The 144,179-nt window shown below is 35.7% G+C and overlaps 7 protein-coding genes across 13 annotated transcripts; 3 read left to right on the top strand and 4 right to left on the bottom strand.

Annotated features, from left to right (window-relative positions):
• Positions 1-24,317: 24,317 nt before the first annotated feature.
• LOC120767819 (leucine-rich repeat and calponin homology domain-containing protein) lies at positions 24,318-86,521 on the bottom strand. Of its 4 annotated transcripts, none has more exons than XM_040094102.1 (11): positions 86,293-86,521; positions 85,994-86,220; positions 48,714-49,091; positions 45,392-45,528; positions 45,033-45,276; positions 44,356-44,857; positions 42,732-43,499; positions 42,557-42,665; positions 40,832-40,969; positions 40,688-40,765; positions 37,730-39,518 (listed from the first exon to the last, which is right to left on the bottom strand). In XM_040094102.1, exons 2-11 carry the CDS (start codon positions 86,217-86,219, stop codon positions 37,905-37,907), a joined length of 4,194 nt encoding a protein of 1,397 aa, XP_039950036.1. In that variant the 5' UTR covers position 86,220; positions 86,293-86,521; the 3' UTR covers positions 37,730-37,904. The 4 variants fall into 4 exon arrangements, with proteins under 4 accessions (XP_039950037.1, XP_039950036.1, XP_039950035.1 ...); XM_040094101.1 differs by having other exon boundaries at positions 86,421-86,521; XM_040094103.1 differs by lacking the exon at positions 37,730-39,518 and adding an exon at positions 24,318-25,471 and having other exon boundaries at positions 85,994-86,521.
• Positions 86,522-86,899: 378 nt separating this feature from the next.
• LOC120768579 (dehydrodolichyl diphosphate synthase complex subunit nus1) lies at positions 86,900-88,737 on the top strand. The gene is made up of 3 exons (XM_040095335.1): positions 86,900-87,062; positions 87,117-87,763; positions 88,025-88,737. Exons 2-3 carry the CDS (start codon positions 87,221-87,223, stop codon positions 88,364-88,366), a joined length of 885 nt encoding a protein of 294 aa, XP_039951269.1. The 5' UTR covers positions 86,900-87,062; positions 87,117-87,220; the 3' UTR covers positions 88,367-88,737.
• On the bottom strand, positions 88,462-91,759 carry LOC120768578. 3 transcript variants are annotated; one of them, XM_040095332.1, is made up of 5 exons: positions 91,664-91,759; positions 91,347-91,474; positions 91,057-91,276; positions 89,864-90,383; positions 88,462-89,769 (listed from the first exon to the last, which is right to left on the bottom strand). In XM_040095332.1, the coding sequence occupies exons 2-5, from the start codon at positions 91,421-91,423 to the stop codon at positions 89,072-89,074; spliced, it is 1,515 nt and encodes a 504-aa protein (XP_039951266.1). In that variant the 5' UTR covers positions 91,424-91,474; positions 91,664-91,759; the 3' UTR covers positions 88,462-89,071. The 3 variants fall into 3 exon arrangements, with proteins under 3 accessions (XP_039951266.1, XP_039951268.1, XP_039951267.1); XM_040095334.1 differs by lacking the exon at positions 91,664-91,759 and adding an exon at positions 91,543-91,652; XM_040095333.1 differs by lacking the exon at positions 91,664-91,759 and adding an exon at positions 91,550-91,652.
• A 4,467-nt stretch (positions 91,760-96,226) lies between these two features.
• On the bottom strand, positions 96,227-121,192 carry LOC120767404. Of its 2 annotated transcripts, none has more exons than XM_040093442.1 (5): positions 121,119-121,192; positions 103,451-103,608; positions 98,028-98,247; positions 97,377-97,959; positions 96,227-97,286 (listed from the first exon to the last, which is right to left on the bottom strand). In XM_040093442.1, the coding sequence occupies exons 2-5, from the start codon at positions 103,525-103,527 to the stop codon at positions 96,496-96,498; spliced, it is 1,671 nt and encodes a 556-aa protein (XP_039949376.1). In that variant the 5' UTR covers positions 103,528-103,608; positions 121,119-121,192; the 3' UTR covers positions 96,227-96,495. The 2 variants fall into 2 exon arrangements, with proteins under 2 accessions (XP_039949376.1, XP_039949375.1); XM_040093441.1 differs by lacking the exon at positions 121,119-121,192 and adding an exon at positions 114,763-114,939.
• LOC120767405 (solute carrier family 17 member 9) lies at positions 120,441-122,586 on the top strand. The gene is made up of 5 exons (XM_040093443.1): positions 120,441-120,810; positions 120,893-121,064; positions 121,136-121,351; positions 121,413-122,022; positions 122,081-122,586. The coding sequence occupies exons 1-5, from the start codon at positions 120,737-120,739 to the stop codon at positions 122,326-122,328; spliced, it is 1,320 nt and encodes a 439-aa protein (XP_039949377.1). The 5' UTR covers positions 120,441-120,736; the 3' UTR covers positions 122,329-122,586.
• A 24-nt stretch (positions 122,587-122,610) lies between these two features.
• LOC120767403 (elongator complex protein 3) lies at positions 122,611-124,821 on the bottom strand. Its single transcript, XM_040093440.1, has 6 exons — positions 124,710-124,821; positions 124,413-124,654; positions 123,704-124,351; positions 123,360-123,577; positions 122,937-123,303; positions 122,611-122,871 (listed from the first exon to the last, which is right to left on the bottom strand). The coding sequence occupies exons 1-6, from the start codon at positions 124,729-124,731 to the stop codon at positions 122,695-122,697; spliced, it is 1,674 nt and encodes a 557-aa protein (XP_039949374.1). The 5' UTR covers positions 124,732-124,821; the 3' UTR covers positions 122,611-122,694.
• Positions 124,822-125,143: 322 nt separating this feature from the next.
• Positions 125,144-127,372, top strand: LOC120769263. The gene is made up of 4 exons (XM_040096167.1): positions 125,144-125,362; positions 125,434-126,419; positions 126,517-126,688; positions 126,746-127,372. Exons 1-4 carry the CDS (start codon positions 125,237-125,239, stop codon positions 126,860-126,862), a joined length of 1,401 nt encoding a protein of 466 aa, XP_039952101.1. The 5' UTR covers positions 125,144-125,236; the 3' UTR covers positions 126,863-127,372.
• The last annotated feature ends 16,807 nt before the right edge of the window (positions 127,373-144,179 follow it).

The following is a 144,179-nucleotide window of genomic DNA, read 5'->3' as shown; positions in this document are numbered from 1 at the left end:
TAGTATTTAAATATGTGCGCCTCGGTCACAGGCAAGCCGTTGCCCACACATTTCAACTTACAGAAATGCTCGTTAGTATGTAATGCTGGCCATAAACCAAGCAAAGTGGCGGCCAAGTAGCGGCTGTATTGCCTAACCGTTTAGGGGCCACAGTGGGTTCGGCGGTGGACCTTTCATGTGTGTGACCGAAATTTTTCGACTGACACTGGAAGAAGTCACATTTTCAGGCTTGTTGTTTTATGTATTATTGCCGCTGCTGATACAACTATTGTTATTTTTGTAATTGTTGTTGTTGTTGGCGCAATGAGACAGTTGTACGCTGTCGCGATCCTGTGCATTGTTGTCCGTGATGTGAGCGCAAGTGCCACTTGACGCCGCATGGTGTCTTTGTTAATTTAATACACAGCGGGGTGTCAACTCATTCGTATTCCTATTCGTATTCGTATGCGCCTGCGCACATTTGCTGCAACACCAACCGAAGCCAACACACCTACAAGCCGACAGGCCGACATACATTCGAACAAATGAAAGTCGCTGGCATTTGGCTGCCGAAGCCGTGGCCAATACGCCGCTCGCCGCTTTCTTGTTGTCGGTCGGCCTTCTGTCGGCGGCGTTCGCGTTGGCAGTTCGAATGCAATTTTATGAAATTGTTGCAATTAAAACGGCAAAAGGATTGTGCACAGCATTTGCAATTGATTAACACGCAATAGTGGCGTGTTCATTATGTTTGGCGGCTGATTGGTGTGGGAAACTTGCCTAGCGAAAAATGTGCGCCGCGCATACTACTCACTTGTGGCGAAAGAGTGAAAAGCTAGCGAGCATCGTGTGGTTAAAAGCGTATCACATGAGCATATTATAGCAGCGGGTGATTGGAAAGGTGCTCTGGTGCAACGGTTGTGAAAAAATGGCATTAATTATGCTGGGGGAAAATTCATGAGATTGTCAACTAATGAAGTGCTCATTTTGAGTACTTAGCTATTTGCTATTTGTTTTTGTAATTACAAGGATGCTGTTATTACACATTTATGTACCATAAGTATAAGTATGCGAGTACATATAATATATAAATGGCAGCTATGAGGTTGACAGCACTACTCAACAAATCAGAAGGCGAAATTTGCAACTGATGTGGTAAGAGGTCTATGGGGTATTTGACATGACCTGATTACGAATTTTATTCCAAGAATTTTTCATCACGTATTTATAGTTATTTTTGTCATTTTAGTAAATGGGGGTGGTTTGACCCCTCTTGGCAATTACACGAAAAAGTCTATGTGTCAGGAAATTTTAATTATAAATTTCGGTTTTAGCAACCTAAAATTAGCAAAATCAACTTCTAACGGAACAGTCACAAAATGACTTCTAGTATCATCTGCTTTGTTGAAATCCTACAAATGGGGTCTTTCAGAAGCCGATTTCGAATGGCTGTTAGATTCAAGATTAAAGCTTTTCCATTACAAAAATCTTCGAATGTTAGCTATTGACTTTCGAGTAGAACTTCTATGAAAGAAAATTGTTTAAGGTTAGTCGAAAAGGGGTATCTTAAACGGATTCGTTAAAGATTATATAATAGCGTTTACATGAAAAATGAAGTTCGAGGACTCTTCAACTCAATACATTTATTTTGAGTTATACAATAACTTATCAAGAATAAGCACAAAGTCATGGAGAAGAATCAAAATGTGTGACTGTATTATACTTGTAAGTCAGCGTAAAACCCTTCTGATAAGAAACCAAATAAGGAAATGTTTCAGAGGCAGCCCAAAACTAACTATCACCAAACCACTCCGGAAACTCGAATAACATCAACACAAAAAGCAACATAAAGAAGAGAAAATCAAAAAACAGCTGGTAATTGCAGTAAGAAATTACCAAGACCGCCCGATAAATACTCCGCCTCTCCTCCTCACGGAGCTACTATTGCAACGATATTTAACTATCGTAGAGTACATTTTCCCTGTGTTCTTCCTACTGAACTGGCTGACTCGAAGTTACGTTTGGATTGAGGGTGGAAAAAGGCATATTCGAGATTTTACAAAAATTAAAAAAAAAAAAACAAAGATATTGGTGATTTCATTCAAACTCTTAAAAGAAAAACGCGTAGTTAATTTAAGGAAAGATGACAGTCAGAAGCTGGTTCAACTTTTGCAAGTCCGCTTTTGATTAGCTACACAGAAGGCGAAGTCTGTTCCACCGGGCAGAAATACTTCTGTTTTTTGAAGTTCAAAAGGTGAGATCTACTTGCGGATAAACAACGCTATTTGGCGAATGAAAGATGCTCTTCCAAAACGACAGCGCACCGGCTTGCACCCTATGCACCGGGTCAGTCTTCCCCTTCTTTTTGTTTCTAAACTCATACAAGTCATTTCCCGAGAAATTTGAATCGAATCAAATAATTATCCAATATAATAGCAGGTTCACCTTGTCGCGGTGCATCCTGGGTAACAGTGAATGACCATTTTAGGCAGCCCATTAGAGCTTGGACTATTAGATAAATTTCGTCGGATCCCACTTCAGTGAAGCAAGAAAATCTCTCGGAAGGGACACCATCTCCTAGGCAGACGAAATCGTTCTCCGAAAAGGTCGATGCATGGCTTACCGTCACTAGGGATGGTAAGTTAGGAGGTGGAGCGGAAGTTCGACGTAGGGAAGCTGCAATCACAACAGAGAGCGGAAGAATTTTCTGCTCGACTTGCACTCCTACTCTGTAAGAGCACTCATCAGCCACTCGGTATAAGGCAGTTCAAGCTCCTTACGTACAGCTGCAAACGATACCATAGCGTTTCGGAAAATACAAAAGAACAGCTGGTACGATGAGGAGTGCCGCGTCGCAGAAAGCAGAACTGCCTACCGCTCAACGTTACAATCGACCACAACACGTGCGGGATGATATAGATACCGAGAGCTGAAGAGGGAAGCGAGACGGTATTTTCAAGACCCAAATATACTCTTATAGAAAACCCAGACGTGATCTAGTGACTTCTCTAGCCTACTGAATGGCAGTGAAAGTATAACGTCAGGAGAAGACGAACCCGGTTTACTAATCGATGACGATGGAGTAAACCATGAAAAAGTTCGAATAGCAATTACCCGTCTGAAGAACAACCAAGCAGCGGGGCCGCTTGGTTAACGGCCGAGCTATTCAAATACGGCGACAAAGAACTGATAAGGAGCATACATCAACTTTTTGAGAATACGGTCGGACGAAAGAATGCCCGACGATTGAAATTAAAGTGTGCTCAATCTACAAAAAGAGAGGCTACACAATCTGCGATAACTACTGTGGGATAAGTGTGATATTATATATGACATATTAAAGGCCAACGTCAACAAACTGATTGGACCTTATGAGCAGATATTCACCAATGCGCCAAATCTTGGAAAAGACTCGTGAAAAGAGGATCGACACACACCACCTCTTCGTCGATTTCAAAGCTGCTTTTGACTGCTGCTTTGGTATCCTCATAAAACTTATACGGCGGTATAAACTGACGTTGAGGAATATCAAAATCTACGTCAGGATCGAGAAGGACCCTTTCGAGGCGTTCGATACCAAACAAGGTTTCAGACAAGGCGACTCTCTATCGTGCGACTTCTTCAATCTACTTGTGGAGCAAATAATTCGAGCTGCAGATCTGAATAGAGAAGGTACAATCTTCTACAAGAGTGTACAAATGCTGGCCTACGCCGATGACATCCACATCATAAAGAAGAAATAAAGAAGAACATTGAGTAAACATAGTACGAGTAAGGCTGTGAATCAAACACCTAGAGGTAAATCAGAAATGGTTCGCTTTGACTTCATCACAATGTCAAAAACCAATTTCTATAAGACGAGCTCGAATAATATTGGCAGAAAAAGCGTAACTAAAACTTATGGCAGACACAAACTAAATATATAAAAATACTCATTGCACTTCGTGGCTTTGAACTGAGATCTATTTTTGTTGTAGTACATACATATATATGTATTACATATACTCGTGTATAAATATAATACTAATTGGGGTACCTGACCTTTTCATTTCCTATATACATGACTACGAAAATCCAATAAAACTTAAAAATTAAAATCATTTCAACTTGAAGTTAGCACCAAACCGATTAATTGTCCAATCAAAGTATTTAATTACACATTGGCATTACTCCACTATTATAAGCGTTTTTTTGCGTCTAATGAGCCAACACAAAGATTGCTAATAAATGATGGAAACGCCTCCAATTTTAAGATTCCACGAATTTTTTCACTGCGTTATGAGGATTTGTACAACAACAAAAATATGAAAAAAATGAAAAAAATCGACAATATGTACGCCAGCACACCTTCAATTTCAAATGAGCAATAAATTATGGCAGATTTCATTTAATTACGCGCACACAAACACATTTATGAGCAGAGCAGTTAAGAGAAGGCGAGCACAACAACAAATGAAAAGGAATGAGATCTGGGCATTTGAGCGCCTTCGCTTCATTTGCATACTTAATTTGTTCTTAATTTAATTTTTCTCTTTTATCTAAGAGGTTTCGGTAATAGTAGACCAACTGCTGTGCAGCGCGCTAACGCTCGGTCGCTGAGCGGCCCCGCTCTGCTCCGCTTCGGTAGCTAGTGCAACAAATGCAGGCAACAGCTGGCGTTGACCAAAAGTGAATTCGCCATGCTGAGTCACTTTGCCTTTTGATTTATTTCAATTTCACTGATTAATTGGATGTGACTGTGCTGCGGCCGCTGCAACTACTACAACAACTGCGCATACGAAGCTTGCGTCTCATCCAATTCGGCTGATAAACAAATATTTGTGAGCAAACATTAAAATCACTTCATAACTAATTAAGTCGATTTCTCGCTGTAAGCTTATTCAGCGGATAATTATTAATTTGGGTATTAATGATTAGTTACCGATATTTTCATATTAATTTTGTAAAAAAGAGTTTAAACGTAATTTGAGCAATAAATTTGATTGGTTTCTTTTTTGGCGTAATAAGTAAGCGTGTGTGTGTGTGTGTTTCAAGAGTGCAGGCAACAATTTATAGGTCATAAGTAGACTGGAAGGAAAATTTTGGTTTTCTTGCTTCTCAGTGGTGTAGCTCGGGGCTAGTTAACTATGCACTAAAATTGAACTTATATTTTTAACTATTTTTGTTAAGTCAAGTTTTTGTGAGTTGCAAAAATCTAAATATTAAATAATATAATTGTTTTTGAAAGCTTGCATGAAAGTAGTCAATGAAAATCATCAATCTTGATTTTTCTCAGTGAAAAAGTTTCAACCGGATGAGCACGTTTTGTTTTTAAATTGATATACCCTGATGAGGGTATATTAAATTCGGCACAAAGTTTGTAAAACACAGAATGAAACGAAAGGAGACCCTATAACCTATATATACGAGTATAAATGAACAGGGCGGCGAGCTAAGGCGACTTATCCCGTCTGGCTGTCCGTCTGTATATACATGAACTAGTTTCTCAGTTTTTGAGATATGGACCAGAAAATTTTCATACCTTCTTTTCTCACCAAGAGGGTATACATTTGTCGAAACGCCGACCACTATACCACTGCTGCCATAAAAACTAAACGAAACCTTTTTATTTAATCGATATCTGAAATAGTTTTTGATTTACAGCCTTTAAAGCATAACCGCTCGATTCAATCGGCTTGATCAGTTTATCTTTAAGCGCGTTTTTCTTGAAGCAAAGTTTCGCGAAAATACTCGAAGACACATGATTCGATTATTATAATTTTTCAGCAGATTCTATATATGGTTCTATATATAATGACCTCCCAGTTTTTTTACTTCATAAAAAGGCAATTTTGGGTAAAATTTTACTTTCGTTTAAAAAATTACGTTACTCTGTCAGCTTTTTATCGATCGTAGATCATTGTATGGACAATATCTTCTAGTGCATATTTGTTTAGGATTAATTTACGAACAGTGGACATTAGTAGAGTTTATGGAAACGTAAATATGATATTATTCCAGAAAAAAGTTCTAATACGCATATGTATGCTCAAAATTTTTTATTTGCCCATATTCAATTGGTTTGCTTATGGAAGAGAAGACAAGACCAATCAGCATTGATTTTTTTCGGATCAGTTTCCTATATTTTCTCTGTATCCGGTCAGGAAAAAACATCAGGTTTAAAGTTAAAATTTTTAAAATTATTTTTTTTTCACAAAAATGCTCAAAAATTAATAAGAAGGGCTTTACTGAATAATAAAATTGAACAAAAGTTTCGCAAGGAATTGTTATAGAAAAACGTCCTAAAAGCCCTGTTTTGTTCAAAAGAAAAATCATATAACTTTGTGGTGCTAAATACGATTTCGAAAACTTTTGCAATCCACAGATCCTTAGTCATATGTTTTTTTCACTTTAACAACAAAAACAGGCAGTGATACTATCGCAAAGGTAATCCTCCTATCAGAAGATGCTATTAATTTTGCAATTGACCTTTAATGTCAGTTCTGTTTTGACATTTGTGTAGTAAATACATGCGAAATACATGTAAATAAACAATGGTACGCTACACTGCTCCAGAATGCGGGTTATTGGGGACTATTTATTCGATCAATAATCGGTCGGTGACTTTGGCACAACGTGAATTTTGTCGCAGGTTTCCTGGCCGTTCGACGCCTACTGGTGAAACACTGCAACGTTTAGCCGCTCACCTCGAAGAGACGGGCACAACACAAGATGCTGCCAGTCGTGGCAGACCCCGGAGTAGCCGTTCTGCAGAGAATATTGCTGCTGTTGCCGAGGATGTCATGGAAGCGTCGTCGACCAGACGACATGCCACGCAAATGGGTATCAGTCGACGGTGTTTACAGCGAACTTTGGTACAAGGTTTGAAGATGTTTCCGTACAAAGTCCAGACGGTGCATCAGCTGTTAGCTGCTGACCGCCAATCGCGCCTAACATACGCTCAAACCATCCTTAATCACCAACAAGAGAGTTAAGCTACAATGCCTGGCATGAGGGAGGAGTTTTTGTTTGTCAATCACTAACATTTGAAGGGGTAAGAGTTGAAAAAAAAAAATAAAAAAAAATTTTTTTGAAGCACCCTAATGTTTATGGATCTAAGAGATTTGGGGTTTTGAGGTGCCGCACAGAAAATCTGAACGCCGTTAGAATGATAAAATTATATAAAAAAAAGTTAACTAAAGTCAGCTGAAATGCTATACGGCTAAAATAACAATAATTGGATACTGCAAGAAGGCTTAGAATGGAGATAAGGAAATCATATGGTTTCAACAAGCAGTCAACAATTCAAAAAAATATCACGAAAACATTTAATGTTAACAAACATTTCACTTGGCAACACCAACTCTGGAGGTTGCTTCCTGTGGAAAATGCGAAAGCTTTAGAGGCTTCAGAATATCGATTTTTTCGAGGATTTTTTTGCGAGGGAAAGAAACAAGTGATAAAAGCAAAATTTCCAGGGTTTAAACATCATTCATGATTTTTTTTTGGAAACGAAATCTTTGATATTCTGCCTTTGGGAAGCAATTGCCCGATGCACCTCGCATGTGCATTTGTCGGACGGCGGGCGGGATGCAGGTCGCAATTTCTGTCGGAAAAAAAAATTCAAAAAGATTCTTATTTTTTAACAATTTATCTTCTACTTAAATTAAAAAAATTCCAAAAAAAGTGTAAAATTTTAGAAACTTTTTAAAAATTGAAAAAAAGTTGTTTTGGACCAAAATTTACTTTATGTTGTTTAAAAATGTGTTCAAAATTGACTTTTCTTAGTTTTTAATAGAAGATAATTTAATGCCAAAGATAATAAACATTGGCCCAATTCGATACGACGTTTAGTTTTTTTCCTATCCTGCCCGCCAATTAAGCGTCAAAGTTTTCGCTTTCTGCCCAATCGCTCATACATAATCTGCTAGAAGTTCGGTCACTATTTTCCTTCTAGTTTCGAAAATATTTAAAATTCCCATTTAAGACTTTGGGGACATATTCTTAGATTATTTTTAAAGAGATTTAAGCAAAAAAAAATTCGATTTTTTGAAGCTTCTAAATCAGACTCCCCCTTAAGTTTAAGGACCACATTTCGTATTGAAATTTCATGTTTTTATTGCCAGGTTCATATTTTGCATTGATTTTTCCTACGCACATAGCTTGATCCAAGCCCAACCCTTACAAAAGAACACCAAAATATTCAAATGAAAAAGTTAAATATTCAAATTAAGCACCAATAACAAATGTTTGTGCTTTTTCCTACAGGGCGTAAAGAGAAATGCCTGCAGAGTACTATATTGAACATGTACCTGCACATACACACATAAGCGCATAATAAAGTTTTTTCGGAGGGAAAAAATTTAATGAATTTAATTACAGTTGATTAACACAAATGGGATTTTCGGTCATATATCTTCCCTACAAGTGGTAAAGCTGCTGGATAAAATCTGGCGGGCGTTACAAATACATACACCTACTTAGGCACGCACACAAACACAGGCAAACCTTTACATAAATATTTTTACTTAAATATATCAACGTCGCTGTGGCGGCGCTCATCCGCAGCTTTTTGTTTCCTTAATTACTAACTGCTTTGCCGTTTCGCTGCCGTTGCATGCTCCGTTCGAAAAATTGGTAGGTGTGTGTTTCACCGTTAATACGCTTGTGTGAAATTCAAATTATGATTTGTGTATGCGAAACAAATTATAAATTATGACTTGGAATTTATTAAAGGTTTAATAACTTAAATTTGAGTATTTTTATTTGTAAACAAGTTTGGCACACACGAATGTGGCTGTAGATATGCCATATAAAGCCATATAAACAGAAACAATAGCAGCGTGAGAGATAACAAAAGACTTAAGCAACGAACTTGCTAATATAACGCTAAAGTGGACTGACTTTACTGTTTATAACTGCCTTTGTCGTAAAAAAAACAACGGTTTATATCGAAAAATGAAAGTCAGAGTTGCATATTATTTTGCAGATTTATGCTAATCTACTACAACTTTCGTATTTCGAATCATTTAGAATCGGTATGAAAATATGGGGAGCGTGCAAATCCGAAGCTATCCTTACAATATACTAAAAATTATATTTGTGTAAACTGATGGCAGGCCATTTAAAACGTACCCAGTTCAATTAAGGGGTGGAATTTTTTTTTTAAGTTTTGAGCTAATTTGAAATATTTACGATGTAGGAAATATTATTTTTTGTCTTAAATGTTTAATCAAGAGTTAATACATTTTTGATTATTTAATTTATTGTTTTATATGATCAACGTCAAGTAACGAATACATTGAAACTTTAAGTAATTATCCCCTATGAAATCACTATATTCTTATAGACTTCAGCCAGGATATGAAATCACTAGACTTCCGCCAGTTGATTACTTGCTATAAAAGTTTATATAAGTAAACTCAGAAGAAAAAGGAAACCATTCCTACTAGATGCCGACCTATCGCCCTTATTAACAATAAAATATGTCAAGAAAACCAGGAAAAGTTTATATTTAGAATACTAAGAACGTAGACCAAAACAGTTTATTTATTATAATTTGAGAGAAAGTAGAAAAAGATTTCATATGATATGAAAGGTAACGAAATGGAATAAAATTTAATAACAGTATTCGCTTAATCATGTTGTGCAGATAGATGAAGGAAAATATTTGCCGATGAATGCTAACTTCGAAAAATGGAGACTTCATCCCTTAATGAGAAATTTTTTTTGTCTTCAATAAATTATTCTATTTACTAGCAGACATATGTAGTGGCGCAGAACTCGCACTTCGTAAGAGGACCATGAAGAATGAAGGTTTTTCATATTAATCTTCTTGAGGCAAGAGCGGCATCCGCAAATTTCTTTTTGCGTCTGGAAAGAAACTGAGCCGACCGATGCTATCTTAATTCAGGAGCCGTGACCGATTATATGACCAAAAATCACATTTTAACCATTAACCACTCCTCGTATTCACCTAATATGGCACCGTGCGACATCTTCCTTTTCCGAAAAATGCATTTGCCCATTAAAGGAAAGCGTTATGCAGACGTAGAGGCCATTCAAAAGGCTTGCAACGGCATACTGGCGGTCATGCCGGCCAACGTGCTAAAACACTCGTTCGACATGCTTTTGGACCGTGCAAAAAGCTGTGTTGAAGCAGAAGGAGACAATTTTGATTAAAATAAATTGATTTTGCCGAAAAAACCATTTCTTCTGTTTTTTCCTATTTCCTAATCCTATTTACTTTGGAACGCATCTTGTATACCACCTTACAGGACTTTTTAAAACACGGATTATAGCAGTTTTAGAAATACGGTGTGCAGGAAGCATCGAACAGCTATTCCGACAGCGCTATGTTGCAACTCAGTGCTTACAGCGATCGCACTTGACGAGTAAGTCGGTGAACCGTATAGGGCAGGACGCAAATAATGAGGGCCAAGACAGTTTTATGGCGATCCTTATACAAAACCGTAGAAGGGTGTCACGAATTCTCAATTCTCGCGAAATTACACTCTTACTCAAACTGAATGAAATGAGGATGGTGATTGGACTTCAGCGGGAGTCGTTAAACTACTCAGAGATGCTCATTAAACTATGAATGCTGTGGAACAATTAAAAATTAATAAAAAAAAACTAAAAATTAGGAGATCTCTTGTCTTTGAACAGTATTTAAAGTAAAAATGGGAAAAACTATTATTCTGCGCTTAAAAATAGACTTCTTTCACTTACAAGAACGGTCGAATCGAAATATTGCAAAAAAATGAAAGCGCAGACCTAGTATTGTCGATGGACGTGTATTTTAAAGATCCAGAGGTATATGGGACAAATTTTAAAGATCGAAAAAATCACTAACTTCTCCTACGGAAATTATTATAATTGCTATCATTTCTACTGAGGAGACAGCTAAGTTTAAAAAATTAAGTGGAGTAGAAGCTAGCCTTGTAATTGTTCATGCAAAACATATTGAGAGTCTAAAAATTATGAAGAATTCACTGCGCAAGGAAAAATGGCTTCCTTTTGGATAAAAAATATCGAACAGAAAATTTGTCTCAAATTTTGTATTTCTAACAAATTTCGTGTGCGGAATCGTTGCGAATGTTGGAAAAGGCTTAAGGTGATGCAGTTTTATAAAAAAAAAACACAAGCTTACGAGTGGTACAAGACCTTCAAAGACGGTCGAGATTTCGTTGAAGACATGTCTAGTTCTGGACGACCTAACGACCTCTTCAAGTGATGAAAATATTTAAAAAGAAAGTGAAAAGTGAAGTCTTAACATCAAGTCTTAAGCTCAACATTTCTCGGCGAGTCCGTTCGAATGATGTCGGTGGATATTTTGGGTATGAAACGCGTTCTTGCTCGACTCGTTCCGATAAAGTTGATGCACCAACGCGTCGAGCCAGGATTATGACCGAGTTTAAAACCAAAAAATCCAAAAAGCCAACCAATATCAATGGGCAACGCTATAAAGCCATGATAAATGACTTTTTAGTGTCTGAATCGGTGCTAGTCTACACTTCACCGAGAAAATTTTTAAAACGTAATGGCAAATCTTTATAATAAAATTAAAATATTGAAATGATTAGGAGTTGCAACTAGCAAAAATCTTATTTCTGAAGAATACTAGATACTAGATCTTTATATATAATATTTTTTAGACACGTTTTTATGAGGTTATTATTTTATCCACAATTATTTATCAATAATTAGGAGCACGCTTCATTCAAATACAAGAACAAAGCAAACAAATTTTAAATAACAGCAAATCTTCTTTAATGACATAAGCATCGAAAATCATTTGTTGCTTCTAAGCAACTTTAATATAAAATTCAAACCATTCACTTTTTTCATTAAACAAATTTCATTACAAAAACAATAACAACGCCAGCTTACACTTCATAAAAATTCAGCAGTAGCCCCATAATTACAATAATCATTATCAACACGCACATTCATAAGAATAAAAGACAGCAGCAACAACAACAACTACAAGTATAATAAAAGCGAATAACTGGCATGCTAACGGTGTAAGAGTGGCAGCAGTTGGCATCAACACCAGCAGCAACTGATGCCCAATATTTATCTCGGCAGCAATCGCCAACCGGTTAACTATCGGCCACAGCATCTGCATAAAAATTAAAATACAAATCATTTAGTGGACTCGAAGGCAAATTCGATTAATTTGCGATAGTTGATTGGTGGGCCAGGATTGAAAAGTGACAGCCAGCAGCCGCGAAGGCGGAGGAGCAAAATTATGGAATTCAAGCATGCGCATACGCAAGAAGCAGCTATTAAATGCTCCGAGTGGCCAGCAACGCCGTTTAAACACACACACACACACACACACACACATAGGAATGTGTTTTGGGTGTTCGGTTGCCTGTGCGCTAATTTTATGGCTAGAAGCAGACTCCGTGTCAACACGCAATGTGTCGGGAGTTTGTGAATGAAAATGGGCGTTTTGAGGCTTTATGAATTTTTATAAGAACGCGCTTGTCGTTGGCAGGCAATTAGACTCAAGCACACACATTTACAATTTTGGTAATAAAACGTGGCTGGTGCCAAAAAAAACATTGATATTATATAAGATGCAGCCTCACGACGCGGTAAATATGTGTGATCTAAGTAATTTTAGTTCCGGCTTTACTCCTATAATGGGACTGTGTAAATTTGAAAAGAAACCTCCGAAATATATCTTTTGGTTCTTATAAGGCAAATGAATCAAAAAACAGTACAAAACCCTTTAAGTCTTATATCGTTACATAGTTCTAAAAGTTCCCCAGGTTGGATTTCAATAGTGACATCCAGGTGAGAATACCCCCTACCCCCTAGACGTGAATTGAGAAGTGATTTAGTAGGGAGAAGAATACTATCTCAAGCTATACGGAGGGTTTCAAATGGAACTGCGTAGTAGGTACGGGGGTATACTCCGATATATATTATATTTCTCGCTCCAAAACTCAGCTAGCATCTTACAAGCGCAAATACTAGAGATAGAGAAGGCCTATAGACCTCTGCTGAAGGATGCAGAAAGCTACCTTTTACACAGACAGTCAAGCGGCATTGTCAGCCATGTCATCGCCAAATAAAACTCCAGTGTGGTCAGCAAAGTCGTTAAGACAAGTCAATTCCACTAGTCCATAGTTTGGGTTCCCGGACATAGCAGCATTTTCTGGCAATGAAAAGGCAGCCGATTTGGCCAAGTCAGGAACCTCTTTAGACACGAATCAGAGGCGGAGACAGTACCGTGCCTGCTAGCAACGATCAAGCCGCAGTTTGAACAAATTGCTCCGAAAATCTATAAACAAATGCGAGACAGTGAAGCAAATATGGCCGAAATGTGCTAAGACAAGAACTAAGGACTTATTAAATAGGTCCACAAAGAGTACATATATCGTTACCTAAAATGCAAAATAACGTTACATCACTTTTCATAAGTTTACAGGCGATATATAATAGAAACCACTCAAATTGAAAAAATTTTAAATTTGGTTATAAAACGGTTATATGTTTTGGGTATCATACACTCATATTGAAACAAAATTTGAGTTTTGGTTATAAAATGATTATATATTGGTTACTATGTGTGATAGCGATTTTCGATTTTTTTGATTATACGCTGTTTTGCATTTTAGGTGACGATATATAAGATTGAAAGAAGCTCCATCACAATCGAAAGAAACTACTATATAGCTTCAAGTGATTGACCTTGAAAAACGATGATAAGTATTTGGCATTAAACACATTAAGAAGACTGAAGAAGTAAAACTTAAAATCGGTTGTTGAAAAGAGTTCTGCTGCTTCTGAAAACCAAAAAGTTCTGAGAGATGAAAATTACTCAAGACTGATACTCTATTATTATCGCACTTATTAAAGCTTTTATCGAACGATAGATGGCGCTGTGTTAAATTTTTTGCTATTTTCGTGGCATTGTTTTAAAGAATTGTTTTTTTTCGTTATATTATTTTAGAGCTTAACCTTTAAGCGCCAATAAATGTACATATTATGCTCGAGTATGTTCAAAAAGTAATTCCATTAACTAAAATTAAAAAATGTAGTAAGATAATTTTTTTTGTTCAATACGGATAAGAATAAAAAATGTAATTTTTATAAGGAAAAAGACTTTCTTGATAACAAAAATTGCATCAAGAATATAAATCAGACAATAAAGAAACATTTTCATATTTTCTTCTTATTTAGACTAAAAATATAACAAAATTTAAAACAATCACATTCTGCCACAGCGGCACCTAACGTAAGTTTTAGGTATTTATTAAGGGTCATTAAGGGTGTCCCGTGTGACGCACGTTTTTTTAGATTTTTTATAGTGAAATGAAAGAACACAGAGCTTTAGCCAAATTTTGAATTGTTAAAGTGTCAATCGAGAAAAACACAAATTAAGGTGTGTCGGCCAAGCGCTACAAAGACCTTATGACTGTAAAGAATGTATTTCGCGCGCTTTGCTCACTAAGCATACTATTCGCAACATCATCATCTATCTTGTGACCTAGCATTCATTATTGGATAATATTCGACCGAATAGATCAAGTACAGCACGCAGTGAAGGAAAATATTGCAGCCGTAACTGAGATTGCACACGAAAACCGTAGAGAGTCTATTCAACGCCGTTCACAGGAGCTCGGATAAACGTATGGAACGAATTGGTGCATTTTACGTCGAGATCATAAATTGAAAACGTACAAAATACAGCTTGTTCAAGAACTGAAACCGTTCGACCTTCTCAAGCGACATCGCTTCGCTCTATGGGCTCTTGAGAAGATCCAAGAATCAGATGATGTGGTTCATTGGCTGGTGCAATTATCGGTCTATATTTCGTCATAAAGGATGCCGATGAGAACGTACTCGTCAATAACAACCGTTATTGCGAAATGATAACCGACTATTGAATGCCTGAAATTGAAGCTTGTGATCTCGGCGACATTTGGTGTCAACAAGACGGCGCCGCTTCTTACACATCGCATCCATCAATAGAATTATTGGGAGAACACTTTGGTGAGCAGATAATTATACGTTTTGGGCCGATCGAAATGCTCGAAGAAGCCATCGAAAATTGGATTCTACGGATGGACCATCTGAGACATAGCCGCGGCCAACATTTGAAAGAGGTAATCTTCAAAAAATAAATGCGGAAAAATGTTCTTTCTAATGATATTAAAAAATTCCACGTTAAATTCGAAATTTCTGTGTTTTTTTCTTTACAAAAGTATGGAACCTCGATTTGGATGAATTTTTAGTACCAATAATAAGGAAAAACTAGGAGGGTGAAAGGTGGAGGAGCTTCCTACAAATATTAGAAATTCATGCTTGGAGATATTTTTTTAAGGTGTATACTAACCAATTTTTTATAGCATAAAGTGGAAATAAAAATTATCGGTTTTTGACCCACCCACTATAAAAATGTATAAACAATATTATAACCAAAAATCCTTTTGAGATTTTTTTAAGAAAGAGGTTCCATTAAATTTAACTTAAATTTGGGTTTCTGCAATTACGTAAAAACGTATTGAACTGTGTTATTGAATTCAAATCGGAATTCCGCATACCAAACTTAAAAGTCATATGCCAATTATAGAAAAGTATCGTGCAAATTAAGCTGAACAGCAACAACTCCAAGCGTGGGAAAGTAGTAAAAATTTGAACGGTTACTCCCTAATCATTAAAAATTTCAATGAAAATAATATTTAGCAAAATTATTAGAAAAAAATAATGTAGTAGCTCGTCTATTCGACTTGCTAATTATAAATATTTTCTACCTTGACCAATAAATAAAAGCATTAATTTGTTATGCTTTGAATCGTTCGCTTGTCACTTTTATTAGTTAAATTGTTTCCTAGGATTTTCAAGCAAAATTTTTCGATAAATAAGTGTGTCACCACAGCCAATTTATTAGCAATTTTTTTTAAATTTTTCATTTAACGGTATTTTTATTAATTGCTGTAGTTATATTAAGATTTAATTTTTGCAATTTTTTTTATTATTAAATTTTGCTATAATTCATTGCTTAATCGCCATAATTTCCGCTTAACTTTTTTTTTAGTTTTTGTTGTTGTTTTTATAATTTTCCACGAATTTGTGGGCAACACAACATCTGTTGAAGTTCATTGCTTGTGTCAGCGCAGCAACAACAACAATGGCAATAACTATGCTGCTCAACAACAATCCTACTCAACAACCATGCAACAACATCAGCAATGACACCGACTGCGCACAACAACAACGCTGATAACCGTAATTATGGTGATGACGACGATTACCATATTTATAATTTTTTTTATTAATTAATTATAATTTATGAGAATATTTTATTGCTATGCGTTGTCCCGCATTGCTTTTGGCTGCCTCGGTGAGTGCGTGCGTGTGTGTGTGTTGCACCGCCTTTTGTGCTGGCACGCCGACGACGCCCCTTGCAGTCGCGCACCAAACGATTTGCGGCACATAATTTTAATATTTTCTATAACTTGTTTGTATATGTGTGTGTGCGTGTGTTTATTTGTGGGTCTAGCGCTGCTGCCCAACGAGCGCTAGCCTTATATCCAGCTCTTGTTCATATGTTGTGTTTGTCTTACCTCTCCCTAGCAGCCGCTGTTGGACAGCAAATAATGTCCGCAGCGAATTATTTAATACCGTTAATTATTACCGTCACACCGCTCGGCGGCTTCTCTGTGATTTAAATTCAAATCTTAACTTTTATTCGATTTTAATCGCTTTGATGCACGACAAACAAGAGATAACGCAACAAAAAAAGAAAAACACTAACAGTACAACAACATAAATTATAGCAGAAGTGTAATGCAAAAGAAGTGGAAAAAAGTGGTGGTCAAGCACTTGAAAATTCAATGATAACAACAATAAAAATCAGTTAATTGTTAAGCTGCGACGACAACGGTTTGTTGACACATTTTTTATTCAGCAACTTTTATTCTGCTGCTTTTATTATGTTGTAGGGTTAGATGGATGCTGGAAACTGAGGGCGAAGAAGAGACATTCGAAATGTTATCACTAATAGAAGACTGAGTTGATAAAGAAACGTTGATTCGATCGATAGCATCAGACTATTTATTTTTGAACTCGAATCAATATTTTTAGAGGGGTTTAGCTGTCATGATGAAGCCTCCATTGTTGGGTGATGGAGTTATTCACTTGAAAATAATCAAACAATTAACATTTCAACTCCGGTAGGCATTTGAAGAAGAAGAAGGCATTGGAAAGCGATTTCCTTCGTATTTGTGGAAGCGTCTTAATCATATTGGACAAATGTAGGGTCGGAAGATAGGAAAAGGAAAGAATTTTAACAAAAACAATATTTTTTGAACATTTTTATAGCATCTGTTGAGTTTAGAGTAAACAGTTATAGAATGACTTTTTTACATATATTTTTAACCAAACAGATCAATTACACACCTATTGTATATGGCGATTAACGTCTCAGGCCGATAAGACCTTGGATTCCTTTTGGTTGCAAAAAACCTACCCTCATGGGAACAGAATTAGCTTTGGTTCTTTATATTGGTAGCAATATCAGTTTGCAGTCACCTAGTTTTAGACATGTGGTTTTCAGAAAGAAATAAAGCGTATATAATTTTATGTTACGTCGATTGCCCTTTATTGGGACGACGATGGAGGACGATGCGTCGATGGTTGAGAATAGGAAACAAAATACTGAACCCGCGATAGCTCTCTTTTTTCAGAAAGAGTGAAAAAAGTGACTAGCAGAATCGCTTGCTAAGCCATTGAGTGAAATCTAGCGGGAGTTTTTAACGAAACTATTGCCAGTTGAGTGAAAGTTATTAACAGTTAACTGGCAATAGTTTGTTATATACTCACTAGGGTTGGTAAAAAGAAATTAGGCACTGGCCTAAACAGCTACTAATGTGATAGGTCATACCATATAGTGTTGGGTGAGATTTTAAGTTCATTTAACCAAAAAAAATTAAATTCGACACTATTGATATTATAATCCAGTCGTGGTTTCCTACTTTTTCTTAAGAAAAAACACAGAAACGTCAAATTTAATGAGGAAATTTTCATTCGAAAGAACATTCTTTGGGATTAATTTTTTGAAGATTATCTCTTTCAAATGTTGACCGCGGCTACGTCTCAGTTGGTCCAATCGTTGAGTCCAAATTCGATGACTCGTTCGATCATTTCGACTGGTAACTGGCGAATGACACGCGTGATATTTTGATCCAAGGCCGCAATCGAAACGAGATTGTCCGCAAAGACCTTAAGCTTTACATGCCCCCAAAGAAAAAAGTCTAACGGTGTGATATTACACGATCTTGGTCAAAACATGAGATTATCTACTCACCGCAGTGTTCTCTCAATAAATCCATTGATGAATATGATGTGTGGGAAGTGGCGCTATCTAGTTGAAACCAAATGCCGCCGAGATCACTAGCTTCAATTTCAGGCATCAAATGTTTTTGTTGTTGTTGTAGCGGCAGAATTCTGCCGAGTTTACAGTCCTTAGCCGGATAAAAATCCGGGTCCGTTCCGGTTACGTATACCCCACTCTCGAGGAAAGGGGGGTATCTAATAGTATGTTATCATGGCGCGATAACGGCCGCCATTGTCTTTTACGATCTCACCGGTATTATTTTTGAAAAAAAAAGGACCGATGATTCCACCGGCTCACAAACCACACCAAACCGTATTTATTCGGGATGAAATGGCAGCTCCTGAATATTTTCAGGTTGCTCTTCGTCACAAATGCGGCCATTTTGACATTGAGCCAGAAATGGACCTCATCGCTGAACGAAATTTCGCTCGAAAACGTCGGATTTTCATGGAACTTTTCAAGAACCCATAGAGCGATGCGATGACGCTTAAGAAGGTCGAGCAACTTCAGTTGTTGCACGAGCTGTATTTTGTACGCTTTCAATTTAGAATCTCGACGTAATTTATGAAAAGTCGTTCCATACGTCAGCCCGAGTTGCTGGGAACGGCGCCGAATCGACACTCCACGGTATTCGAGTACACTCTATAGTACGGCTGCTATATTTTCTTCAATGTGTACTGGACGTGGTCGATTCGGTCAAATATTATCCCATAATGAATGCTGGGTCTCAAGATCGGTGATGGTGTTGCGAATAGTACACTCAGTGGGCCGATTATGTTGATCATAAGTTGAGCGAAGCGCGCGAAACACATTTTTAACAGAACGTGAATTTTCGTAATAAAGTTGAACAATTTGTGGAGGTTGTTCAGGCGTAAGTTTTTCCATGATGAAATGACAAACAACGCGAAAAAAATAACATGACATTTGTCAAGCTGTCACTCACGCATGATCTGTCAAAAATGGACTATTGAAACTTCTGCTTGAATCAGCTGTTAAATACATATTTGACTTTCCATAAGTTGGGTAACATTAAGACTGCTATGCTAATAGGAGCAAAAGCTGTCAGTAACGTTACTTTAGAGTAAGTTTATCAAGACACAACTAAATTAGAGATATTTTTACAAAAGAGAACTGCAAAAGCGAAGGACGGGGAGGTTTTTCCACCTACAAATAATATACGATAATTTATTTGGGTGCGCGTGAAGTCTGGTTACATAAACGACCAGTCAAACTAACATTTACGAAGTCATTGAACGATTTCGAAGTCGATTTTTGTGAAAAATCTAACTGATTTGTTAGAAAAATATGTATAATAATTGATTGGAATAGACACTGTTCATCAAGACTTCCGAAGCGAAATTTTTTACCGACACGCCGCAATGACCGCTGAACTAATCGATCGTTTTTTGTATTACCGAAGCAGCTGAGACCGTTAAAATTTGTCGCATAAAAGGAAGCAATGATTTTGGAAACGATAATATTAAATAACGATACCTTCACACAAATTGTTTTAGTTTAATTAAACACGACGAAGATAGAAAAAAACAACAAATTTACTCTGAATTTCGTTAGATTTTACATTTCGCTTTATTAACATTTGACACTTCTGAATAATTCGTTTGCTTGCAATAATCGATATTTATGCATAGTTCACTTTTATTTTCTACGAATTCGCTTATTTATTGATAATTAAATAAATTTTCTTTTATAATGACGAGATTTTATTGATTAACGTTCACAATACAATTGGTTTGCATGCAAAAAATCGCTACGTTTGCTTAAGACTATGCATAAATATATACTAAAACACTACTCAATGAGACATTCGGCTTTGCTATTTATATTTAATTAATTTATTTTGCATTTTCGAATATATCGAGCTATACTTTCGTAAGTTAAAGTGTGTCATTGCGACTTTGTTGAGCGAAAAGGTGGAAAATAATGAGATTTTTGGGCAGCTAGAGGTTGGCTAATAGATAGTAACTAAAAACCGGTGATGGATATGATAGCAGATGGACGAGAAGTGGCGACATGGAATAAATAAATAAAATGGGCTGGTGAGGCAGTTGTGAGAAGAATGAGAAATGTGAAATAATGAAAGAAATATGGAATAATGAAAGAACGAGAAATATGAAATAATAAGCAAGTGATGTGATTATAAATAGTTGTATGAGGGTATGCTTCATATTTATAGAACAAATAAGGTGCTTTGAGTTATGAATGCTAGGGAAATTTTGGGAAGCACATTTTAAAATTTAGAGAAATATGGAAAAATACCGTTGTTTATGCTCCTTAAATTTTGGTAATAATTCGCTGAATTCCACTTTTATTGAGTTTAAGGTTGGCAAGAGGCAGGACACTACCTGCAATTTTGAGCATGACAGAGTTTTCTGATTTTGAGAGCTGCGATATTATTTCTTATGCAAGAGAATCGGTCTTCAGCTGCACTAAATTGGCATCTGTGGTATGACAAAGATGAGCAAATTGATAGTTTATGCGGGTTTTTAAGAATTATTTAATGCTTTTGTTCGTCGTTTAACTCCGCGACATTAGAATGAGCCCAGTTTTTTGCTGGCAAGTATGAGAAAGCTGACTGACCTCGATGGGGTTCGAAAGGTGAAACTTGTTTTTCAATTTAAAAGGTTTTTTTACTTCTTTTTGAGATAAATTGTGTCATCGAATGGGAAAAACGAAATTGAAGTGGTACACTAAATAAAAATAAAATTGGACAAATTTAACCTGTCATTTGATATTTAAGTTTTCTTTAATTCTTTTTAGAATAACGTCTATTATCAAAAGAGAGAAATGGGAATTTAATTGGGCCAGTAAAAATATAAAGAAAAATGCAGAGATTCAGGATTGCGGAGTTTTCCAAAAAACATTTTTTGAGATTTCGGACCTCTCCAAAATATGTCTTTGAGGATGGAATGAAGTGAGTAACATTTTCCGTTCAAAACTGTAAAGGGTGATTTAATAAGCTCCAATGTAATTATAGGTAAAACCAAACAAATAAAACAAAAACAAAAAAAAACAGAGAACTTTTCAAAAGGATAATATTAGGTTGTCAAAAAAGTCTTGCGGTATTTTTATTGATTTTTTTTTTATTGAAATTGAAATGAATTTTTGATGACTCATGCCCAGCTCTTGACCGATGCTAATCAGTTATAATTGGGGAACACGTATTGGTTGGGAGACAAAAGCTTTACTTAAACTCAAATAAAAGAAAAACACTCAGCAAAAATGTTGCCAAAATAAGCGAGAATAAACAACGGCACCTTTTCATATTTTCAAAAACTGTTTCTCAAAATTTTCCTAACAGTCATACCTCAAAAGACACACTTGTTCTATAACAATGAAACGCGCTGTAAATATAAATATGTATGTATATAAAGGTATAGATGTTTTTGTAAAGGTGGGTTCATTTATAAAAGGAGATTTGGTTAGTGATAGTAAAAGTTAATAATAAATAGTAAATTTTGCGCTGACACTTTTGTGTTCGTGTTTGTGACAAATGCAACACTATTGTTGGGGTATTCACAGAACTTACTTTTTTAACCTAGTTGATTAAAAACTGGCATATAGACATATTTCTTAGGTGAAATAAGCAAGGCCTAATGTAAAGGGGACTTTGTTTTAGAATTAAAAATATTTTTGAAAATTTTGTAAACACAAAAAAAATAAAAAAAAAATTTGTAGAAAATTACACGTGAAAAAATATTAGAATTAAAAAAGAAAAATATTATAAAAAAAAAAAATATTTAAATAAACAAAAAAAATCGGAAAGAAAAATAAAAAAAAATAAAAAATTTAATAATAAAAAAATTTTTTAAGTAAAACAAAAAGTAAAAGTATAAAAATTTAAAAACAAAAATATTAAAAACTGTAATTTAAAAAAATATATTTTTTTTATTTGATTTAATGATCTTTAATTCAAATTTTTAAATTGAATAATTTCTGATAATCTTACAAATTATAGAGTTAAACATAAAACAAATGTTAGGAATGGTATATTTTTGCTGGGAAGTGAGTAAAAATATTACTAAACAAATTATGAATTTAAAAATTTTTAATTCACTTTTATCCACCTTGATAATATTAGTTTTAAAATTTTTATAAAATCATCCGAAAAACATGTATACATACATATGTATATATTAAAAAATAATATCATCCAGATTTAACAACGTAAAACACATTTATTTTTTAATACGTATACGACAAAATATTTTCTTTTATTTTTCACACTTAATATTTTTTTAAATTAAATAAAAAATATATATATTTTTTAATATATATTTTAATAAAAAAATTTGGTTGGTTTGCAAAAAAATATATATTTGTAATAAAATAATAATTAAAAAAATATATAATTTTTGGTTTGCAAGTGTGAAGAATAAAAGAAAATATTTTGTCGAATTAAAAAAATAAATGTTTTTAACATTTTTTTATTCTAGATGATATCATTTTAAAACTTTTGTAAATTTACTCGACAAAAAATGATAAAAACTACTTTCTATGTTTGTTTGCAAATGAGAAAAAATAAAAAATTTAAAATAATCTAAATATTTTGTCGAATTAAACAAGTTTCTATTAACATTTAAGTTACTCGAAAGAAAAGTTTAATATATTTTTGTTGGTTTGAAGGTAAGAAAAAAAATTTAAAAAAATATATTAAAATAAAATATTAACTAATTAACTTTAATTAAATTTTTTGTGGATTTAAACATCTTTAAGTCGCATTAATTAAACTGAATGTTTTAATTTCAAAATTTTCACCATTAAAAATTTTCATAATAAATTAATTTTTTTATAATATTTTTTACTTGCGAACAAAAATATACCATATACCTACATATATATTTTTGTTTATAATTTTTTTAAGATTATCCCAAATTATTCAGATTAAAAAATGTAATTGAAATTATTAAATCAAAGAAGAATTTACATATTTTTTTAATTTTACTTTAAAAAAATATATTTATTTATTTTTGTGGGGGTTTGCGAGTTAAAGAAAAATTTGTAACAAAAAAAAATATTGTTTTCGGATTTATATAATTTTATTATATATTTTTTTGGCATGCAAGTGAGAAAGGCTATTCAAAAAGAATATTTTTTTTAGCATTTAAAGATTTTCAATTAATTTTTTTTTTAACCATGTGATATTAATCTTAAATTATTTTTTTAAGTTACTCTGAATTTAGTTTTCGTATTTAGGCATGTTTTATTCACATTTTTTAACATGACTGACATTAATTTTAAAATTTCGTAAAATTACTGGAAAAAAGTATATAAATATATTTTTTGGGTTCGGAAATTTGGAAAAAAAACTAAAACAAATATCTAAAAAAAATATAAATATTTTTTAAAAATTTCGAATAAATGTATATTTATAAAAAAATAAATATTAAAATATAGAGAAAATATATATTAAAAATATTTGTTTTCTTGTAGATGTAAAAAACTTCAGTTCAGAGTTCTTTAATTTTAATATCATTAATTTTAAAAGGTTTGTAAAATTATCGCGAAAAACTATAATAATTATTTTTTTGGTTTGCAAAAAAAAAATTTAAAACAAAAATGTTTTTTTTTTCGTATTTAGAGATCTTCAATTAATATTTTATAATCAGTGCGCAACAAATTTGAAAATAAAAAACGAATATATTTTTTTCACCAAAACAATAAATCTCTTGTGTCTACTTTTGAATAAATTAGTTGAGAATTTCAAGCAGCATACCGCCAATCAAGCTTTAGCAAGTTTTTGCAACAACAAAATGCATTGCAGCTCATTGGTACGTTAGCATATGCACGTTTTCAAACAACTAGGCAAAGCAAGCAACACTGTGAATACCCCTAACGCTTTTCAAAATGCTTCTTATATTGCTAAATATCATCTATATCATTAATATTAATTCGTTTACTTAAATGCGTGTAATTGACGCGCTAAACTAAGCTTAAAAAAATGTGTGTTTCACTCTTTGTTTCACAAATAAATAATATAAAAAAGTTTCACAATAATTTCTAATAACTAAATTAGTGACTTTTATGTTGCAAACTAGTGAAATCCGTAAACACAGCTTAAATTGTAGGTATGTATGTTTGGTTTGTATATGCATTTGAATACATATGTATGTACATATACGTAAGTAGTGAGGCAAATGTAAATGAATATTACATAACACAATGGCGAAAACAATGTGCAGTGTTTAACTTTATCGATGAAAAGGTGACAACAGTGTTTTTTTGGTATTTGTTTGACATTTGCTTCAGTACAAGGACTATTCATAATGTATTTACTTAAAACTTAGTAATAATAAGTATGTATGTATGTATGTAATGTACTTAACGGTGTATATCATTTTGTATGTTTGTATTAGTTTTGTATGCTTATATATGTGTAGCGGTACTTTGTCCGTTGTATGTACAATAAAATAATTTCTAAAAAAAAATTTCGATAATATTCTTTAACAGTCTGTCACTTACTTAAAATATTCAACAAATTCTACAAAAATTCAAAATACATCATAGTAATATAAATATATATATGTATGTGTGTGTGTACATACCTTAATTAAACACCTGCATGTTAAACTTTTTGGTAACTATAAAAATAACTCTATCCTACTTGCTCGCCACGCAGCGTTTTCAATGAATTTCTTGACATAAAAAATCCACATTCACAACTCTCATTTGTCGAGGAACCTCCTTAGCAACGTCGTCGATTTTGTAATTTTGCAAAAATTTCATTATTTCAAATTTTCACTTTCAATAAAATTTTGGTTTGCGGAAAAGTTCGTGCGCTGTTGGCTTGAGGAGTGAAGCTACCGCATGCATTTGTAACTTCACTTCTTTTCGCACAAGCAAACACTTTTCGCAAATTTTCAAACACTTTTCATTAACATTTCGCGTTATTTTTTCGTTAAAAGCTTTTTTTCTTTCTCATTTTACTACACTTTTGCCTTTGCATTTCGTTTAGACAACCGGCGATGGTGATAATGTGGCGCGTGTGGCTCTCGTCGGTGACTTCGACGACACGCTGCCGGCTCCTGTGCCGTTGCCTGTGGCACCGTTAGCGTGCAGACGGAAGAGTTCACCAACTGTTATGGCTACTTGCACCGCTCCCTTGCCTTCTAGCACATCGGCAGCGCAGCAGATGAGGTTCTGTAATGAGAGGAGACAGAAAAGGAGTTGGTTAGATAAATTTCTATGAAATAATTAAATTATTATGCTGGAAACTGCAATGTAAGCTAGGGCTAAGGAAAACTGTATTTTATTAATTAATTTAATTTTTTAAATTTTGTTAAGTCTCCGGCCAACCATAGTAAAACACTTTTTTTATTAAAAGTGAATACTATTTTTGTAGCACGACTTGTTCTTTGTTTCAATAAAGGCCTCAGATTCGGCGATCACCTTTTCATTAGACCCAAATTTCTTGCCAGCGAGCATTCTCTTGAGATCTCAGAACAGGAAATGGTCGTTGTGGGCCAGATCTAGAAAATTCGGTGCTTGCGAAGACAATTCGAAGCCCAATTCAGGGATCTTGTGACACGGAGCATTGTCTTGGTGAAATAGCACTTTCTTTTTCGTCAAATGCGGTCGTTTTTCGGCGATTCTGCCCCCAAATCAATAAAAATTATTCCATGCGCATCTTTTTTTTGTACGCTTTGGAGCAGGTCCTTCGTGTACAGTCCACTCATATATGACTGTCGATTGGGCTTCGGAGTGAAACGATGGAATGGTGAAATGAGGCGAGGAAAGTTAAACGGATACATAAGCTCATTACAAAGGTGAAAGCATAGTTAGAAACGAAGCATGGTGAAACCGATAACCACTTGAGCCAATTCCTGATTGAGCATGGCTGCTTTAGAAAATATCCACACAAATATGAGCATGACGATGGATGGGATTGTTCTTTCATTGGCAATGGGCAAACAAATGAATACAAATGAAAAAGCAATACTAGAAGAACTCCTCGAAGAATGACTCCATAACATTCTGTTCCTCAGATGAGCCGATCTTGACATATGTGGAACCGAATAAAAGAATAGAAAGGAGTGACAACGCAATACAAAAAGAGAAGAGTTGAACGCGAAGTAGATCAAAGAGATATGGAATACAATCAATCGGCTAAAGTTTATTCTTGCGGCGAAATTCGAAACGGCAGTTCGGCATGGAAAATTGAAGATATATAAGCGACGGAGTTAGTACGTATGTATGTAAGTGTTCTGAGCTACATTATATAACAGTATCTTTTGAAGATTCTCCCTCCGAAAACAAAAAAATCCCTACCCGAAGAACTTCTGAGTTGCACCATGTGTATGTGTTAGTTTTCCTGCTAATTCTGTTAATCTACATACTGGAGTAGGCGTAAAATGCTGGACAGTTATCTAATAAATCTCAAGGCGTACAGGGTATTGTTCGTTCTCATTTCAGAAGCTAACAAACTTTACATGGAGGTTTGTAAAACATTTTTTAAGCAAAACAAATATCAAAAATAAAAATTAAATTCAAATTTACAAAATATTAAAAAAAAAATAAAATAAAAAAATAAACAAAAATTAAAAAAAAAAATAAAAAGAAAAAATTAAAAATTAAAAAGAAAAAAAAAAAATTAAAATAAATAAAAAAAGTAAAAGGAAAAAAAATTAAAGCTAAAAAAAATAAATAAAGTCAAAAGAAAAAAAATTAAAAAAAAGAAAAACATAAAAACAAAATTTAAATTCAAAAAAAAAAATTAAAAGAAAAAGAAGTTTGTGAAATGTTTTTCTTAACAAAAAAATATATATACATATACATATATGTATATAAAAATAAAAAACAAATAAAAAGAATTATTTATAATTAAAATCATTGTATAATAATTCAAGTTAAACTTTACATAGAGGTTTGTGAAATGTATTTTTAAACTAAAATAAAATGAAATGAAAATAAATCAAGTTAAACTTTACATAGAGGTTTGTGAAATGTCTTTTTAAACAAAATAGTTGTGCAACAATTTTCACAAAAATCATAACATAAATTTTAGTAGTAATAAATGTATATACACTTGGTTTTAAAATATATACATTTTAATTAATTAAAAAAAAAACATTTGTTAAAAAAAATGTAACCTTCCCTCATGACCCATTATACAATATACTACTCGCCTTAATGCTCCTCAAGCTAAAATTAAAATCAACAAAAAGTCGTTTCTTATCAAAAGTTAATCATATATTCAATTTTATTCAGTACAATAAATATGTTGTTATTGTTGTTGCTATTTATTTATTTCATATTAGCAAATGATTACAATAAATGCATTTTGGTTGGTGTTACTGTGATTTATATGCACGTACACTGGTTTGCATGTAAATATGCTTAAAAATGCAGCGTTGCATTTGTTTTTATGTGTGTGTGTATGTGTGCTTAAGTAAATTGGTATATATGCACTTGGGTATGGATAAAGTGATTTCCTAGCAATGAGTGCTAACGCTAAACCAGCTTGGAAGCTTTGACAAACATATGTGTGTGTATGTTTTTATATAAATTTCTTTCGACACAATCGTTTCCGTAATTCCGTAATTAAATACTCATTTTTCATTCATTTTTTAAACTAGTTACAGTTTAGTATACGTTCGTTTCGCTCGCTTTAATAATAATACATGTTTTTATAATTATTCTTTAGTATAGGTATAGTTTTTAGCAAAATTTTCGTTTCGAAGCAAATTAGATTTCAGGAATGTTAGTGTATAGTGTTCTCATAGTTATAAAGGGTATATTATGGTATATGTGAAAAAGTATACTAGTGAATAGTTCGTATGAAAATAGATTTATATATTTATTTTGCTGGACGCAGTACAAATCATAACGCTTGTTTGGTTGCTGTTTGGATTTAGTTTAGAGTAAAAAAAACTTCGAAATTATTTTTGGTTTTCTTTCGCTTGAAAATGTAATTCGTTAGACTGTTAAAATTGAAACTCTCTTTCAAATAGGTATTTAAGTTAGTTGCAGTTTTTCTGACTTTGCAGCTGCATTTTCATATTGCTCTTATGTTAGCGCTAACAGACACTCTCTCTCTCTATCATTTCTGCTATGACTCTCCCTGTTTCGGTAGTGTGTTTGCTGTTGCGCTCATCTTACTTCAATCAATCTAAGGCACTGTTTACGAATTATTTTTCAAAATTAATGATTTAGAATTTATTGAAAATAGAAAAAGTGTAAGTTCTCGAAAAGGAAACCAAATAAACTGTAGGAAAATTTCGCATCATGGTACTGGATATATACAGAAATATTTGCTTATGTTCATATGTCTCGGGAATTTAGTGAAAAATTGCACTGTGAAAAAAATTGCGGTTCAAAACTCCTCAAACTCTCAAAACGGAGCATAAAATGTCAAAAGCACCTTTAATCAAAGTGTCGATTTTTCTACGTACGTAAAGTTGGCAACTATATACATATACATTTAAACAGGGTATTCTGGTCTAAAAATTAAAAAAAAAATCGATATTTTTGTTTTCGTATAATAATTTTTAACTTTAACGCATTTTTACTTTGAACGCATTTTCTCGAATCCAATTTTTTTTGTTTTTGAGGTATTTGACATGATATCTCAAGATTTACTTATCCGATTCTTTCGAAATTTCAAATACATCTCCCTGTCTCAGATTTTAAAAAATTTTAATTTTAAATTAAAAAAAAAATCGAAAACGTCAAAAAAAGGAAGTAAATTTTTTTAGGGTCGACTTAATTTTGTGATTTTTTTCTTTGAGTAGGTCAAAAAAGAATGTAAAGTCGACGTCATTCTGTGAATTTTTTTTCTTTGGCGCAGGTCAATCCGATAGCAATATCGTTACTATTGAAGAACTCTTTTAATTTGTTTGTTTTAGAGCACTACAAGGGTTGAAATCACGTCAATCAAGAGGCACCGTTTTTTTGTTTTTTTGCGGCCTTCACTCCACCGAACGGTAAATCGACGATTTTGGATTTTGTTTTGTAAGTTTTTTTATAATCTTTACATGTCAATAAAAATCATATAAAAATTTTATAGCAAAAAATTATAGTAAAAAAATTTTATAGTAAAATTTTACAGTCAAAATTTATAGTAAAAAATTGTATAGTAGTTTTTACATAAAAATTAATTTTATAGTAATTTTTTTTTTAATTTTTTATCTAAGTTTGAAAAATGCTCAAAATTTAGGCGTCTACACCTGAATTCTCTCTTAAGTAATTAGAATTCGTTCAAATAATGGAAAATTTTGATATAATATTTTTTGGTTGAAGGAAATATGTTTTTATTAATTTATGGTCAATCCGATAGCAACATCACTACTATTGAATAACTGTTTCAACTTGTTTGTTTTAGTTCACTACAAGGGTTGGAATCATGAAAACCAGGAGCACACCGTGTTTGTTTTTTTTTTTTGTTTTTGCGGCGCTTACTACACCGGACGGTAAATCGACGATTTTTGGATTTTGTTTTGTAAGTTTTTTCATATTCTTTAAATATCAATAAAAATCATATAAAAAAATTTTATAGCAAAAATTTATATTAAACAAAATTTTATAGCAAAAATGTTTTTTTTATTTCTTTATCTTATGTAGGCGTCTAGACCTGAATATTCCCTTAAGTAATTAGAATTAGTTCAATTTCTGGAATTATGCTGGAAAATTTTAATATATTATTTTTTGGTTGAAGGAAATAATTTTTTAAAAATTGAAGATTAATTAATTTTTTTTATTATTTTTTTGTAGTAATTTTCATTGAATTATAGTATTTTTATTATTTTTAAGTCTGAATATGCCGTTTTTATAACTAAACGTCGCAAAAAAAAATTAATAAAAGGTTTTTCCGAATAATATCTATTTACAAAAAAATATATTAAATACGCTACATAGCATTTTTTATAATTAAAAATTCATTTATTTAGCCATAAAAACAATAGCTAATATTTAAATCGAACTGTCTAACGCAAAACTATCATATTTGACATATCGTCACCTAAAATGCAAAAGAACGTATGTACATCAAAAACAACTCGCTACCAGATATAGTAACCAACATATAACCATTTCAAACCAAAACAACAAAAATTTTGTTTTAATATAAGTGTATGATAACCAACATATAACCATTTTATAACCAAAACTTAAATTTTGTTTCAATACGAGTGGTTTCTATTTTAACGTTTTTCCTTCGCCTGTAAACTTATGAAAAGCGACGTTACGTTATTTTACATTTTAGGTGACGATATGCTTCCTTCCTATATGAACACAAATATGTATGTATATAATTATGCAGTACTTGTTGATATTGAAATAAGCTGAAAATCTTTAAAAACTCACTAATTTTTGCTTACCAAACCAAATTACATTCACATTTACAAAAAAAAAATTTGTAGAAAATTTTGAACTAAAATTTCTTTTCGGTTCGCTTGTCGACTACATAGTCTATATAAATACACATAGTACATATTTCCATTATAAAAGGGTATAAAAAAACAGTAAGAATGTACATATGTATATGTATATAAAATTCACTTTTAATTTTCATTGCATATATCGATGCAAGTTGGTTTAAAATAATACCAAACAACCGTTATGATTTGTGCGCGCTGCAATTTTGTTTTGTGCTACATGGCAACCATGTCATTTAAATTGCATACGTACTACATAACTACGCTTCTTGCACACGCTTCGAAGTCATTTCATCGTTTAATATGTTTTATATGTTTAGTGAATAATTCTTTTTTTTATAAATTCAATTTTTGTTGTTGTCATCTATTACTGCATAATTTCAGTTTACAATAACTTGGCCACCGTTTAGTCCCTGCTTGCATTTCATGTAATAAATTTCCATCGATTAATTCATACTAACAACTACAAAACGCTCTTAATGCTTAACTACGCCGCACTAAACTCACTAACCTAAACGCCAATCGGTACACACGCGTGTGTCTGTATCTAGCTGCAGGTGTGAATGCTTAACAATATTTTGCTTAAATTAAACTTTTCAATGCGTTGATTTAACGTTTTCGCTTTCTAACCCTAAAATAACGCGCAAATTAACCGACCGAGGCTTCGCATGTTTCAACAATGCAGATTTAAATTGTTTTTTTGAATTTTTGGGTTTCGCTTAATTATAGTGTGTTTATAAATTATTGGTTTTAAATTAAGTTAGCAATAATTTATTAAAGCAGTTGCTTGCTAGCTACTAGAATTATTCGCATTTTCGTTTTCATATACATACATATGTATATAGTGGGTATATATGTATGTATATGTGTAAGCGGTATGTATAAATATTTAAACTCAAGCATATCATTAGCAGATTAAATTCAAGTTCCGCATAGTTATTGTATAATAATTGGTTTACGAGTAATTCATTAGGGTAATGGTACAAGTAATTAGTTCGTTGTTAAGGTAATTAAATGCAATGCATCGCATTAAATATGTGCTATAAAGGTTGTTAAGCGCTAATTGGTTGCTTTTCGAAAGATTCTTTGATAAAAAATTCAATACAAATAATTTTTCTTAAAAAAAAAAAAAACTACGATTTTTTATCATTACCTTTTTTTTCAATACATATTATTTTGTCATTTTTTTTTTTTCAAAAAAAAAATTGTTTCAATACAAATTATAATAATAATAATTTTATCAAAAATTAAATGTTTTTTCACCACAAATTACTAATTTTTTTTCATAAAAATCATAATTTTTTTCAAAACAAAATAATTTTATTTTTATCAAATATGTATTATTATTTTTTCAATAACGTTTTTTTATAAAAAATAATATTATTTCCATTACAATTTTTAAAAATCATAAATTATTTTATTTTTTTAATCAAAAATATTATTTTTTTAATTATTAATATTATTTTTTAATTATTTATTTTTAATAAATTTTCTCAAAATTTTCTTTTTCATCAATTATGTATTATTATTTTTTCAATGAAGTTTTTTGTAAAAAAATATTATTTCCATTAAAATTTTCAAAAATCACAAATATTTTTATTTTTGTTATTTTTTGTCAAAAATTATTATTTTTTAATAACTTTTTTTTTGTAAAAAAACATTATTTTCAATAAAATTTTCAGAATTCGTAAATAATTTTATTTACTATTATTTTTTATCAAATATTTCAATACCATTTTCAATAAGGTATTTTATACAAAATATTTTTTCAATAAAAATTTGCAGAAAACATAAATAATTTTAAATTATTTTTTTTATTTTTAGCAAAAATTATTATTTTTTTAGAAACTTTTTTTTATAGAAAATATTATTTCCATTAAAATTTTCAGTCAACGTTTATGCGCATGAAAAAAATATTTTTAATATAAAGTCTTTCGTTAAGCAGCATTATTTGTATAAACAAAGTGGTGGGTAGGTAAGTTGGTTTCTTTCAGTTCTTGTTAAGTCTTAATTTGTTAGGAAAATTAATACAGATGACGGCAAGTTGAGCATTTATTTTGGCAAGTTTTATAAATGAATTGAAATTATGGAATTTAGTGCGCTTTTAAAAGAATTTTTATTTTTATAAATTTTATTTTTAATTGAGAAATTCAATTAAAATTTATTTAGCGATTTTGTAAGAAAGCTTGTTAAATATAATTAAGTTTAGAGTTCCTTTGCAGAACTGGAATAGATATTGTGCAAAATATACACTTAAGTCCTTTGATTATACAATCGGTTTGTAATATATTGAAATACGCGAAAATAATGAAAAAAAAGTGCTAGAAAGCTAAAGAAGGTTGCAAAAATTTACAAAAAAAATGTCAAAAAAAAGGTTTTTTTAAATGTTATAAAATCGAAAAAAACAAAAAATTATGTTAAAAAATGTTATAGAATTCAAAAAACAAACTATGTATGCATATTAAAAAATTATAAAAAAAATTTAAAGGTAAATATGTTAAAAACCTAAAAAAAAAATATAATGAGAATAAAACATATTCAAAAAATTAATTTAAACAAAGTCAACAAATAAAAACAAAATCCCACAAATATATTAAAAACTTTGTTAAAAATACTTTAAAAAACAATTTGTTAAAATAAAAAAAAAATAAAAATAATAATAATAAAAATAGGTTATAAAAACTAAAAAATTAATATAACAAATATGTTAAATTTAAAAAATAAAACAAACAGATATTAAAATTAAAATGTTAAAAATTAAAAACAAAAGTATAATCAAAATAAAATTTCAAAAATTAAAAAATTCAACCAAAGTTAAAACAGAATCCAAAAAATATGTTAAAAACTTAAAAGCAATACGTGATAAGTTAAGAAAAAATACATTATTTGTAAAAAAAATAAAAAAATACATTGTTAAAAATTATAAAAATAATAAAAAATATTTAAATATTTGAAAAAAAAACAAAAAAATTTAAAAATTAATTAATAGAATATGTTAAAAATTAAAAACAAAAATATTATCAGAATGCAAATATTAAAAAATTTCAAAAATTAAAAATTTAAAACAAAAAAAGTAACACAAAATCTAAAAAATATGTTCAAAACTCAAAAGTGACAAGATATAAATTTAGAACAAATACATTATTTGTAAAAAATAATAAAATAAAATTGTTAAATATTAAAAAAATATTAAAAATTAATAAATAAAATATGTTAAAAAATCAAAAAGGAAAATAAAATCAGAATAAAAAATAATTAAAAAAACTTGTATTTCAAAAATTAAAAGAAAATGTTAAATATTAAAACAAAATACAAAAAATATGTTAAAAACTTAAAAAAAAAATACGTTATAAACTAAAAATAATAAATTCATTATTTGTAAAATAAAATAAAAAATGCGTTAAAAACGCTAAAAGGATTGCAAGGTTAGCGCATTTAATTTAAAAAAGGACTAAAAATAATAAAACAAGAATTCAGACCAACAGGTTCCTTGAAAACATGAAAATCTAGTTATACATATAACCTGTTCGGATACTGTGTTCTGCGCTTAAAATTATGCAATATTTGACGCCAATAAATATATCCGCGCTTAAAAGTATGCAATATTTGAAGCCAATAAATATTCATACGAATTTTTGCTCGATCGCTTATACTAGATAACTTTTAAGGCGATTTAAATTTTTGTATAAATTCTTATATACATATACATACATATGTATGTATTCATATATAAAATGATTGAATGTTTTTCTTTCTTTTTGATTACATCAATTCGCCTTTTGGTTTTCATAAGTCGTAAAAAATTACATATCATTTTTTTTTTATCAAAGAAAGCACTAAACATAACGGTTTTTAATTTAAAGTTTTTTAATATAAAGCATAGAAAACGTTAAATTGTAAAAAGTAAATATAAAAAACTTCGATTTTCAAGTCTATGCAAATAATTTGGTTTTCGTTTCATTACGAAATGCACTTTTAAGTACAGTTATGCAAAAATGCAGCCTCTGCTCAGATAAATGTTGTTTATAAAAAGTATGTATAATATATGTATAATATGCTTAAAGAAATATATTATAATAAAATATTATATATGTATATATGTATATTATAATATAAAATTTATAGTTGTAACTTCAATTTATAACACATTTTAATCTAAAAGATATTTGTAGCTGTTAATACTATTTACTTTACAAAGTTATTGGTATGAAATTTAGCCTGCAAAACAATTGTAAGAAGTATAGTAACTAAAAACATATTATAATCCTGATAGTTGTTGTTGCAGCGGCAGAATTTATGCCGCAATTATTTTGAGAAATGCTGCTGAGAGTTCTTTAACGGATAAAAATCTAGGTCTGTTCCGACTATGTGGACCGGACTGTCTTCAAACTAGCATATATGTACATATGTACATACATATGTAACTGTTATTCTACTCTCTAGTATATGCTAGCTGAATGTACTCTCAAAATTATGATTGTATGTGGGTTTGAAATATTTTTAATAAATAGTCATATGAAAATAATAATAACTATTAAAAACATTATATAATAGCCTATAATATTCCTACGAAATGTAAAAATTATAAGGAATTCAAATTAATTTTAAATATACAAAATATTTACAAAAAATATTAAAAATTGTAAGTTTAAATTATTTAAATTTTGTTAACTTCAGGAATTCAAATCTATTTTAAATATCCAAAAAAAAAATATTAAAAATATTAACAGTAAAAATTTGTAAATTTTTTCAACTACCTTAACTTCAGCCACTTTACTTTTTTCAATATTTTGTTGTAATAAAAACAAGACAATCCTGTTTATATAGTACTTAGTTATTTCCAGCTAGGTAAACAGGCAGCATATTTTCAAAGTATAGTGATGTTATAAACGCTATAAACTATTAGCTATTTGGTAGACTAATAATAAAGAATGCTATTTTAATTTATACATTCAACTTTGGTTTTACTAAAATGCATAAACTTTGGAGTCTTTGTTGGAAGAGTGAACATATTTTTGAGGAATATTTTTCAATAATAATATGCCACGACTTAGTTGGTTAAATATTTGGAAGGAAAAAGTCTTGAAAACGGTACAAATGTGCTATCCATCATGCTCACAAAATATTTCGAAGTTCGAAAAATTTCTCAAAATAAATATAGTGCATACTATGAACTCGGTATAAAAAATGTTTTAAGGAGGTATTCTAGTCTAGAAATGTTAAAATGTGTAAAAATATATATTTTTTTAATTTTCAAAGTTCGAAAAATTTTTGGAAACAAATATTTTGAAATATTGAATACTACAAACTCGGTATAAAAAATGTCTTAAGGAGGTATTCTAGTCTAGAAATTTTAAAATATCTGAAAATGATTTTTTTTTTAATTTTCGAAGTTCCAAAATTTTTTCGAAACAAATATTTTGAAATACTGAATACTACAAAATCGGTAAAAAAAACTGTTTTAAGGCGGTATTCAAGCCTAGAAATTTTAAAATATTTAAAACTAATTTTCTTGCCTAATTTGACAGCTTAGATATTCAAAAATATTTCAAAAAAAAAGGTTTTTTAAAAATTCAAATTATTTTCAAAGTTATAACCGCTTTAGTGACGTTCAAGCTGACCGGTATAGTCTTGGCTTAAAAATGTATGCGCGTTTTTTCTCGAAGCTGTCTATTTCAAAGCGATACCAACGATTTCTCAGGCTCTACTGAACCGAATTAAGCTGAAAATTTAAGATCTTCTTCTATATAGACTTGTCTATGCCCGGAACTAGCCATATTACCAAATTTCAATTTTTAATATTAAATCGAAACCTTCAAAAAAGTGCATTCTTCCAGGCAGTAGCCATTTTGTAATTTTTTTCAAACTTGTAAGCAGTTCCAGATATTGCGACTTTATTATAGATTTATGACTTTTTTATTTTTCGGTTGCAGTTTGTCCGGAGGATCGTGGGTTGGTCATGTGCCAATATTTTGAGAGCTGCACTACGTCAATTGCTAGTTTTTGAAATTTCTAAACTTTTATATTGCTTTTTTTACGACACCCTGACTTTCATGCTTCTAGACTAAAATACCATTTTAAAGTAAATATAAATCCAAATTAATTAAATATTTCGACATAAATTTCGGTAACTAAAAATTTTGAACTTCAAGCTGACGGTTATAAATTCTAGTTAAGAGAACATTTTTTGGCTTTATATGCAGAATATTTCAAGTTTTAAAAATTATTTTAAGGTTATGTTACTTTATAAGTATGGATACTAGGTAAATTAAATAAATACTAATATATAATATATGTATATGCTAAACTTAGCAAGCAGAGTAATAAATTCAGTTTTAGAAAATCGTTATGTGAATATTATTTGAAGGTTATGTTACTGTTTAAGTGTGGATACTAAGTAAGTTAAATAAATAGTAAAATATATGAACTAACTTATGTTACAACTTAGCAGCCATAGCAAAATAAATTCAATTTTAGAAAATAAATATGTTAAAAAGTTTACGTATTCAAATTTTAATAAAAAAAAGTTAGGTTATATATATATTTTACAATTATGCTTAATCACTTAAGTAATAATAATATACAATCTTAAACAAATGGTTATAGAAAATGGCATAAGTTATAAAATTATATAGCGGAATTGAAAATACGAATTTTCAATCAAGAACAAGAATTAATTTTTTTTAAACAATAATATTTATAAATTTTAACTTTACTTTTTATAACTTTTCTTTTAATAAATTAAATAAAACCATTTTAAATAATGAATTCTTACTCTTTATGAAAAAATTTGCTTTTTAGAAAATCTTAAATTAATAATAGAACTTTTCATAATTATAAAATGTAATGTAGTATACTTCTTGCAACAAATCTCTTAAGCTGGAGGCGGCTTTAAACCCATAAATACTTATAAAAAACTTCAATTTTTGCAGCCTTAAATATGAAAAACGCGTTACTTAAATTTATAAGCGACATAACCTCAAAATAAAAAAAAAATAGGTATACATTAAGTAGGAGTGCAGCCCTATCGGGCTCAATTAGCACTTGATGTGCCATTTTGATAAAAAACAATTAGATTAAACTTAAAGTTAACCGCAACTCCCACAGCTACGCTTGCAGTAGTAGCATTTTCCACCGCACTAAATCTACACTTAAGCTCTATAAAGCAATGTGGCATACAACAATTCCCGGTGACGCGTCTCCTATCCAGGCAATGGAAAGAAGACCAACAGCAAAAATGTTACAATGAAGACACACGATAGAATGATGGTAAGCACATGCGAATCATGCTTCAACAGGTAAGAAGTGCCTGCCTCCTCGGCTGTTGCAAGACCGCCAGCCACATTACTGTTATGCAAGAGTTTGGCGCTGTTGACCGACTTGCCATCGTTCACATCGACCACGCGATAGATGCTGAAAATGCTGTTATTGCTGGGTTTTGTCGCTGTGGACGATGTTGCTGCTGCAGTTGTTGTAGCTGTTGTTGTGTTTGAGGATTTTGATTTGTTGCTGCTGTTAAGGCTGCCATTTAGACTATTATTTAATGAGGTTGTGCTTGAGTTTGCTTTGCAAGCAGATGAGTGTTCGAAGAATTCAATACGTTTCGAGACAATCGGTAACGCTTCTTCTACCTCCACGGTAGGTGTTTTCTTTTGCAACGTTGCTAAATCATACAGCTTGTATTTGTTGCCCGCTCCGTCTATGGCACGGCTTTCCACCTTCAGTTTGAGCTCCTCGTTGAATGTTGGCTTCTCGTTGATCAGCTGGTAAGCGCCACCCCCTCCACCTCCGCTGTTGTTGTTGCTGCCTTTGCTGTCGCTATCCGTACCCCCGCCACCACCGCCAATGACTTCACTTTCCGTCTCCACAATGGTTTGCAGCATGCACTGACTGTTGTTCACGTGCCCATAGTTGATGCACGAGGTGGCACCCGACGACGAGGAGAGTAGGTTGAATTTAATCTTTTGAAATGTTTTCAACTTGGCATGACGAAAAAAATCGACCACATTATGATTATTGCTGCGCTGCTGCTGCGACTTTTGTTTGCTGTGACTTTGTCCACCGTAATGTTCACCGTTGGCCGAAGCATCAAATTCATCGCGCTCCTCCTCTTCCGCACCGACGCCTTCATCAATATCATCACTGTCGAAATCTTTCGTATTCACTGTTTCATCAACACCAACACCCGCACTACCGCCGCGAACACCACTTCCAACACCGTGTCCATTCGTGAGCACGGTCACATCGAAATGACACTTGGCACTCAAATTAAATGTGGAATTGTCTAGGCTTGCAAGCGTATGCAAGGTTGGCTGCATCATCTGTTCTTTGGTGCAGGTTGCAGTGAGTTGGTGCTCATATTCGTGCTCAAAGGCGCCATCGCCACCGCGCCCATCCTGTGACAAAACGCAACGACGTTGAAAATCGAAAGTTGTTTGCGCCTGCTTATTTTGTTGTTCTTGGCATTTTGCGCTTTTTACTTCTTGGACTTCATCTTCGTCTTCTTGTTGTTGCTGTTGCTTCAATTTCTCCTGCTGCCTTTGCAATTTCAACTTCAACTCGTATTGTTGTTGCAAATTGCGTATATTCTGATGATGTGGATTATAATCCAAGGCGATTAGCGCTGAAACCGTTTTCAAAACAGCCGATGGATTCGGTAGCGTTTGTGAGTTGTCATTTTGTTCATTTATATTTGGCATATTTTGGATTTGTTGGGGTTCATTGTTATTTATGGAATTTTTGTTGTTATTGCTGTTGCTGTTGTTGGATCCGTCGTCGGTGGGGGGCACAATGTCTGCACAGGAGCAAATCAACTCCTGCAACCAACACCAATAACAGATTTTTTGTTTGCATTTAGACCGTTTTAGACAAATTAATAATTTAATGAGGTATGTATGTTTGTTTCTTATCGGGGGGGTCATGGGGAATGTGAGGGATTTTACATGGTGCACTCATAAGTATATACAAATATGTACATATTTTCAATACATGTTAGTTTATAAAATGTTAAAATGAGATATATAGCTTGAGAATAACTTGGTTTATGGCTTTCAAAACGTCCTTTCAAAAAGAAAAAGTGGACACGTGTTAGTTCTTGTAAGGAAAACTTTTTTATTTGACAAGGTAACTTCACGAAATTTGGTATAGATTATTGGCTAAGGCAACGGTACAATCTCTGCACATATTGTTCAGATCGGATCACTATAGCATATAATTGTCATACAAACTGATCGGTCCAAGTCAAGTACTTGTATGGAAAACTGTTTTATTTGATAAATTAACTTCGCGAAATGTGGTACAGATTATTATCCAAGACAGCGCTATAATCTCTGAAGATATTGCTCAGATCGGGTCAACATAGCATATAGCTGCCATACAAACTGGTCGATACAAATCAAGTTCTTGTATAGAAAATTTCTTATTTGACAAGGTAACTTCAGGAAATTTGGTATAGATTATTAGCTAAGGCAACGGTACAATCTCTGCACATATTGTTCAGATCGGATCACTATAGCATATAATTGTCATACAAACTGATCGATGCAAATCAAGTTCTTGTATGGAAACCTTTCTTATTTGATAAGAAATCTTCATGAAATTTGGTATAGATTATTGACCAAGGCAACACTACAATCTCTGAACATATTGTTCAGATCGGACCACTATATTATGCAACTGCCATATAAACTGACCGATCCAAATCAAGTACTTGTATGGAAAACTTTTTTATTTCACAAGATATCTTCACGAAATTTGGTATAAATTAGGTAGGCAGAACAATCTCCGATCATATTGTTCAGATCGGACCAATCAAAATCAATATAAAGATCATTTTATACCCGTTTATGCTATAAAAATGCACTTTTAAAGGTTCCATTCGGTTCCAAGAAAAATTCAGCATGTCATTCCCAAGCTATTAAACTATTTGCCCACACAGAGCTCATAAGGTGTTAGTATTACTATACTATAGCTTCATTAGACTCACCTCATCTACGCCGATTCTGCGACAAGCTTCCAGAAAATTATCGACATTTCTGCGACAACGCGCCATTGTCAGTTTCGACTGCAATAAATATAATATATCGTTAAAAACATTTTAAAATGTGATTGTGGAGCTGTTTCGACTTACGACACCAGGCGATGGCACATGTATGCTGGCAACCGAACGTGGACGCACATAATTAGCTAAATGACATAGGATAACGCCATCGGTTAAGGCGGATGCTATATCTTCGGGTAGTGTCATTTTGAGACGTGTTTCAATGATCTGAAAATGTGGAAAATTGAGTTAATTAATTTTAAGTTCAAAATTTTAAAGTTGTAATGAGAAGTATGAGTAAAATTAAATATAATGATATAGGGATCATAAAAATTAAGACAATAGAGTCTATAAAAAATGGTATGAAACCTAGCAAGGTTTGTTAGGTCAGCTAGCCCCGATAACTCTCCTTTCCCCAGTAGTGAAGACACTTGAGGTCTTGATACTCCCAACTTACACTCACCAATCGAGCCTAGCAAACCACCAGCATGGTTTCCGTAAAGTACACAGCACCAAAACAGCACTTAGGGTCATAAACGCCCCGAGAATTCATAGACTCGACCATAAAACGCCCTACGATCAGACGACGTAGCGTTGGACTTCTCAAAAGCCTTCGACACAGTCAACCACACAACGATACTTGAGGACTTCGAAAAATCTACGTTCCCTCCAGGCTTGAAAAGTGGGACTATGAATGAAGTGTAAGTTCTCACTTCCTATTTGCGCGGAACTGAACACTCTCTCCCACTAAATCTACAGCGGTCATATTCACAAACACGTCGAAGTAGTACAGATTTGACCTTAATATTGCAGTAGATGGCGTCAAGATTTCGACTGTCCTAAAATTTTAATTGTGACTTTTGATAGTCTGTGCTTCTACACTCCTCATGCGACCGTCATTATCGCCAAAGCACAGAGCCGCAACAAAATCTTCAAGTCGCTAGCCGGCATCACATGGGGAAAGCGCAAAGAAACGCTGTTGGCAACATAGAAGGCAATCGGACGGCCGGTGCCAAGCCACGCTACACCAATATAGTCACCTGGAGGCAGTAAAATGCAGACGAGGAAACTTTAGACATGCCAGAACACGAACTACATCGGAATGCCTCTTAATGTTTCCAATCGATCATCTACACAGTGAGGCCCATATGGTCCCTTTTACAGAGCATAATTAACTCCTCTGCAAGCAGTTCCTGCTGAGGTGTTTTCGCAGAAACCATTCCAGTAGTCGCCTGCTGGAAGCGGAACCGCCTCCTAGGAATCTCAAGTGGTCTTTCTTTAACTACGTCGACGACATTAGGTAATAAGCCGACCACAACTTCAGACCGCCTTCACCTGCTCCCTCAGTGAATGGCGTACTTGGAGTCAAACCACCACCCATGGAAGATGACGAGCTCCTACTTACCCAGAAGCGACCCCGACATACCAAATATATGTGCGGCATCTAACGAGTACCCGCATGACTTTAACCATCTCTTTGAATGCCCAGCTAACCCTACTCATCTGCTCATTTGTCCCAACCGTCGATATCTGACGACTACATTTGACATGGATCACTATCCAGAGCTGCTCTACAATCTCCTAACAATTTTTTCATATCGGACCACTATAGCATATAGCTGCCATATAAACGATCAAGTTCTTGTTTGGAAACTTTTTTGTTTGTGAAGGATATTATACTATTTCTAGGTTTTAAAAGAGAGTTCAATAAAATAAAAACAGAAATTGCCTACATTTTCGAAGAATTTCAATATGATACCCAACACTAAATTCTACAAATTCTAGAAATAATTGAATTAACATCCGTGTACTTACACTCCGCAGTTGAGTCATTAGTTCAGTCTCCTCACGCTGTCGATCGAATTCGCGACGCATGGTAAAGCTAAGTTTTTCCGCTGGTATGTCATGATTCCAGGTGACAGTGCTATTGCATAAGTAAGAGCAAATCAACAATATTTTTTAGCAAATAAGGAATGCACAAATCACTTACCGATGCGTTTTCGCCGTACCCAACTTATTTGTGCCACTCACAGGCGATTTGAGACCACCGATTGAAGGAATTTTATTATTATTCGCAAGTATGCCAACACCGACCACGCCACCACCGGTGCCGACACCATTAAGCGTTTTCATTGGACTATTGGGTTTCACATAACCCATGCAATCACCGTTCAGAACTTGTTGCTGCTGTTGTGACAGTTGTTGTTGCTGTTGCTGCTGTTGTAATAACAGCATTTTTTCCAACTCCTCTGCTGTTGCATTAGCTGTGACTGGTTGTATTTGCTTTGACGTCGCCAGCGACGACATTAATTCGGTATTCCGTGACGGCGTCACTTTTTGTACCGGTTTCTTTGGTATTACAACACAGTAATCGCTGCCAGCGTCACCAACAACAACACCACCACCACCATTAACACCATTCATCATGCCATTTAGCATATTTAGTCCACCATTACTGCCAACAACACCTACACCAATTCCAACACCCATACCTCCTCCTCCACCGCCACCGCCATTCTTCATTATCGATTTCGGTTGTGGCATATTATTGGCACCGTTCACAATTCGTATCATTTCGTTGCAGCCATTGTCGCTGCCACCACCATTAAGTTCTTCATGGTGTGACATATTGCCCACTATCGAATTCAAGGCATTCGAGGCCTCGCTCATGTCGTACAGCATTTTTTGGTTATTTTTGATTTTGTAAACACTGGAGACTTCTAAATTTCGTTGCTGCTTGAGTGCCTCTTTGTATTCACTGGAAGAAAGAGAATTTGGTTTACTAAAATTATATTTGATGTGTCGATGGATCAAAAAAATTTAAACAGTTTTGGATTTTAGAAACAGAGCCGTTAGATTAATAATATTTATGCTAAGGAAAAAGTAAAGCCGACCCTTGCGCAGCTTCGTTCTGGATACTGTAGCAGGTAAAGTACTACTTATCCAGAATAGACCCCGACATATCCATATGTCCAGCGTACAATGAGTCTCCGCATGACACTGGCCACCTCTTTGCATGCCCTCCAACCCCACTCATCTAACACCCCTCTCCCTTTGGTCCGACGCCGTTGAAATAGCGTGTTTCTTGGGCCTTCCGTTAGATGACGTCGATGACCACTTATCTTATCCCTACTGTTGTGAGAATAAAAGCGGAAAGTTATCGGGAAAAGCTCAAAGGATCTGGGGATTTAGAAATTAATACTCAAAAATTTTTAAATTTATGTCATATTTCTCCTTGTGGAACTTGTACAGAATTCGAACAATATTTGGGACAAAACGATGTGTGCAAACCATCGATATCTCAAAAACTGAGGGAGATGTTCGGGTAGATATTATATATTATAAACAGACAGACGATTAGACGGGCCTAGCTAACCGTTCACACGACAGGGGGAGAAGTTCGGGTAGATATAATATAATATAGACAGACAGACGATTGGACGGACCTAGCACACCGTTCCCATGACAGTCGGCTCTACGTAGCCGCAACGGACCCGGATTTTTATCCGGCCAAGGACCGTCAACTCGGCAGAATTCTGCCGCTACAACGACAACAACGGACCCAGCTGTTCAAGAAGCAAAAATTGTTTCAGTTTTATAATCGCGCTACTAACCGATAGGTTTGTATGTTGCCCAAATTTTTGTTGGACTTCTCGTCGTTTTTGCCATTTTGTGCGCCAGCAATCTGTTGATAATGCTCCATCATGGCATCTTCTTGGTCGGGCGATGAGCCATTACTCCCGTTATTACTCCCATTACTCGAGTTCGAATGCGCATAGTTTAAATGCTGATGCTGTTGTTGTTGTTGCTGCTGTTGTTGCATTGAATGATTCTGATGCTGCGGTGTGACAGGCGCTGATTGCGCAGACGCCGCCACTTGCATTTCCACTTTGCGTTTCGTTGGCGAATCCGTTGCACTTAGCGGCTTAACAACGGCGGCAGTCACCGCCATTGGAACGACTATGCCGCCACCCGGACTCGTGCCACTCAACGATATTGACTCGTCAACGATTGTGCTTGAGCTAGAAGTCAGCGAGGCATCCATTAATTCCGAACTCAACGAGGGAGGCGGTGTGGTTGGCGTTCTACGTGCCGGTGAATCCAATTTGGTTTTAACTGTAAGTTGAACACAGGAAGTGGATAAGTGAGCTGTGATTAGTGGTTGATTGAATTGCTATGATGTGTGTGTGTTGTTGTTGTATAATACATTAAAACAATTGTATGCAGTGCATGTATAACTGTTTAGTTGTGTATGTGTGTATGGGTGTGTGTGTGAGTGTGCATTAAATACCGTTTGGCATATCGTGTGACCAGCGCTTGTCAATGCCATCGCAGGTGCTGTAGCCGGACTCAGCGCCATGATGATAGCGCGGCACACGATTCGATTCGAGCACACTGCCGTTGGCCGCATGGCGTGGCGCTCGTCGCAATGTGGTGTAGCCATCATAATTGCCACCGGCACGAGAGCCCTTCTCATCTTTGGCCGCTTGAGTTTCGAGAAATTTAAAGACATGTACGAGACCGCGTATGCAGAGCTGTAATGTAGAGAAAGTTCAACCTGAGTTATTAATCGAATTTAATCATATTTGCAGAGAGAGAGTGTAACTAATGAAATGTAATCAAATATTTTTCACACGTGTGTATACTTACACTAGCAGGTGGCGACGTAAGCGGATTATTTTCCAAATTCAATTCGACCAACGCTGTCATTTGGCGTATCTCCAGAGGTAGACTAGCGATGCGATTATTGCTAACATCCAACGATTCCAGCGTTAGACATGTCAATTCTGTAAGAAACAGGTTAAGAGATTATTGTGGCAATTTCGTATTGAGTATTAGTGGTAATGTTTCACTTTAATTAAACACTTCTAAAGCAATTATTTTCTTTAATTATGTGGAGCAAACAGTAATTTCCTACTGTGGGCAAACAATAGTAAGACTTTATTCATAATTTTAAGATTCTTAATTTATTTGTCAAAATTTATATGATCGTCCTCAAAGTAATGCTCCTTGGCCCCAATACACTTGTGTCAGCGTTTTTTTCAATTCTCGAAACAGTTGTTAAAGTTAATTTCCGGAATAGCCTTCAATGCGGGTAGCGATTCACGTTTAATGCCTTCAATTGACTCAAAACGGTTTCGGCAATCACCTCTTCATTTGACAAAAATTTCACAGCGAGCATTCCTCTGAGATCTCAGACCAGCAAATAATCGCTGGGGCTGCATCTGGAGAATACGATGGAAGCAATCGAAGCCAAACTCACGGATTTCTACCATCGACTGTTGCGTTTTTCCACCCTTTGGAGCGGACTCATCAAGTGCAGTCCATTCGGATGATTGTCGATTGGACTTCGAAGTGAAATGACGGAGCCATATTTCATCCCTTGGCACATGCACATATCGACACAAAAACTCGGGTTTTGCTGGAACATATCCAAACATTGCTCCGAAACACCAACTCATCGTTGTTTTTGGTCAAAAGTGAGCACACACGGCACCCACTTTGCTCAGAGCTTTCCCATATCTAAATATTCGTGAATGATATGATGTGTTCAGTTGATATCTTTAGAGTGCCTGCTTAAACAACTTCGCTTTACAGTTATCCAAAATTATTTTGTAGACTTTTATAATGTTTTCGGTAACAACCTCTTTTGGACGTCTACTGCGTTCATCGTCTTTGGTACTCATTACACCACGTCTAAACTTAGCATACCTATCTTTGGTGGTTGATTTTCTTGGGGCGGTGTTCGGAAACTCCTCATCAAGCCAAGTTTTTGCTTCAACTGTATTTGTTCCCTCCAAAAAGCAATATTTAGTCACACACACACGCCGCCTCTTCGTCGATTTTAAAGCCGCCTTCGACAGCACGAAAAGGAGCTGCCTCTAAGCCGCTATGTCTGAAATTGATATCCCAGAAAAGCTAATAGGTTGTGTAAGCTGACGTTGATAAACATCAAAAGCTCCGTCAGAATCGGGAAGGACCTCTCCGAGCCGTTTGAAACCAAACGAAGTTTCAGACAAAGGCCACTCCCTATCGTTCGACTTTTTCTACTGCTGGAGAAAATAATACGAGCTGCACACCTAAATAGATTGCTGGCGTATAGCGATGATATTGGCCCCAACAACCGCGCCGTCAGTTCTGCTTTCTCATAACTGGATAAAAAAGCGAAGCATATGGGTCTGCTTATGAATGAGGACAAGACGAAATATCTGCTGTCATCAAACAAACAGTTGTCGCACTCGCGACTAGGCTCCCACGTCACTGTTAACACCTTGGTTGGGTTCGAGGCCCATCTAAAACCTCTGCGTGCTTTGGGTCCGGCACCCGGTTGCAATGCAACTCCACATTCAAATGACAAAGTCAGTTCTTCCCGCATCTGGGTTTTAACCACAACCTCTCAGGACGAACAAAGACCCAAACTCTACAAGTCACTTATTGTACACGTTCTGCTATATGGTACAGAGGCATGTACGATGACAACATCTGATGAGTCGCCGTTAAGAGTTTTCGAAAGAAAGGTTCTGCGGAAGATTTATGGTGCCTTGCGCATTGGTCACGGCGAATATCGTATTAGATGGGATGATGGGCTGTACGAGATATACGATGATATTGACTTAGTTAATGTTTACTGAACATTAAGATAGGTCAGGTCGTCCGAGTGGATGAAAACACTCCAGATCTGAAGGTATTCGGCGCAATACATACGGAGGGAAACAGAGGGAGTGGAAGACCTCCACTCCGTTGAAAAGATCAGGTGGAGAAGGGTGACTGGCGCCTATTGTAACTCGGCTATAACCGCGTAAGCGATGTCCACGCCAATAAAGAAGAAGAAGACGTAACAACAAATATGACAAAGGGAGAAGGATGGGCGAATTATAAATTACTACTTACACATTATAATATTGAATTTTTTCTAGATTGAGAATAGGGGGGTCTGTGGTGTTAGCTAGCAACGGTTCTGATAAAAGTAACATCTAAATTCATGTAAAATTACCCGTTTCAGTCGAATACCAGAACGATAATGTTTATATGGTTTTAAACATTCCTCTATTTTTTACTACCATTAAAATACGTGATATTTCATTGACTTGTTATCGTGAAAACACTCGTTATGGGAAAAACTCAAGAAATTAGCGAATTGATAAATTTGTCGCATGAATAATGAGAAAGTTATCTAAAATGTTTCTTTGAAATTAGCGATAAGCGGGGAACGCTCGAACTCACAATTATATGAAATTCAGCTTATGGTAAGAAAGAATTGACAAAGTACGGATGCTGCCGAACATTACAAGGTGTGTTCCAAAGTTAACAGGACTTAAAGAAAAAACATAACAAATGGTTTTTTCGGCAAAATCAATTTTGAATAAAAAATAGTCTACTTCTGCCTCTGCCCTATTTAGAGGCGGCGAGGAAGAACGACTGGCGCGCTGTTGTAAACTCGGCTATAACCGCGTATATGGTGCAAAGAAAAAAAAGAACATCTGCTTCTGGAATGGATCGATTTTTTCGGTACATGAACTTTTTTGTATCAACTCGTGTGATCTTTTTTGTATTGAGGCTTATTTAAATGGTTCCAAACTGTTTTTTGTGCAACGGTTAGAAAAATTGTAAATAATGGCACATTTTGGTTTTGGTAGGGTCAATCCTTTACGCGGAGTAATAATGGCAATGGTCAGATTCCGTCGATTTATAACTTCCCTTTGCGCCAAGTTGTATAAGAATATCTCATTTATTGCTGAAGTTATCCAAAAAAGGCACCTCGATTACTTATAGGCGGTATAAATAACCGCTAGACAAACAAAACTATTATACTATAAGCAACGTGCTGCGTGGGTATAAAAATTATGCCTGAAATATATTTATTAAGTACGAAAACCTGGAAATCATCGCACAAATACTACGCCAGTTTGTTTATTATTACTATGGACCACAGAAAAAACCCCAAATGTATGGTATGTTTGTAATTACTCACCACGCGGTAAATACATCAACTGATTGCTGCGCAACGATAGCGAACGCAACGAACGTAGCTCACCAATGCGCGCCGGCAGCGTCGACAATTGATTGTACGAGGCATCCAAATCGGTCAGACGCTCCATGCGGCCCAACTCATCGGGCAACGTTGCCAAACGATTGTTGGACACGAGCAGCACTTGCAACGGCAGAAAGCAGATCTCACGTGGCAGCGCTGCCAGCTGATTGCTGCGCAAATCCAAATACGTCAACGATGTCAGATGCTTCACCGATTCGGGAATGCTGCGTATAGTGTTGTGATAGAGCAGCAGCGTCTCCAGAAATGAGAATGTGGTGATCTCCTCGGGTAGCTCACAAAAGCGATTACGCGATAAATCTGTTGAAAGAAAAAACAGAACAAAAAAACAAGATATTATTATATAAATTAGTGGGAATTATATGGGTTGGATAAGAGTTCGCAGTGAAAAGACGTTGAGCAGAAGTAGAGCGTTAGCAATGAGCTGATAATTCAATTGAAAAGCGTGAAGCACCGAATTAAGCGCAGTGAAATGGATTTGCATGCTATAGGGTGTATCACAATTATTGGAGAGCAGCATGCAATGTGTGGTAAACGCGTGGCTGTCAGGCGATATATGTATGGTACATGCATGTGTGTATGTGTGTACATGTGTATATATTTCACTTCAAATTAATCAACGGCTGGCAGCGAACTGCCGGCAATCTTGTAGGCACGCCGACAAGCTTATTTGTATTTATTTTTATTTTTTATTGTTTTTTTTTCTTGTTTTGTTTTGCTTTTTATTTTCTTTTATACGCTACACTTTCATTATTCTTATTTATGTTGAGTTTTCAGTTTATTTTTTATTATTTCAACAAAGCTGTTTGTTTTCATTGTCTTCCCTTTAATTCTATCTTCCATTTGCCAACACATTGCTGTCACCGATATACTATGCCCCGGCAGGAAATTCAAAATATCTAAACTGGAACCCTGCTAGGAAATCAAGAACATGATGAAACGACTAAAGTATGGAACAAAAAATAGGTTTTCTAGCGTAAGCTAAGTTTGACATAATTTTACGTATACATACATATATGGACTGACTAAAGAGTCCAAATAATAAACACCTTTCTTTTTAAGTTTTTTGTTAGTAAAATATTCGAAAAAATAGCTTTCAAACTTGGGGGACTACTCGTCACGCATTTGGAGATTTTTGCGCTTATTATGTCATAGATATGAATGTATATTTTAGAAAATACCATTAGTCGGAAAATCATCAAAAGATATCTGACTTATGTTAAATAGATTTTAAGCTGATCTTAAGCCGATCAAGATAGGCAAAGAGAGTTTCGATTTCTCTCGCTTCAGAATACTTCTTTATCATATCCAACAGGAATTTGGTCGTTATCTGAAGAGAAGATAAGTCTACTAGGAGCTTTTGGAGCTCTTTCTATTCGTTGTTATGCTATTGAACCGAAAACCTCCAGATTGTGGAGCAAACCAGCTAAAGAACTTCAGAATCAACAGCTTTTTGATATTTTATAAAGTGAAACTCGTTTTATCGTCCGGCTTTTAACCCACGATCGCTCCGTTGACATTAATCCATTGAGCTTACTACTACCATTAACCTATTCGTGGAAAAATTTTTTAGGGTGGTATGACTATTAGTGACATCTGTGCAAAATGTCACATCAAAATAATCACTAGTTTTTAATATACGCTTGTCTTTCAACATCAACTGATGATCAAATCGTCAATAAAATAAAGTAATTGGTGCTTGAGAATCGACGAAAAAAAGTCAGAAATCTTACTAGCATCGTTGGAATACCGGAAGGATCAGTGAAAACCATTATGAAAAATCATTTGGACCTAGAAAAAATTGAAAGCGCGATTGCTTCCAAAATCTGTTTAGCGTCGATTGTGCAAAGCTATTCGAAAAAGAGGCGGAATTATGGACCGACAACTCTTTGTTCTTGCACCACAATATTGATTCTTCGTGAGTTTTTCGCCAAATTTTCAAACAATATCGAGCCGCAACCAACGTATTCGCCTGATTTACCACGGTGTGACTTCTGGCTATTCAGCAAACTCAAGCGACCACTTCGGGGAGACCGTTTTGAGTCCATTGAAGCCATTAAAAGTGAATCGCAACGTGCATTAAAGTCTTTTCCGGAAATTGGCTTTAAGAACAGTTTCGAGTATTGGAAAAAACGTTGGCACAAGTGTATTTAGACCAAGGGGGATTGCTTTGAGTGGAGTGACATAGATTTTGAGGAATAAATTAAAAATTTTAAAATTATGAACAAAGTCTTACTATATTTTGCTCATAGTAGTATAATATACTATATACTACCATCTCGCTATAATCTCCCGCACAATCGTCTTCATCTTAATGCATTTCCAGTCTGCAACTGCCTGCCGAATACACATTGCAACGCAGAAACGCACATGCAATCGCCGACGAACGCAACGCAACGCATTTGACGTGTGTGTAGGGGCGCACACGGCCCGGGTACGTGCTGACAACTGTGTGGCCTATTTTTACTGATATTCACACATTTGTTGTACGTTGTAGACACGCATATACCCGTGAATGTAGTACATGTGCACTCCCTATTAGATTTCGCATGTTGCAAGTCGCTTACCGCTTACCAAAGCCGACTGGTTTTCATGGGGAAAATTACATAGTCGTATTAGCACGTTTGAATGATTTTTCCATTCCATTCAATTGCATTGCCAAGCAAAATAAGCGCGAAATAGCGCAACTCACAGCAGGGCTGGCTGCATCAATGGCTGCACGCTTCTTTTTTCTCATTTCTATTTTAATTTTTATTTTTATTCTTTGTAAATGCGCTGCCAGCCTCCTTATGGCATATCAAAAGTATGAAATTAATTTTTTCATAGGTATTAAATTGGCTTTGAGTTATTGAAGCAGAAAATATGCGTCTTTAAAAAAATTTTAATTTGAACAAGAAAATGACAATAAATTGTGGGTGAATTGTATTTATAGCGTCTAAAATATTGTTATTAGGGGCCTTAATGAAATGTTGGGAAAATAAAAATGTAATATCATATAAATAGCATAATTTAATATCAGGCAGGTAAGGGCGGAAGACAGCGGCACGCGCAGGTCTTAAACTATCGAAAGCTCACTGTACTTCGGTTTGCCATAAATTCTGTTACAAAGTTTACAATATATACAGAGAAGGCTCATTTGCTGAAAAAAGCACCGTCCTTTTTATACTCTCGCAACAGTTGCTAAGGAGAGTATAATAGTTTTGTTCACATAACGGTTGTTTGTAAGTCCTAAAACTAAAAGAGTCAGATATAGGGATATATATACCAAAGTGATCAGGGTGACGAGTAGAGTTGAAATCCGGATGTCTGTCTGTTCGTCCGTCCGTCCGTCCGTGGAAGCTGTAACTTGAGTAAAAATTGAGATATCATGATGAAACTTGGTACACGTATTTCTTGGCTCCATACGAAGGTTAAGTTTGAAGATGAGCAAAATGGGCACACTGCCACGCCCACAAAATGGCGAAAACCGAAAACCTATAAAGTGTCATAACTAAGCCATAAATAAAGATATTAAAGTGAAATTTGGCACAAAGGATCGCATTAGGGAGGGGCATATTTGGACGTATTTTTTTTGGAAAAGTGGGCGTGGCCCCGCTTCTTACTAAGTTTTTTGTACATATCTCGGAAACTACTATAGCTATGTCATTTCAATATACAGTTCAAAAATGGAAGAAATCGGATAATAACCACGCCCACCTCCCATACAAAGGTTATGTTGAAAATCACTAAAAGTGCGTTACCCGACTAACAAAAAACGTCAGAAACACTAAATTTTACGGAAGAAATGGCAGAAGGAAGCTGCACCCAGGCTTTTTTTAAAAATTGAAAATGGGCGTAGCGTCGCCCACTTATGGGCCAAAAACCATATCACAGGAACTACTCTTCCGATTTCAATGAAATTCGGTATATAATATTTTTTTAACACCCTGATGACATGTACGAAATATGGGTGAAATCGGTTTACAACCACGCCTTCTTCCAATATAACGCTATTTTGAATTCCATCTGATGCCTTCACTGTATAATATATACATTAGGAACCAAAGATGATAGCGGAATAAAACTTTCCACAAATACGGTATTTGAAAAATACATATGTAAGTGACGGATAATGAAATCTCGATTATCACTTTATCATGCGAGTGTATAAAATGATCGGTGACACCCGAACTTAGCCCTTCCTTACTTGTTTGAGTTATAATTTGTATGCCGTACCTACTCATAAATAATAATCAGTTCAGTAATTGATTTCACTTCTTAACAAACAATGGAGTGGGGACCTAAAGAAAAAGAAGAATGTTAACTTTAGTTAACTAAATGCCCATCATAAATACAAAAGAGTCCTTAGAAGAACTTGATTTTGATCGTTCATTTTATATGGTAGATATATGTATATATCCTATAGTAACTCGATGTAAACAAATTCAGAGCTTGCAACGTTGCCTTGGACCATAACCCATACATATAAAGCAAAATATTTAATTATTCATCAAAATTTATTTTGTCGCCTTCACAGTAATCCCTACCAGATATAATACACTTATGCCAACGATTTTTTCAGTCCTCGAAACACTTTTCATTAGCACTTTTTGGCATGGCTTTAGCTCCACAGGCGAATTTTGTTTTATCTCCTCGATCGACTGAAAACCATTCCGAGGTTTGTTGACTTGTTTGCATGTCAAACTCATTAACGGATGTCTCATCGACAGTTATAATGCTTTGAGATCGGAATTCGCACGATCAAGCGTGTCCAAAGAAACCTATTTACCGGACTTATTTTTGAAAAAAATTCAGTTTTATCAGACCGAGTCGAGCAAGAACGCGGTTGATACCCAGAATATCCACCAAAATCATTCGAACAGACTCGGGTAAGATGTTGAGCTTTCGTGACATCTCTAAGTAATTAATTCATAATTAATTAAGCAATTATATAGTAATTAAGAACAGCCCTACCAAGTTATGAAAATACATTTCGAACGCATTCGTAGAAATCCCCTTAAGCTCAGAAAATTATGTCAAAGAAATAGCTAAGTCGACCTGAAAAATGTCAAGACTTATTTGAGTTGATCTCCACATGAAAGTCTTCAATCGTGCTTGAATCAAATCGGATGTGAACAGCTACTTCGATGGCACGCGTTCAGCGGTCATAAAAGTACGTTTTTTACAGACGAAAAAATATTCACTGCTGAAGAAGTCTTTAAAAAACTAAAAAAAAAATTACACACAAAAAACTTCAAAGAAAGCAAAAAATTTTAATCAAAGGGCTCAACGTGTTCACCTTCCAGCAGGTTTTGTAGAGAGTCTCCTGTAAAGGCGTTACACCTCTTTACTTCGGAGGAGTTAAAACTGGCGCAAAAGTGTATCACTAGTATATTTTAGATGACGTGGTAAAGTAATTAAGCAATACCCTTTTCGATGGAGAACTTTGGAGCTTTCAGTAAGATTCTGCACCAACACCAAAGACAAAAACCAACGAGCTGCAGATGATTGGCCATCTAGAGGTCCTGATTTGAATGTATTGTACTACAGCTTGTGGTCAGAGTTGGAGTACTTGACCTGTCGTATAGCCCACAGAATACTGGAGAGTCTCAACAGCATCATCAGTAATAATAGAATATGTGCTACACTATTAACAAATGAATTCTGAAATTTTTCGAAAAAAAATATTTTAAACTCAGCCAGTGCGACGCCATTTTCAGTGACCCGTCGGAAAAAAGTTGCAACCGTATTGGGAAAACAACTCCTTACAAGATCATCTAAAGTGAAAAACACGTGTTTCAGTTAACTCAAAACAAAGACGAAGTAAAAAAACTAGAAAATTTGATTTTTGGCAGACATTTAAAAAAAATAATATTTCAGTGAACATTTTGCGACATTTCTTTTAATGAAATAGTTGTAATCGAAAAAATCCTTCATTCAAGTCTTTAAGAATCGAATCTCTAACACCTGTGTAAAACTTAATAAAGATTGTTTGAGTAGTGCTTGAGAAATCTTGCCAACTGACTTCAAAAACACAGTTTCGAGAAAAATGCCTTTAAAAACGGCGCATTTAGGCCAGATAGCCTGGAGCGCACAAGTTCTCAAGGCTGTATCTCCAAAACTATTACTTGGATCAGCTTGAAAATTTAGATCAATATTCTAAAGGTATTATAGAATTTAATAAGACAATAAAAAAGAATTCAATTTTTTCTCGAAAATATATGCATTATGAAATTAAATTAACTTTATTAAAAAGTGTATTTTAGTTTCATTTTTATAACAGCCCGAACAGAACTTATGGCAAAACTAAGTATATGTGGTATGTCAGCATTTTATTTGCAGTGTTCCCAATAAGGTCTTCTGTTACTATTTGAGATAAATTTTAACTTCATACTGATCTAAAGGTAGTGGCGTGAAAAAGTATCGGACTCATTTCGGTTAAATAACTCGATTTAAATCAAGTCAATACAGTCCGTGCAAAAGAGTCTTCATTTATGCAAAAAGGTAGACAAGCAATCAACTTAGAAGGCAACTGCATATTCACAAATTATTATAAAATTGCATTAAAGTTTCATTATAAAACACTGTGACCGTTACACTGTAATGAGCAGAAATGAATACTTATCTGTTCAAATATGCTTAATTGCAAGAAAAGTAGAGTAAAGAATTTCAAATATTCCATCAGTAATGTCGTATGCGCTGCCATAATGTGTACGCTGTGGTCGCGTTACAAAGTCGTTGACAGCTTTGCTCATAGCAAAAGTTGATACTGAAGTGTATTGTCAAACCTATATTATATACAAAACGTACAATTTAAGCATCGAATTAGACCGAAAGTAACTAGTTACAGAACTAAACTTCGCTAATTGAAATGGAACTAGGCAAGAAAGTACTAGAAGAATATTTCCTCTAAAAACGAACTAGTCGTCAAATGTCCGGATTGAATAATTTATGAAATATGTATTTCATTAGAACGATTTACTATAATTAGGTGCCGAGTATATATTTATATAACATTAAGTAGGGTAATTTTATAATATCAAAATTATTATAGCGTGTTTTTATACATTTATAGAACTTTTTACCACCATTCTGGTTTACAACTCAACTCTATTTACAACTCAATTACGGTTTACAACTCAACTTTATTTCAGTTGAAATTCTGCCAAAAAATTTCAATTGACTAACTCGTTTCAAAATAAAATATATTTATTTCCTCCTTCTCAAGCTTTTTTTCAAAATCTATTTAAATATTTATCAAATCGTGCTTTTTTAGGTTATTAACTTCACCTAAAATTGGAAGAAACGAGTTTAGTTGTTTTGAAGTTAAGTTGTTTGAATTTCAATTCAACTTAGTCGAGTTCTAAGCCGTCAGAAAAAAAAGGTTGTAAGCTTTTAGTGCTGAAAAAGAATTTGGAACATTGGAACAGTCCGTATTGGTCTTAAAAAAACCATCCCATCGGCCCAACGTTCATCAAATTTTTCAGCATTTCAGGCCTTATCTCGTTATTTACACGACGGGTGTTGGTTCTCAACTGGTCTGCCGTACCAAGTATATCAATATCCTATTGGCTTGACGTACACCCACAAAAAGTAGTTTCTTCAACTTAAATTTGTCGCAATAAAGAAACGATCTCGCGCCCATTTGGTTTATTGTACAGTCCGCTGGAACTATTTAGTTGTGAATAATTTGACTGAATAATATTTTGCTGTTTTTGCAGTTTTAAATAGTATTAACCAATAACAGAGACTGGATAGTATCTTCAGGAGATACCACACAGGTTTTGAAACACACGCTTTGACTTCATACCGGATCACTTGAATCATGGAATCGCCAAACCGAACTCTGGCGACTCCTTCTCTGCCCACATACCGACGAGGGAGCTGTGGGTGGAAAGAAGCCATTGGAGCAGAAGGGCAGTGAACTTTTTTACGGTTGGGTCAAAGCTTGGGGCAAGGCTGGTGGAGGGGTTCAGGAGCTCTCTACCTGTCTTCCAAGCCGACATTTAGCCATAAAGGTAGCAGCAGATCTACTGCTCTGGAGTGCAACTTCCTTCAGAGAAGTGATCATTCACTCACATAGCAGAGCGGCGATACTAGTCTTGAACTCATTAACAATGCGATCAGGGTTGGTCGAGAAATGCCTAACCTCGCTATCAAGAGATTTGAGTGTCTTTGTGGTAAGACTGGTATGGGTGCCTGGACATAACGGAATCGCAGGAAATTGCAAAGCTGATGAGCTGGCGAGACAAGGTACCCTAGAACCGCTATCGGTAGAATGGGAGCGAGCCGGTGCTTCCGTATTTAGGTTTGTGTTTTCCTACTAGATAGTTTGGCTTCACGACAGGTTGGCCAACGCTTGGCCACCATCGGTATATGCGCTATCGCAAAAGCCTTTTATCTCTAGTGATCTTTTTGCACTCAGTAAGGCTAGCCTCTCCCTCTCCCTTATTATGGGGATTTTAACAGGCCCCTATTGGCGCCCATGCTGTATGGTTGGGAATCTTACCACATGTCATCCGCAAAAGTTATATGGAAGCAGATGAGGTGGAAACAACTCAAGACTTTAACACTTGGGAGCGCATACTTAAGGACATCCCACCGAACTGACGGGAGTGGAAATTGAATGTCTGTGCAAATTTGTATTGGCTACTAAGCGTTTTGCTAATTTGTAAATTCGAACACAGGAGTTCGTCTTTTCTATGGCTTCACAAAGGTCTATATATAGCAATCCACATGTGATCTTTGATCAGCCATCTAACCTAACCTACTGCACAAAAATGTCAAGCACATGTTCCGCTTTTGACAGCTGATTTGAAAGGCACAGTTGACGGATATATTTCTGACAGTATACGTAAACTAACGATTAACAGCTGATTGGATACACTTCTCGTGGATTTTTTAAAGTAAAAACGATATACGACTGACTAAATGAGCTTGCAATTCATACTGCTTGGAAAGTAGTTTGTAACTAGTTCATTTTAGAAGAGTTTACGCTTGTAGAACATATAGTATATTTGTATAGCTGTACAAATATATAGAATACAAAGTGCTTTTATAGACATTGCTTGCAATTATTTTAATAATGAAATAAGTAGTGCCAGAGCATGTCGGCACAATCAGCCGCAAAGTGGATTCTACTCGGTTTGAGTAGCAAACTAAAGCGGTAGAATTTCCCACTGTGCGCTGAGTGCTTCCTGTATCATTGCAACTGGCAACATAAAACGAGGCAAGTAGACGCAATGGATGGACGGACAGCGTACGGTAGCGTAGAGGCAGGCAGCAAACCAAACCGGTGCACCATTGGCGCTGGTGTCCTACATTTTTCAGCTGTTCAACCACAAATACAACTGCAATTGGTCGTTGTTGCTGTTGTTGCTAGTCGAAATGAATGGAGTCGAAAGTATATTAAGCGAATTTTTTAGGCTTTTGTAAATTTTAATCAGAGAAAAAAGAGTAGAACAAAAAGCAAAAAGGAGCGAATTGCTTGCTTGCAGATGTTGCAGCAACGTGCCATGTGATATGAACTGCCACAATCCAATTTCCTCATTACAACAACGCTGCGGATTTGTTAAGTTGGTAGCCTGACGTTGCAAGTGCGGAAGCAGCTTTCTGTCGCCGCTTGATTCTTGGTAGGGTTTTGGGTAGTCGGTGGAGCTTAACTGTTGGAGCTTAGCTGTTGGCCATAGTATGCTGTGGACTGTGGTGCTGGGTGTGGGTGTGATTGGGCCTAGGGATGTAAGTGCGTTGCTGCTGGAACTTGTCGCTGGTAATACGAGTACTCAAGTTATTTTTCACTACACAAATGTGATTTATCACACAGTCGCTGTGCTCCATCTGCATTAAATACATATTTTTAGATATGTTTGTGTGTATGTATTTACGTGTGTGTGTGCTTATAAACTTATAGTAAGTATTATATTGTCTGACTGGCAAATTCTTTTGTTAGATTTTCCGCTTTGCTTTTCAGCTCTTGTTTCGTTCCTTGTTCCTAGCATGTTGTTGTTGGTGTGCAGCGGAAAATGTATGAACTTCCGTCTGCTGGCTGTCGCTTGACGTACACGACGACGTACATTTTTACAGCAGTCAGTCAGTTTTCCCAAAGCTTTTCCGCACACTGCGGATATACATACGGACAAACACACACATAGCTAGTATATAACGGTGTTCTGTCTTATGTTTTTCAGATATTTATAATACCGATATATATATACATTCATATATAGTATATATATTGGGTGCAAATGTTCATGCCGAGTGTCTGGCTGTCGCGTAATTCCACACTCACTCCTGCTCCAGCTGTGCAAATGAGGGTGAAGAACTTTTACATGTCGTCGTGGCTTGCTTGTTTCAATATACATATATTCACTTTGTTGTTGTAATTGTTGTTGTTGTATCGTATTGCTTTGTATTCAGCTGTTGTTTTATTATAGTTGTGCTCTTGAGTTTATTCAACTTTGTGGTAAAATGTAACAACTTGATGTCCATCGGCCAATACTCCGCTCAGGCGGCGCCTCGAAATTCTGCGTCTTCTACTTCTTCTTCGCGATTTTCCCTCCTTTCAGGGGTTGATGGATACAATCTTTGCGGCATTATTTCTTAAGTGCTGCTAAAGTGCGAAATCGAACCTTTGCTTCTGCTGCTTCTCCACATTTTTTTCACTTTTATTTTACTTAAACGCCCTGTGTGGGTGTGATTTGAGTTCTGCTCGGCTAATGTCCACTTGAAGCCTTAAAAGATGGGGTTACGTATAGTGCAAAACGATTGGATTGCATTTAATGCATTGTAGTGTCTAAAAGGAAATAAAGTTGGCACAGGCTTTTAGCGTTTCGACCATAAATCCAATGTGCTGCATCGTGCGGGTATGAGCTTATACACCCAAAGCCATACAGTTAGAATAAACTAGCTCTGTTTTTTGCGAAAAGTGTTTTATACTTCAATTTTGAGACTAAAATCAGCACAGTTGTAAGTTTTCACGGCAATATTGTTTAATTCATAATTTTTCAAGAGTTTAGGTTATGTTACTCTTGAAAAATGATGAATTAAATAATATTGCCGTGATATTGGATATGAACTATGAACCTCTAACAATACCTTTCCCAAATAAAATATATTCCTGATTCCGATCGTTCAGTTTGTATGGCAGCTATATGCTATAGTGATCCGATGATCCGATGAGCAGCTTGTTGAACAGAAAACGACGTATTCAAAATTTCTGAACGATAATATACACACAGACGGATATACAGACAACGACCAGTGTGTTTAATGTGGGTACTTGCTGAGAACAGCCTTATCCCACGGCACTCAAAAGCATAGCGGATCAAATCAATGCGTTGATCAGCGCCAATTGGCAGTGGACACACTAACCAGTTTTGTTGGGTTCGAGGCCCATCTAAAACCTCTGCCGTACTTTAGGACCGGCAACCGATTGCAATGCAATAGCAAATTCAACTGACAAAGTGTCAGTTCTTCTCGCATTCGGGTTTTAATCCCAACCACCACGATACTCAACGCGGGGCCCGTCGGCACGAGCAGATTGGAACGAACTTGAAGGAACTCTACTCCCCGTTGTACCAGAATTAAGACTCCGGTCAGACATCGTAGCTCTGGATTGATGAACCGGCGTTGGACAAGAAGCTAACCCTAGTTCTCAGTTAAATGCCTTCGCCACCTAAACAATTCACGCGCAACCGACCCTAACTATTCGGCAATCCGACTAGTGCAGATCAGACCGCAAACATCTAAACATCCATCACTCCAGCTAATCCCCATACTACCCAGATCTCTAATGTCCGAAACAAAAGAAAGACGCTGCAGTGTTTAGTGGACGAAACCGCAATTCGCAGTTGTACGGTAGGTGTAAGCCGGTACGTTATTAAGGCACTTGTTTCACGCAATAGGATCGTTTTTGCAGCAATTAGCTATCGAACCGATCCAATAATTCGACATGGTAATCGCTGTAGATTATACCTTGTAAATCCAGTGGAGACATTGATCAACAGATTTCTGGCCGATCGGATAGTCTTCGCCTTCTTCGCACGTTCGCCGGTAGAAGTCCACTATTCCGACAGTTTGTTGGTTTTTGTCATGGATTTATGTTACGTCGACAGTCGCGAAGCGATGCAGAAATTTTATCGGATTGTGTTTAATACCGCTATACAAATGTCTTACGGTTGCGCCTGTTGTCCGGAATGAGCTAACAACGCATACATGGAACTTATAGCTTTCTTTTATCATTTTTATTGAGTAAGAGAAAATCGGGTTCTGGACGCTTTGAGAAGCTTCAGTGCAGGTTTGCTATATACAGCTCATTTTTTAGCCTTCTTTATTGTTGAATTTCATTTTGAAATCTCAGAACGAATCCATCTCTGAAGATTTTTTTAGCAATTTTAGAGTAAAAGATTTCAGAAACATTTTAAAATACTTGTACACTTCTCAATGCAGCCGCTTGGCCGAGGTCGACTGCAAACAATTCGCGCAATTAATATGTCAAACGTCTGCAATGACCCTCAACTCGTGTCACAAACAACGACAGACATGAATAGAACTCAAAAAACGTCAAAAAAAAAAACAAAAAGAAAAAATGCCTGACTCCGTATCATTGCACTTTTTATGCGCCATCTCCAACTGATCGACAGATGTTCGCGCTAGTGAAGCATGGCTCGTCGTATGCGCAACTAACAAACGCTGGGTCGCGGACTCGCACTCCACCAAAGCACACACCAGCACACGAACTCGCAAATATGCGCGTCGAGTGCAAATTTTTTATTGCGTTCCTTAAGCAATTCGCTGTTGTCGCATTTAGCTTAACTAAAACCGCACAGCTGGGGACACATGATGCAACCGAACGAACTACAACGACAACGACGACGTCGTTGGCGAGAATCTGGTCGGTATGGTGGCAGCTGGCGGTGCCATAACCGGTGTCTTGCCACCGCTGCCGTTTTCGTCACCATCATTTCCAACGCTAACGATCGCAAATAAACATATGATGGCGTGTTGCCACCGAACCGGAGGCATCAAGTAATTGAATTCATGCTGCCGCAAATGACAGAAAAGCAAATAAAAACAACAACAATTTTAAGTGTTGTTGTCATTTGCTGACGTTTTGGCGGCCTGTCCAACAACTACCTCCCTGTCTGACTGCCTATGAGGTCGCTGACGCTTTCAAACGACTGCCAGGCACACTATTCATTTCTCGCTACTGTTGTTGCTCGCGCTGCCTGCCTGCCGGCTTGGCCGCTAAGTAGTTTTGCTGGGCTGTTGTTTTTGCAATTATATGCCACTTTAATCTAATAGCTGCACTCTAGTAACTAATTCGTCATGTTGTTGTTATTGTAGCGTTTTAATTTGTTGATATTGCTTGTTTTTGGTTGGAAAAATTATTCAAATTGAGGTTAGTTGTTCAGCGAGTAAAAGACAAGTGTGTCAAAATGTGTGGCACATGCGTTGGTATATGAGTGTGAACGTAAATAAATTCATTCATATTTTCCAAACCCGACATTTACAATTTTTTAGACATACTATATATCACTATATTTTATTTTTAGCACATCTGAGGGATTACTATGGCTATTCTGGTCTGATTGCAAGTAATGATACGGTTTTGTTAGCTAAGTTTTTTCTTTCACAATTTGTAAGCATATGAGTGCCTCGTTTCCTATTAAAGACTAGAATTAAGCTTAAAAATCTATTAATATTACTAAGACCCTTAAAGAGAGCCTACCTTGTTCGACTAATTAGAGATAGCCTTGCGCTACCTGAACCTATAAGGACTATTACTAGCCAAATCCTTCAGAAAAATTAGTCTAACTTCCTTCTTACTATGTATGGAAAGTTCGTGAACTATGAAATAAGATCGAAGGCGCTGAAAACGTCACCCTTGCATGCGAACCAGCATGCTTACAGAGCAGGCAGATCAACCAATATTGCTCTGTACCAGCTAACCTCGGATATACAGAGTTCGCTTGAAAGGGGTGAAGTAATGATATGCGCTTTCCTAGACATCGATGGCGCCTTTGACAACACGTCTCACACGAGCGTAGCAAGAGCACTAGAGAAAAGGCGGCACCGGTGCGCAGATGGATAGAGGCTGTACTGCGCACCAGAATAGCTGAAACTACAGTAGGGGATACCAGTATTCGTCATGTGGAGTCCTATCGCCCCTTTAGAGCTCGTTTTGCTAACTAACAATGGAATCTGCTGTTAAGGATAAGCGTACGACATTGTTTTCATAGCTAAAGGAAAATTTGAAGAAACTCTCTGCGATATCGTGCAAAACGGTTTGGCCTAGCCAAGGGATAGTTCAGAGGAGTTGGACTGAACATCAACATTTACGAGACGCCTTTGGCCTAGCCAAGGGATAGTTCAGAGGAGTTGGACTGAACATCAACATTTACGAGACACAGGTTCCTTTCCTTGGGAGCAGAAAGATAGAGATGACTAATATGGCCAAATACCTTGGTTTCACGCTGCATTCCACACTGCGGTGGAAGCTGCATGTTGACCTGACTATGGTAAAGCTATGCAAACGGCTGACTGGTAAATCCTGGGACTACAAGCCAAGGATTACATATGTAGTGGTGGCTTGGGCCTAGCAGGTTGTCAAAAAAAAACCACACTACTCTAAATGACAGTAGAAGGGTTTGACAGAGATAAGGTAAAACCCAGCGCATGAAGAACTTAAGTGTCGAAATACCACTGGTTCTTCCTCCAAGGGACAGCATTACCAAAAGTGTAAACTTCAGCATAAGGCTGAATGGAACGACTGCGTTCTCGAGCTCGAGCTACTGTTTAGGAATAATACAACCAAGTGATACACAGACGGCTCGAAAACGTCGGAGGGAGAGGGTGCAGGAGTCGCAGGACCACGCTCCAATCTTCACATACCTATGGCTAGTTTTCTGAGCAGGAGTAATCTTTACTATAAGTCGGTGTGAACACAACTATCGCAATGAACGTATAGTTATACTTAGCGACAGTCAGCGGCACTGAAAGCAATCTCCACATACGAGATCAAATCGCTATTGGTGCAAGAGAGTATAGAGCGACTGAACAGTCTATTACATCATAATCAGGTGCCTTATTCGGCGCTCGGTCGCAAAGGTTTAGCCGGGAGTGAACTGGCTAATGAGCTCGCCCGCTCCGCAGCATCCACCAACATGGTTGGCTACGAACCGTTCATTGCCGTTGGTTCTCATACCATAAAGCAGCTACTCCGCAATGATGAATGAGTGGGTAGGGAGGAGTATGGGCAACAACTCTATAGCATGCCAAGTTCCTAATGAGTGGTTACAACGTTAAAAGGTTTAAATATGTAATCAACCACCCAAGGAACAAACTCATGCTGCTTGTAGCCTTCTACACTGGTCATTGCAGCCTCAAGAAGCACATAAAGGACATGGGCCAACCTTCTTGTACGAATTGCCGCTTCTGCTACATGGAGCCTGAAACTGCAGAGCACCTGCTAATTGACTGCACAGCAGTCTGTAGGCGCAGGATAAAGGCTCTTAGATCCATGTTTCCAAACAGGGATAACATCGCCTCAATAGCACCTAGCGGTATATTGGAATAATCGCTATAGCAAGAAACATGTAGCAATGACTTGGTACCAGCTTCGGCCTATAAAGTGGATGATAAGAACCTCGCAATCAAGTTCCTGAAGCTGCTGGCTTGTTCCTACCGATTTGTGTGATCAAATCTGTACATTTGTGAGCGTTTGCTTTCTTCAAACGGTCCAATTTTTGTCAGTACAGATCCGAATTATGAGTTTGTCCGAAAGAGAGCAGCTCATAGAATACTAATACTCTGCTAATCCCACCAAGCACATAGTAAATCCTTAAGAAACATCCATCCTGGTCTGGCCAGTCAGCAAAACATATAGAAGATACGAACATATACAATATTTAGTTAAAGTGGAATACCTAAAGTATACTTAATCACAGAATGGTACGTAATATTCTCTAAATAAGCTTTACAGTCACTAATAATAAATTTCCTAAGTTAATCACTAGAACAGGAAGATAAACTTTTTTGTACATATGATAACTTAACACAGAAAGATAAGATATCAGATAATTCCACAGAGCTCTGAATTAGGTAAAATTATACTAAATATGCGTGCAAAAAGATAAATAATAATAGGCCGTGGTGGTCGTTGCTTTTTTAACCAGCTTTAGTAAAGCCAACGCAATCAGATAAACGTTAATTTTACGGTCCAAATTTAACGACTTCAAACTGCACGTATTTTACTCAGATTGGTCCGCAGTTTTCGAAAGTAACCTATTGGAAACAATGACACAAGTGCCAACCAAATGTTTCGTAATTTCTCAAATAAGAATTTTATTACAGCATGGAGAGATAACGACAATTAACTCGCTTATCTGGTTAAAAAACAGTGTTAGTACAAAAAGTCGCTAGTATGATGTTTCTAAAAAATTAATGAACTAATCGGAAACCTAAAATCAAGACTCTTCGTATAGACAATTAAAACGGAAAACGATTAAGAAGTTCAATACCTACTATCAATGAGAAAAAAAGTACAAATAGGGAGACCTCACAACCTGCGCCAACTACAGTGGAATAAGTCCTCAACATCGCACATAAGGTTCTATCGAGCGTACTGTCCGAAAGATGAAGCCCACCGTCCGCAAACTGATTGGATTGCGTAACAACTGACAAATTATTAACCATGCCCCAAGTCTTGGAAAAGTGCCGTGAAAAGAGGATCGACAAACACGACCTCTCGATTTCAAAGCAGCTTTTGACAGCACGAAAAGGAGCTGCCTTTAAGCCGCTATGCCTGTGTATGAATGGATAAAAACGCTCCAACTCTGAGAGTATTTCCCGCCGGGTGAAGCAGAGGAAAAGGAAGACCTCCACTCCGTTGGAAAGAGCAGGTGGAGAAGAACCTGGCTATACATAGAATCTCCAATGGGTGGCAAACAGCGAAAAAAAGGTGGACTGACGCGGTGTCTTCGCTATAAAGAAAAAAGTAGATCGAAAGGACTTTTTCCTTCTTCGATCCTAAAGACCTAGATTTCTCGAAAATCCAGTAATCTATAACACAAAACTCAACAAATCTGAAAGAAAAAATTGCGGCTAATGTGTTAAGAGGTCTATGGGGTATTCGAGGTGTTCTGATTATGAATTTGAGCTCAAAAATTTTCGATCACGTACAGCTATTTTCGTGGTTTTGATAAATGCTGGTGGTTTGACCCCTACGGAACGGAATGAAGGATTTATAAAATTCCTATTAATTATCCTTATGTAATAGGTTGTCAAAAAAGTCTTGCGGTATTTTCGGTAGTTGGCGCTGAAAGCGCGTAGTTCTAGTTTTATTCGTCGCATCGGGTCATGCTATACCTTTTTGGAAAGCTCATTTCACGCGCTAACACGTGTTTGATTGATTGTCGTTTCTATTAAGTCGTTCGTGAGTTATAGCGTCGCAAACATGGAGCAAAATAAAGAGAAAATACGGCATATTTTACAGTACTACTACGATAAAGGCAAAAATGCATCTCAAGCCGCCAATAAAATTTGTGCAGTTTATGGACCCGATACAGTTTCCATTTCCACCGCACAACGATGGTTTCAACGTTTTCGTTCTGGTGTAGAGGTTGTCGAAGATGCGCCACGCTCCGGAAGGCCTGTCGTCGAAAATTGCGATAAAATCGCTGAATTGGCCGAAAGAGATCGGCATAGTAGCAGCCGCAGTATCGGTCAAGAGCTGAGCATGAGTCATCAAAAATTCATTTCAATTTCAATAAAAAAAAAAATTCAATAAAAATACCGCAAGACTTTTTTGACAACCCATTATATGAAATTTATTACATATTTGGATTTTTTATATAATTTCGTATTCAATTTTATTTATCAGCCATTTATGCATAAAATTAGTCTAACAAAATGACAGATTACTGCAGCATATGTCCACTCAAAAGCAAAGGTATGCCAAAAATGCCGAACTGATGGCCCTGGCCAACATCTCAGAAAAGAAAAAGCAAAGAAAATACGCAACAACAAAACCAAAACATGTGTAAAGTGCACGCAAAAAGTGCCTAAAACAAGAAAACTAGCCAAAAATGAAAATACAAGATAAAACAACAACACAACGGCGCCAGTAGGAAAAACAATTGGCCTACAGCCAAAAATAAGCTACAAAAACAAATAAAAAAATAAAAAGAAATCAGAAAATTTCGCACATTCTAGGCAAATATGAGAACCACTGAACACCACATAATAAAAATATATTTTATTAGATATTAAAACTGCTAAAAATAGACGACAAAAAAAAGAAACGCAGAGAGATGCTACTGCTTAAGCACTTTGTACACATTTTAGCTATAAAACAGACAATTTGAGGAGATTTTCTGCCGGAAAATTTAATGCATAATTAAAATGCCGGGCAGCGTCAAGCGAGCGCCGGCGGTAAATGGAATAATGTCCTGTCAACCGGACAGTCACTGCACTTCCAGGCCACTTCCTTATGCAAACACACACATATATACTCATCTGTGTGGATTTGTGTAGCGCTGAACTCACTTTTGCGCTCACTCACTCATCCATTCTTTCATTCATTCATTCATTTATGCACTCGCCCATTCATCGTTAATGGAACGTGAGCCAACATGGCATAGAGTCTTCTTGCATAAGTTAAGGTGTCCCAGTGTGGTTGTAGCATATTGCGGCATGTCCTTCAGCGCTGTGTTAGGCACTTTGTAACTGTCAACATTGGCAGCATGGTTGTGTCCACAATACAAGGCACAGCCAAAGGCGCGGCTCATAGTCGAGTATGTAAGTTAGAGGCATACAAAGCGCCACTATGTTTCAGCTGCGACGGCGGAGGCATTACAGTTAACTTTGTTAGCAGCAACAACGTGCAATAGAGTTGGCGGCGAGGAGCGGCCTACCGTGTTCTAAATATAAATTTTAATATTCGTGGTAAGTGTAAGTTTTGCTTTACTGGGAAGAGGGGAGTGATATGCTTCATTTAATCTAGTAGAGAAGCAATTCCCGTTAAGGAAGCAATTTCGAATATTTTTTATTTAGTTACAGTACTTAAAAAACTTTAATTTTATTGCAGAATTTGCAGTTTAATGGCTTGGGAATAGACAGATATATTTTGATATTTTGAAGAACCATGGGATACCAAGAATTTGGGCACCTTATTCCGAGGAGCGTTCGCTGTTAGAAAACCCTTATTTTAAAATTTACAAATATTTTGTCGAGGGATAAGCACGCCTTGGATTGAAAATTCGGCACGGATGGATCATGGGTTGATTTCCGCAAAATTCTTAAAATTAAATTTTTGATGAGATCGTAAATGACCAAGTTGCTAAAATAAGCCGATTGAAGCGCTCAGAGAAGAGATAATTTTTTAAATTCGACAAAAACCGTTTTGTCGACGCCCTCACATTTGATAACAGTTAAATTATTTCCTGAATTTTTAATAATAGGAACATTATTTCTCGGCGCATTTTGAAAAAATCTTTTCGTATTTTGTCAATAGATGTCGTTCAGTCGTATATCTCCAAAGCTTGAAAGGTAAGAAGGGGAAGTTGTAGAAAGTTACCGCTGTTCAAAAATATTTTCGCTCATTTTTGAAATTCGCTTTATTTTGAAATGTTTGTATAAAAAAGGGAAGAATGCCACCCAAGTTTACGGAGACGATGTTTATCAGTTCGTGTAGCACAACAACGGTTCGCTCGTTTCCGTTCTTAAAAATTCGATGTGAAAGATGCACTCGCTCTGGTCGACCTATCGTTGAAAACGTCGATGAAATTATGGAAAAGATTAAACAGGACCGTCACATAAGCAGCCATGACATCGTTAAGGAACTTAACATTCTTCATCAAACGTTTTTGAACCCTTTAAAAAATGCTGTCTACAAAAAGAAGCTCGATGTTTGGGTACCACATGAGTTGGCTGTGAAAATTTTAATGAGCCGAGTTAACTTCTGTTATTCTTTGCTGAAACGAAATAAAATTGAACCATTTCTGAAGCGAATGGTAACAGGAGACGAAAAGTGGATCAAATACGACAATAATGTGCGCAAAAGATCATGGTCCAAGCGTGGTGAAGCTCAACACATGGTCGAAAAGCTACGATTGTCGCCTCGAAAGGTTGTGCTGAGTGTTTGGTGGAATTGGAAAGGAGTGATCCACTATGAGCTGCTCCATCCTGATCAAACGATTGATTCTACATTTTACTGTCAACAACTGATGAGATTGAAACAAACAATCGAAAAAAACGGCCAGATATGATCAACAGAAAGGACTTCGTCTTCCATCAGTACAACGCTAGACCGCACACATCTTTCATGGCTCGGCAAAAACTGGAAGAGCTTGGCTGGGAAATTTTGATGCGTCCATCATATAGACCGGACCTTGCACCATCGGACTACTATTTGTTAATAATGCAGAACTCCGTTAATGGAGTAAAGCTGGCCTGTAAAAACTACTTGTCGCAGTTTTCCGCCGAGAAACCAGAAAAGTCTTACACTGATGGAATAATGTCTCTAGCGTAAAAATGGCAAAAAGTGGTCGACCAAAATTGTACATATTTGGTTCGTTAAAGTTCATTACATATATAAAAAAAAATATATGAAGTTTGATTAGAAATACGAAAAGACTTTTTCTACTACCCAATATTATTTGAATTAACTTCACAAAACGAATGCTTTTGTTGTTGTAATGATTAATTAATCCCCATTTGGGTGGTAAAGTTCAAGTTGATTGTCATTCGGCCGGAAGTCCCGGAAACGTGGATCTTCCACGGGGTCGGACCATAGAGAGAGATGTCAGGTAATTGGGATTCATTGGGCTGGCAAAGAGGTGGTTGGAAAGCTGCGAGAACTTATTACATGCTGGACATATAACGGGGTTTTAAATAGCGACGCTACAAAAGTAGACCGGTAGGGACAGCAAACGACGCCATATTTTTTCCCGCTCTTTTGACATTTCGCTTCAGTAAGGTTTGCCATTTCATCATGGAAAGATATACCATCCAATAATAAGTCGAAATTACTAAAATTTGCTACCGAAATTCGGAGTCAGTGGCCTCAACTTTAAGTTATTTGGTATGCCGGAGTTACTTCTGGATAGGAAGGAGTGTAAGCTGATACAATATCCATATCGAAGTTTCACAAGAGTCACTCTAGATTCTCGATCAAACTTGAGCTCTTCGTCTGCAATGGTTTTTGGTTTGACCACAAATACGCCATTCACTGAGAAGGAGTATGTGAAAATGTTAGTTGCTCAACTCTGAATTGTCTGAAGTTAGTTATATCAGCAAAAACAGCTCAGCAGAAACTGTTCGGAGAGGATTACTTATCCTTAGAGAGGACGGGCTGAAATGTTGTGACACGTCTGAAGCCTTTTCGTCTGCATTTCACTACAACCAGGCGATGAAATGCTACCGACTAGTGACTTTAGAATTTTGTTGCGGCTCTTTACTTTGGCAACAATCGCGGTCATATGCGGAGTGAAGCAGCTCGGACTGGCAAGTGTAAAATCTCAAATTAGGGTTGACAGTCGGTATTTTGAATTAATCGTCAAGTTCGTTAAAATTTAGAATTGTGGATTTAGTGGAGGATAGTGTTAGACTTGTAGGGAAAGAGAAAGAGCGAATCGTTTCGTTTCGTGAATTTCTTGAGCAAAGTTCTTCATTAAGCATGCTTGGAATTGTTAAAGTAATTACATTCTGTACTAGTCTCTCACATATTTTGTTAGACAGATACGGCTCCAGCAGCCACTTTCTTTGACCCAAACAGAAAAAATGGCTAGCTGGATAGTTTTAAGCTTTCACTTTATAAACTGTAATTTACGTTTCCCATTGAGATCGAAACCTACAAGTTAGTCTTCCTCCAAAGGCAAGAAAGTACCATTACATTCTAAAATCAAACGCGATTCCCTAGCTTAACTAAGCCTCCCTCTAAACTTAACTGGGATAGGCGATTTAAGGATACTACCACCGCCATGCCAACGTCTCCTCTCAACGCCGGCGCCTTAGTACAAACTTCCCACCAATATTTGTCTTCGCCACCAAGTATTTCGTGCGTAACGTTTTCACATAATTATGTTTCAACTAAATATACTTTTACACACCCAGGCGATTTAAGAATTTATGCTAGTTTTTTCAATTTAACAAACGACGTGTGTAGCTCACACATAGCACCGGCCGCATATTTTTCACACTTACACGAGCACCTCTACCTATCTACTCCCAGTTTTATAGTAGTCCAAAGCAGGAAATAACGAAATTAAATTTCTGTTTTTGAATATATGTGAATGAATATTTATGCGATAGTGGCCATACCACGGTCGGTATAAATTAAGTACACATGCAGACAGGTGGTCACCGGGTGGGGACGCAATAGGAAATAAATATACATATATATTTATCTAGGTGTACGAGGCCATTAACCGCATTTGCCGCCTTCTCAGCAATTAGCAACGGTCATTTTTGGTTTTGGTGAGGCAAACACACATTTTTGCTGTTAAAGTAAATTAATTGTTCTTCGGAGTTATTTGGGATAAGCTGACATAAAAGGAAACGTACAAAAACAGGAACGAGTGGGAAGACAGGAAGGAGTGGGCTATCAACAAGCGAAGACAATATGCTAGTAAGATAGATAACGAACGGGTGTTCCAAGTAGAGATACTTTTTTCAATAGCCTTATTTTGACAGATCAAATGTGAATTGTGTCAATATGTGATGTTATTATTCTTCTGTTTTTTAGGCATTTCCTCAAGGAAAGAACAATGAACAACGAAACAATGTTTACGAATCGTTCAATTTTATTACGAAAATTCATGTTCTGCAAATAACGTGTTTCGCGCGCTTAGCTCAACTTATGGTCAAATAATCGGCCTACTATCTTGAGACCCAGCATTCATTATTGAATAGTATTCGACCGAACAGACTACGCCCAACTCGCAGTGAAGAAAATACAGCCGTAGCTGAGAATGCACACGAAGACCGTGGAGACCGTCGGTACGCTTCGCAGCAACTCGGACTGACATATGGAATGACTTGGCGCATTTTACGTCGAGATTTTAAATTGGAAGCGTACAAGATACAGCTTGTTAAAGAACTGAAACCGTTCGACCTTCCCAAGTGACATCACTTCACTCTATGAGCTCTTGAGAAGCTCCAAGAGGAACTGACGTTTTCGAGCCAAATTTTGTTCAGCGACGAGGCCCATTTTTGGCTTATTGGGTATGTAAACAAGCAAAATTTCCACATTTAGGGCAAAGAGCAGCCTGTACAGATTCAATATATGCCATTTCATCCAGAAAAAACAACGATTTGTTCTGGTTTGTGGGCTGGTGGAATCATCTGTCCCTATTTCTTCAAAAATGATGCCGGTAAGAACATAAACCGTCAATGGCGACCGTTATTGCGCCATGACAACCGACTATTTGACGCCTGAAATTGAAGCATGTGATCTCGGTGACATTTGGTTTAAACATTTAAAAGTAATAGTTTCGGATATAGAGCCTTAAGGACTTGTGCGCTCGAGGCTAGCTAGACTAAGTGGTTGGGAAGATTGCTCGAGGACTACTCAACCGATCTTCAGGAAATTTTACAGTTATTTACGATACAGACTACCAGGAGCAGAATACCAAACGGGAACTTGCATTATCAAAAAATCATGCCAATTTCACTAGAAAATGTTATTGTGAAACTACAGTTAACACAAAAAGTTGTCTGATTTGAAAAAAGCGATTTCGAAAAAAATGTTATACCGGCTGAATTTAAGTGACCCGAAAACTTAAAAACAAAAAAATGTTTCAATTTTTTAACTTTTTAGTGAATTTCTTTACTCGTTGATAGAAAAAGATATTTTGGCGAAAGTTCTCTTACCAAAAAACTATATCACTAGATTTCAAAAATTAACTTTCTTACTTTCCTACTACTATTTCTTACTAATTACATTCCTTGCTACACAGCTTTTCGAATTTAAAAACAAAGAAATTAGTACTCAATACTTAAATAAATACACAAAAAAAATTAAACAAACACTCCAGAAATACAACAAAACTTGTATGTACTTTAATGCCTTGGGGCAGGCATCTTATCTTTGAGTTTCGTATGTTTCTCGCTTGTGTTTTCTTTTGGTGCTCAATTTTGTGGAATTTAAGTAATTTGAATCAATTGATTTTTTCATGGCGTGTGATCACTATTATTTTTACTGTTTGGCTTCTTCAGTGGATGGCGCAATTTGGTCTGTCTTGCTTCAGCTTCGGATCTGCATATATACATATGTATATGTATACATGTTACAAATCTCTGTACATAAATGTACGGAAAACAAAATAATCATTGTAGCAGCATATGGAAACAATTTTTGGAAAAAGTGCGCTTGGGAAATATCATTGGTGCTTTTTTTGACTCGAAAAGCAAAGCAGACACACACGTACGAGAGCCATTCGATATATATGGTTTTTCTTTAAGACATATTTCAAAGCACGAAATCTACTCTCAGCTTAAGATACGAAAGAGAAACGAAAACTTTGAAAATAGCGATTTACTTTTCAAAATAGTCTCCCTTAGAGCCATACACTTTACCCAGCGATTCTAAAACAAATCTGAAAAAAAATTTGTATAGATCTGAAGATCATTCTGTTATAGCCTTGACAGACGGCAGCGTTAATCCGGATTAACTGCGCTCTTAATCAGATCCAAAGAGTTTGAAACTCTCATAAACAGCTCATTGTCCTTTTTATAATATTTTCAATGAAAATTGGTAAAAGATAAACATTACGGTTGTTAGCCGACCAATTTTTACCAAACCATTTTTTATTACAAAAACATATCAACACATTATTTTTAAAACTGCATCATAACATAGAAGTTTTATTGATATTATATTGAGAATTTGATAAACAGCTGTCAGGGTTGCTTGTATTTCATTCACAATAGATGAAAATTGGCCATTTTTAACAATGTTGCCAACGAAAATCTCACAAACTCCCTAAAATTTTGAGAGTTATTTTTGGATTCAGCAACGGAGTTAGCTGTGGTAACTCCTGAATTAATCCCGAAAAATGCAATTAATCTGATTTAACGCTGCCGTCTGTCAATGCTATTAGCCTTTAGCGGTGACTTAAATCACTATAAATTTGAAAAAAAAGGAGTCGCACTGTAGATCACAACTTAGAAATACGTTATATCCCTAAGTTTGACTCCATTTAATCGCGTCCGAACCTGCATGCTTCGGAATCTAATGATTACACAGTTATGTATATGTATATTATAAAATCCAGGCTCGTCCCTTGAACCAACTGAGAGGTTTTCAAATTCAATTAGTTTTACTATCTTAACATGGAGGGCTCAACAGGGTTGAATTAACAATAAAGGAGCATACCAAATACTTGAGAATAATTTTGGATAGCAAACTAATGTAGAAACTCAATGTGGAGCAGAGAGTGAAACATGACAGAGCTGCCCTCTATACATGTAAGAAAATGCTACCGTCTAGATGGTACTCTTCATTTGACTAATCAAAGCGGTGCAGTGGCCACCTGAATCTATTGCTCGGAGCTCGATCTTAGGCAATCATTCAATCTTCCAAAATACTGCAGTATCTTCGAAGCGAAAGTCCTTGAGGTCAGCAAAGCGGCTGAGATAGCTAACAAGAGGACCGATAGGCAAGCGGCAAGAATATTGTTAGATGCAGAAAAACACTAGATATGGCGGCTGCCGGTAAGTGGTTGTATATTGTTGGGTTACGGACCACAAAGACCTCTAGGAAACGAAACAGGCTTAGTGAAAGGTCAAAACTTTCTGGCATCACATGCGAGCCATTAAAACGACAATACATACAAAAAGTGCAGAGAAATAGTCATGATAGAGACGCTGAAACACCTCCATTGCTTCTGACCAGCTTTATCGAGAACTCGTACTAGATGTCTAGGAGCTTCACAGTTCAGGTGGCTCAATGGAGTATCGATCCCAGATATCAAGTCGCTGTTAAAGTTCGCCAAAAGCGTTGACGTTATGACGAAAACTTCAGCTCGTAGTAATAATGAATCTCCATCTGGCATTATAAAAGACCTGTTGGTATATATATAGCGCGACAGCCGGCCAGATAACCTAACCTTAACTTGAGTTTTTCCATTCCGAAAACTGTTAACCTGTTTGCATGTAAAACCCATAAACCCATGTCTCATCGACAGTTATAAGGCTCTCCATGAATGTGGGATCGGAATTCGGTACTATTTTTGAAAAATTTCCGAATTATCGGGACGAGTCGAGCAAAAACGCGTTTCATATCCAAAATATCTACCTAACTCATTAGAGTTGTCGAGCTCACTTTCCTGACGATTCTCAAGCACCATATCCGTCACTTTTTTAATATTTTCATCGGTTGAAGAGGTCGAAGGCCGTCCAGAACGCGGTATGTCTTCAACTGGATAAGAAAGCGAAGCGAATGGGTCTGGTGGTGAACGAGGGCAAGACGAAATATCTACTGTCATGAAACAAACAGTCGTCGCACTCGCGACTTAGCTCCCACGTCACTGTTGACAGTCATAACTTCAAAGTCGTAGATAATTTCGTTTATCTTGGAACCAGCATTAGCACCAACAACAACATCAGCCTAGACGCCAACGGACTGAGTGGGCTAATACCACCGTCAAGTCATCCGAATGGATGAAAACACTCCACCTCTGAGAGTATTTGACGCAGTACCCGCCGGGAAAAGCAGAGGAAGAGGAAGACCTCCACTCTGTTGGAAAAACCAGGTGGAGAAGGACCTGACTACACTTAGTATTTCCAATTGGGCGCCAAACAACGAAAATAAGGTCGACTGGCGCGCTGTTCTAAACGCGGCTATAACCGCGAAGGCGGTGTCTACGGCAATAAAAAAGAAGAAGAAACTTCCCTTCGGTAAAAAGTATTTTATGGAACCCAAAAATATGTATATAGTGCCTTTATACTGTATACAAATACCTACATATGTATTCAACGTCATCGACTTCTCAGCAATTCAAGAATTTTAATTTCTCAAACGAAATCATTTGATCTACTCAAAAGTAAATATTATACACGCAGATACATACTGACAAATACATACTGTACTACATATGTATATGTATTTGTTTGTCATTTTGCTTGCACAGTGCTTACGAGCACAATAAGAAATTAATTTATTTCGTAAAATGATACCAGTTGCTTGGGGCGGACGAGTGGACACGCTGCTGACACACGCTTCCAACTCATTACTGTCAAACATTATACGCCATGCGGATTCGTTATCCGATTGGAGACTTGGCTTGCTGGCATGCTTTTGTTTAGTCTCAGCGCTACTCAGCTGTCGCTTGGCAATTGTAAGAGCAATTCATTAACACGAGAAATACAGATATCTAACGTTATGAATATGTATGTATGTACATATGTAAACAAGTGTGTGCCATAAACAAGTGCACAAGTACTCCAATTACCAGTTGCCACGCATTTATGTTTATACTTCTTTATATATTTACATGTATGTGTGTGTATGTGTGGCCAGTTTGCACATGTTGCTTTCGCACGTCGATTGTGCTTCGAATTTCTTTTTTAATTAATTTATTTTCCAACGGACATTTATAATAAGCAAAGCCACTGCTGATCGCTTTTATAGATATGCCAAACACACGTATGTGTTGTTGCTTTTATTATTGTTTGTATGAATTTAATTTTCCATTTTTATGTTAATATGTTAATATGTCTGTATGTCTGTATATGCTTATTGTTTTTGTGATTTGTGTTAGTGGAACGTGTGTAAAAGTTGCTCTACTAATCCCATGACACGAACCAGATTTTCTATGGTCAAGTTTAAGTCCAGCCGTTGCGGCGGCATTCACATATGCGATAAGTGCATACATACATACATAGTTAAGTATGGACTGGTGTATAAAAAAAAAAATTCATGTGAGTTATCAAAGTTTTAAACAACATGAAGAATTGTATGGTCCTATCGTAGCATATATTTACATACTAGTATGTATATATAAGTATGTATGTATGTATTTGTTTTTACTGGTTTACAATTATTTAATATTTTTTACCACATAAATGCGATAAGCGGTACTTATCGCCGTAAACCGCATTCCGTTTCTTTTGATACCCTTATGTTTGAAACTGTAAATATGTACACATATGTACATATGTGTACATACAAATAAATTATAAAATTTAGGTTGAAGGCGTTAAACCACTGTAGAGTTTTCAAAATTCCTATGTTCTTGTTAGGAAGCTAAGTAAGGGTCTTAAAAATGAGATACAACATTACTTAGAAGTTGGAAAAGTTTTTAAAATAATTGTATTTCAAATCTGTACCAAAAACCACAATCATTTCCGCACTAATTGATGGTTCCGTTCCGGTCCGGTTATGAAGATCCGACTGTCGTCTAATTTATAGTGAAAATTTGTCTAGATGGTATTTGAAAATCCAAAACGTCTTGAACTGTTGAAGTTTGAAGGCATGTGATTTCCAAGTTCTAAATGTTTTGTGATAGACTGAAAACACACACTGATACGTGTTTTAGACGAGCGTACGCTCCGAGGTCCTAACATCGACTCGGATCAATATCTTGTTGCAGCGCAGGTTCGCATCCGCCTCTGTACAGCACAAAACGCACGTCAATAAATACAAGAAAGGTTCGACGTCGAGAAGCTGCAATCACAACAGACAGCCGAACGATTTTCTACTCGGCATTTCAAGCTCCTTACATGCAGTTGCAGACGAAAACATTGGAAATTTGAAATTGGTTTTCGGAAAGAACAGAAAAGAGAACAGTTGGTACGATGAGGAGTGCCGTGTCGCAGCGGAGAGAAACAGACTACCTACCTCGCAACGTTACAATCGGCCACAACACGTGCGAGATGGAATAGATACCGAGAGTTGAAGAGGGAAGCGAGACGCAGTTGCAGACAAAGATAGAGAAAGGCCGAAATGCGTGAGTACGAAGAGCTTAACAAGCTGGTCGACAAGAATGATGCTCGAAAATTCTACGAAAGGATCCGGCACCTGACAGAAGATTTCAAGATCGGTGCATACTCTTATAGAACCCCGAGGTGATCTGGCGACTGATGCCGAGATTTTGCTGAAATTATGGAGGGAACACTTTTCCAGCCTAATGAATGGCAGTGAAAATTTAACGCCAGGAAAAGGCGGAGCCGATTCCCCGATCGATGACGAAGGAGCAGACGTTCCACTGCCCGACCATTAAAAAGTTCGAATAACAATTACGCGCCGGAAGAACAACAAAGCTTTTCAAATACGGCGGTGAAGAACTAACAAGGTGCATGCCTCCAGCTCCTTTGCAGGATATGGTTGGATGAGAGTATGTCCGATCATTGGAACTCTATGCCGCTACGTCTGTACTTGGTATCCTCGCAAAGCTAATACGGATGTGTAAGCTGACGTTGATCAACAGGGAAGGTCCTCTCTGAGCCGTTCGATACCAAGCGAAGTTTCAGACAAGGAACTTTCACTTATCGTGTGACTTCTTCAATCTATTGCTTGAGAAAATAGTACGAGCTGCATAGTTAAATAGAGAAGGTACAACTGCTGGCGAACGCCGATGATATTGATATCATTGGCCTCAACAAGGGCGCCTTTAGTTCTGCCTTCTCCAGGCTGGATAGGGAAGCGAAGTAAATGGGTCTGGTAATGAACGAAGACAAGACGAAATACCTCCTGGCATTTAGTAAACAATTAAAATGTAAAATCTTCACTCGATGAACAAAGACCAAACTCGAAAGAATGGATAATAACATCATCTGATGAGTCGGCCTTAGGAGTCTTCGAGAGAAGGCTTTGCGGAAGGCTGCGCATTGGCAGTCGCCTATAACCGCGTCAAAGGTGTCTACGTCAGTAAAGAAAAAGAAGAAAATTTACGAAGCTTAGTATAGATAGGTAGAAAGGTGGAGATGGAATACGTGAGAGTCCTCAATTTCAGCAATTAATGAAATATACAGATTTTATTAAAGTTATGACTGTTCTGAAAAGTGAATCTTGTACTGATAGTTGAAAATTTGCTAGGTAACTATACCAACCTATAACTACCAAATTACGAATTGCATAAAATAACCTGAAAAATTTTCAAACTCTAGGAGCAAATATCAAGTTAGTCTTTAGAATTATCTGCACAGATTTTCGGAAATTTTTTGGAAATTTCAGACTCTAGGAGGAATTATGAGTTTCAAGTTAGATTATCTTCGAAATGATCTGGATACATTTTCAGCAAGTTTAGGAAGTTAGAGTAAGGAGCAGAATGGCCGGTTGCACTAAGATGTGATGGAAAAAAGATATTAAGATTGACTGTATCGTTCCATTATGGCAGATTATGGCTGAACCTTAAAAAAGATTGTCAACATAATAAGTATTAAAAAAATGCACATTAAATGAAAGGAGTTTCTTGAAATTTGAATCAATATTGACCCAATAGAACAAATATGTACATTAAAGAGAATCTCTACGAATAAATCAGTCAATATACAGATAATAGTGATATAATTAGAAATGAGTTGAAATTTAAAAACTTTACTCGCGCCATGTAGAAGACATCAGGCAAAAGCGAACCAATTCAGCTAAAAATTGGACAATAAAAATATGATCAAGCTCAAGTATGGTGAAGAAGCGTGGCTATTCACAATAATAGAGATATTTTCATGATATTCATGATTCAAAGAAAAGTGCACCCACATACATACGTACATATGTATATACTTATGTATGTATGTATGTATTTAAAGCACCCTGGCACAGAGATATGGTTCAGCGATTAAATTTTTCCGTAATTTGAACAATACTGAGCATGTTCAGTGACGCTGTTAACAAAATAAAATGAAGCTATAAAATATGTATGTACATATGTATGTTGCATTAGATACAAAATAAAGTAACAAAAAATTTAAGGCTCATAGGCACATAATTAAGTCATTGAAACGAAACCATTTTTCGCCATAAAAAAATGCATTGAATGCGCTGCACTTCCAATAACAGTGTAATTAATAAAAAAAAAAAAACAAATTTTATATGAAAATATTGTAATTAGATCGTAAAGCAGAGCGCCTAAGCCTTCGACAGGCACGTACGGCAAACGGCAAACGGCCGAGTATAAAATATAACAAACACGATATGAATATTAAACGGACGAATGGGCAAAGAAACAGTTGTAAGCATGAATGAGCATGATTACAAATATAAAAAAAGTAACAAACGCAAATACTCACTTTAATTGAAGTAGTAACAAATCAAAGCAGTTTAAAGACTTCGCACGAAATACCAAATAAAAGAAATGCAATCAATTAAAAAGGTGAAAAATCGAAAAAGAAGCAAAGAAAACAGTGCGGGCGTTGGGAATGTGCAGTGTTGTATGTGGTTGGGAAAACTCGCAACGAAAGTTCGATGAAATCGGTGTGGAAATTCGAAAAACATGAGTTGTTGAAAGGCCAAAACAGGCGTTAAATACAAAAACAAAAAATAGGAAAAAAATAGAAAAAAAATAACAAATAACACCAAAAAGCCTTAGAAGAAATGAAAAATGTTTTACGATTTTATGGTGCATTGGCGTTTATGTTGGTGTATATGTGTGCGTGTGCTGCCGCGCGTAAACACAGCCAATTGAGCAACCGAGCAGCCGGCCAAATAGGCAACAAGACGGTGGCAGGGCCAAAAACAAACGAAACGTGTGTCTGCGCTGAAAAGTCCCAACAATAGAAGGTAGTTGGCTAGAAATAGAGTTGGAGCTAGGGCACTACTTCTCCTCATTTTTCAGCTGAAAACATACGCATATGTGTACATACATACATACATACATATGTGTGAACTAAATACATTTACATACATATATGGAGAAATACAGTAGGGCGAAAAATTTTAGCATAATGTTGCAATAACTTACTTAAGATTTTGAATAGGAAAACTGTGCAACCACTGTCAAAATTTACATACATATGTATGTATGAAGATGAAATACAGTTGAGAGAAAAATTATAGCAACAACAGTTAATACTTTTGGAAAATTATAAATACGAAAAATATGAAAATACAGAAGTAGTACTAAATATAATTGTGTATGGAGAAAATACAGTTGAGCGAAAAATAATAGCAACAATAGATGTATATGCAGCACATATGTATGTATATCACTTCATTGAAAAAAATATGTAACTGCTTATGTAATACAATTAAATTCATGTTTAAAAAAACACAGTTACGAGAAAAATAGTAGTATTGCAATAAGAGTAAAAATAGCAAAAAATATGAAAATGCTGCTGAAATTGTACTAAATACAATTACATGCATACTATACATATGTACAAACATAAATGGAGGAAATACAGTTGAGAGATAACTAATAGCAAACTATAATACATATGTACATACTATGTTACTTTATTGAAAGAAATGGATAACAAAAATTGCAACTACTACTGAAATACAATAACATTCATATTTTTAGAAAATACAGTTGCGAGAAAAATAATTGCAAAGTACGCCACTTTATAGACAGACCGCTTTTAAAGCACAACTTCCCTCTACGTTATTGGCGTAGACACCGCTACTGCGGTTATAGCCGAGTTTTTGAAGTACATGAAAACTAAAAATACGGACCCCTTCCACAAATGGTTACCAATGTTCGAAAATTTAATCAAAAAATTTCTACAGAAACCGGTTTTTTCAAGAGGAGCTACATTGACAGTAGTTGTTGTTGTTTATTTTTCAGCTAAAGTCTTAGGTTTGTCTTGGATAGTGCCGAAAAAAAAGTTTTCTATACAAGAACTTAATTTTGAGCGACCAGTCCTCTGGGGATTTTTATTGCACGCTATGCTATGCTGTTTTTTTACTCTCTACTGTACATAGGTATAATATTTATGTGACAGCTCGGCAACTTATAAGCTGATAGCTAACAGAAAAATAGTGCAAATAAAAACAACAAATATTATAGGTATTATCAAACTAAAGACGCAGACGCGCAGGGAGCGCCGACCTGCAGACAAAGACAGCAGTTGTACTACAGTGTGGACAAACAAATGCAAGCCAACGAGGCAAAGGCCAAGCAAAGAGTACAAAGACGACGATGATGAGGCTGATGATAATGACGGCATACATAAACCTGTTGTTGTTGTTTCCGTTGATAATGGCGCTGGCGATTGAGCGCTGCGATAGTTGCAACGATGCGATTGTGCCAGCGGCCTCAGGAAGTGCACGTCAAAGTGATGACGAATTATACGCTAAACATAAATATTTATTTTTATAAGCATACGAGTGCGAGTACGAGTATAATATGCAAGTGGGTATATTCTTCGGAAATCGGTGTGTGTTGACGACAAATATGACGATAAACGACTTTGGAAACTTCGTACAATAGGCGACAACGCACGAATTTATTGATGTCTCCACACCGCACATACGGACACTACATACAATATTATGAGCGAACAATACACAGTTTTTCATTGGATGGTCTAAGGACGTCTGTAAGTGTGGTACGCTTATGGCCACTAGCTGAGCTGAGTATTTATGCCATGCGCGTCTGGTTTATTGTGGAAGAACCTTTTATGTCGTCGCAGAAATCAACATACATATGTACATAACTATATGAGTAGGTGAGTGCGGCAAAGCGCAGTTGGTTTGACAGAGGTGGCGAGGAAGAACTTATAAAAACTGATATGCTAGCTGACGCGCTAGCTTGCTTCAGTGTCTACATGGTGTTGTGACGATCCCACTGATTTGCATGCAAAGCACAAACATTTTCCCGGCAAACTGACGAGCGTTGCTTTGACTTGTTGAATCCGAAGGGGAAGTTGCGTGAAGTAAGCACATTTACTCGATTTTATTTTCATTTTTTATGTGCGCTTTTAAGAGTAGAGCGAAAATAAATATACATACATACATACATACATAATAAATGTATATAAATGTGTTTGAGGTAGTAGGTATATAATTTATTTGTAAATAACTGCAAGCGGATATAGGCGAGCAGCAACGAGGCGTCAATTTTTTAGGAAAACCAAGTGCATTGAAACAGAAAAAAACGTTAGCTTCGGATGCAGGAAATCATAATATATTTCACAGGTCCGTTCCCACGACAGTCGGGCCTAAGTAACCAGAACGGATATTGATTTTTATCCGCCCAAGAACTCGGCAGAATTCTGCCGTTACAACAACGACATCCTTCACTGGTCCATTCCCACGACAGTTAGATCTAAGCAACCGGATGACGCGGATTTTTATTCGCCAAAGTACTGTCAGCTCGGCTCCAATCTTGTTTAAGGAATGTTTTCTGCCGCCACAGTAACAACAGCCTTCACAGGTGGATTTCTTAGAGCATTAAAGAGTATAAACCAGGGACCGAAAATAACATTTATTGCATAACTTTTGACTAAAAAAAATAATTATGAAGAATGGGCCAGACATATACATACATACATACAACTGTGAGCAAAAAATAATAAGACTTTTTAATTCAAATTTCTGAAGCCGAATGTTGGAAAAGAGCTTCGGTAATAATTGTTTATCAGGAGAAAGTGGTTTTGATTGGTACAAATCGTTCAAAGAGGGTCGGAAAAGCGGTAACAGTCCAGGACGGCCATCAACATCAACTGATGATCAACACGTCCATAAAATAATGCGATTGGTCCTTGAGAATCGACGATCGGATGTCATGCAAATTTTTATAACTGGCGATGAGTCTTGGATCTATGCCTACGATCCGGAAACCGACGATCAACCGGCCGAATATCATGTCAAAAGTGTACCGAATCCGAAAAAATAAGTCAAAACAGGTTATGTTCATAGTTTTTTTCGATTATGGAACATGTGACTTCTGGCTATTCAGCAAACTCAAACGTTTGCTCCGGGGAAACCCTTTTGAGTCCATTAAAGACATTAAAGGTGAATAAATACGCGAATTGAAGGCATTTCCGGAAATAGACTTTAATATAAATTAAAAAATAATTATTAAACTTGATTGTTTGCTCATTTCCTCATAACTGTTACGGTCCCTGGTATAAACAGATCTATTTTTCGATTTTTATAGGTCGGTTTGAATACCAGCTACATGCTAGATCTGAACAATTTATTTTCTACAAGATCGCGTATGCGGTAAAATCTTGAAATACTTTCAATATCTAACTATCATTATAACATAGTGAAAACATTCTGTTACTTCGGCTGAACGACCAACACAGCTCGCCTGAAATATTTAATTAGGCTACTACAACATAAAAACAAATTTCATACAATTTTTTTCTATCACAAACAATGACTTAAGTCGCCAACCCTCCCTTTACCTGCATATCACAACCCAAGGGAGAACTTTTCAAGAAAGTACGAGAAGTAAGTAAAAAAAAAATAAATAAAAGCAAAACTTTGCAAATATGTGTGCTTGCACGAGTTTACTGCCAAAAAGTGTTGAAATTATACCCAAGGGGAGCAAAAACAAAAAAAAATTGCAAGTACCCAAAATCACACAGTCTTTCGGGGCTAAGAAAAGCCAAGAAAATTGATAGCAATGAAAGTCGAAGGCATAAACTTAATATCCTAATGTCTGCGCTGAAAATCAACCACCACTTTATAAAGGTGGAAACCAAAAAATATTCGAGGTATAAATGCATAAGTCGTCTTGTACAATTATATAAATATACAAACATATACACAAACATGTCTATCATGTATCTCGCAGCTATGTAAGGAAGTGTATACCTTCCAAAATGTAGAAAAAAAACAATAAAGTTATATGACCACCAGCTTGTGCCGTTTAGGCCACCAAAATATTATTTTATGTTTTGTTGTAAAAAATACTTTTTGAATTCTTAAGCAAGTGTGCGCTCATAGACATGCCAAATATGACTGCAACGGACAAATTTATCGAAATAAGCATAGAATTATGGCAGGCGAAAACGGTGTTAACGCGAGGCAGATTTCGTTATAGCATAAGCAACATATAAAAAATTATTTGGGACGAGGTATTGCGTACAACATTTATGCAAATGTATGGGTGTACATATTTACCAGAAAAAAAGGAAACTGTATAATATAAAAATATATGCACACAATCCCAAACTCATGTTGAGTTAAAACTCATGTTGAGTGCTTTATATTGAAATATTTTCGACCAAAAAACAGAAATATAAATTTATTAAAATTTTCATCAATTAAAAAATATGAGAAAAACTGCAAACAAAATAATAAAGCTCAAAAATAACGCCCACATCAACATCTAAAAGGCCACAAGCAAAAATATATGCACAAAGCACTGAATAATTACATTACAATTTGCTTTATAGCCGGCAAGTTGGCAAACAAACAAATAAGAATGGCGTGACCCCAGCAGTGCGCACGTCCCAACCACACCACCATCCTACAAAACATTCTGTGCCGTTAGCAAAACATGCACTGCACCATTTCGGGCTCATTTAAAATATCAAGTGCAATGGGCAATAACAACAAATACGAATAGTTTATGTATAAGCTACAAAAAGGGCCACGTTCAACGTCCAATGTTTTCAACTTCCTTGCAGACCTGCACGCAATAGTGCGGAGTACAGCGAAGAGACAGAGGGGTAGACGTGTAAGTTACTTTGTGTATGTATAGTTTTTAATTTCATTTTCAAGCAAGAAAGAGAAAATGCAATAAAATCGATTGTCCTTGAGGGAGAAGAACATGGTTCGCGACGCACAGCTGGTGGTTGGTGACCAACGAACGTGGAACGCATTGCAAGCATCGTGCGCGAATCAAGTACGGAAGGCGAACCAGCTGACATGGAAATATGTGTACTATATGTATGCAGTTATACTGTATGAAATTTATTGATTTTTCAATGTGGTAGGAAAATTCATCTTCAAAAACTATACAAACTTTCAATATTATAGTGAACATATATTCTTTTTAAACTAATATATAATATAAAGCATGTAAGCAGATATATGTAAAAGCATAAAAGCTTCTTAACAAAAGTATTTATTTGTAAATGCATCGCCTGACTGGCTCAGCCGCACCCAAACTGTCTGCTGCATGCTACCAGGTATACTTTGCATGCTACAGGCATTTGTCGTATGGCGAATACACCACAAAACTTTGAGGCGACAAGCGCATTATTTATGTTCATATATCTTAATAATTTCGTATGCATTCCCAATCAGCACATTCTTAACCGCGCCTCTAAAGTCTACTCCTTTGCAGTGTTTTTATTTGTATTGAGACAGATTATGCACTCACCTGCCATCACCGTATCGGTGAGATTGTATTTGGTGCCAGTTTTCGGAAAGTCTTTTAGCTTGCGATTTGTTAGTATTAGCTCGCCGCTTAGGTGTGCCTCCTCCAGAATGCGTTCCAGTGAACGCGCAAGCTGCGAATGTGCCATACTACCCATACTGGCACTTAGTCCACCAATGCTTCCGCTGGTGCTGTGAAGGCGATTATAGACAGCCGCTGTTGCAGCCATCCTGGTTTAGTAGGCGTGGTTAAAAAAACGTATTAATGCTTTTTTATTTCACTTTTATCTTATTTATGTATACTTCTTATTTTAGAACACAATTCAATTATTTTATGATCACTTATGGCATTCTTTTTCAACTATATTTCACATTAACAAATTGCAAATTAAACTAAGCATACAAAGCATTATGTTAGAATTTTCTCACACCTTTCTTTTTCACACAATCACACACTACTCCCCAAGATTTTCCTGTTGTGAAAAATCCGACGATTTTTCCGCGAACACAAATAATTTGAATCGAAATTCTAGCAACGAATGAAGCAGACGAAAAACCGACGTAAATAATAAACAGCGAACTAGCGTAGCCAACCGTTTGTTAACAACGCGTTGCCAATTGGATCTACGAATATGGAAATGTAGAATATGATAATGTTTTTTTTTAAGTTGGCAACGTGTGAAACGATTGTCGTAAATTAAATTTAATTTTATTTATGTACTTTAAATACATTTTTCTATTTTATAAAAGTTCAATTGACATTAACTATTGTTTTCGAAATCTAAAAATTTGTAGATTTTTTTTATAATCATTACTACTACATAAAGAAAACTATTTCTGCTACTTTGCACGGTGGCAGCATTTATTTATACTGACGTGTTGCGGCTGTCAAAAGCAACTGATGGGAGATGGTATTTTGATCTCTCATTAAACATTGGACGCTGTTCAAGACTTTTTATAAAGTTCTATTAATCACTTTTGTAAATACTATAACTATGTTCGGTTTACTGTATGAATAAAATGATTCGTAGGTAAAGAAAGTAGGAGCCTACAGATTATTCAAGGACAACCCAGTAAGTAGTAAGAAATACTTAAAGAGTTATACTTTATTTCATTTTTCATTGCAGGTTATGTTCTTGCGCTTCCCAATACTCTCACACGAAAATTAGAGATTGTCCATTCCAAATTACCACCGCCTGTTGATAGAAATAATCAAAGAAAGTGTGCCGGCATGTTTGTCTATTTGTACCAGCTGATGTGGCGGGTATTGCATATACTTGTCAACGTATATGAAATATTACATTTTCTGTTTTTGCGGTTTCAAGCCATATTACTTTGGTCATATGACCAACAGTACAATAGTACGACGATAACACGCCGCGACCGCGCATTTCTACAACGCTGCAAAACTGAACTAACCAAATTGCCTCGACATTTAAACATAATCATTGGCACTGATCCACTTGCGAGAGTTAATGAATCAGTTGTTGCACGCATTTTATCGTATGCACAAATAATTGGTATTGATTGCGTCAGTTTATATGATGTCCGTAGTGAATTAAATGGACAGATTTTAAAAGAAAACTTGTGCAAGTCAAGCAAATCGTATTGGAACGAATTGCAGCATAACCACTTCGAATGGGGATTGGATGTTTATACACCAGAGACAAAGGATCTGAAAACAAATGGATGCATGACGAATGGTGTACGCAGTGAAAATGGCAGCTCTTGCAATGGGGATGTGTATCAAAAGAAAGCGCCGGCATATTTAAAAGTGAGTTGATATTATGTATGCGCTAAAGCAAAAGCAAAGTAGAAGTTTCCTAAAGTGTCATAGTGTTATATGCGTCTTATCAGTAAAAGGCCAACACTATGTTGTGAATTTGTAATGGCACACCTTATCACTATTTTTTAAACGAAAATTGTATAGACAATTGATTTGATATTGCGCGTGGATCGTTCTGACACATACATTCCAATTTTACTATTTTTTTTTTTATCAATACATTAATCCATATTTTGCGTTTTATTGCAGATTTATAACATCAGCGGCATAGACAACCGATCGCTGATAGCAAAGATCTGTCGTGAACTATTCGAACAACGTGAAAGCGCCAAGGTGCAAAGTTTACTAGCCGATCGCAAACAACTAGAACAACACATTAGTGATGAATTGGCTAAGCATATACAATGGAGTTGTGTAGATCCCGAATTGAGCATAATATTCAACAGAGACATCTGCACTTTCGGTATGCTTCCTTGGCAGACACGATTCACCGAATTCCACACCTTTGAGACTGGTCGCTATGTGAACGTAGAAAGTTTTGTTAAAGTGCTATATAAATATTCAAAATGTGAACAGCGTTGGGGGAAATAGGTATTTAAAATAGGGAAATAACTGTGCAAGGGCTTTAACTGGGATGGGGGTAAATCAATTATAAAATGTATAGAAAAATGTGTGCAATATTTCAATAACAGTTTGTATGCTTATTCTAATTCGATTTGATTGTGCACACGTTTTCGTATTATACAAAGAATATTTAGTATTTATGGAAATTACATTTTAATACATACAGTTTACTCTTCTGTTTATGAGCTAAGTTAAATGTCTAGAAACAAATTGAATCACATTTTTGTCAAGGTGCAAAAAAATTCCTTCGAAATAGAATTATGTATTTTTATGGAAAAGAAATGGATTACATGCCGAATATGTATTTGTAAAATACATGCGTATGTAATATATATGAATATGTCTTTCGATTGGTTAGGGATTAATGGATGGTTTAACGACAAACTTGCTAATTCAGCAGAAAGACTAAGTAAAATTGTGTTTATTTTTTAAATTAAATGTTAAATCTTTTTGGAAACTGCTTCATCGACATACTAAGTGGACATAACAGTTTGAAAACTAATGTAAATGTTTTCCCAAAATGTTTATACTTTTAAAGTGTGTCACTCCAACCAGAAAACATAAAACATACTTATGTTTTATGTTCTCTGCTCCAACTAACGACTACGGATATATTCGTTTAACTCTATGATTATATTAAGCTACTCGTTTCGAAACGAATACGAAGTTATTTCATTTCCAAAGAATTTTCGATGCCCAACCGTTCTTCGTTTCTTGCACTATTTTGATGGTCTCACTTAGCTGTTCTAGCCAACCGATGAATGCTTGTTGCATGTCGGCAAATTCTTGGGGCAATAATGGTAATTTGTTGGACAAATAATTTTGATAGTCACTCATGTCCATTACACGTTCTTTGATATCCACCACTTTTAAGCTGATAGCAGCTATGCTTTGTAAAATACTGTTGACGAAGATTTCATTCCGATCGCGCATTAGCCGTAGTAAATCTCTGCTGTCGTTGATCTCGCCATTCGTAATGGAAATTTGACGCCACAAAAAACTAATTTCATTTTTAATGGTGGCGCTGAGATTTGTCGCCATTTCAAGTTGAATGTTTGTCATGTTTTGGTGAATTGTGTCGAAATGTGTCTTCAGCAAATCAAGCAATTGCATTTGCTCTGGTTGTTTATCAGTTGCTAAATCGCTGGCGCTTGCCTCCGTATCCATGACTTGTCTGCGTGGCTTTGAGACGCTATTGCACCTACTTAAAGTTTCAAAACTATCATTTACCTTATTGAAAGTGTTAATCATTTCGCTATGGAATTCCTGCAATGAAATTTCGTGGATGTTTAGCGTTTTCGTAATTTCCTCAGCATCGGTATGTAGACTCTGCTCGACTTCTTGAAGACGCGACATGACTTCAGTTTGTGCTGAAAACAATCATTTTTCACATTTTTATGCTATAAAATAAGCACCTGTGAAGGGTATTCTGGCTTTGTTACCGTTTTTTCTAGTTTTACTTACATTTCTGTACCATATTTTGCACATTGGTGTTGACATCATGAAGAAGGTTGTGCGTTTCGTTAGTCAACTCGTGAAAAAATATCTTGACGGCATCTGTGAGACCGTTTTGTGATGTCGGTTGCGCACAAGGCTGTTGACTTTGTGACGCAGGCTCGTCAGATTTCACAAGCACGTTGCTATCGAACCCGGGGTACTTCAGCAGCTGTTGCGCGGTTGGCCTTGACAGGCTGTAGTTAAGGCTACTGTAAATTGGCCTTGACAGGTTGTAGTTAATGCTGCTGTAAAGCTCTTCATTTGATTTCCTTTTATCATTTAAGTGAATATATGGCGGTGATTTTTGCCTTTCATACCAATCGATACTGTAAGACTCTTTGTTGCTTGGCTTTCTCAAGTCATTGGAGTTATCTAACAATTTCTCCACATTCAAAGACAATTTCGTCAATTGCTCGAGTAGCCGTTGATTTGTTTTGTCTTGTTCCGTAAAGAATGTCTCAATGCGGTTTCTTAATCGTTCTTCTTGCTATGTTATTTATGGTAGTGTATGGGTAAAATAAAAATTTGGTTAATAGACCAGTGGAGAAAATAGTAAAAGGTATAAAAAGTTTGAAATCATAAAAATTTGAAATTCATCGGAGAAAGCAGATAAAATAACAAAAATTAAAGGAAAAATAATTTGCGGGCGATTTGTGTACGAGAAGGGGAAGTAAAAGTGCGTAGCTCATTTTTTTTAAGTTTAAAAATTTTTGATAACGTTTTATGGCAAACATTTTCAATTTCATCTACGTGATATATCGTAGTAATAGCTAAAAAGAGGCAAAAAATATTAATGCAAAAGATAATATTACAAAACAAACAACTTTTTTATTTAAAATTTTCACATAAATTTGGAGTAATGTGACAAATGTGTATATACAAAAGTTATGGATCTTTTCATTACCTACCACATTGCCATATATCGTTTTTCTAAAGGACCCTTAGTTTTGTTAGAGATAAAACGTTTTTAAAACTAAAAAAATCAATCACGCCACTTCCCTTTCTCATGACGACATCAGAAGAACATAAATTATTTTTTCTTCCATTTTTGTTTGTTGTTTTATTTTTCTTTTGCAATTAGTTTGATCATATTGTGATTTTTTTTTTTTTTTGAAAAAATATCTATAAATCAGATAAATATTGAGCTTAAGCTTTCTTACCGCTTTTAAGTGAAAGTCAGTTTCGCTAAAACGCTGATCGAAATGTGACTGTGTACCATATAGTCGTTCCAGGTTCAGTTGTCCCCTTTGTAGCGACGTTAGAGATTTCTTAATTACTTCACCAAGCGCTCTTTCGCGATGTTCATGACGCTCGAATTTATTGTCTAATTGATTGACGGCAAAAATTAGTGAACGTAAGCTTTCGCCTGTATATTCTTGTCTGAAATTTTCGGAATATAATATATATATATATATACAAATACGTTGTATATAAACAAAGTTATACATACGTTACTTGAGCCGGCGATAGTTTCAAAAATCCCAAGCCAAGCAAACAGAAAAATAGAAAACGGATTACTTGATACATTGTTGTTGATACTTGAATGTCCTTACACAAGTTTTTTGAAATTTATTCGAGCTGTAAATAAATAAAAAAAAATTATATAAATAATTTGGCTTAATTAACGGTAACAGTTTTAAATTAACTCATTACTAAAAAGCAATTGTGAAAATTGTATAAGTACACTCGTCGGAAAAGTGACCAAAAAAGTTAAATTATTATTGTAAACACGAAAACACTTTATTTGCCTGAAGTTCGATCACTAACTTTTTTGCTGTATTGTGTTAAATGGTTGTTTCTTCCGCAGTAGTTGTAGGCACATTGAATTTAGGTGGCTTTTTTAAATCTATAACACTTCTCTTGCTTAGAATGCGCTGAAACTTCTATAAGTATACATATATACATATGTATACTTATCTCCGTGTTGCACTTGCAATCGAAACATTTCGCAGTAATTCAATGCTTATCTTATTGTAAAAATCACTAACATATATTATAATATTTACTAATCACTATTAGGATGTAACAGCCAACACAGCTAGCTCAAACGCCTTAACAGAACGAGCTTTAACATGCGAATGGCATTTAAGTTTAACAGAGAATAATTTTTGAGACGACAGTCAACAAGTTGCTGAAACAGTTGTACGAAAAAACACTGCGCGCAACAATAATAAGCACAAATATTCATATTTAATTTTATCACAAATGTGTCCACAACACCATCAGTGGCCTTAGAAGCTGATCGATCATTACCAATCCTTGCAAGGAAAGCTTCTTTATTTGTTGAGATATATTCTCGAAATTTTGCATGAACTATTTAACTAAGGCAACGCGACAATCTGCAATCGGTCCAATCAATATCAAAAAGAAGATTTGTATACCCTTTTATGCTAACAAATACCAGGTTGTTCAACAAATTTTGTCGTTTGATAAGAAAAACATAATTTTTGATTCAAAATACACTTTACTATTTAGTATAATCTCCCTGAACATTAATACACTTGCTCAAATGATCCTCCAATCGGTGGATCCCATCCCTGAAGTGAGAATCCGAAAGGTCTGCAAAATACGCTTCAACTGGCGTTATGATCGCTTCATTTGATGAAAAACGCTTGCCACGCATTAATTTTTGGAGTTCTGGAAACAAATGGAAGTCGCTGGGGGCCAAATCTGATGAATGCGGTGGCTGCTCCAACAATTCGAACTTTTATTCATGGAATTTAGCCATTGTCAAAATGCTCTTGTGACACGGTGCATTGTCCTGATGAAAAAGTATTTTTTTCTTCTACAAACCGGGTCTTTTTTCAAGAATTTTTTCCTTCAGCGGGTCTAAAAAGGTGCAATAATACCCAAAATTATTTGTTTTACCAGTTTGCAAGTAATTCACAAACAAAATTCGTCCCGCATCTCAAAAAACTGATGACATAAACTTCTTGGCCGATTTCCGGACACGAACTCGTTTCGAAAACGAACAACCAGGTTCACACCACTCTTTAGCCGCTTATTTTGATTCAGGATCATGATGATAGACCCAAGTCTCATCCATAGTGATGAATCGATGCACAAAATCCACTTTATCCTTTTTAGAAAGCTCCAAATGTTGCTGAGAAAGTCGCATTCGAATGTGTTTTTATTCCATTGTTGTGTGCACACAGTCTAAAACCCAAAATTTCTTTTAAAGTATGGCTCACACTGCCTAATGAGATGTGTAGAGCCTTTACTAAATCTCTCTCAGTCAATCGACGATCTTCCAAAACCATATCCCGTATTCTGGCTATGATTTCTGGTGTTGATGCGCTTTTTGGACGTCCTTCACGTATACCGTCTTCAAAGCTTGTACGACCAAGTTTAAATTCAGCAATCCATCTTTCTACTGTTCCAATTGTAGGTGAACAATCATTATACACTTTTAACATTCGTTCGTGAATTTCTTTTGGTGCTACACCTTCCAAAAATAAGAATTTTATCACTGCACGATATTCAATTTTTTCCATTGTAAAAAAATACTGTGACCCGGCGATACTAAATGGCCTGTAAAAAAGAATAAATTCACAATTTGAAATGAAACTTCATATTAGTTCAATTGGGCTAGTAGCAACACCCTCTCTTATCGAACGACAAAATTTATTGAAGGTATTATAGCTTCGGTATGATATTAATTTTTTTCTTTCTAATTGTTGACATCCGGACCTCATAAAAAGTTTGGCCGTAAAGGAGCAGCACATAGTTCATAATTCCCTACTTGTCCCACCAAATGCATAGCTAAACCCTCTTCACCGTCAATTCTAGTTTAGCCCCCGTTTGCAACGGCTAGACGCTACCGGTTTTGTGATTGTGATTGTGATGTGTAAACCATTTTTTGTAAAAATAATTGCTCTACTTTCACTAAACCTTATATTTTAATTAATTATATGTTTAATCAGAACAACTCAATTGATATGGTCTATTTAGAGTGCTTTTCAACTATTTGTAATAATTTTTGGCAGCATTCAAAATAATACAAAAATAAAACAAAAGAGTAAAATGGACTGCCTTGCCGACTGCAACGACACGGTTAACTTTTGGCATTTAGCGACTACCCGAAACTGCAATAAAGAATTTTCACAAAAGTTGCTATATAAAAGTTTATTAAACTTAAAGTATGTAAAATAGCACATTTACAATAGTCGCATAGTTTTGTTAACTAAAATACGCATAGAAATTATAACAGAAATCTCGCATACTCAAACTTCCAACTGTTAGAAGCGGGTGTTTCCCTCAGAAGCGTGTTAGGGCTAATGCTTCATTTGCTTTTTACCACTGACATCCCAACTGTCCGACATTTTGCGGATGACACAGCACTGTAAGCAGCTGGAGAGTCAAACTCAGTGTCCAGTTGACGAGTGCAGGCACACAGCAGTCAATGCAATTACTAAGTGGGCATCTAAGTAGCGCATTAAATTAAACGACTCCAAATCAAGTCACGTCAACTTTACCTTGAAAAAATCTGTATAACGTCCGAATTATATAAATAATACTTCTATACCACAACACAACAGTGTTAAGTACCTAGGTTTCACCTTAGATGCTTAGCTTCGCTGGAAAGAGCATGTCAAAAAAAAATAAAAGGAATAAACTTGATATGAGAATAGCTAAACTATACCACCTAGTTGGCAGGAGTTACACTCTATCAATCCAAAACAAGTAGTATACAATGAAGTTCTAAAGCCGGTTTGGGCCTACGGAGCTCAACTGTGATTTCGCTGAAGTCAGGATTTGAGAACTTTACATAGTTAATGCTCCTTGGTACGTTTGAACTGCTGATCTAGGTGTGAATTCATTGGTAAATGAGAAATACAAACTTGCAAAATCTCATGAACTGAGGCTTAGACAGCATGTTTAAGAGGAGGCTTCCAGACTCATCAAAGCTACGGAGTGAAAAATCCGGTGGAATCGCAAGAAACCTTCCGACCTAGCAAAAGAACAGTAGCAGGTCGCAATTGGCCTAAATATAACTCTTTCAGTCTGAAGCTACTGAAAACGAGGTGCGGAGTGTGCATTACAAATTTTATACCGCAAATATCAATTTATTTGTAAGATATCCTAATGAAAAGAAGAGATCAAGTTTACCTGATATTAATATGGCCTGATGCTAAAACTGAATACAATCGGGGAAGGACCTAACCCAAATATGCTCGTTATTCGTCGAATTGTTGAAAATTTCACACATGCACTTAAAGTTTAAGTACCAATAAGGCAAAGAATCTCTCAAAGTAATGAAAATATTGCTGCCGTTCAGACTAGTATTGCTGAAGACCGTAATTTGTCGATTCCAAAACGTTCGCAAGAATTGGGACTGTCTCAAACCACAACTTGAAAACGATTTTTGTTTTTTAAGAAAATCATCTTCTTCAGTGAGACTCACTTTTATATTTATTACTTATGGCACTGAATGGTGCGGTAATTAAACAAAAATGTCGATCCTGGTGAGAAGAAAATCTCCAAATTATTATTGATAAGCCATTCTACCTCTTCTTTATTCACTTACTAAGGTATAGCCAAGTTTACAACAGCGTTGCAGTCGAATACGAATGGAGTTTTTTCATCCATTCGGACGGCATGACCTAGCCAGTGTAGCCGTTGTCTCTTAATTCCATCTACTGCGGTATTCGCCGTTGCCAATGCGCAAGGCACCATAAATCTTCTGCAGATCTTTCTCTCGAAAAATCGTAATGTCGACTCATCAGATGATGTCATCGTCCATATAGCAGATCGCGGATGATGAGTGACTTGTAGAGTCTGGTCTTCGTTCGTCGAGCGAGAACTTTACTTCACAATTGCCTACTTAGTCCAACAGGTGTCACTGTTGGCAAGAATTGATTTTGCGTTGGATTTCAAGAATGATATTATTGTTGTTATTAATGCTGGTTTCAAGATAGACGAGATTATATACAATTTCAAAGTTATGAGTTTCAACACTGATGTGTCTTGAAGAACTCTTTGTCGTATAACTAAGTTACTTAAGATCTTGATCTCAAAGAATTCTATGTCATACTTTGACTTGAGCGACACTCTGCATTTCGCTAAATCGCTGAAAAGAAAAGATCGCTAAAAAGAACTGTTACTTAAAACAAATCTTGTAAATCAAATCGACTCGACTCAGAATTATCTGTTACATATACATAAGTCCATAAATAGACGGCGCCACTTTGAGATTAAATAGTAAGGAGTAAAACACGCAGCTCACGCTTGCAGTCTTAGAGCAAGTATCCTCTAGGTAGCCAAAACATCCCTCCCCAGAGTTGTTCGCTGGGTTTGGGACCAATTTGCTACCACATAAATGACGTCAAATCGTTTTTAATATTTTATTATGTAATACATTCAATAAAGAAAGTCAGAACTAAGGGTTATAACTTATAAATAACGGATTATAGGGAAAATTTGTATTCTTAGGATTGCTTGTTAACAGTAATTTTTTGTTCTTTAATGAATTAATGACGGGTGATGTGGATGAATAGATTAGTTTATACAAGATATATCGCTTATTTAACTTTTCTTTTATAAACTAGGTGAGCTTGAAATAATTATGTTGCATAAATAATTAAACGGTTTCATTCCATTCATTGCGTTGTGGCAGCGGCATGACGTTTATTCAGTAAATTCAATTCTGTCTCGTATTCATTTTTGGCAATATTATGCGGTCCTGGACCCGAAGGCGGCAGTTTCTCTTGCATCACATGGAAGGTATTACGCAGCTGCTCTAACGAATCGGCGAGTCCCTGTTTGATGGCACCGAATTCCTGTGACATCACCGACAATTTGCCCAACAGATAATTCAAATTTGTATCCATATCCAGCATGCGGTCCTTGATATCCTCCACCTTATTGCCCATAGTTGCCATGCTGAGGAATGTGCTATTGACAAAGACCTCATTGCGTCCTTGCATTAGAGTCAGCAAGTCTCTATTTTCGCTAATCTCGCCATTCATAATGGAAATTTGACGCCAAACATGACTGATTTCCGTTTCAATTGTGGAGCTAAGATTCTGCATTGTCTCCAGCTGAGTGTTGATGACATTCTCGTCGACGGCGTCGAAACGTGTCTTCAGCAAATCGACAATCTCCTCACGTTGTTTGTCAATTATATCATTGATCTTTTGTACTGTCTGCAAAGTACCGAATTCGACTTTACGTTGTGTATCCAAGACATACTCCGAGTTTGCCATTAGAATATTATTGAATTTGCTGAAAATTTCAAGTCCTTCATTCAACTGGCTGTAGCTGGTATTCATTTCGTCGTAGAATTTCTGTAGTAATTCAGCCTGCGTATTGACGCCGACCAAAAGTTTGCCAGCATCAGTCTGTAGGTTCTGTTCGGTTTCTTTGATGAGTGACGCTGTTTCCGCTTGTGCTGCGAAATGAAATAAAATTCAATATAGTTAGAGGCAACAATAAAAGCGAAAGAGAGATATATATAGAAGAAAGTCCCGCTGAGACTTACCTTTTTCTGCGCTGCTCTGCGCACTGGCCTTCACATTCTCCAGCGCGCTGAGTGTTTCGTTTGCCAATCCATGTATAAACTCTTTGTCAGCATTTGTGAGACCGTCTTGTGGCTTGGGTTGCGCACGTAACTCTTCGATACCTGTCGCCAATTCATCGAACTTCACAAACACTTTGTTCTCGAACTCCGAGTTGTCCACCGGCTCTGGCACGGGCGCTGGCGTAACGACACTATAACTAACCAATTTGTCTTCAATTTTAGTTAACATTTCTGCCGTGGACGGCACACTCTTGAATGCCACTTCGGTCTGTTCCATCATATCCTTTGAGGTGTCCAAGAGTTTTTCCACATTCGTAGACAATTTCGCGATTTGCTCGAGCATCTGTTGATTGATTCTCTCCTGCTCTTTTATGAATTCAGGTGATACGGCTGGAGCCTGGACAATTGGCGCTGGTGCTGGTACTGGCATCACTGCGGGCACCGGTGGTCGCTTGTAACACTCGTCATTCTCACGCATCCATTTGAATATGTGTTCGAGCGCCTCGCCGAGTTTTTCGGTCTGCACGTTGTACTTCTCCTCTTGCTACATGCCATATAGTAAATATTTTATCAAGCAAATAATACAGTTAGTAGAGTTTAGTTTTTTGTTACCGTTATCAAGAGCGTTTCAATTTGACTGACGCGCTCATCTAAACGTGCGAATATACCGTTTAGTGGTTCAAGACTCTTTTGTCCTTTCTGTAGCGTCTGCAGAGCTCGTTTAATTAACTCGCCAAGCGCTCTTTCGCGATGCTCGTGGCGCTCCAATTTATTGTCTAATTGGTTATAGGAATAAACCAGTGACTGCATGGTTCCGCGTATGTCATCCCGTCTGTAAATGGTGATGGTTAAATAAACATAACCTAAATTCAGAGCCTTAAAATTGAATGGCCAGAAAGTTAAACGAATCATTTTTGGATGAAGTGTTACGGATGTAAATTAAATATAGTTCACAGCCTATATCTCTGGGCTCCTCCGGGTTTAAGTCGTGAGGTCACTCGAATCTCTGCCAGCATTAAAAGCTGAGTTAAAGGTTCGAATTATGCAGCTGTTTTATGGCAGCTGTCTCACGGTAGTCTGACAAATGCAGAATCTTACAAATTTTTAAACGATTCCTATGGAAAAAAGCAATACCGGTCGGTAACTCAATTTTTGGACGTCGATTTCTGAGCAGCAACCCTCAGGTGAAAACCGTCCACGCCAGACCGATCGCATTGACAGGCCCCCGAATAAACGTGCGTTAGTTTGCTGACATAGGAGACAGCTCAAAATGATACCGTTAAGCGTCATATTGACCTTGAAATATTGGAAATGAGACGGCGCTATGGGTGCCATTTTTGCTAACTTCGGACAACAAGCGCAGTCCTGAACGACTTTACGACTGTGTCTGACGCTATTTTAGCGTAATTTGAAGTTGCTGCGTCGCTTCGTTTCGTGACCGGCGACGAAACATAATTTTTTAAGGGATTTGGTCGCAGACGAATCCACAATTAACACTTTTCACTTTTATTTTATTAAAGCACAGTGAGTTCAGCCCGTCTCGATGCCACTTTTCGAACTGATTCTGCGAGAACACAGCGCCTAATTATCCTTCTTTGCACTAAAAGTAACTAACGGTTCCTACCTCTCTTTTCTCTTAGTTCGCGGAATACGATCAGATCTCACTCAGTAAAATTTTGTCTTTCATTGAGAAGGTAAAGTACCGTAATATATATAAGGTGTGACCAATGATACTTGGTCCTTGCCAAAGGATTGCTTTTATTCCCCTTTCTAAGAACAAAACATAATGGTAAGCATTTTTCAGTCCCTAAATAGTTTAAGTCAATAGGTGTTGATAGTGCTATACAACGCTGGATCAGTAGCCTTTGGACCTCTAGACGGATAAGAGCAGAATGGAACGACGCTAAAATGACCAAGCAAGTCTGTAGAGGTACTTCCCAAGGTGGATCTCTGCTTCAATGGTCATTAGCGGTGAATAAACTGCTAAAGAACTTGGAAGGCAAAGTCCCTAAGATAGTGACATGTGCGGACGACATTGCCATCTTTATAACGAGAAGGTGTCTACAGATCATTAGCTGTATTATGACCACCACTCTCAATACAGTCCAGAACTGGACGTCGCAAGCGGATCTAGGGTTAAACCCAGAGAAAACGGATTTGTATTCACAAGAAAACACAAAACTCGTCTATGGAGGTACCTTGGGGTAGTCTTGGAGAGCAAACTGTTGTGGAAACACTACGTGGAAGAAAGAGTGAGAAAAGTCAGCAATGCTTTATATGCGTGTAGGGAAATGCTCGGCACAACCTGGGGGCTTTCTCCCTCTCTCATGAACTGGTGCTACACAGCTATTGTTAAACCAATTCTGCTCTACGGTGCAGTAGTATGGTGGACAGAGGCGTGCGGAAATACACCTACCAGAAGCCAATAGAAAGAGTTCAGAGGCTCGCTGCGCTGTGCATAACGGGAGCTTTAAGAAGAACTCCAACGGCGGCTCTTGTACTGGTACTAAACCTGCCACCTATAGACCTCTTCGCTGACAACTGTGCAGCAAAATCGGCGGGACGACTACTAGCGGCAGGAAAATTTATAGAACCTTCGGGCAAAGCTCGTTGGGTAATGGCGGTTAGGCAAACGCCGACTACATGATCTCACTTTTCAACTGGGAAAGAAGGTTCAAAGTAAACATAGAAAATGCTGGCTGGCGTAAAAATTTTAGCTATTCGCAATACTCTAAACATCTATACGGATGGCTCGAAAATGGATTATAGACCTTTTAAGTTTCTAGACCACTGCAGTATATTTTAAGCTAATGTCTTTGTTATTGAGAAAGCCGTGGAGCTGGCCTCTAATGCAACTGCAGACAATTCCAGAGTCAACATCTACGTAGACAGCCAAGAAGCAATCAAGGAAGTAACCTCGTATCGCATATCGGACAGAAGTGTCTTGCGAAGCAGTGGAAAGTGTTGCTAGAAGCAAGAAACTTTACTGCTACGGGTTGCCAGGCCACAAAGGTATCGAAGGCAATGAAGAAGTGGACGAGATTGCCATCTCAGAGAGAAAATTGTAACTTTAGTCTTCTACTAATTTCGGTAGTTTTTGGAACTACCCTAATGTTAAGATCCACACAATACATATGGAGTGGTAATTCGAAGAAAATGTCAGAAAACTTCCGCTTTAATTAATCAGTTTGGCGGTGAGTGGCAAGTCCATTTGCATCCACATTATTCCAACAATTTCCCAGAAGGTTCCACTCTTAAGCGGCAAGCAACTGAAACAATACAGTGAACCATAAATTTAGGATATCATAGATGATGCTAGATTTATGGTGTCTTTGACGTTTGCAAGTGAAGCCTAAATAAAAAAGTGTTGCACGGCTTGGTACCATAGACAATGTATGCTCTATGACTCTTTTGCACCAGCGGCCAATGCTGAGTAAATGTTTACACAGAACGCAAAACGCAGAATGGGTGTGTATGCCCTACCTCTATAACACCCCGCGCTGCCTTTGTTTACATTAAACGGCACCCACAATTTGAATGCAAATGACGAAAAGATGGCACTCCGTCAAATCTTCGCTGGCGGTGCCCTTAATCTCCATACGCTCAGCGCACAAGTGAGCTAGAAGAAGGCACAGACCAAAACTGCTGCCACATAAATCATCCAGGAAGCGCAACAAAGTGCTCAGGGTCAAAGCATTGATGGTATGCTTTAATGCGCCGCTTGCGGCTGTGTCTGTTGGTGGGCATGTCGCATGTCGATCAACGTTCGACGGCAATTCTGATGGCATTGCGTAATTTAGTTAGAAATGCACATCACTTGAAGTCCAAAAATAAATAAATAAGTTCTTTTTTTCGTAATTTTTTTCTTGCCGTGATTATGTGTTGCTGGTGCAATCGCATGAAGTTCCGCTACAAATATGCCGCAGTTCGGCTTGCGCACGAACTCCTCATGAATTCATGTGATTGTATCAATGCTTAGGCTCCTATTTATACTTGGACTCTTGCAAGCTCTTGGTACTTAGAAGTTAGGCGATAAGACGCTGCACAACGCAAATAGCGCGTCTATTTTTGGTGCCACTGACATGCAGATTAATGAGCTGCATTCGAGACACAATTTCCAGCGGAGTGCTGCTGAGTGAGCGCTCGCTCATTAAGACAGTGTGGGCATTTCTTTGTATCCCCCTTAGAATGAGTTTGTCTTTACTGGATTTGCTTTCAATGCATGTGATGTGTGTTTTCCTCATTACTGTTTCATCTCGAATTGGCGCCGTCTATTTATGGACTTATGTATAAGTAACAGACAATTCAGAGTCGAGAAATTGGTTTTTAAATATATATTTCTGTCGAATGAGTTGATATTACGATAATTGTTTTAAGGAACAGTACTTTTTAGCGATCTTTTCTTTTAAGCGATTTGGCGAAATGCAGAAAGTCACTTAAGTCAAAGTATAACATAGAATTCCTCGAGAGCAAGGTCTTAAGTAACTTTGTAATACGACAAAGAGTTCTTCAAGGCTGAAGTCTGGACCGTTTTTACACCTGTTGTCGCATCGGGACATGGTTCACACATCGGTGATGATACTCATAACTTTGAAGTCGTAGATAATTTCGTCTACCTTGGAACCAGCATTAATAACAACAACAATATCAGTCCTGAAATCCATCGCAGAATCACTCTTGTCAAGTGGTGCCTCTTTGGACTGCGTAGGCAATTGAAAAGTAAAGTCCTCTCTCGACGAACAAAGACTATATGGTGCTGAGGCATGGACGATGACAAAACCTGATGAGTCGGCGATAGGAGTGTTCAAGGGAGAGGTTTTGCTGAAGATTTATGGTCCGATTTATCGTCGTACAGTTCATCGGTACGAGATATACGACGACATTGACGTACAGAATTTGTCCGGAAAGTAATAGGATTGATTTTATTCCGCCGTGACTGTACCTCGGAGCGTGTGCATACCAACTGGATTCGGAACCAAGCATTTTTGGACGGCCGGGAAGAGGCCGCTGGGGAATGAGCAAATCCAAATTGAAAAGGATACTTATTGTCTTTTTTGACATCAAAGGCATCGTTCACCATGAATTTATTCCACCTGGACAAACCGTCAACGACAAGTTTTAAGTGCAAGTCCACAAGAGACTCAAACGAAGGGTAAATCGGGTCCGACAAGACATCGCAAGTTGCTCCAAGACAATGCCCCGGCTCACACCTCCTTTCTTGTGAACAGCTACCTAACCAAGGCCGACATCCCACTGCCTCCGCAGCTGCCCTACAGCCCAGATGTGGGCCCCGGACTTTTTTTGTTCCCTTGCCTGAAAAGGCCGATGAAAGGGAATCCAAGCAGCATGCATCTCGGCTCTCAAGGCAATTCCGGAGAATGCCTTCCGTGACCCCTTCAATGCTTGGAAATCGCGCTGACAGCGCTGCATCGACGCAAAAGGAGCGTATTTTGAAAGTTTTTAAAGAATTGTAACGATTGGTTCAATAAATTTTTTTAAATCGACTGAGTCCTATTACTTTCCGGACAAACTCTGTAGTTCAGTAAACCAATAGACTGCGAATACGCTGGCTGGTCATGTTGTCCTAATAATACTTCAGCTTTGAAAGGTTGCTTTACAGCTGCTATGCATGTATTGAACCGATTTCATTAAGATATATCGGAAATTGGTTATTTTTTTCATAAAGCCAGCCACAGTTCTGTGCTTCTCGTATTCGGCACCTTCGTACTGGAAAAGGTATATTTCTTTTTCGACTACTTTTGGGAGTTACCATATATTAGAGGCACAAAGTGTATTTTTAACACCTAAGATTACGATCAAAGTATAAACCCCGTTCTTTTGTTATGAAAATGACATATGTATAAGTGAATTTTAACTAATAAATAACCTTTATGTACAGGGTTTAAACAAATATACCCAGCCTTTGGCAGCCTGTGTACTTCCTTTCAAAATCTAAATCACTATATGATCGCGATGAAAAGATGTTATAATAACAGCAGAAATAGATACCAATTAGCCAAAAAATCTGTACTCACGATAATTCAGCTTGCGCTGGATACAATAAGCTCAAGGTGACCAGGCTCAAAAACACTACACCAATTAGGCGACGCATTGCTGTGGTCTTTGCCGTTCGCGCGTCAATGGAAGAATTCTGTATTTAAAGTTGCAGCTGAGTGCTTGCGCAGTGGATCTCCTGCAAAGGAAAAAAGAAAAAGGAAAAGAAAAAACAAAAAACAAAAAACAATTATGCATTAGTAGATATTGAGAATAATTGTGAGTATTGGTTGTATATGGTGTTGGCATGTTGGCGATTCGAATCAAGAGCTTTGCAGCATTATTGCGTGCACCAAATGTACTGGCACTCTACGCAACAGCTGCAGTGGCAATTCAACAGCTATCGGATGCTATAATTTGCAGTTACACTTAAATATAAAAAACACTCATTTGACTTCCTTTCGAAATCGAATTGAATTGAATGGAATTCACTTGAAATGAAGTGAAGTGCAGTGAAGATAATTAAGTGCATAGCAAAGTGCATATATGTATATGATATAGATACACTTGAAAGAAGTGTCTAATAATTTTAAAACTAAAGACGATACGGAAATACATATCTATAAGTAACATATTTGACTATTTTGTCGTGGTTTCAAAACTCTCAGCAGACTATGTATTCTCCAAAATAACAGCCGAAAAGTATTCTAATGACTCCAGGTGTTTTTCAAGCTTTAAGCAAGCAAAAAATCTAGAACCATTTGATTTAAAAATCTTTACATTTAAAATTATTCTTATTAGGCGTCTTCGTTTCGCCACTATCCAGCTCGCTATGCCTATTCTGTATGCCAGATAGTATTTCGGTAAGTTAAAGTGGTCGAACTGCTTGATATTTAATCAATTTGATATGCCAGTCGAATGCATTTTTAACAGCTGTATGTTCGATTCGTCACTCTACATTGTCTTATGAATCAAAGATCAATTTCCTCAATCAATTGTGCAGAAATATAATAATATATAAAAAATATAGTTCCTTCAACGAATTTCTCTGAATGACTTTAGATAACTCGCCACGAAATAATTTTTTTTTTAGTCCAATTTAAGCATCAGAATTTTTCTGGATGATCATTGTTTTATTGTTATGAAATTACGAGTATATATTCTACATTTTGATCCAGTATCCTTTGCCATCTTAGAGGCAAGAAGTTGATTCCACGCTCATAAAATGTTTGATCCTTGCAGGCAAACAACTGATCCAAGACATTTTGACGTCCTGATTAATGGTAAAGGTTCTCCTATCGAAACAATTTTGCAGAGGCCCGAATAAGTAATAGTCCGAAGGTGCTAAGTCTACAGAATATGTTAGATGTGGTAGCATATTCCATTCGTACTTCAAAAGCTTTTGGCTTGTCATAAAACTTGTATGAGGTCTCTTTTTTCTTTTTACTAGTGAAATACGACACCTTTTCTATTGATCAATTCGGGCTATCATGCTACATATTGTCAGACCAAAACTCAAAATAATCTATCCTTTTGAAACCCCACCAAATAGACAATATAACCTGTTTTGGTGACTATCGGCTTTCGAAGTGATTTAAGGGGTTACATGGGTTACGGGTTTCAAAAAACGATTTTTTTTTTATTTTCTTATTAAATTCTACAACACCTCTAGAATATTATTCTAAATTTTAAAGTTGATCCGATTAATAGTTTTGGAGATACAGTCTTGAGAACCTGTAGCTAGCTAGCTAGGCTAAGTGTGCCGTCTTTAAACGCGTTTTTCTCGAAACTATGTTTTTAAGGTCGGTTGGCAAGATTTCTCGAGAATTACTCAACCAATCTTCATGAAATTTTACACAGTCTTTGAGATACATTTCTTAAAGACTTGGACGAAGGATTTTTTTTTTGATTACAACTATTTGAAAAAAAAATTGCGAAATTTTGACTGAAATTTTCTTTTTTAATGTCTGCCGAAAATCCAATTTTCAGTTTTTTTCTTTCATCCAAGATCTAAGTTAAGGCTTTTACAAAAACACGTATTTTTTCACTCTAGATGAACCTGTAAGGAGTTATCCTGTCAACACGGGTGCATCTTTTTTCCGAGGAGTTGCCGAAAATGGCATCGCAATGGCCGAGCTTAAAATATTTTTTTCCAAAAATCTCAGAAGTTCTTTCTTAAAAGTGTATGTTGTAACAATAAAAAATTCTAATGAAATATTTAATTTTTATATGAGAAAAAAATTGTTTGAAAAAAAGCTGTTTTTACCCGAGGAAAACCATGTAACCCCTTAACAAATGTGAGGAAGATCTCTCGATAAAGTAAACTTTCCAAATTAATGTTTACAGCGTTTTATTTCAGAAGTCCCATTGGGCATACTTGTATCTACTGTTAACTGTTTTTTACTATAGTTCAAGTCAGCTCATCTTCCTCAACTGTCACACAATCACTAGTTGTCACATTTCGCTAAAAACTCTCTCTAATCTAACGGTGTTGTTCCAAAAAAGGATACTGATTTTTTTTAACGTTCCTCGTTCATAAGCTGATCAGTTGGTACACAAATGGTGAATTTCTTTTACCAATTTTCATTCGCGAATATAAACAATTACATTTACATTTCGATAATCTCAATAACTAGAGCAACTGCAACTGTTGTCTGCAATAAATTACCAGTGACGGCCACATTTTATAAATATTTAGATTGCTCACTTCTTTCACATGCAAGTATTTAATGAAAATTTTCTTTAAAATTTTACATACTGCATTCGAACTTGCAAACAAAATTAAATAAACAAAAATCCTTGTAGAATATTTCAATTATAATTCTTTTGCTTTTTTGTTTAAAATTCCAGTGTTCCAGCAATAAAATATTGTTTGTAAACATGTATGTATGTCCAGTAATATATTTTGCTTTCGTGATGTGTAAACGATTCAATAAAAAAATATGTTTTAATGGCGGATAAATGAATTAACCTCAAAACAAAATTATTTTTGCAGCCAAAAGCAAATTGGATTATGTTTTAAACATTAAATTTTATAATAGATATGTATGTTAGCAACAACTTATAAGATTACTTGAAGTTTCAGAAAACTGCAGTAGTTGAAGAACAGCCTTTGTACTCTATGTAATACAAAAATATGTGCATATATGATGTAAGTATGAGGGCTGTTTGAAATGTCAGTGCGATTTGGACATTTTCACAGAACTCTGCTCTTGGCGAATGCTATATGCTAGCATACTAATTTGAAGCAAACTGAGCGAAAGCTAATACTCAAGCCAAACTAAAGCTAAACTCAAGCTTTGAAAAAAATCAAGCACGAAAAATTGGCAAAAAAAAATTTATATTATACTATTGTGGGCAAAAAAAAGTAAGACTTTTTAATATAAATTTCACGCAAAAACCGCCAAATCTACTATACTTTTGTCTTTCTGAAGTAGAAAATGCGCAATCGGTGATTTTTACGAAAAGTGAAATTATTCAACAAAGAAGCTCCATTAAATTTTGGAATCAAATTTCTGGTGCCGAAACGTACAGAATGTTGGAAAACGCTTTTGGTGATAATTTTTTTTCGCGAGCAAGTTTTGTTTTCGATTGGTAAAAATTATTCAAAGAGGGTCGAAAACGCGTTGACGACGGTCACCATCATCCAGGACGGCCATCACCATCAACCGATCATCAACACATCAATAAAATACGGGAAATATTGCTTGAGAATCGACTATTAACAGTCAGAGATCTTTCTAGCATCGTTGGAATATCAAAAAGATCAATTAAAACCATTTTGAAAAATTATATGGGCCCCGAGTTAACGTCCACAAAACAATGCTTTCCAACTACCAGGATATAATGAAACGTATTATTACTGGCGATGAGTCTTGGATCAATGCTTACGACCCGGAAATAGACAATCAGTCGGCCGAATATCGTAGCAAATCTGAGCCGAAGCTGAAAAAAACCAAGTCAAAGCAGTTCAAAAATCAATGTTATGTTGACAGTTTTCTTCGATTATAGAGGTGTGGTGCACTCCGAATTCCTTCCGACCGGTCAAACATTCAACAAGGATTACTATTTAAGTGTTTTGCGTCGTTTGCGTGAAGGTATTTGTAAAAAGTGGCCGGAATTATGGGTCGACAATTCTTGGTTTTTGCACCACGCTTCGCTTAACTGTCAACCAATATCGTGCCACAACCACCGTATTTGCCTGATTTAGCTCACAGAGACTCCTGACTATTCAGCAAACTCAAACGACCACTCCGGAAACCGTTTTGAGTCAATTGAAGACATTAAATGTGAATCGCTACGAGCATTGAAGACTATTACGGAAATTGACTTTAACAACTGTTTCGAGGATTGGAAAAACGTTGGCACAGGTATATTCGGGCCAAGGAGGATTACTTTGGAAGGATTTTGTAGAATATATTAAGAATTTTAGAATTATGTACAAAGTCTTACTATTTTTTGCTCATAGTAGTATGATTTTATTACAAAAATGAGACTGGACAACAAAACTAATAAAAACAAGTAACTACAGTCCGCCTTCGATCCGCTATTTCTTAAGCTCATTCTTCAAAATTTTCATCTTTTTATCAGAAAATATAATATTCGAGCAGCAATGAAACTAGCCAATTGCCGTTTTCCAAGCCTCTCTGTAACTAGACTAGTCTAATGCTTTTATTACAGATGTTTGTTCGATTCGCCACTATCTTGGATCAGAGATTATCAGTTACAGGAAACGCATGATGTGGTTGTAACTGAAGACTTCAAAATATAGACAATTTTATAAAGATTATTAAAGAGTATTACAATCGTTCACAATAGAACTTACGTACCGTGATGAGGCTTTTTGTTCAATGTGATAACTCTGAATAAAACAGGGATACATAACAGTATACCAAAAGCCTAAGTGAAAGTTAAAGTGTTAAGCTTTCTGTATGAAAAAGTTAACAAAGGAGACTTTTGGACACATTCCTATTCCTTATAAGTTTCAGCCCAATAGGAAAAGAAGTGATTTGCCATGAAGATAATGTTCTTTCAAACAATGGAAAAAATTTCTTAGCTAACGTTTCATTGAAAAAGTTACTGCATAATCGGGGGTTCCTCGTAAATTTGCACATCTTGCTTTTTTTAGTTTGAGTTCGCATTTTATTTGCATCTCTTTAAACTTATTTTTACTCACACACGAACAAAGTGTTTCAAATACGCAAATTAGATAGTACAAAGCAGCGTAAGAATATATGCGTTTTAGCATCACTTGTTTTGTTTTTGTATTCTTTTAATTTTATGACCACACAAATGGTGCTCCAGTTCCCAACGTTAAAATGCAATTTGGTTTTTCTTTGTTTTTCCTTTCTTTTATATTTTTAATTTTTGCTAAATTGGGTCAAAGAACTTTTGGCAAATTCTATTCTCGATTTTATGACGTGTAGCACACAATTTATGATTTTCTCTCCGATTTGTCATCGATTTTCAGAAAAAGCAAGATATTTTAGCTGTGAAAAAGGGATACAAATATTAGACTATTATTTTTTAGAGCCTTCAGAGATCGCGTGTAACAAGAAAATTACATTTTTTTTTTAAATTGTACTGAGCCTACGTACGCCTAACAGACAATACAAATTTCTACAGGCGTTTATTTTATCTTCCTAACAAGCCTTTATCTCCCAAACGAGGAAAAAGCAAGAAGCTAGTGTCGAGATGCTTCCAACTTCTTTCACACCTTACATGAACGCCGATAGGGCAATGACCTGTTAGTATCCCCACTAGTGAGAGCCTAGCCTCACAGAGGCCAAAGAAGTCACTAACGATTGATCCAAGTAGAGGTACTTTTTTCAATCGCTCTTTTTTGAGAGACCACGTGTGAGTCGTGTCATGCTGTCATGTTATTTTTGTTCAGTATTATTTGGCATTTCATCACGGAAAGACTTACGCCTTAACAACGCTTACAAATCGTTCAACTTTATTATGAAAATTCACGATCTGTAAGGAATGTGTTTCGAACGACTGGCTCAAACTTATGGGCAACACAATCGGCCAACTGACTGAGCGTACTATTCGCAATACCATAGACCACGTCCAGGACGCAGTAAAGAAAACATAGCAGCCGTAGCAGAGAGTATATGGTACATGAAGACCGTGAAAAGTCGATTCAGCACCGTTCGCAGCAACTCAGGCTGACATATGGAACAACTTGGGGCGTCGAGATCTTAAATTGAAAGCGCACAAAATACAGCTTGTGCAAGAACTGAAGCCGTTCGATCTTCCCAAGCAACATTCCTTCGTTATTTGGGCTCATGAAAAGTTCCAACATTTTCGAGCCAAATGTTGTTCAGCGACGAGGTTCATTTCTGGCTCAAGGGTATGTAAAAAAGCATAATTGCCGCTTTTGAGACGAAGATGAACCTAAAGAGATTCAAGAGCTGGCATTTCATTCAGAAAAAAACAACGGTTTGGTGTGGTTTGAGCTGTGATAACCGACTATTTGATGCCAGAAATGGAAGCTCGTGATCTCACCGACATTTGGTTTCAACAAGACGGTACCACTTCTCACACATCACATCAATCAATGGATTTATTGAGAGAACACTTCGGTGAGCAGATCATTTCACGTTTTGGACCGGTCTATTGGCCACCAAGATCGTGTGATATCACACCGTTAGACTTTATCCCTTGGCGATATTTAAAGTGTAAAGTCTATGCGGACAATCCTGTCTCGATTCCGGTCTTGGAGCAAAACATCAGGCGTGTCATACGCCAGTTACCAGTCGATATGCTGGAACGAGTCATCGAAAATTGGACTCAACGGATGGAACATCTGAGACAAGTGAGCCACGGCCAACACTTGAAAGAGATAATCTTCAAAAAATAAATACCAAAGAATGTTCTTTCGAGTGATAATATACATTAACCATTAAGTTTGAGGTTTCTGTGGTTTTCCTTAAAAAAAAAGTGAGGTTCCCTACGAAATGCATCAACCTTTATATGTTTTTAAATTATGTTTTTGTGAAAAACTAAAATTGAAAATAATTTGAAATTTCTTAAGTTGTAAACACATGGCATTAAAAGTATTTTTTTATACAAGTTATCAGCTGAACTTGTCGTCGTTTTATAAACAAAAAATTGTTTGCTTAAAGCTACCAACAAACATTGCTTTTGATCATGTAATAATATTAAATAATTAAGTTGAACTAACTATTTGCATAAACAGCTAAATTTGCGGCGTAAAAATATTCAATATTGTTTTATTTGTTTTTTTTTTATTATTTTCAACAACTGATTAGTTTATACAACAATTTAATCAGTTCTAATGGAAGGCGAAAGAAAATTCAATCAACTATGGAGGGAGCTTGAGCTAATCTCAGTACGACATTATTTGTTTTCTTTTTATTTTTTTCCACTTTTCGTACACATTACATATTTATCTGTATATATATACATATATGTATATGCATATGTATGTGTGTTTGTAAGCTTAGTTTCATTGCATGTGCAGCTGTATGTAAGTCAAAGCATTTTATAACAATTTAATGCTTATCACTTAGGATTTTACACACATACACATACATAAGAATATTTATTTGTATACAGTCTTTAAATGGGGCAAAAGGTTGATAAATTATGATTTCATGCGGTAGAAAATGTTTTGATGTTTTGCGGCCAGCGACAAATTGTTTTCATTATTGCAAAAAAAAAAACGTGCATTTTACAATATTACATGATTCCGTTTTTTCTTTATAGTTTTAATTGATAAATGTAGAAAGCAGCGATTAAATATATTGATTTTGCCTTTTGACAAGGACTAAGTTGTGAAATTGTAATAAATTATGTAAATTATTACAAAATACTTTATATTTGAAAAATATAGATTTTCAACACTGCCAAATGGGTAATAAAGAATTTCAGAAATGTTTTCTAGTTTTCAGCAAAAGCACTTTTAAGGCGTTATATCCACCTTTGAATTTCAAGATATTGATTTTTTGCGGATATACCTAATGTATGGACCCTCTAAAAGTGCTTTTGGCAAAAACTAGAAAAAATTTCTGAAATTTTTTATTGCCTATTTGGCATATTGTGTAGTCGAAAATGTCTTTTCGTATTTTGTCATAGATGTCGTTGCAGTCGTATATCTCCAGTGCTACTTATCACATTTTGTCATACCATATAGTGTTAGAAAGGTGAAATTTTAAGTTTCATTTAACCAATTTTTTAATTAAATTTTAATAAAATTAAATTCGGTGAAGTTGAAGAAAAATTACAACTGTTCAAAAATTAGTGAAAATAATGAAGAAATTCGCCGTATTTTGAAATTTTTGTATAAAAAAGGGAAGAATGTCACGCAAGCCACCAATGATATTTGTGAAGTTTACGAATATGATGTTTTATCAGTTCGTGTAGCACAATGGTTCACGAGCTTCCGTTTTGGAAATTTCGTTGTGAAAGATGCACCTCGCTCTGGTCGACCTATCGTTGAAAAAGTCGATGCAATTACGGAAAAGTTTAACCAGGACCATCACATAAGCATCGCTAAGGAACTTAACATTCATTATCAAACGATTTTGAAACATTTAAAAAAGGCTGGCTACAAAAAGAAGCTCGCTGTTTGGGTACCACATGAATTGTCAGCGAAAAACTTAATAGACCGAATTAACATTTGTTATTCTTTGCTGAAATGAAATGAAATCGAATCATTTATGAAGCGAAAGGTAACAGGAGACGAAAAGTGGATCAAATACGGCAATAATGTGCGAAAAATATCTTGGTGCTTGCGTTGTGAAGCTCAACAAATGGTCGCAAAGCCAAAATTGACGCCTCGAAAGGTTATGCTGAGTGTTTGGTGGGATTAGAAAGGAATTGTCCACTATGAGCTGCTCCAGCCTGGTCGAACGATTGATTCTACATTTTACTGTCAACAAACAACTGATGAGATTGAAGCAAGCAATCGAAAAAACGGCCAGAACTGATCAACAGAAAGAACTTCCTGTTCCATCAGGACAACGCTAGACCACACACATCTTTGATGACTCGGCAAAAACTGGGAGAGCTTGGCTGGGTAGGATTGATGCATCCATCATATAGCTCTGAACTTGCACCGTCGGACTGCCATTTGTTTCGGTTAATGCAGAACTCACTTAATAGAGTAAAGTTGGCTTCAAGAGAAGCCTGTGAAAATTACTTGTCGCAGTTTATCGCCGAGAAACCAGAAAAGTTTTACACTGAAGTAATAATGTCTCTAGCGGAAAAATAGCAAATGTGGTCGACCAAAATGGTACATATTTGATGCATTAAAGTTCATTATAAATAAAAAAATAAGTTGAAGTTTGATTAGATTTACGAAAAGATTTTTTCGGCTATCCAATATATCCACAAAGTTGTAGATTAAAATCAAGTATAGATTACTCAGATGTCTAGACTTTCATGGCTTCATTGGTGTATTAAACCCTCTTAATAGCGATAGTCAGCATAGACATAGCGGCATGAGACGCGTAAAGTTTAGTAGGCGTGGAATTATCAAACATTTCCGGTATAAACATACATCTAGACAATGTGCCAGTTGTTCAGAATTTTGTGAGAGGGTTTTATTTAGGTATTAAGCATTCCCAAGTAAGGTCTAGCTTTCTTTGTTAAATGGCTTCAAATTTTAAACGAAAATTCACTAATAACTGCATTTTGGTATTCATAACTGTGAGATATGTCATATACATACATATATACTATATACATATACATATGTATGTATATGCATATGCTGTCTTGAAATTATCTCCCAAGTACGAAACAGAAAATGTGCTTGAATTATAATTATACGCGCATATTGCATCGAATCGTGAACTTTAAACTGATAAATGAAAATCTAAGCACTCATACCCATAGAATGCATATTTACTTACGACCGTGACGTTTAGGGCTACGTATAAGTCCTTAAAATAAGCGAAAAGGGTATGCACTTTATGCCGTTATTTTACGCACAATTATTTATTTTACTTGATTTTATTTTATTTTAACTAATGATATTATTGTAATTTATGAATTTTTCATTATTAATTAATTTTTTACTAGTTTCATTAATTTTAATAATTTCAATTATTTACTTATTTACTTAATTACTACTTATTTGAATTCAGGAATTAATTAATTATTTATTGGATGTATCAATTATTTTTTATTAATAATTAATTTTGTAACGATTAATTAATTTTTATAAATAATTATTTAATTGAGTTATGTGGGTTATTTTACTCACAATTAATTATGACACTAGATTTTATTTTATTTTATTTAATGATTTTAATTTCATTTATTAATTTTTTACTGTTATCATTAATTTTAAATAATTTAATTTCAATTATTTAATTATTACTTATTTTAATTCAAGAATTAATTAAATACTTGTTGGATATATTAATTGATTTTTATTAATAATTGATTTTGTAACGATTAATTAGTTTTTATAATTATTTAATTATTTTTAATTAATTAATTAATAGAGTTAATTTTTATTTTAATTTTATTACTGCTTTTTATAAATAATAATTATTTTTTTATTTAATTAATTTATTTTTTTATTTTCTTTAATTATGATTTTTTAATTAATTAACTATTTTTTGGATGCATTAATTATTTTTTATAAGTAATTAATTTTGTTGCTATTAATTAATTATTAACTTTATTGTTCTTGATTAATTTATTATTTTATTATTTTTAATCAATAAATCTTTATTTAACTTTATTTTTCATTTTGATTTTTGTATTACAGTTTTTTATAAATAATAATATTTTTTTTATTTAATTAATTTAGATTTAATTTAATTTACTCTTTCATTTTTATGTACTTATCATTTTTTAATTAATTACATTTTTTATATTAATTACTTTTTATAATTAATTAATAATTTAATTTATTATTGTTGCTTAGTTAATTTTGCAATTATTTTTTATTAATTTTAATTATCAATTAATATTGTTTATTTAAATTTTTATTAATGATTATTTTTAAATTAATTAATTGTGTTAATTTTATTTATTTGCTAATTACTGTTTTTTATAAATAATTATTACTTTTTTGTTTAATTTATTTATTTTCCTTAATTTATTGTTCTATTTATTATTTATTTAATTAAGTAATTTTTTTTGGATGCATTAATTATTTTTTATATTTATTTTTTTATTATTATTTTTTATTATTATTTATTTTGTATTAACCTTTTATTTTGATGTTTTTATAAATAATTATTATTTTTTTAATTTATTTCATTTTTTTCTTTAATTTATTCTTTTATTTTTATCAATTTATTATTTTTTCTGAACTCAAAACGACTCCTCATCAATGAAAATGTTGACGATGCACTTTAATGCTCACCGAGTATCCGTTATATTTGACTAAGTGGCGCTAGATTAACTTGTGAACAGCTACAGATCTTACACTTGAATAGGATCTAGCTGCTAACGCTAACACACTGCGGCAATTAATCACACCGCCAACTCGGTTGACTTTCCAGCACGAGGTTCGACAAACGAATGGTTTGTGAGTTTAACAGCGCAATATTTAGGAGCCAGCTGACTTTCACGACAGAGCCCAAACGATGAGAGTTGGTAGATCGCAGCATGCGCTCAGCAAGCAGACAGTGTTGCACTTAAGATCGTTGCATCTGTGTGGTTGCTTATTTTTCTAAGGAAGGAAAAAATTATGGATGCAGGAAAATCTTTTTGATTAATTGTAACTGCACAAAGCCTGCACATGTTGTGCTTGAGCGCATACCAAACACACTTTTGTATGTGTGTGTGTATATACATACATATATAGAGTTCTTGTTGTTGTATAGAGTACGTGTTCGTGTGAAGTTCAAAGCGTCGTGTGGTTGAGAGTGGGATTAGCGGGCTGCGGCGTTTGCTCGCTATCAGCTTAGCGATGATCTTCATTGATCGTTCGTGTGGGCATAATTCATAAAAATAGGGATGCTGCTGTCTTTTTGTAGCCATATGCATACATTTGTATATACATACACACGGATGTAGTAGTATGTGTAACTGTAGATGCAAGATCCATGTCTATAATCTATTTAAGAGCAAGTAAAGTCGAGTATGCAAGTACATGTTGCTGGCATGTGCTTTCACACCCTTTGCCTTGCAATTCACTGCATCTTGCTAGGCGTGCTTCAGGCGAAATGTTTCTCATGCTTGAGGGCCAAACAATATAAATAAACAAATATATTAAAGGGAGTATGGAGTTAGTAGACATGCACATGTACACTGTCGATCAGAATATTGGTAGTGGAAACGAAAGTTGATTCAAATCCACGGAACCGAGATTCGCAAACCGGATCGAGGGAGGAATTGCAGCCAAAAGGTAGGGGTCTGCTGGAAGCGATACAGCGGATCCGACTCAACGACCGAGGAAAAAGACGACGCTGTAAAGCGAATCGTCAGGCCCGAGCGGGAAGCGTAGGGGGTCTACGTCCAGGGCGGTGGTGACTGCCGGCGATTTAGTCAAGATGCATTTAATCGTGGCACTCAAATGGCAGAAACAACACCCCCTTGGACAGTTTACACAAGAAAAATTGAGAACGACAGAGCTGAAACTGCTGGTTGCACTCTTGGCACGATTGTATGGAAACCCGAGCTCGCTCTTGCCAAGATTCGATGGTGCGGGCTGGTCCAATGAGGTCAATATCCCAAAATGTAAGGACGACCCCTCAATGCTATGAGTTAAGGAAGTGCTTCAAAGCCTATGGAAAGGTGCCGTCCACGAGTGGATGAAAACCCCACCAATAAGATTAAGATCCCAAAATTTTAACAACGATCCCTTAATGCTATGGGTTAAGAAAGAGGTTGCAAAGCTTTAAGGCCTGTGGAAAGGTGCCGTCGCAGAAATAGTGAACCTTACTTGCATTCCATTCCAAAGGTGAAGGTTCTTATACTATACATCGCAGGGTAAAACCGGAGGATGAGTTGCGGTTTCTCAGAAGTCAAATTTCTTATGTGCCAAAGGAAGATTGGAGGGTGCTGAAGGTCACCAACTCCGGCTGGGACGATGGTAGCCACAACTCAATCTCAAAATAAAAAAGTCGGCTGACTGATGATATATCCATCATATGAAAAGTTTAGGAAGATGACCCGGCGCGTGTGAAGCGCAACCAGATCGACAACAATGAAAACACGCTGGAGGAGCGAGAAATGGACAAGGATTAAAGAGAGAAAAATGTTAAATAAATTGAAAGAATTATATAATACTTTAAACTATTCCCACCCATCATATTTAGCCGAGCTAGTACTTGTCATGAAGTCTCTTTTATATCCGACTAAGAGTGGGTTAGTCCATTTTGTATGCCTCAAGGGATTTTATGAGATACTTTTTAAAGGTTTCCACAGAGGTTTTCGTTAAGCATTCGAGAAGCGGCAGCTATTAGAAATAATAAATAGGACCAAGGACCAGTATAATTGTGGTGGGCATAATTTTCATCTATATTAGGAATTCTCGACATAAATATTCGTTGAAGCATTCGAAAAATTCCTAAATGTTCATCCTCTTTGTTTTTAGTCTTCACAACTGGGTCTAAAAAGAACTTGACCGGAGCGCAGGCAACCCAATCGATTTCGAAAAGACCGTTTTGTCTTTTAAAGCATAATTGCTTATATTACCTCCATTACTGTACATGCATCTTGTGGCGGATCACTGGTTGCAGCTGATCCATGAGTGTTTCTCGCCTGCGTCCATGAGTGTTTTCCAACCAATATGTTGTGGCATGTTGATTTTATAGAGAAGTAATCAGTCGTTCCGCTATTTTTAATTACTGCTACTCACTCATAAAATATTCATCAATTCTAATAAAAGTTTTACTAGCTACATACATCACTATTATTGATTATATTTTGGTAATTAAATTTTAGTGTTAAAATTCTTGCGTCTGTGAGGCATTGAATTAATGGACGGAAGTGCATGTTTTCTCAGGCTGCTCGAAGCTGTTTTCGAATGAATAAGAGAGTGTTCTGTAGAAGTGAGAGTTTTAGAAATTCTTCGGAAATTAAGTTCTTTGCTCCCATCGCAAAGACTTAATAGGAAGATCCATAAAAGGATCCGTAAACAGTCCACCCATATGTGGATAATTTTTGTTTTAGTCATTTGGTTCTGTATAAGCCCGAGCTATGTAAGTATATCTAATGTCAAAAAACTTTAATGTTCAGGAAAATGTATAGCTTACTACGGGATTATTTGGGAGAACAGCTACGCTTCGTTTCGATGATATTTTAATTTCATTCATCACACTTGAACTATGTTACCCAACATTTGTATATCAGAACTCGTAAATTTTCGGTCTATAGTATGTTTTAAAGTAGTATACTTTGAGTTCTAACACTATATATGTACATAGGTCTATTGAGATATATTATTTATGGAATTCGCATACAAATTTTACAAGATTTTCTAGTACTTTTGATACTCTTCATCTCATTTAATGAATGCCAAATAGAAAATGTTAGCAGAGCATGAAGTGTTTGTATAAACCTCACGTATGATATCGCATGGTTTTCAGCACCATAAAACCTGGCGCCAAGATGAATACCGCTTGAAGAACGGAAATTGACGTAAAGCATCTGAGAACGTTAATTATTAATAGAAAATTTGTGGAAGTAGCTCGAACTATACAAAATATTTAACTGATATCGTAATCTGATAGAATAAAGATATACTATACATGTGGATGTAGACTGGATTGAAAATCCAAATAAAGGAAAGCCTTCGAGTTCCGGTAAACCTATCCATTTATCTTATAGGGTATTGTATTTTAAACTGTTGAAATGACATCTTGGATTAATATTGGGAAACCAAATATTCACCCAATTCAACCCGTTTTTGACATAGAGACATACTATTATCAGGAAAGGATTCTTTCTCTCCTAATTTCAATAAAATATTTCACAGACTGACGGAATATTTTCGGGAAAAATCAGCCATAAGCACTAAGGTTCACATCCTTGACGTCTGGGTTCTTGAAAATAGTTCGATTTCGAAAATTTTCTCCTAATTCCAATAAAATATCTCACAGTCTGACTGATATTTTCGGCATAAAATCAACCACTGAGGTCCACTTTCTTGGCGTCTGGGTTCTTGAAACTGCTATCCGATTTCGAAATTTATTTCCGGATACATTGATTGATTCTAGACTTGTATACTAGCAAGTGAAAGAATCAGATGGAATTAAAAATTGTGTTATATGGGAAGTAGGCGTGGTTTTTGTCGCCCATTTTGACACCGTAATGTAGGAATGTCAGTATAATATTATATGTATACTTAATTTGTTGAAATTCGTCGAGTAGGTCTCAAGATACAGATGTTCATCTAAATGTGGGCGATGCCACGCCCATCGCCCAATTTCGGCACATGTTTCTATAAATTCCTTTTGTACCATACTGGATGTTAAGTTCAATATCTCCGGCATATTTAGTCACTAATTTATCGTAATTTTCGTTATAAAGAGAGTGGGCGTGGTTATCATCCCATTTCGTCTATTTTCATGTTGCCACAAGATGTGTCTAAATGATAAGCCCTGCGTAAATTGTGATATATAAATGGTGAAATAGCTTGAATGGAGCCAAAACTATTAGGGGGGAAGTCACACCCACCCTTTAAAAACTTTTCGATTCGTTGCCCCAATTTACAGTTTTTGAATCTTAATTTAAACTCGAAGGGAGGTCTTTGACATAACCTTAAGCAATGAATTTATGACCGGTTTGATCTCCCAATGATGGATTTCACAAGAGCCCTCAATATCAGATCATAGGATAATACGATTTGCGCTAAAGGTAATGGTTAGAGACCGACCTCCGATTCGAGTTCCTAGCAGTACGAACTGGGCAAAATATAAGCAGAGTGAGACAGGTAGATATTGCGTCCACCATAGCTGGACTGGAGAGCAGGCTGCGATAAACAACTTTATGATGGACACCTACCACTACGCTTGTCTATTATAGGCGGTCACCAGGAAACAAACCTGTTCATGGTAGACTAGTAATCTCTCAGTGCTCAGGCAATCAGTTCGCATGCTTTTCAATAAAGCCAAGCGCATGGGCAAATGGGAGGAATATAAGCAGTACCTATGTAACAACAAACAGTTTCAGGAAATTCATTGACAGTGTCTCCTCGGCTCCTGTGGCAGCCAAACTGCACAAGGCTTTGTTTAGAGGCAAGACGGACACAGGCTATTCTTTAAAAGACAGAATGAGGCCTATACAACCAGCGCAGACGATATACGGCAAGGACATTCCTGCAAGCGCACTTCGCGAAGACGGTTCGAGTTGACCTAATTCCACCAATGGTTGCATCGCCTGGATTGGATGACTGCAAGGAATATGTTTATTGCAGACTTAATCTCAGTGGGCACTGGCCTCCTTTTCGAACTATAAGTCACCAGGGGCACACAGCATCTTTCCAGCTCTTTTGCAACAAGATATGAAAGATCACTTGCCACAAGGGCTGATGAGGGATAGCCTTGCGATGACATATATCCCAGAAAAGTGGAGAATAGCGAAGGTAAACTTCATTCCCAAGGTAAATAGGAAGGGATCATTCAAGCCAATTAGTCTCTCATTCTTCATTTTAAAAGCAATGGAAAAGGTTGTGGACAACCATAAAAAAATCGAAAATGTTGAAAATCGCAATGCCTCCGCAACCGTACAGAGCAGGTAGATTCACTAGCACTGCTCTGTGATATGCGTGAGGGCTTCAGTAGACAGATGGATAAAGGCTTTACTGAAACCAATGTGGTGTAAGATACGCCTTGGTACTACGAGGAGCTTCCCACAGGTTGGAGTTCTATCCAACCTGCTATGGAGACTAGTAGCAACGATCTCCTTGAGTTGCTTACTAGCAATGGTATTCGACACCAAAGCTAAATCAAACCAAAGTGTTTTAATACCCTAGGCACAGGCAGTGGGTATAAATTCAAATTTTTTAATAACTATTGTGAATGCCTGCTTTACCACTCACCGTGAACACGTCATACACACAGCTGATTGCTTATTGTATTTGTTTTACTTGAGTGGCGGTGCGATACAAATAATAGTTTTTCGTGGCGTTTATCTTTAATAGAAAAATAATTCAACAGAAAAAAGATAGAAAGAATATTCTTTTCGATGGAAGCGCACAGATAAGATAAGCTGAAATTACAATAGTATTGAATATATGAGATTTAAATATATTGCTAAGATAATGATTATAGAATCATAAGTGTACGGAAGGAACAATTTTACTACGTGGATTATTAGTTACGACTGAATAAACAAAAACAACGCACAAGAGCAGCATAAAGAAAAAAAAAAAACAAATAAGAATAGAAATGAGTATGGATGAGAAACTTAAATATTCGCTTTTGCGAGGAGAACTTGTGGACAGTCAAAATGCATGGACACGGTACGTACATACATAAAGCACTTCGTTAGAATCTCAAACAGTAAATTTGCACAATATGTCAAACAATATTTTATATTTACAGCCACGAAAAACGCGTCTGGTTCCTCACACTCATCACAGGCACTTTAATGCTGTATTCTACGCGCACGTCAATGCCTTTACTAATACCCGCTGTTGCAGCAGAACAAAAATGGAGCAAAACCGACTCGGGTACTGTGCTCAGTTCATTCTTCTGGGGCTACACATTGACACAGGTGTTTTGCACTTGCAAATACTATTTAGAAAAAAAAAACTTTAACTCGACTTACCTGATTGTTGTTTATAGGTGGTGGGCGGTTATTTTAGTGATCGTTTTGGTGGTCAACGTGTTATACTTTTCGCTGCCATTGGCTGGTCGTTGATTACATTCTTTATGCCAAATATTATATGGAGTTCAACGGCAATTAAAGCATATTCCATTCCGTTTATTGTCACTATACGTATTATAAATGGCGCATTCCAAGGTGTGCACTTTCCAAGCATGATTAGTCTCACGAGTCAAGTAAGTGTCCAATTTTTTGATAGTCTATTTTGTGCTACAATTCCATAATTTTTGTTTTTAGAATCTTTGCTCGAATGAACGCACAAGTTTCTTTGGCCTACTCACCGCCGGCTCAGCGCTGGGCACACTCTTAACCGGCAGTTTGGGCTCATTTGTGCTGGACTACTTCGGTTGGCCGTATGTATTTCGTGTGATTGGCTTTTTAGGCATATCCTGGGCATTAATGCTGCGCTACTATACTATGGCGGGTGAACGTGGCCGCATTATAAACGTATCGGTGCCGTCACGTCTGTGTGCCAATAAGCAAATACCGGACAATGTGCCGTGGCTGCGTTATTTTAGAAAGCTCTCATTTTGGGCTTGTGTGCTCACACATGCCTGCGAGATGAATTGCTTTTTCGTGCTGCTCTCATGGCTGCCCACGTATTTCCACGATGGATTTCCGCACGCCAAAGTGTGGGTGGTGAATATGATACCATGGCTTGCTTTGCCGCCATGCACGTTATTCGCACGCTATTTAACCGGACGTTTATTGGCACGTGAGTGGTCTACTTCGGCGGTGCGTAAGATCATACAAAGCTGCTGTTTTGCATCACAGAATCTGGCGCTATTCATTATGGCGCGCACAAGCGATTTTCACACAGCACTCATTTGCATGACCGTTATAATTGGTAAGTCGGCTGTCAGTGAATTGTAATTATTTTTTGTTTAAATTTTTTTGTTTTGTAGGTGGCACTGGCTTCCACAATAATGCTGTCACTGTGAATCCACAAGATTTGGCGCCCTCGCATTCCGGCAGTGTTTTTGGCTTGATGAATACTGTCGGCGCCGTGCCTGGATTTTTAGGTGTCTACCTTGCTGGACATATTTTGGAGATAACACAAAGTTGGCCAATCGTTTTCAGCACTGCGGCAGCTATTAATTTAGTTGGTTGGACAGTGTTTATGATATTTGGCTCGGCTGAGGCTATTGTGTGATTTTTATTGTGTGCAATTCACTACACACCCTCTAGGCATGCACACATTTCGAAGTACTGACTATTTATATTAATTCCAAATGTATTTGTACATACTTATTTGTAGAGTACACAACACTCATTCGACTTGATGAACGGCTTTTGGTAGTTCCTTGTAATCATTTTAATTTATTTGTTCTTGAGGTTTACAATTTCTGTAAGAAAAGTATTTATAAGTAGCACATATTTAAAATATTTAAGCGTGATATGCAAACTATAAATAATAAGAAAACACAAACGCTGGTTTGTTTGGTAGCACTTTATTAAAAAATGTGTTTAGCAAGTTTAACGTCTTTTAGGACAAGTAACTGAAAAATAATGCAAATAATTACACAATCCATTCCTCATCCGGTAACAATTTAGACATATAAGGGCCGTCTAACTCATAGCCCAGTTTGCGATAATAAGCGCGTGTTCCCACACCAGAAATAACAGCTAACTTCACGCTACCATGCTCCTCCTTCGCTATACGTTCTGCCTCTTCCATCAGCAACATGCCAAAACCCTGAAAATTATGCTCAGCAATATTTATAATAAAGTTAATAATTATATTCAAAAATGTCTACCAACCTGATGCTGAAACTTAGTTGGATCTCTTGAACTTACGGGCACCACCGAGCCATAGACATGCAATTCGCGCACTATAGAACATTGTCCCACCTCAGTTAATTCTCTTTGGAACGTATCTGGTGAACATTTGCGCAGGCGCAACAAACCCACAAGTATATCCTGTTCCGGATCTTCGTATGAGAGGAAGGTCTCCCAGCCACCGTTAGCATAGTAGTCACGGCGTATCAATTCGATTTCATATGGACGCACTTTATTGTGTATTTCTTGTATACCAACTTCACGCGTGCGCACGTCACGGCACTCAGTACCCCAATCCTTCATACGCGCTAGCGCCAATTCACGTAAATTGCCGTGCTCCACACCAGAACTGTAAAATTTATATATATTCAATCATTGTGTCTAGTTATTTGTTGTTTAGTTTACCTCACAAGTGGCATTGGTATATCGCGTTGTACACGATAGACGCGCGTCCATGGCGGCACCAAAGCCAATATCTTTGCCACTAGATCTACCAACATCGATGGTGGATACGACTTATAGCGACCAGTCTTCCACAACTCATACAGACCGGTACCGCGTATAACCAGTGTTGGATAAATTTTTAAGCCATCTGAGCGAAAGGCTGGATTTTCAAAGTACTCCTAAATATAAATAAATAAAAAGACAATTATTAAAAAAAAAAAACAAAAATAAAATAAAAAAAATAAAATAAAATAAAAATTAAATAAAAAAAAATAAAAAATAAGCAAATAAATAAATGCACTCACAATAAACTGCTCCAGATCACGTTCAAAGTCTACATTTGGTAGATCAGGCATCATATGCGCCACAATTTTATAACCCGAATCCTTGCCCAATTTGAAACTTTCGCACACTGCCTTTACGGTGTGGCCCCGGTTTGTATCGCGTGCTACATCCTCATACACAGATTGTACGCCAATTTCCAAACGTGTGCAACCGTAATTCAACATATCAGTAATATGACGCTTAAGACAGTAATCCGGACGCGTTTCAATGGTAATACCAATGCATTTTGTGTGCGAAATCTCTGAATAACGCACAGCTTCCTTAAGATCACGACTGGTGTGCCCACTGAGCGCATCATGCAGTTTCATTATGAAATCGTTGCGATACTTTTCATCCAAACTCATAAATGTGCCACCCATTACAATAAATTCCACTTTATCTACAGAATGTCCAAGTTGCTTCAATTGTTCAACACGATGGCGCGTTTGTAAGAAAGGATTGTAACGTGCACGTATAGCGCGCATAGATGTTGGCTCATAACCGGTGTATGATTGGGTTGAATATTCAAAATCACTATCGGGTCCGCCGGGACAGTATACACATATGTTACCGGTCATATTTATGTGAGGACAGCGATGTGGCTTGCACATGACGGCTACTACAGCGATCTATAAATGGCATATATGTATAACTTATTTGTAAATTTAAAATTATTATCTTATAACTTACACCACTGGCTGTGCGTATAGGTTTGGCGCGTAGTTTTGGCAGCAAGATTTTCTTTGCCTCTTGCGGAACAGCGGCAATTATGTCTACTAGACGTGGTGAACTTTCCAAGCCATATTTTGAGGATATACGTGCTTTGAGACGGTTCAAATTTACATCTTTTTTCTCTTCATGTGCTTTCAACAATTCCTGTATGATTTCACCGATGACTATGACACTGCGTTCCTCGCGGCTCAAACCAACACCTGAAAAGCAATCAAATTTCGTGAAAATTTTCGGAAAAGTTACTTTACTACTCACCCAACTTCTTTTTTGGCTTCATTGTGGTATTAATATAATTAATAACAGCTTAATTATGAATAAATTTCACTTGGTTGAACCACACAATTTTTAATTGCATATCACATAAAGAAAACAAGCATTAATGTCAAATTACACACATGTTCCATGTGGAGTTGCCAAACACTCTCAACCGGTCAAATTCTGTTATATTGAATTGCCAACTACTTTAAGTGATTTTTATGTGATCTTTATTGATTTTAATTATTTCGTTGAAAAATTTATTTAAACATTTATTAACATTTCGTATTTCCAATTGTAAATATAAAGCAAACAAAAAATATAATTAATCAACAAAAAATTAAAAACACAAACTCTTCGTTTAACTTTTTACCACTGCTGTTATTTGTACGTTTAAATTACAACACTGTATCATTAACAGCTGACATCAATCGCAAAAATAGTTTGTTTTCTGTGCGGTTGTTGTATATTTTATCGGCAAGAATCAACAAATTATCTATAATAACGAAAAACAAGTTGAGTATATAATGGCGACGTGCCTCTCAAAACAGCAACTAGAACAACAAAAGATGTTGGAACAGCTTAATGAGAGCGACAATGACGATGACGAGGAGTTGGAAGAAGCAGCTCAAGAAGACACTTTTTCATTTTCCGTACGCCATATAAATATCACTAAAAAACGTTGTTTAATAATATACATATTTTTTTACCACAATGTTTATAGTGTAGCAGCGCTTGTTGGGTTTGTAATGGTTATTATGGACCAAATTTTGATGAGCCACTTTGCGGCACTTGTCACGCTTTTCTTTATAATACACAAGCCGCCGAGGAAGAGTTGGAGACTACGATTTCAGATGACGAGGACTCTGGCAATGATGAGCCACCATTTAAAGACAAACCAGAAGTAGACGAAGATGAGGACGACGATGACGAGGATGATGTCGACGACGTTGTGGAAGATGATGTAGACGACGAAGAAGGTGTCGGTATGCTAGACGCAGTAGTGCGTAATGCACCTGTCAACGCAGCACATGAAATGCAGGTTGACAATGTGGCACCGCTAGCAGCAGTTAATGAACCGCGACGTTCGTTAGAACGCGAAGGTGAACGTGGAAATATGGTATTGTTGCCAATACATCGTCCACGTCCGCTGGCGCCACGTTCATTGCCCGACTTTCTTGAACTATTAAGTGAAAGACGTGCAAATGCTGGTGAAATGGTTGCGCCGGTAGCAGCGCCAAACAATATACTAATGTTGCCTGTTGAAATTATGGTAATAATATTCTCCTATCTGGACGACATGTCCATGTGGAAGGCGAGTGAAGTGTGTAAACAATGGCGCAGCATTTTAGAGCAGAACACATCACAAATGATGTGGATGCGTTACTTGAAAGAGCGCTGGCCACTCTTTCAGTGCATTGTTGATGTGCCGAATTGGCTGAAACTATATAGTGCATTAATGAATTCGTGCTTCTGTCGTACATGCTTGCTGCAGATGGCCCTGAAGTCGCCACCGCGCGCACGCCAAAATGCGATACGTATGAACTTCCTACGCAACGATGCGCATCAATTGAATAGCCATGCAACCGAGGGTATTGATGCGATACCGCTCGATAAACAAAACACATATTGGCAAGCAAGTATTTTGGGTCCGGCTGGCAGTCCTTATGAAGGTGGCAAGTTCTTTCTGTACATATTCTTTCCCGAACGGTAAGTTGTGGTATATACATATTAATATTTATTTATTTTTAATTAAAGTTTTTTTTTCATAAAATTTTTTCTCTCTTTTAACTCAACTATTGTGTAGTTATCCGATGATACCACCCACTGTACGCTTTCTAACAAAAATACTACATCCTAACGTGTCACGCCATGGTGATGTGGGCATTGATATTTTCCAACATAACTGGTCCCTAGCGCTGAATGTTTCCAAAATTCTGTTGTCAGTGCAAAGTTTGCTCACAGATCCATATACAGAGGTATGTATTGTAAAGGGATAAGTGTTAACTGTAATATATTAAATTTACTGTTAACAGGTATGCATGGAACCGGAACTCGGCTACATGTATGAACACAATCGTGCACGTTTTGAGAACTTGGCGCGCTCGTGGACTTGGAAGTATGCCATGTTTGAGTTAATGCCACCCTCTTAAGTGGGCGTACAGTCAAGATTATTTAATTTTACTAAGCATACCAAGTTAATGAGTTGCTAGTTATGCAGCATTTATGAATTGTTTCATTTTATTTATTTTGAGCACAAAGAATTCCTTCAATTTAGTTTATTTATTTATTACAACATGTGCACATACGCACATGTATGCATATGTTCTATCTTTGGTTGTGCCGTATATCCATAACTGCATACATGACAAAAATGGACGCCCCGAAAATAGTCTACAGTTATACTGGAGTTTATAAATTGATTTTCTATGTTAAAAATCAATTTTTTTCAGAATTTCTCATACTTTTTTGTTGTATTAATATTTATAACAAATTACTACTGACTCGATTAATTAAATTAGCAATAAATACGCCTAGAACTTTTACCAGCTAACATAAAGCAAAACCACCACATAACTTTTGCACACTATTTTAATATTTAGTAATGCATTATATAACCACCAAAAAAGATATATATAAGTATTTAATAATGTAACGTAAATATGTATGCACATGTGTAAACTATTGCTAACAATTTATAAATACTATATTTGTAATGAAAAAAAATCAAAATATATACATACATATACATATGTACGTATGTATATAAATACATGTATTTGAAAAGAAAAAGTATTTCTAAGTTTGCTAATAAGACTCTACATATGTATGTATGTTTCTTTGTTAGCAAGAAATAAAAGTAGTGATATAGTTGTGAGACTTACATAAATACATACATACATGCATATATACAGACATAAATATTTAATTCTAAATAAACATTATTTTGTTCTAAAAAGTTATCGTTTTTATCTAAATTTATGTCGTTCTCCGAATAGTCGGGTCTACGTAGCCGTAGCCGGATTTTTATTCGGTTAAGAACTGTCAACTCGGCAGCATTCTTCAAATTTATTTCGGAACAACACCACACCACTAGTACCCTTCGTTGGGGTGAAAGTTGAAACTATGAAACTTGAGCGGACCACATCGGGCGGATACCGAGCGTGCTCGCAGAAGGAAGAGGAAAGGGGGGCAGATTTCCTCCTCTACACTAGCCGACAAACCCGGCGGGCAAGAAGACCCTCGCAGGAAGGTCATGAGCGGTACCACCCTTAAGTGGTACCTGAGGCACCTTGGAGGGGAATTTTCCTGAAGTAGCAGACGTACTACCGCGAAAAAGGTTAGAGGCAGTAGAAGAAGCGTAAAGGTCACAAATCCGCGTTCGTTGGCACACGAGCTAGCGGGGCTCGAAGCCGTTGCCCGGTTAACGCAACCCCGACCGTCAGGCAAAGTAGCGAAAGTGCAGCGCCTTCGACCAGCCAAATCGAGAAACGGAAAAGCGAGCAAATAACACTACAGGAGCCTCCCAGCTCTAAATTGCTGAGGGGCAACAACGCGCAGATAGCCGGAGGCAAACCCTCCGCATCAAATCCAGCCCGGGTGGAGGAAGTACGGCGCAGATATAAGCATGCTCTGAAACACATCTAAATGGTTGTGCTGCCTCTCAACCGGCGGAGATGCTGGGATCAAAGGAGCATGCGGTGCTCCAGGATTTCCTCATAGAAGAAGTATTCAGAGGGTCCAGATACCCAGCGTTCTTCCATGGAGTCTATTTTAGAGGAGGCTTGCTGCAGGTGGACTGCAAGGACGAGAGGTCGGCTATCTGGCTGAGGGAGATCGCTCACAAGCTGCCTGAATTGGAAGGCCTCTGCGCAAAAAAGGGAGATCACATTCCGCCCATGCACAGCATGACGTCGTTTCTCCGCAGATGCGCTGGTAAACCATAAGAGTTTGTTTTCGGGCTGATAAAAAACTACCTCGTCCTGGCTAGTGGTCAGCAAGAAGGTCGAGGACCCGAATGTAGGCTAAACTTTTGTATAGACGATGAGTGGTACAAATTCATCCGGAGAGAAAGCTTCTACCTGAACTACAGGTTCAGCTCGGTGATCATGACATCATGAAGGTCTAAGGTGACCACTGAGAACGGTTCAACAGAAAAAATGCTGGTGGATAAGGAAATAACTCACCACGGCGCAAGCAGATCTAAGCAGGCTGCGATTGCTGAGATCCTGGAAGTCCCTGGTATGAAGACATGCGTACAAGGAGAGGTGCTACCTCACACGCAAAAGCTTCTAGAGGGTTAGAACTTCGTGAATGACAGCGCGGAAGACGACGAGGATGGGGATCATTTCCCTACTGGGCCGATCCTGTAGTGGCCGTCACCTGGAACTTGCCCAGGTGATTAGTGATTGTTACCGCAGAGGTTCAGTTTGAACTGGATCAACACAAACAGCCATTACTTTACTAACGTTCAGAAATACCAAAAGCCAAGCTGTTCGATTGAGAGAATTTGACGCAGTACCCGCCGGAGTAAGGAAAAGGAAGACCTTCATTCCGTTGAAAAGACCAGGTGGAGAAGGACTAGGCTACGCTTGGAATTTCCAATTAGCCCAAAACAGTCAGAAGGAAGAACGGCTGGTGCGGTCTTACAAACTTGGCTACAACCGCGTAAGCGAAGAATCTCTCTGACTAATTTATTGCCATAAGCGAGTCCAAATATTCTGAAACTTAAGCTTAAAGAACTTAGGGTTACAATTACTTCGAACAATATTTAAATTTCCGAGACTTAATATTTAACATCAGTGGAAGCTCTTCATTCGTTAAACCTTAAACAGGATTTGTTAAGGTTGCTACGAAGCTTCTCACACTCTAATGGAGTTCGACTACCCTAAAAAATATGGGACAGCGTGAGGAACTGAGTCGATTTAGTCACGTTTTCCAGCCGTCCGTCTGTCAGCCTTTCTATATATAAGCGACTTAATCCCTCAGTTTATGAGATATTGATCTGAAACTTTGCACACGCCCTTTTATCCACAAGAAGCCGCTCATTTGTCGGAACCGCCGATATCGGACAACTATAGCATATAGCTGCCATGCAAACTGAACGATCAAAATCAAGTTCTTATATGGAAAACTTTTTTATCTTCACAAAATTCGGCATAGATTATTATCTAAAGCAGCGCAACAATCTCCGCACATATTGTTCAGGACGGACAACTATAGCATATAGCTGTCAAACAAACTGACTGATCAAACTTAAGTTATTGTATGGAAAACTTTTTTAATAGACAAGATATCATCACGAAATTTTGCGCAAATTAAAGTCCAAGTCAATGCCATAATATTCGTAGAAATTGTCTAGATCAGCCCATTATAACATATAGCTGTCATACAAAATGGACGATCGGAATCAAGTTTTTGTTTGGAAAACTTTTTTATTTGACAAGCTAACTTCTAGAAATTTGGCAAGGATAATTGCCCAAGACAATGCTACAATCGCCGAACATATTTTTTCGATCGCGCTACTATCGCATATAGCTGCCATACAAACTGAACGATCGGAATCAAGTGCTTATATGGAAAGCTCTTTCATGTGATGAGATAGCTTTATGAAATTTGACATGGATTTTTAACTAAGGATATGGAGCAATCTCCGAAGAAATTGTTCAGATCGGTCTACTATAACATATAGCTGCCATACAAACTCAGCGCTCAAAATCAAGATAAAAATCTTGTTTTACAATTTTATGGTATAAGATATGAACCTGTATAGGGTATTATAGCTTCGTTGCAGCTGATTTCCATTTAATTTGATTAATTTTTTCTTCTTTGTTCATAATTTTAATTTGTCACTCATACGCCATGTATGCCTATAATGCTATAGAATAAATAAATACGTTGTTTCTTATATGTGAGTAATTTTTTGGGTAATTAAAATATAATTTTTATTTTTTTTTATATTGAAGTATGTATATTAATGTTTGCCTAAAAAAGAAAAAAATATTATTTTTATATATTTTCTTTGTATACTTTCATAAAAAAGAAAGCATTTAATATTTTTATATATTTTCCTGTCATATTTTCATAACCACCACTGTTTCGTCGGACACCTGTGACATTTGTGTGGCTCCCTCAAAAGCTTTTGCCTTTTATAAGCAACAACACAAACAGCTGGCAAGAGGTGAGTTACTCAATTGAGATGAGGAAAATCGCACGAAACTCTCACGCTATCGCTCGACACGCTTGCATTTGTATGTATTTGTGTGTATGCGTGAACTCAACAATTTGGACGCGCTCCCCTGGAAAAGTCCAGCATCAAGTGAAAAGCAACAGCGCCATTTGAGCGCTCACACAGCCACACATACACACACATGGACGTAATGCCACACGTATGGGTCCCCATACAGTTAGCTTGGCGCTCAGCGAGTCAGTTCGAATTTGAATTTGCAACGGGTAGCAATGCGCGGAAGGTGATGCGTGCGAAACACACAAGCAAATATGTATAAAATAGGCTGAGCTGATGAGCAAAAATACAAATACTTGAAAAGTAGGTGAAAATGTGTTTTCAGCGAAAAACAAAATCGGAAATATAACGGTTCGTTAAATAAAAAAGTGCATAGCGGAAGATAAAAACTAACGGAGCGCTAATAAATACATATCGAGGTATGCGCGAGCAGGTATATGCGTGAGTGTGCGTGTGTGTGTGTGAAAAATGTGTGTCTGGAAAAAGTGAATCGTCAATTGTGCCGTTACTTCGCAATTGCATAGTTGTTGCTGCTAGCGAATACACACGCACACACATATGTACGCACGTACAGTTATATGCGCGAAAAGGTGAAAATCGCACTCGAACATTTTCACCAAACGCACGAACAAGCGCGCAAGGTTGAAGCACGAACGGAAGCGCACAACAAAAACAAAGTCTGCGTGCGTTTGTATGTGTGTGGGTTACAAAAACAAATGTACGAAATGTACGAACGTTGTGACATTAAGTGGTGCAAAGCTCTCCGCCGCCACCGGCATACACGAAGTCGCGCGAATACACACACACGTCGTGCATGCGAGTCGCAGACGAAGCGAGCGTACGATTGCCAGCGCGACAAGTGTAAATGCGAATACGATTTAGGCAACGAGCGGTGTGCGCGCGTATTCGTTTGTAAGTGCATGTTGTTGTTTTCTAAGCGCTCGCGTGCATATGTTTCTAAATACATACAAATGCGTTAGTGCATGTGCTTGTGTGTGTGTGTGTTTGGTTGTAGTGTAGGTGTTTGTGCGGGCATTTAAACATCCTGTGGCAACTGCTCGACTCAAGGATAAAAGCCTCAATGGCTGAAACAAGTGCGAATAAAACAACAAAAGCAACAACTACAGCATTTAAAAGCTAACAAATAATGGTTGCCAACGTTTAGGCGAAAAATTACAAAAACAAAAGGCTTGAAAATGAAATTCATAACAAGAAGTGAGCAGTGTTTTGGTGCGAGCAGAAATTGATTTTCGATTTCTAACGGCATTTCGAATCAATTGATAGCAACAAAAACAAGTAAAAAGAAAGTGTTGAGTGATGATTTTTTGTCAGGCAAAATGAGCAATTTAAAGAATTTTGATGTACAAACGTAATAAATATTAATAAATATACCAATTAATTGCTACAACAATAAAAGCAAGAAACACCGTTAACTTCAGTTGCACCAAAGCTATAACACCGTTCACAGGTGCCTTGCTTATATGATAAAAGTGTATAAAATTATCTTTATATTGATTTTGATTGGACAGTTTGTATGACAGCTATATGTTATAGTGGTCCGATCTGAATAATTTATTCGGAGGTTGTAGGTTTGCCTCTGGCAATAATCTGTACTAAATTTCATGAACTTATCTCGTCAAATGAACAAGTTTTCGAAACAAGAGCTTAAATTGATCGTTGGGTTTCTAAGACAGCTATATGCTATAGTGCTCCCAACTGAATTAGTTTTTCGGATTTTATCTCATTGCCTTGGAGAATCATAGTAGGATTAAATCAGTCCATACAAGGACTGGATTGGTATCGCTCACTTTGTATGACAGCTATATGTTATAGTAGTCTGATCTGAACAATTTGTTTGGAACTTGTAGCATTGCCTTAAATAATAATCCATGCCCAATTCTGTGAAGATATCTCGTAAAATGAAAAAGTTTTCGATACAAGCACTTGAATGCGATCGTTCAGTTTGCATGACAGCTGTATGCTAGAGTAGTCCGATATAGCCAGTTCCGACAAATGAGCAGCTTCTCGGAAAGAAAAATACATGTGCGAAATTTCAGATCGATAACTCAAAACCGGAGGGAATAATTTGCGTATATGGTATACAAAGACACTCTCTGAAGGGTTTAATAATAATAAAATTTTAGTAAAAAAAAAGTTTTTAATATAGAAAAAAATAGATACAATTTGCTTTATTAAAAAATATATATATAATTTTATATAAAAAAATATTTTATTATAAAAAAATAAATTTTGAAAAAAAAATTTATAAAAAAAACATTTTAACCTATAAAAATAAAAAAAAATAATTAATGAATAAAGACAATGTAAAAAGCAAATCGACCTCAAACAATTTTTTAAATAAAATAATTTTAATATAGAAAAAAATTAAACAAAAAAAAATATTAAAAAAAAATTTGTTTTCAAAAATTTAAAAAATTAAAAAAATATTTAAAAAAAAAAATTTTATAGTTATATATTTTTAATATAAATATAATATTATGAATTAATTAATAAAAACAATGTATTTTAAGCAAAACGAAAATTATTTTAAAAACATTTTTTTTATCTTCAAAAATAGATAATTTTAATTTTAGTATAATAATCATTTTATTATAGAGAAAAACATTTTATAGTTATATATTTTATAATTATATATTATATAATATTATGAATTAATTAATAAAAACAATGTAAAGCAAAACGACCTTAAATTATTTTAAAAACATTTTTTTTATCTTCAAAAATAGATAATTTTAATTTTAGTATAAAACAGCTAATATGGGGGGTGAGAAATTCCAAGTCAGGGTGATGGTACTAGGTCAGTATAGTAAAACCCTCAAAGGGTTTGGCGTTCGCGTGTGTCAGTTTTTTTTATTATCTTTTAAATTTTTTCCTTATCTTGACGGTTTTTCGCTTAGTTGTATCATTTTGGCAAAAACGTAGTTTAACATAAAAAAAAACAAAAAAAAGTACGTTTTTGATAAAATGTTACAACTAAGCGAAACCATCACCCTTAATCATTTTATTATAGAGAAAAAGTTATACAAAAAATTTGAAAAAATATATGTTATTAAAAAAAACAAAAATGCATGAAAAAATTAAATAAAAAAAAAAATATTTAAAAAAATTAAAAAAATAATTTATAAAAACATTAATTAAATTTTAAAACAAAACCACCTTAAATTACTTTAAAAATATGTTTATCTGCAAAAAAATATATTTTCTCCTAAACAGCTTCCAACAAAAATCAATTTTCAAGTGTAGCTCCTCTACAGAAAAAAATAAACAACAACAACAAATGCTCAAACGCACAGCTGTGCTGCTTTGCTCACATGTTTTCCTCACCACAACCTGTGTGCTTCCGCTCTGGCGCACAGCTTATACCCGTCTGCATACATAACTCTAGCTTTGTGGCTCCTCGCCTCGCCAACGAAGTATTAACTCGCTCTGTTAACCCAATCCCACGCATGCAGTAGAGTGCTCTGCCTCGACTAAATCAACTGAAAAGCTGGCACTCATACATGCACACCTACGCATTTACATGCATAGCAAAAAGTAAGAGTCTGTGTGTGAGTGTGTGTGTGTATTTGCATGCGAGTTGCTTAAAGGATATCAACTGGTAGAGTTTCATATTGAAGGTGAGATGGTGAGGCGGTGCAGTGCGTTGCATGGTGTGGTAGCTATGGTGAATATCATTACATACTTGCATGGAATGGTAGAAAGTTCTCAACTGGGAGAGAGCAGCGGCGAGACTACTCTCCCCTATACACACGCAAATGGCGCTGAAATAAATAAATTTCTTATTCGCTCACCAAAATGCTCGTCGTGTCCCTTTCGGCTTTGCTTAACTGTATATTTTTGATGGCTATAAATGTGTGTTTAGGTGCACATATTGGCAAATTATTAATTGATGCATTAAGTTCAGAGTTCATATGTGTTTGAAAAATTTGTGATGTGGTTTGGTCAAAGTTATTTCTGTACGTGCTGAGATTATTTATAAATTTTGTATATTTTTGCATTAGAAATACTCTTTAATTTCAATATGAATGAGTTTGAGAAAGTTTGTTTTTATCATAGCAATTTTTCATAGTAATTTCGTTGGTATAAAATGCATGTTCACTAAATGGAATCAAAAAGAAAAAAATTAAAAAGAAAAAAAATTATTCATTCTTTAAAGGCTCCTAGAAATATCGTTTACATATATTAAAAAAAAGGAAAAGAAAAATAAACTCATTCACTTTTTATGATTGTTTTGTATATATTCAAAATATATATATGTATTTTAGAATTGTATGTAAAATATAACAGTAAATAACTTTTTCGTATCTATTGTGATGCCAAACAATTTTACACTTGGTTTAAACCTTCATATGCTATTGAGGCATTTCTTGAGCATCACCTAACCTCACAAACCTGCTAACGCTATTATATTTGATTCAAGTCAAAATAAAATAAAAAAGGAATTGCAAAGTTGATTCTAACTTGTCATCTGCCAAATAACTTCAACAATTGAGATTTTTGGCCTTCACGCTTGGTATAGCGGGCACTAAGTGCCTATATTGCTAGAGAGAAACACATCTTGTTGAGGCCAAACAGTTTACTGACAACAAAAATTGCTTTCTAATGACTTTGTTTTTGGTTTATGTGGCTCTTTAATTTCCATTTATGTAGTCTTTTAATTTATTTTGATTGACTTCGAAACATTTTACAAATTTATTTAGTATGTAGGAAGGCTTCTCTATGCTATCGAACAGAAATAACTTTGCAAAAGCAAATATTACCATAACGAAAATTTAGACTTTTTAATATTTTCTATTATTACGACTACTACAGAAATTATTATTATTATTTTTTTTTTTTTTTTGTTTAATTTTTTTATTTTATTTTATTTTTTTTTTTATTTTTTATTGTATGAATACATTTGAGTATTGCTTAAGGCCTTTAGACAACCTTATATTTAAAAAGAAAATTTTAATTTTAAAAACAATCAGTTAATCTACGCAAGCAATCAAATATGTATATCTTCAAATTAAAATCATTTAACCAAATATCTGTATATAAAAGTTACTCATACGCTTTGACCAATTATGGTACACCGTGACGGATGAGTAATAAAAAGCATACATCATTGCGTATTTATAGAAAACTGAAACATGCAACAAAAAACGTTTTATTTCTGCTTTAGATGTTAATCAAAGAAATACTATTTTTTTCAGAATATTTTTTAAAAAGCAGAGCGCACTGAAATTAAATTATTTTACTGCAGAAGCCATTTGGGCAACATACCTCGATTATATTTCATATTATTATTATATGGATTATTTATCTTCTGATTCTGCATTATCATTTTGAATAGTTAAAAAGTGCTTGACGTTAACTTAGGTTGCACCGAAGCTATAATACCCTTCGCAAATGAAAAAATTTCCTTACAAGCACTTGATTTTAATCAGTCATCTCATTTAATCAGTATACATATGCAATAGTTCTTGATCTGAACACTTTAATCGCATCATTGCCTCGGACAATAGCCCATGCCAATTTTGGTGCAGTTATCGCTTCAAACTAAAAAGTTTTCCATACAAACACTTTATCCCGATCGTTCAGATTTTATGCCAGCTATATGCTACAATTGCCCGATATCGGCGTCATCTATCGGATATATTTGTAGCTCGACCTCAATATTCCACAGGATAAATATGTGATCTAAATACATGCAAAATTAGCTATACAGAGAGCTTTTAGAAATATGACGACCTCAGCGCCATCTAACGGGTAGATATTTTATATTTTAATTCAGGCGATAAAGGTGTGATCCATATAAACATAGATTCGATCACATTTCTAATTCGTTTTACGGAACTATTTAAATTTCAACGTCATCTAGAGGTTAAAAATATAAGCCAAAGTTCCACTGGCGCACAGAATATATGAAAAATGTCCAAAATCTGATGTGAAGTTTGTTGTTGTTGTAGTTTTACCTTATGTATACTTTATATGTATATATTATATTCAGGGTTGCAAATAAAGTCTTAAAAATTTGTAATTACAAATACCAAATGGAATATTAAAAATTTTTTCCAGCATATAAATAAGAATTAAAGAGGATTTTTTATAATTAAAATTTTTTCGCGTTCATTAAAATAAAAAATAATATTTTAAATTTTTAGTAATTTGCTTAATTAAACTTTTTTATAATTAAGATTTTTTCGCGTTCATTCAAATTAAAAATAACATTTTAAATTTCTAATTAATTTTGTTTTTTATATACATATGTATGTACATATGTACAATCAACATTTTTTAAATTTTAATCAATTTTTAAAAATTTTTTTAATTAATTTTTTGTATAATTAACACTTTTTGCGTTCATTTAAATCAAAAATAATTTTTTAAATTTTTAATAATTTGCTTCCGATCTTAAAATTTTTTTGTAATTAAGATTTTTTCGCGTTCATTCAAATTAAAAATAACATTTTAAATTTCTAATTAATTTTTGATAATTTCTTTAATTAATTTTGTTTTTTATATACAATTAACATTTCTTAAATTTTAATTAATTTTTAATCGTTTTTTTAAATGATTTTTTTATAATTAACACTTTTTCGCGTTCATTCAAATCAAAACTAATATTTTAAATTTTTAATAATTAAAAGAAAAATAAAATCTTAAAATTTTTTTGTAATTAAGATTTTTTCGCGTTCATTCAAATTAAAACTAACATTTTAAATTTCTAATTAATTTTTGATAATTTCTTTAATTAATTTTGTTTTTTATATACAATTAACATTTCTTAAATTTTAATTAATTTTTAATCGTTTTTTTAAATGATTTTTTTATAATTAACACTTTTTCGCGTTCATTCAAATCAAAACTAATATTTTAAATTTTTAATAATTAAAAGAAAAATATAGATCGGAAATTTTTAATTCATTTTTAAAATTTTTCTTTGTATATAGCATTTTTAGCAAATTTTAAATAATAATTTTTAATTAATTTTTAAATTTTTATTTTTTTAATTAAAAAAAAAGATTTTAAATTTTTAATTTGTTTTTAATATTTTTTTTTAAATTCGCAAACCTGTTTATATTATGAGTCGAATAACGAAAGAAAAAGTTAAATAGTTAATGAGTGTGCAGCTATTTAAGTACTTAATATATTTCCTATGATTGACATACACCGAAAGAGCCGCCATCGTAAGAAATTTGGTTTTTCCACACAAAAACAAAAATTCTACCAAAAGCAAAAACAGCAGCAAAGCAAATTAAAAGCATTTCGTGCTTATAAAAACATTTCACAATAGTGAGATTTCATTTATATGTGCATACAACTACTGCTATATATGTATGTACATACATATGTGTGAATATACCGAAATAATAATGAAAGCTTATTTTATAAACAACACTTGAAGTATCATTGTGCTGATTAACCAGCAGATTTATATTATAACTGAATAAATAGGTTATATGCGATTAATTTTTGGGTCTTTTTGCGATTTTTTTTGCTATTGCAATTTTTCAAGAGATGCCACATGTAGGGAAACACAGATGTGCTATTAAAATGAAGCGAAACCTGCTGCTTGACTTAAAAGGAAATTAAAAGGAAAAATGTGAGCAAAAAATATTTAATAATAAAAAAAAAACAAAAAAAAATTAAAAATGAAAAAAGAAATAAATTAAAAATAAACAAAAGCGAATTACAAATTAAGCACGAGTTTATAATTGCAAAAATTAAAAATAAAAAATTAATAAACAAAGCCAACACAGTGAAAGTGCAATGAGTGATGAACGGTTCAATCAATGGAAAATTTCTAATAAGCAAAAATAAGCGAAATTTCAACACACACACACACACACACACATTGGCAGCAGTTCGGTTCGTTGTAGCAATATATATAATTTTTAATATTACCGTTAATCACTGAAATATGAAAATCATAAATTACAAAATCTAAAAAAGAAAATAATAAAAAAAAATTTCAACAATAACGAACATCTATGCATTTGTAAAACAACTAATCCGCATGAAATCCGCTTGAAATACGCAAGGATAATTGAAGGATAACACTGTTGCTGTACGGTTTCGTTGTAAATTAGCACACGCTGCTCACCTTCGGTCTTCAACCGACAGTGCTCGGTGCGTAAACACACAGCTTTTAGCATACAGGCGGTTATCAGCAGGCCTAAGCACCAACAGCAACCTTCACATCAACCTCAACCTCAACGGCAGGCTCATCAGCAAGCTCATCGTTCTTTGTCTGCTTGAGTTGTTGTTTAGCGCTTGAATGCCGCGGCGGCTGTGTATCTCGTGTGAATCGCTTTTGTTTTCCACATATTTACATATAAATAAGTAGCGCGCTACAACAACAACAACAAAATGCTATTTTACTTACTTGCCGCGATTCGGTGTGAATTTTGAGTGAAAAGAGTGAGCCAAACAACTACTACAACAATTACAATAATAAACAGCTAAGGCGTAACAATTGAAATTGCGTATTAACTGCGTTGAGTGGGGATTAGAAAAAGGTGAGAGCGTAGACTAATCTTGATTCATATATATTATGTATGTATGTATATTAATTTACATATATTAGAAATTACAATGGAAATGTCAATATATGTATCTCGTTATTTTTATTATCTATAAGCAGTTATATTCTTTTTAAATTTTTGAACTGTGAAAATTTGATAGAACCACTTAACTGGTTACATGGGCTTTCTCGGGTAAAAACAGTCTTTTTTCAAAAATTTTCTCATATAAAAATGAAATTCTGAAATGTTTGTAAAAAAAATTTTAAACTCGGCCATTGGGACGCCATTTCCAGTGATCCCTCGGCAAAATATGCACCCGCGTTGGCAGGATAACTTCTTACAGGATCATCTAAAGTGAAAAAGTACGTGTTTTAGTTAAAAACTTAACTTAGAACTTGGACGAAGGAACAAAAAAACGAGAAAATTGGATTTTTTGCAGACATTAAAAAAAAGGAAAATTCCAGTCAAAATTTCGTAATTTTTTTTTCAAATTGTTGTAATCGAAAAAAAAATACTTCGTTTAAGTCTTCAAGAATTGTAACTTAAAAACTTGTGTAAAATTTTATTAAGATCGGTTGAGTAGTTCTCGAGAAATCTTGCCTATTGACTTCAAAAACACAGTCGAGCGCACAAGTTCTCAAGGCAATATCTCCGAAACTATTACTTGGATCAACTTGAAAATTGAGGACAATATTCTAGAGGTGTTATAGAATTGAATAAAACAATAGTTTTTTTTAACGCGAATTAGGCTATGCAAGCAATTAAAAATACCTCGGTAAAACTAAAACTTGAAATTAAAACTATTTTACAAAATATCTACATATGTATATACAAATGTATATAAAAGTTACTAGCCATGGCCATGGCCAATTGTGGTACACTGGGACGTATGAGTAATAATATATGTATATCGTGATGGGTTACTGTAATCAGAATCTGTATTACTAAAAAAAAGATATATCTTATTGCGCACAGGAACAGCCTAGTCCTCTTCTATTTATTAATACGCAATCAATTTCTATACGCAACTGATTCTGCGTCGTTTTCTTCTGTTTGTGCTTACCACCGAACCACACTCGACGACATCGACGCCACGCTGTCGCCCCGCTAAAACGGTATTTCTTGAAGTGACAACATGCAGGCAATCAACCACAGTACAATCAACGGCTGATGCAATTATGAGGAACTTAGTCTTCTAGGGAAATTCCCAAAACCGTATACACATACACTCACACACGCATAACAATATCCACACACTATTAGGGTGCGTCGACATATACTTTTTATTACTCATACGTCACGGTGTACCACAATTGGTCATGGCGTATGAGCAACTTTTAGCTTAACCTAACCTAGCTGACAAGTATAAAAATTTGGCCTTATCATGACTAGAGAAGTCGCCAGGAAAATGTCTCATTTCCGAGCCTAAGCTTAGTCTCTTGGCACTCTTGTGTACTTGCAACGAACTCAGGATATTTTTATTTATCATGACTTATTAAATTACTTAATTACGTGGAAATAAGATTTTTCAGGTATATCCAACTAATTATTTAAAGCCACAATAGAGACGTTCCCGCGCTGAACCTCTGAAGACCGAACTCTTGGTCTAATTCCTTTTCCTCTCCTTTTTCTTTCTTACTAAGAACGAGGAGAGGGTGACGGTCAAAAGTCCTCAGAGCAAGAGAAGACACTTTCTAAACTTCATAATAAAATAAAACAAGCCCCAAGAAATGTTTTTTAGTCTAGTCTCCACTAAAAGTACCAATTACCAAAAGAGACCTGAATTTCGATTTAGTCTTCGGTAAGGAAAAAGTTGTCTTTTTGAATATGCTTGTTGATATTAATAACAGTTCTGGTTTTATTGAAGTTGAACCTGCGTAGATAGTAAAGTTTCAAAATGAATTCCGTCACAAATAAAAAAAATACTATGAAACTACTGGCACTTTTTTAGACTCATATTTCACGGCAGCCAAAATTGGAACTCGGAATTGGCGGCCAGCTACTAATTGTTGTAGATCTACAACTGCGGTTTATAAATTTCATATACTTGTCTGTTAAAATATTATATTATAATGGAATATGCATAAAATCAACAAATAAAGGTTTTTTTTTGGACATGTAGTTTTGAAAAAAAAACTAAACTGCTTGTTATTTAATATTATAGTCTAAAATTTTGTTTCATTATAAAGACAGGGATTTGTCATTATGTTTTGAAAATGATTTCGGGCAAGTGACCACCGCGGCTTGCTCGATTCCAGCCGAGAGGCCACATTTTGTACCTATTTTTGCAGCAATTGAGACCATTATGTTAGCAATGCCATGCCGCTCGGAATATTCTCTTTCAAGGCGTGAAACGTCTCATGTTTATCGGTGTAGACTAGCGACCTAACATAACCACATAAAAAAGCGGTGTGTATCCGCGCAACAGGCACTTTTTTGTTGGAACTAATACGACCTGTATTCGCCAATTCAGGCCCGAAAGTCATTAATCATGGCTCTATAGAGGTTCCCATTGACTGCAATATTTTGGCCGTCCGCATTTTTTCAGATATTTGAATCAATGATTTCCTCTACCCATATATCCTACCATACTATGTTTTTTGGAGGATGTAACTGCCATAAAGATGCGCATAGCTCCAATGAATATACACTGAGAAGTCAGATGAGACTTCTTCGATACTCTGTTCCACAGCAGCAATAGCGTCTTCGCGAAAACCGATTCATGATTGCATGAATTACCCACACTGTTGGGCGATTATGGCGACCGAACTGAACTATTATTTTTGCAATAAATTTACACATCATGAAAGCCTCTTCTTTATGAAAGCCTCATTATGAAATGGCAAATCGAATTGATAATAAATCAATGTCAAAAAGATCAACTCCGAAAAACGTAATTCCTTATCGAAAAACCCGCTCCAACTCCGAAAAAAAAATTATTGAAAAACAGACCGTCTAAAAAAACATCGCACCACAATCCCCACAGTTTTATAACAGATTGCCCAACAGCAGTCATTAATTATTCACACATTAATATGTAAAGCATTAAAAATTAAAAATGCTCAAACATCCCACGTTAATTTGTCAATATAGACATATAACTCGATGAGCATGAGGAAAAAAATGCAACAAATTAAATAATATTCCATAATTGACATTTAAAATCACAAACAGATGGTGAGATTTTTGACTAACAAGAAGCAGCAGCATTATGAATAATTCGCACAAACAACAGCAATAAAAAATATAATTATAAATATTAAATGTAAAGTGTTTAAATAATATATGAGTGTTTGCAATCAACGGTGCTTGATGTTTGTGAGAGTGTGCGTCCACTACTACTACTACATACTATTACTGTCTACCACTGGAGCAGCGCACAGGTTGCGTGTAACCGCATTGCAATGGAAATAAAAGTTTTATTGACTTTGCTGGCATATACATACCTGATATATATGTATATACACGTTTTATATAATATTAAAGACATATATAAAATACATATATGTGTTTGGGAGTGTATGCAAATTTAAATATGTATAATTTTTATATTTGAGATTTTATTCACAGAGAAATGTAAAAATTTTAGCAGTTTTGTAAGTAGTATGAATAACTATTTTAATTTTTTTGAATTACAGAGCGCATTTTTTTAATTTTAACCACTTGAAGGCTTTGGGTACACTGGTCAGCCAAAAGTTGAATAAAATCTTTTCTTGAAAAATAGATATCTTATATAGATTTTGTTATAAAGTCGTGAAATTGCGGAGTTTATAAGTTTTGAAACTTTACAGGTATAAGCCCGTTAGAACTCCATTATGTAACGCAACAACAATATAAAAAATATGTTCCGATATGTGTAAACAATATCTATTTTATGGTTGTGCAGGGCGATTACTTTAAAGGTGGCAACATAAATTTTGAAGAATAAATTAATAATTTTAAAATTATGACTAAAGTCTTACTATTTTTTGCCCACAGCAGTATAAACTGTTATAAGTCATTAATTGCAATGGAAATAATATCATAAATATAGAAAGTGTTTATATTCTGGTATAAACAACGCACACTTTTATGTGATTCCAAATTTTCAAGATTAAATAATAAATATTAAAATAATGTCTTATTGGAGGGCACAAAAATATAATTTTCAAAAAGAAAACACAAACTTTTAATTTTGAATGACAATATTTTAACTGAAAACGTTTATCTACGACTGGCAAAAAGCATGACTAAGCAGAGTGAACTTCGTTTTTCGGACTTGGATTCGATTCCAACAGGTCAATTGAAAAGTCCCCAACCTACCATAGTAAAACACAGTTTTTTTTTTGGCAAAATTCGGTTTTTTTATTCAACATAGTTCCCTTCAAGTCTGATATATTGATTTTAGCGACTATCCAACTTTACGATACCATTTTTGTAGTACGATTTGCACTTAGCTTCAAAATATGCCTCAGTTTCGGTAATCACTACTTCATTCAACGAAAATTTTTTCTAGGTGAGCATTCTTTTTGAGATCCGAGAACTGGAAATAGTCGCAGGGGACCAGATTTGAAGGATACGCTCGATACGGAAGTAATCCGACGCCCAATTCATTGATTTTTGTCATCATTTTCACTGACGTGTAACACAGTGCATCTTCATGGTGAAACAGTACCTTCTTCAAATGCAGCCGTTTTTTTCTCGGTTTCGTTCTTA

The sequence above is a fragment of the Bactrocera tryoni genome, chromosome 2, assembly GCF_016617805.1.
Source record: "Bactrocera tryoni isolate S06 chromosome 2, CSIRO_BtryS06_freeze2, whole genome shotgun sequence".
Taxonomy (NCBI): Eukaryota; Metazoa; Arthropoda; class Insecta; order Diptera; family Tephritidae; genus Bactrocera; species Bactrocera tryoni.
This window is presented reverse-complemented; position numbering and strand designations above follow the sequence as displayed.

What these genes read in the sequence shown, in the direction of transcription:
- LOC120769263 (XM_040096167.1), top strand. Translation starts at nt 125,237, where the DNA reads ATGGCGACGTGCCTCTCAAAACAGCAACTAGAACAACAAAAGATGTTG. An exon ending in TACATATTCTTTCCCGAACG is followed by an intron (nt 126,420 to 126,516) that starts GTAAGTTGTGGT and finishes ACTATTGTGTAG; the next exon opens with TTATCCGATGATACCACCCA. An exon ending in TCACAGATCCATATACAGAG is followed by an intron (nt 126,689 to 126,745) that starts GTATGTATTGTA and finishes TACTGTTAACAG; the next exon opens with GTATGCATGGAACCGGAACT.
- LOC120767404 (XM_040093442.1), bottom strand. Translation starts at nt 103,527, where the DNA reads ATGCGTCGCCTAATTGGTGTAGTGTTTTTGAGCCTGGTCACCTTGAGC. An exon ending in TTGAAACGCTCTTGATAACG is followed by an intron (nt 97,960 to 98,027) that starts GTAACAAAAAAC and finishes TATGGCATGTAG; the next exon opens with CAAGAGGAGAAGTACAACGT. An exon ending in GCAGAGCAGCGCAGAAAAAG is followed by an intron (nt 97,287 to 97,376) that starts GTAAGTCTCAGC and finishes TTCATTTCGCAG; the next exon opens with CACAAGCGGAAACAGCGTCA.
- LOC120767405 (XM_040093443.1), top strand. Translation starts at nt 120,737, where the DNA reads ATGAGTATGGATGAGAAACTTAAATATTCGCTTTTGCGAGGAGAACTT. An exon ending in AGTCAAAATGCATGGACACG is followed by an intron (nt 120,811 to 120,892) that starts GTACGTACATAC and finishes TTATATTTACAG; the next exon opens with CCACGAAAAACGCGTCTGGT. An exon ending in TGATTAGTCTCACGAGTCAA is followed by an intron (nt 121,352 to 121,412) that starts GTAAGTGTCCAA and finishes TTTTGTTTTTAG; the next exon opens with AATCTTTGCTCGAATGAACG.
- LOC120767403 (XM_040093440.1), bottom strand. Translation starts at nt 124,731, where the DNA reads ATGAAGCCAAAAAAGAAGTTGG. An exon ending in GAAGCCAAAAAAGAAGTTGG is followed by an intron (nt 124,655 to 124,709) that starts GTGAGTAGTAAA and finishes ATTGCTTTTCAG; the next exon opens with GTGTTGGTTTGAGCCGCGAG. An exon ending in CTATACGCACAGCCAGTGGT is followed by an intron (nt 124,352 to 124,412) that starts GTAAGTTATAAG and finishes TGCCATTTATAG; the next exon opens with ATCGCTGTAGTAGCCGTCAT.
- LOC120768579 (XM_040095335.1), top strand. Translation starts at nt 87,221, where the DNA reads ATGTTTGTCTATTTGTACCAGCTGATGTGGCGGGTATTGCATATACTT. An exon ending in AAGCGCCGGCATATTTAAAA is followed by an intron (nt 87,764 to 88,024) that starts GTGAGTTGATAT and finishes GTTTTATTGCAG; the next exon opens with ATTTATAACATCAGCGGCAT.
- LOC120768578 (XM_040095332.1), bottom strand. Translation starts at nt 91,423, where the DNA reads ATGTATCAAGTAATCCGTTTTCTATTTTTCTGTTTGCTTGGCTTGGGA. An exon ending in CTATCGCCGGCTCAAGTAAC is followed by an intron (nt 91,277 to 91,346) that starts GTATGTATAACT and finishes CGAAAATTTCAG; the next exon opens with ACAAGAATATACAGGCGAAA. An exon ending in GCAAAATATGGTACAGAAAT is followed by an intron (nt 89,770 to 89,863) that starts GTAAGTAAAACT and finishes GATTGTTTTCAG; the next exon opens with CACAAACTGAAGTCATGTCG.
- LOC120767819 (XM_040094100.1), bottom strand. Translation starts at nt 86,219, where the DNA reads ATGGCTGCAACAGCGGCTGTCTATAATCGCCTTCACAGCACCAGCGGA. An exon ending in CACCGATACGGTGATGGCAG is followed by an intron (nt 49,092 to 85,993) that starts GTGAGTGCATAA and finishes TTCTTTCAACAG; the next exon opens with ATTTATCGCGTAATCGCTTT. An exon ending in ATGTGCCATCGCCTGGTGTC is followed by an intron (nt 40,766 to 40,831) that starts GTAAGTCGAAAC and finishes TATTTATTGCAG; the next exon opens with TCGAAACTGACAATGGCGCG.